This window comes from Camelus dromedarius, chromosome 4 (assembly GCF_036321535.1).
Source record: "Camelus dromedarius isolate mCamDro1 chromosome 4, mCamDro1.pat, whole genome shotgun sequence".
NCBI lineage: Eukaryota > Metazoa > Chordata > Mammalia > Artiodactyla > Camelidae > Camelus > Camelus dromedarius.
The window spans coordinates 65,871,619-66,015,797 of record NC_087439.1 but is presented as its reverse complement, the minus strand read 5'-3'; the positions used below and the strand labels follow the sequence as shown (position 1 = coordinate 66,015,797).

General features: G+C 38.1%; 3 protein-coding genes across 12 annotated transcripts in view; 1 reads left to right on the top strand and 2 right to left on the bottom strand.

Moving 5' to 3' along the window:
- Positions 1-1,293, bottom strand: part of C4H2orf80 (chromosome 4 C2orf80 homolog) — a 14,849-nt gene extending 13,556 nt beyond the window's left edge. The window contains exon 1 of the mRNA XM_010985433.3: positions 1,175-1,293. Coding sequence (XP_010983735.1) covers positions 1,175-1,215 — 41 coding nt within the window. The 5' untranslated portion in view covers positions 1,216-1,293. The remainder of the gene's footprint in view (positions 1-1,174) is intronic.
- Positions 1,294-23,940: 22,647 nt separating this feature from the next.
- Positions 23,941-41,514, bottom strand: IDH1 (isocitrate dehydrogenase (NADP(+)) 1). Its single transcript, XM_010985432.3, has 10 exons — positions 41,348-41,514; positions 40,327-40,392; positions 37,749-37,886; positions 34,352-34,643; positions 32,109-32,214; positions 30,615-30,792; positions 29,509-29,660; positions 27,070-27,210; positions 26,212-26,374; positions 23,941-24,882 (listed from the first exon to the last, which is right to left on the bottom strand). Exons 3-10 carry the CDS (start codon positions 37,868-37,870, stop codon positions 24,792-24,794), a joined length of 1,245 nt encoding a protein of 414 aa, XP_010983734.1. The 5' UTR covers positions 37,871-37,886; positions 40,327-40,392; positions 41,348-41,514; the 3' UTR covers positions 23,941-24,791.
- A 7,604-nt stretch (positions 41,515-49,118) lies between these two features.
- On the top strand, positions 49,119-122,299 carry PIKFYVE (phosphoinositide kinase, FYVE-type zinc finger containing). Of its 10 annotated transcripts, none has more exons than XM_064485042.1 (43): positions 49,119-49,282; positions 52,790-52,970; positions 54,383-54,532; positions 54,802-54,834; positions 57,760-57,878; positions 58,563-58,734; positions 64,466-64,673; positions 66,526-66,615; positions 72,723-72,867; positions 74,168-74,325; positions 75,502-75,613; positions 76,525-76,672; positions 77,219-77,386; positions 82,705-82,764; positions 84,373-84,502; positions 84,925-85,105; positions 85,772-85,846; positions 87,855-87,962; positions 91,276-91,416; positions 92,061-92,187; positions 92,428-93,587; positions 95,271-95,371; positions 96,455-96,526; positions 97,191-97,362; positions 99,365-99,543; positions 101,167-101,280; positions 101,680-101,788; positions 101,889-102,043; positions 102,952-103,042; positions 104,110-104,170; positions 105,032-105,169; positions 105,981-106,101; positions 107,895-107,990; positions 109,552-109,635; positions 110,380-110,477; positions 112,124-112,288; positions 113,649-113,708; positions 114,402-114,578; positions 115,336-115,439; positions 116,517-116,645; positions 117,731-117,992; positions 118,396-118,470; positions 119,021-122,299. In XM_064485042.1, the coding sequence occupies exons 2-43, from the start codon at positions 52,799-52,801 to the stop codon at positions 119,134-119,136; spliced, it is 6,336 nt and encodes a 2,111-aa protein (XP_064341112.1). In that variant the 5' UTR covers positions 49,119-49,282; positions 52,790-52,798; the 3' UTR covers positions 119,137-122,299. The 10 variants fall into 10 exon arrangements, with proteins under 10 accessions (XP_064341112.1, XP_031307756.2, XP_064341111.1 ...); XM_031451896.2 differs by having other exon boundaries at positions 54,799-54,834; positions 72,723-72,861; XM_064485041.1 differs by having other exon boundaries at positions 54,799-54,834.
- Positions 122,300-144,179: the final 21,880 nt, after the last annotated feature.

Below are 144,179 nucleotides of genomic sequence, written 5' to 3'. Positions count from 1 at the left end.
GGGGCTACCTTGGGAAAGTCGAGAAGAGGGACTGAATGTAGGAAAAAGGACTCTGGGGTTTCCAAGGTCGATCTCGGCAAATCTCATAATGTTACATAAGGACAGTTCTGTTTCTCAAGGTGTTTACCAAATACTTTAGGCAAATTCCTGTGATGAGGATAAATTGCTTTTGGCTTCTAAAAGTTCTACTTCTGAGTCATTAAGCTATTCTAGATTGATACAAATTCTTGAAGTTTTGCTTTGTAATTCCAAGACACTTTATTTGTGTCTTGGATTCCTAAATGGATTCTTGGGATATAAAATTAATTTATATCAGTTTTAAAGTTCCAGATCTTTGGAGGAGATATGTAGAGGAATGGGCATTCCTAATTAAGGTTTGTTCTTAATACATTGGTCTCCAAATAAATACATGTAAATGTGTGAATTCATACATAGTTTATTACAGCATTTCTTAAAGACGTGTGAAAAGATAATTCTCTTAGCAGGCAGAGAAAGGATATTTAATAGGGACTGTGATAAGGTCTTTAATGAAAAAGATATTATTGTTGTGCCTATAATCATGAAATAGAACATAATCATTTTTCCTCCTTTTATATGGTCTGTAATTTTCACCAACCTCTTAACAAAGTACCAAGTCAGAGATACGCTACCACAGGAGAAAAAAAATTTTTCCATGGGAAAACTTAATGTTTTCTCACATGTTTAAAACAAAGTTCAGATGGCAAAAAAAAAAAAAAAAAAAAAAAAAAAAGGAGATGAATTATTTAATCAGTAAGACTGACAATAGAAGAAGCAGAGGCTACAATTTAAATGCTGGGCCCTTGGGTCCATTTTTCAGAAATCTCTCCTAATATCTGTTACCAGCAAGGCCCTTTCAAAGGCACATCCTTCCCAGCACAGGCTGGGGCTGTGGGCTTGGATCTCAGGCTCTAAAATGGGGATGCCTCGGATGCGCACGCTGCTGGCAGAAACATCCTCCCAAGAGATTCAGCATCCTGCTTTGCACTACGTGTGAAGCCTCTCGGGCAGGAAAGCCAGATCAGCCGGCTTTCTCCTATAGCACAGGAATAGCTTCTTTCTTAGAGCTTTACCCTCCTGCTAATAGCTGGACCATCCATGACATAAAACCCACCCAATGTTGAGTGTAATAAATGAAAGTTATTCTCAGACTTACAGGAGCTTTTTCATTTCCTTCTTTAGCAGCCTTCTTTCCATGATTAAAGGCTTATCCAGCTGAGCAGGTATCTGCAGCTTACACTGCACCTGTTATCCTTTGGAAAGACCCAGCCTCTCCGAGCCTAGAAGCTACAGCAGCAAATCAGAGAGGATTTGAGTTAGGGATGCTATCACTCCCAATACCAGTCATGGAATCCTAGGCTCTGGAAGGGATCCGAGAGTTGTAGGCCTCTTATCCAGCAGGTTCCAGGTCAGAAATCTGTCTGGAAGCCAGTACACTGTACCTTGAGTTTATCTGATGCCTCTTATTCCTTCCAAGTTTTTTCAATATTCATCATTTACTTATCCTTGCAAGAAACTAGCAAGTAAAACCAACACGGCTCATGTAATCATAGATAAGAGTGTTTGGGCAGAACCATCCAAACACAGATCGTCTGCGATCTGAATATGTTTGAGTTCTGTATGTGTTCAGCATAATGACTCCCAGTGAATCTAGCTGGTTCATGGCTCATAAGAGTTTCCTATAGATCCCATGTACAACTTCCTATGGCCAGGAGGCCCTGGTAAGAACATGGGGTGATGGCAAAGGTGAGGCCGTGTCTTCAAGTCTCACCCCCATAATGAATTCCTGAAGAGGATATGAAAGGGCTGGCAGGGATGGGTGGCGAGGTTTCTCCACAGGAATCTCTGTAAAGTCCTGGTTTTTGAACTATGTAATGCATTGCCTACTTTAAAAAACTAAGTTGGGAAACTCCACCTGAAGGTAACTGGTGGTGCCTGGTCTCCTACAGCAGAGCTGACCCTCACACACTCACAGCTCAAAGCCCCAAGGATGCTGCCTACCTGGGGAAACAAGGCACCAGCCCAGGCCTCTCCAGGTGTCCCCCGCAGAGCACCCCACTTCACTCCCCCTGTCCTCATTCACCTCGTCCTCCAGCCCCATCCAGGACCCAGTGGCCTTCCCTCTATCATCATTGTTGCAATTGGCTCAGCAGCACCTGGACTTGGGGCGTCCGGGTGAAGAATTAAAGTTCAGGTGATGGGGTCAAACAGGATCTGAAGTCATAAAAAGGAGTTTATTTTGAAAATCATCACTGTTGAATGAAATGCCCTAGGAGAGGGTGTAAATGTGATATCAACTTTATCTGCAATGTTTAATTTCTTAAAAAAGATTGTAATTTTTTAAAAAAGATTCTTAAGCAAATTGTGATGGTTAATTTTCTGTGTCAGTTGGCTAGGCCAGTGTGCCCAGATATTTGGTCAAACATTATTCTGGTTGTTTTTGTGAAGGTGTTTTTTGGATGAGATTAACATTTAAATCAGTAAACTTTGAGTAAAGCAGATTACCTTCCATTGTGTGGGTGGGCCTCATCCAATCAGTTGAAGGCCTTAAAAGACCCTCTCCTGAGCAAAAGGAATTCTGCCAGCAGATTGCCTTCAGACTTTAACTGCAACTCTTCCTTGAGTCTACATCCTGTCACCCCACCAGATTTTGGACTGTCCAAATTACTACAATCACATGAGCCAATTCCTTAAACTGAATTTCTCTCTACATATATATACACATCCTGTTAGTTCTATTTCTCTGGAGAGCTCTGACTAATACACATAAAAGAAAAATTGTTAACATTTGTTGACTCTGGGGTGATAGGTCTGTAGCTGTTCATTATATTACCTTCCGTACTTTTGAAATTATGCATATGTTTTTAAATCACTGCTCTAAAAATGACTGGGGAAAAAAAACTTAGAAACTTTTGAGGGGAAAATTAGAGCATATAAACATTAAACTTCATTTAATTCAGCTCTCCAACAATAATCAGAGAGGAAACAGGATGCTACTGATTTAAATAAATTCTTCACCAAACCAGTTTAATTATTGTGGGCCATTCTTGCTGCTGCTACATCTGCTAATGCCTTGGATAGGACGTAGAAAAGGGAATAAAGTAGGAGCATTCCATAGGAAATGGATTAACTATAAAGACAGTGATATTGCTCTCTACTAGAGAGTCAACTGGGACAGGAGACTGCAAGCCAGAAAGGTTGCCTTGTGGCCTAGACCAGGAAAAGCACTGGACCTGGGGAGGCCAGATGCCGGAATATGGAGTCCACTCCACCACTGACAATGTGGCCCTGGCCAAGCCTCTTGGCTTTTCTGGACCCCACTCTCTGGTGTCGTCTAAAATGTGATGAGCCTAGTTAACGTCACCCAGAGGTCTTTTCACCTTAACTTTCCACAACTTTATAAAGGCTAGCATGTTATCATTCCTCTAATTCAATAATTTTAAAAATGTTTGTTGGTAAAAAAAAAAATCTGTCTTACCTCAATTCCTTGACAGGTGAGAGAGGCGCTTCCTTAGCTTAGAAGCCTTTTCAAAAAGCAAAAGATTCAGCATTTGCTTTAACCTATTCTTGCTTTGTAATTCTGAGCCAGCGCCTTGAATTTTGGACACACAAATTATAAAACTTGGGTCTCTTGGTTGTTGGGACAGCTTCCTCTTAGAGCCATCCCCCCTCCCTCTACAATTCAATGTATCATAAGATGCAAAGATTTTAAAAACATGAGCATCTTCCATTCTCATTAGGTTGGAGGTCAGGAGACCCTGGGAGGCTGCCAACTAGCTGTGTCACCTTGGACAAATGAATTTGCCTCTCTGTGTTTGTGTGTTTCCCCCTCTGTAAAACAAGCACTAAAGGACTGGAGAGGTCCTGCCAGCTGTCGAGTTCAGTGACGGACATTTGTTTGGTTGAAAGAGGGACTCTGTTCAGTTTAGACTGAATTCAGCCAGTCATCCTTCTTTTCTGTCTATGGAACATAAACGAAAACAAGACTCTAGCTGGAAATACACATAAGAGAACTACTGGAAAGATTCCAGCTCTCTCAGGCCTTAACCGTTTCATAGAAACCAACTCCCCCGCAGTCACAGCCCCCATATTCTACAGGAATAGCGCGCGGAGGAACATCTGCTCACTCGCTGCATGTCCGAGCTCCGCGGCCCCGCATCTATGGGGCAGGTCTCCAAGGCTGTGTTCTGTTAACGAATTCCCCTTTCATAATCTCTCACCAGTCGGAGTTGATCCCAGTGCTTTTGTTCTCTCTGTGCTTCGTGCTTCCGGAGGCGTGCTTGAGCATGGACGGGAGCTGGTGCTCACAGACATCCAGAAAAAATACTTTTTTTTTTTTTTTTGGTTGCTAGGAAACAGTGACTGAACGAAAATGTGTGTGTGTTTTTAATATTCCTACATATCCTGCAGGAGGGTGGAAAATCGTATATTTGGGACAGGAGTATGATCCTGACCTGGAGTTCACGGATCCTTTTACTGGAGCAGGCGTCAGTTTCCCTTCTGAATGATTCATGGAAAGCCGAGAGGGTGCAGGCCGTCCAACCCTACACGCCGGAGAGTTTTGTAGCACTTGGCTGCAGACCCTGGAGTCAACTGACCCCGCAAGGATTTCAGGGGGAGCCAGTGAACCTCTGGCTCCTCACACACTTAGGTTGATTCTACTTGGTGACCACAGACACAGGGCAGGGAAATCCTGAAGATCCATCGTCTTTCTCTCCTACTAAGTGGTCTCCCTCCTCCCACACTGGCCTCCTCATCTTAAACGCTTCCTCCTTTGCTTAAAGCTTGCAGATGGTGTCCCTTTGCTCTGAGAATAAGATCTAAACTCCTAGCTGGGGCCTGTGAATGGGCGCCCTTCATGCCCTGGACAGGGGCAGACTTTGTCACTCTGGCCTCTCCAGGCCTGGGTGTCTGTCATCATTACCACTTAACCCTCCTTTCCACTCCTCTGCGCGACCAAATCTCTTGTTTCCCTGATATCTCAGCTGCTCTCTGAGTGACAGTGACACTAGATTTTATAGGCTAGTTGTTCACTCCACATTGAATTTATATTGTACTCAGAACATTCCATGTTTTGTGAGCCTAAAATTTATACAACGTGGGGGCCCCCTTTAAGGAAATAAATGCAAAATTGTGACTACAAGGTTGAATGTTTATTTTCAAGGGAAAAATTCAGGTTTTCCTCTAGTGTGGCTGTTTACAATTTGTTTTAAATTATAAAGTATTAGAATAAACTAAGAGTTATTTTTCAGCTTATTGACTCCATGTTGATAACGTCTTTATTCCGTTTTCCACAGTTTCCTGCTCAAGACATGCTCCTTCCCCAGGGCGCCTTGAGAACTTTACTCTTAATCTTACTAGGCTTGTTCCTCCCTTGTCCTCCCCTCACCCCCACACCCTCTCCTACATTCTCCTTCATCCCCGTCCCACATCATAGTGGTTATTTCTTATTCTACTTATTAATAGATGGTGGTGCTTATTAATATAGTGTTTGCATCTTACTCCGTTGTATTGATTCATCCTTTGCTCTTTAAAAGTACTCTCTTAGTGTGTTTATGTTGAATCTCCTTATTTTGATGGTGAGGTCCCACAGTGTAAACATCATGCTTTCTATCTGTGTGCTCCCCCCAAAAGATTCATGATAATGCTGTGTGTTTATCATGCATTCACTAAATATTACCTGGCATGGGAAAATTTTTTTTTTCTGTTCTGAAAGTAATGAGAACTCTAAACATATTTAGCAGATAAAATCTCTGCTCTCTCATTTATATGAATGTTCTTGCCCTCCTTGGTTGAACAATTGGGTGGTGGGGGTGGGGGAGGTGGTCAGCAGAGGTTGACCAGATGGTAGCATTTTTAGCATTTGCATTTGGTAGGGGTTAAAAAACTGCTTGTACATACAAGCAGTGTATAGTAAGTTGGCATTAATGAGCACAGTATTTTTCCATGGGAAAAAAAAAGATGAGTTTTAGTCATCTTCTCTGTGAATACAAGAGACCAGACATTGAAGGGTAACAAGGCTATGGCCATGCTCACCTTAGGATTCTGACAAGTCTGAACATATCTGGGCAAGTCTGGAGGACCAGGGACTGCAGAGTTATACCAAGATTCTCTTTGCATCAGTGGTTCTCAACATTGGCTATACTTTAGAATCACCTGAGGAGCTTTAAATACTCCCCAGGACAGTTAACTCAGAATCTCTGAGGGTAGGACTCAGCCATCCATATTCTTTAAATTTCTCCAGGGTTCCAACATGCAGATGAGGTTGGGAACCACTGACATGTAAAGGACCAAGAGACACTGTAGGTAATGCTCCGTTATTGCAGTTACACTAACCTTTAGTTTGACGGACCATTCTTTTCACTTCCAAAACAGACATGAAGAAGAGATGGACCACTTTTCCCCCTTGGTCTTTGTCCCCTAGATATGATGCACAGCACTATGTCAGTCTACTTACTACCAGTCCAAAGATGAAGCTAGTATATGGATAAGGGCAGAGGCAAAAAACTTCCAATTATGTGTTTTTGTGTTCTAAAATTCTTGTTTTTAAGACAATTCTTATTTTTAAAGCCAGTTTTAGTTGGAGGTTAAGAGTAATTTTAGCCAAAGCCATTTTAAGTGATACACTCACCTAAATGTAGCCCCAAACTCATGTCAGGATCCTCAGCAGGAGGGATTGCAATAGAAGAGTGAATAAAAATAAAAAGCATATTTTCCCTCTGATCACTGTGGGACTTTGGGAGCACAAGTTGCCAGCAGCAATGGTACCACAGCTTCTGCCACGATGGGAGGTAATATCATCAGCAATGGCAGCAAAACAGGAAGTCATTCTTAATCTCAGATATCAACAGCTTGGGCATGAGGCATCAGTAGCTTTGATGCAGATGTTTGTAGGGAAGGGAAAACTTTTCCTCTATCCTTTTATGTTTTGTAGCTGGGCCCTGCGATTTAAACTGATGAAAGACAGATTAACAGGTGAAAAGGCATATCAGCTCATACTGATGTTGATATTTGTATGTGCATAGTGATTCCCAGGAAAGAAGTGATAACCCAAAGAAATGATTAGACTTGGGGCTTTTAATTTATTTCCATTTTAACAAAGAGCAATAAATTGTGGACAAAGGAAAGGGGTTTTGGGCTTCCAAGGATGATAAATTGTAGAAAAGTGACTAAAAATGTGTGGCAGTAATTAACAGTTGTTTAGTAAGGTTTGTTTATGCAGATGCATTTTGGTACTCTCTCTGTCTTGAGTAATAATAGCTGTTTTCTTCCACTTTCCCCTTTGGTAACCGTAAGTTGGTTTTCTATGTCTATGAGTCTCTTTCTGTTTTGTAAATAAGTTCATTTGTATCTTTTTTTTAGAGTCAACATATAAGTGATATCATATAAGAAGATCTTAATAGCATCTACCTTATGAAGCTGTTATGAGAACTAAATGGGTCATTTATGTGTACGACTTAGAATGTTACCTGGCATATCAAAACTACTTATTGAATGCTAGCTGTTAATTAAATTTTAACCAAAATAATATGCTATACTGTAAATCCCCTCTCCCCCATTAAAAAATCTGAGCAATAAGATAACTGAGATTGACCTCGGTGTTTCATAATTTTTCAGACCACCCGCTATTTTGCCAAACTGAACCATTTCCTATCTTCTTTAAATATTTATATTATCAAAAACAAGGTTTTTATAACTCTCCCCCAAATAAAATTACAATATAACACAGAATACGCTTTTTTTTAACTTTTTTTATTGATTTATAATCACTTTACAATGTTGTGTCAAATTCCAGATTTCAGCACAATTTTTCAGTCATTCATGGACATATACACACTCACTGTCACATTTTTTTCTCTGTGAGTTATCATAACATTTTGTGTATATTTCCCTGTGCTATACAGTGTAATCTTGTTTATCTATTCTACAATTTTGAAATCCCAGTCTATCCCTTCCCACCCTCCACCCCCCTGGCAACCACAAGTCTGCAGAATACGCTTTTATCAAACAGCACACCTGACCTCTCCCTCCCTGCTGCCATTTGTTCCTTACCTTTCACCATCACTTGAGAATCACTGACCTAATTAGCAGTTGTAGATGGGATCCTGAAAGCCAAGTACACCTCCTGCACCAGCTCGAGGAAGTTAATTCATCTCAGAGTCACGGAGTCAAGGAGAAGCCCTTTTAATTTTCTTTCTCATCTCAGATCACTCAGTCATCAGCCGCTTCCCTCTCCCCTTCCTGCTCAGAATCCAGTTTAACCATTACCTGTAAGTGGACTGGATACAAGATTTCAGAGTGTAGTAAGACTTCTAAGGTGGGCTTGTTTTTTTTTGTTTTTTTTTTTTCTTTTGTTAGTGGAGGTACTGGGGATTGAACCCAGGACCTCATGCATACTACGCATGTGCTCTACCACTGTGCTGTATACCTCCTTGGGCTTGGTTTTTAAATGTGACCTGTTTTCCTCAGCCACATCAGGTTGGGGCAGAGTTTATAATAGTGTTTCAATAGTGATAATGAACGATGTTAATACACTGGTTCTTTCCCACAGAGTTAAGGAAGCTTCAGTTTCCCACTAACCCTTCCCCAGAAACTCAGAAAGTTCCATGGGGTCCTCTCGGCTGTCTTGTCTAGTTTTATTCTCCACTCCTGTAGTCCATCTCATGCTCCCCAGTCACCACCAACATTCCCACCTCCACTCCCTCAATTTGAGTGGCTTGAGAGTCTGTTTACTCTCAGGTTTTTAGGAACGAATCATAACACCAACTTGCTTCCATGGCCCCAGTCACCCTGTCATCACCTCTCTCGGCTGTAGGGAAACTCCACCCCACACAAGCCTGGGTTCATTCCTCTTTACAGTTTGCAGTTCATTGCTGCCTGATGGTCTTGGTGACTCACAGAATCTGATGAGTTTGATTTTGGCTTTTGGTTAGTGTTTTAAGCAGCCTTCTCTCGCTAAGACTTTGTTATACTCCCCGTGTTCAAGGACAATCTGAGGACCCCCGTGATCATACCTGTATACTTACAAATGACCCCTTTCCTGTTTTTGGATGGTTCTGCAGAATTCTTGAGTAAAGCTTGAATATTTTTACTTGGCCCATGGCGTGAATTCTTTCTGTGAATCTCCTCCATCCCTGGAGCAATTAAGTGCTAGAATCCTGGGTGAATATGCTCAAGAAACCCTAGATACATGTGAATTTGCCGCAGGTACATGATTTAGATTTTCTCTGAGATCCCTGTTTTATAAAGTAGGGCTTTTCAGGTACGTAAATAAGATTTGGGAAGAATAGTCAGACTGGTTAATTTAATTCTTATTACATTTGGCTTTTTTAAAGTAATTAGTTAAGATGATACAAGTAATTCTCAAATATACCTTGTTAAGAACTCAAACGGTATAGAAATATATTGAGTCAAGTATGGTAGCATCCCTCCATTTCCCTCCCCTGCAAACTTTTTTCTCTAGCTGTAAGCACTATCACATCACTCAAGACATTATACTAAGCATTTACATATGTAGGTAAATATAGAAACACTTGTGGCATTTTTAAATATAATTGGATTATGGTGATATTTTGTGCATTTCCTCCACCCCCTTCAAATATGTCTTAGAAAGCTCTCTTTATTGGGCTAAACGTACTTCATTCTTTTTAACTGCTGTGTCTATCCCATAGTGAAAGCACATGGTCGTATATTCACCTCTTCCTCTACTGAGAGACACCCAGGTTGTTTCTAATTGTTTGCTACAGTAAGCAAAGCCACACTGACATTTAGGGAAGGGTGCATTTAAATATTGATAGAAACTGGTAGAATGGCTGTCCCATTCACTTTCCCCCTAAAAGTGAGTGGACTTTAGAGTCTCACTATCAACTGACTCTCCCTGCATGACTGAGGGATTGCCAGGATTTTGCATGAGCAGACAGAGCAATTTTGGCAAAATTTCCAGAGGATATTGGACCCCTCGGCTATTGAAAGCAGTCCTTCAACTCCTGGGTTGCAGTGTCTGCCCCAGAAGGAGGTGAAGAAGGCTTTGTACCCTTGTGGTTTCTGAGGTTAGCTTTTCCTTTAAGGCCTGGCAGGTTTCCTTCCCATGCTGTGAAATTATTAAAAATATTTTCAAAGCATGTTTCCTAGCCACAGCAGTAGTTTGTGTTCTGTTGAAGTGTGGTTACAGCTGTCGGTAGGTCAGTTGTAAATATCTGATCGGAATTGTACTGGGACAACCCTTTCTCGCCTCCTTAACGGGCTCAGGTGGGAGAAACTGAAACCATTTTTTAACCCTAAAAACCATCTTCTCTGACTTTCTCAGAGTTTATGTAGGAAAAGAAACCTGTTAAACCCTTCATTTATCTCCAGTGAATACTTCATTATTGCGCAGTGTTTAAGGAATACATTGCTAGCTAGTATTCTGTGCAGCTAACTCACTCTGATAATACTGTGATCTCTTGTCTCTCAGTAGTCCCAGGTCTCAACTTTGCAGGACCCTCTCTATCTCTCTTGAGCTGGGGAATTAAAATGCCACAGTTTTAAATGACACTTTATGACAATGAATTATCTGTAGTGGGGGAAAAAGAGCTGTGGAAAATTAACATGCGCTCTCCGTATTATATGATGCGGAATAGTAATGGGGAAGGAAGAGACAGCTGTAAAAATATTTGGAGTTTAGAGAGATTTTAGACTCAGAAGTAGAAAGAAGAATGAAGCAGCAAATACAATAACAATTTAAGAGAATTGACCAGAGGACATAATCTTGTTAAGCACTTGCGAGTTCTTAATTTTTGCTTATTTCTCATTCCCAGGACAACTCTGGTGAAGGAATGTCATTTCTTTGTTCTAACATGTGGAGACTGAAGCTCAGAGGAACTGCATGACATGGCCAGAGCCTCAGGACTAATAAGCAATTGTGCATGATTCAAATCTATGTCTGTCTTGTTTCAAAATTTTTGTATTTCTCACAATAGTGCAGTTTGCTCCAGTCAGATTTAAATTTTAGATAAACAATAAATAATTATTTTAGTATAAGCATGTCCCAAATACCCCACAGGGGGTATTCTTATACTAAAAAAATTACTCATCATTTATTGAAAATTTAACTGGACAGCATATATTTTTATTTACTAAATCTGGCAACAGAAGACTCTTTAACCTATTAGGGCCAAGAGCAGGGGTGGAGGAGAGGGAAGGGTGCTTCCTCCTCTCCACTGTTCCTTTCTGAGTCTCTGTGTTCTCTTTACGTCTTGTTCTCTGCTTTTCTCAAGATAAAATGACTCACACCTGGTGATATTCTCACCTGCACCCTGGATTTTTCTCTTTTTTAAACATTTTTTAAATTGAAGTATAGTTGATTTACAATGTGGTATACATACACCCTAGATTTTGATAATAATTTCTAGAGAGAATGCAACTGTTTTCAATGACCTGTGTCCTAAATCAACGGGTCGACTTTGGACACCAAGGTTAAAGATTGCCAATCTCATTTTAGATAATGCAAAGGAAATGTATCTCAGTTTTAAAGATGTCAGATTTTAGTTTGGAAGATACAAAAATTATTCTGAAGAGAGGACATGCAAGGTGGTGGTGGGGCAATTATGCCCAACCATGATTAGATTCATAATTTGTTCTGCTCAGGTTGTCAATCAACCCAAACCTGCCACCTCATGACAAGCACTATTTGGTTCTCTGCAGCATTCAAAGATAACCTCCTATTCTTGAGGATAAGATAAAAACACTAAAAGACAGAGAAATATATTTGGAAATGGTGTTTTTACAAAGTCTGAGGACATCTGCTGACACCCAACTGTCTGCCACTGGCACACCATTAAGATTGGGTTATTTTAAGACGACAGCTCTGGATGTGTAGAAGTGGTGATGTCATAGGTCAGGGCAGGTGTCAAACAAAGTTCTTATTGAAGCTGTTCCTGTTTAGCGTTAACCTCAGCATACAAGAAACCTTTGTGATTGCCTGGCCAGGTTTGCTTCTGGCTGGTAGCAGCCGACGTCTGGATGGGCCCGGGGACTCTGTGTCTATTCATTGTGCCTTAGGGCTGATTGGGAGAGCTGCTGTAGTTCTGCCTCGCCCTTGGAATCAGGGACTGGATGTCCAACCACCCTGCCAGTACTTAGGGCCAACTTAGAAAGCCTGGGAAACAAGAAGTTGATCTTTGGCATCGTTGCCCTGTCAGGCCACACCTCTCTCCTGTGGCCTCGAGTAGCTGTAACATCTCTATCTACTCCTTTCCAGGCAATGGGCAGGTAAGGGCTTGTCACGGAGGATTTTGCCATTTTATAGGAGATTCTTGGAAGCCTGCGAGTCTTTGCGATCCAAAAGGAGGCTTCCTTATGATAGAACTTTAGACACCATGATCGGCAACCTTTGTGTCACCCTTCAGAGGAAGAACTGAAAACCACTTCTGCTGATACTGAACACAGCAGTCAAGGTCCCAGTGCCTGGAACACAATTGTGTTTTCCACAAAGACATTTGTGGAAATTTCAATATTCCTCATCTCAATATTCCCACCAGAGGTGGCAATAAATGATCCACCAATGTAAATGGCATTAGACTCTGCAGTAACATCTTGGATGTGCTTCAGGAATTCCAAAGGAGCTTAAAAGAAACTTTGCATTCTGGTTTGGAAGTGTGCTGCCAAACGACTCCGGGTTTACCTCTTCATTTTTGGGGTCCGTACATCTCGGCTGCCTGTAAAACTTTTGGTAGAAACAGTCTTTTCTAAGTTGTGATACATGTGGACTGGTAAATGCACTTTGTAAATAGGACTCTAATAAAAGAATTTTAAAAGGACATGAAAAATGGTTTGTCAATCTTGTGGCTATTGATCAATAATTGCAAGATATTGGGAGGGCTCTATTTTTATTACCTTATTTTCTAACTATAAAATTAATGCACTTTCATTGGAATATTGTAGAAATTATAGAAAAGGAATATCAATGAACACTTTTTTGCTCTTTAAAATTTCTTTCTTTGGAAGGGTAAAGATATTGTTCAAATGCCTTTCATACCTATACACTCAACCTAGTTAATGTTATAGAACATTAAAGGACAAAATAAAATATGTAAAGGCTAGAATAAGCTTCTAAATAAAAAGGGAGTTTGATTCCTTTTTTTAAAGTAGAGTTAGTGAATTTTGACCAATAAAATGCTTTTCTTTTATCATTTGAATAGGGAAAGATGTTGTGTTTGAAACTTAACATATCTGGAAAGATGAAATTAAGACTTTATGATTGGCACATGAAATAACCTTGATCCCTAATCTCCAAAGAAGATTGTTTTCTTCAAACTAAAAACCTCAGCACTAGTAACAATAACCTCACCCCAAGTAAGTCTCTGTCCTTTGGAGGTGTGAGTTTAGGAAACAAGGTTGGGAATAAACCCTGAAAAATTTCAGATCATTATTCAGGAAATGCTGTGTAAGTAACTCATCAGCAGGCTCCAAAGAAAGTTCCACAAGAATTTGCCTAAATGTGTGTGTATTTTCAGAATGGCATTGTCAGAATAAACGTATAGCCTCTAAAAGGTGACTTTTTGAAGAGGCTCATTGCCATGTATTCTTTCAAATTTTTTTGTTTTTAATCATATTACTTAAATTTTTGCTTAAAGTTGCATCATTGATTGTGTGGCTTCAGAATGTACTCAAAGGATGATCAGAGTCCAAACTAACTTCTCCATTATCAGAGGCTGGTAGAGGGGAATGGATGACACAGGTGGAGGAAGATTTGTCTACAACATTTGGGTAAGCGCTAGGTACCATTATTTTCTTCAAGAAGAGATGAATTATTACTTACAGATCTACAGTGCCTCAGCAATTTTAAAACTTGAAAAGTTCTGAAAGTTGCAAAAAAAATTTTTTAAATAATCTAATCTGGGCTGACACGAAGCTCTTGTCTTTATCCATTCCATTCAATGAGAAAGATTCATGTTTGGCTATAAAGATATTAATGTGTTTGGATACACAGAAGTGTTCCAGACCCTTCTGAAGGTGGTTTGCAATATGCAGAATATACCCCTTGTTAACTTTCTAATATCTGAAATCTGGCCCAAGTTTCATATAAAGGATTGAGAACCTGTAGATTACTAGATTGCCACATTTTAAATCTCTAGGGAAAAAGTTTTTTGAAACCACAGTTTCTGGGGATGGCTGTTACTTGGATATAAAATGAAATATTTTATTGAATCAATGTTTTTTTTTAATATGGACTTTGGTAGAGTAAATGAGCTAAGTAATTTTCTGGACTTAGGCTCTAATTTTTGTGTGTGCTTAAATCAGTCTTTCTAAGTAATAATAAATACTACCCTAGTCTATTAATGCCTCTCCAATTTCTTTTAGAATTTATACCACATTCTAAAGGCATGTACTGGCTGAGAAATGCTTTGAAGTGTGGTTCTATAAAGAACATTATTCAGAAAGATGACAGAGATGACAAATACTCTACTGTAAGCCTCTTCATCACATAATTTAGAATAAATGAGCCCATTATTGTAATCAGTATAAGATAATAGTATAGAAATGTTAATCTGAGGGGAAATCCAAAAAAATTAGTGGAAGAATTTTTTCTCTAGCTTTCCTTTTCACTTTCAACTCTTTACTTTTCCTATTTTATTTGCTTGATTAAATCCAACTTTTTGTTACCATATTTGAACAGAGCCTAGTCTCATTTCTGCCAAGGTTCTAACTTAAAATGAAGGGTTGGTGAGTTCTGTAGCTTGGTTTTAAGAGTAGTTTCAAATTTGTCTTTTGGAGAGAGAAATGGATGCAGTTTAGTGATGAACACAAGCCATGGAAGAACAGAGATTCGAATTATCATCCTAGGTTTACCGTTTACCACCACAGGGCAGGAGGTAGAACTCAACTGATTGTTATGTTTATTCAAAGCACGGAAGTGCCAATTGGAGATTTTTATGGAGGTTTCATCACATAGGCATAATTGAACATGAACTCAATTTCCAGTCCCTCTCCAGGGAATTGGGGAGGTGGGGCAGAGCTGGAAGTTTTAAGCTTCTAATCATGGCTTGGTCTTCCTGATGACCTGTCCCATCTAGAAAGGGCATTATGTGTAGTGAAAAAAGCCAATCTTAAAAGGTTACATACTGTACAATTCCATTTATGTAACATTCTTGAAATGATAAAACTATAGAGTTGAAGAACTGGTGAGTGGTTGCCAAAGGACAGGTATGGGAATGAGGAGGAGTGAGTGTGGCCATAAAGGGATAGCATTAGGGAGTCCCTTGGTAGAACAGTTTTGATCATGGTGGTAATTATATGGATGTTAACATGAAATCAAATTGCACAGAACACACACACACACACACACACACACACACACACACACACACACATACACATACAAGCATAATTTAGTGCATAGAGTAACTGGTAAAACAGAATATAAGTTCATAGTCCTGTTAATTGTAATGTGCAAATGTTAATTTCCTGGTTATATTGGTCAGTTATACAAGTTATAGAAGATCACCACTGGGGGAAGCCGAGTGATGGGTTCATGAGTGTTGTGGGATTCAGCAGGCCAGTGGGTGCAGTAGAAGAATTTACCAAAGACAAAGAATGAAAATAGGAAAGGAGTCTATTAGGTATGTTGTCATAGACAACAGTGGGCCACACAGATGAGAAGTGCCTGCGTGTGCACCCAGGGTTGGTTGCTGAGGTCTTTTATAAGGGGGAGTTACATTAGGTACCAAGGGGTCACAGGGTGCATGATCAGCTCGTGCACAGGTCTCCGATTGGTTGGTATTGAAATAATAGGGAAGGGAAGGGGTTGGAAAGGTAGGTCTACATGACTCTGGTAGGGGGCTGAGACTGGTTCTGGTGGTCTGGCTTCAGGGCATTGTATAGTTGATCATTATCTAAGGCAGTTAGTTCGGCTAAGGCAGGTATGTACCAGGAAAGGAATGTTTCTTGTTATCTTTAAAGGGTAGCAACCGGATGCCTGAGGGGCCTTGGGGTAGGAATCTGCCAGATGTCGGTGGACCCTACAATGAGACTCTTTTACTGTATTTGCAACTTCCTGTTAGTCTGTAAATAACTCAAAATAAAAAGTTGTTTGTTTTGATATTACTGTTGTTTCGTTTTTTAAAGACAATACAGCTTTCACTTGTCCTCTTGGGATGCTTGCTTTTGGAGCTCAGCTGCAATGCTCTGGATGTCCAGCCCACATGGAGAACTCACTGTGGGGCTCTGCAGGAAAGCCCCACCCGGAGTCCCAGCTAACAGACACATCAGTAAGGAAACAGTCACAGCTACCCTCCAACTGCAACTGCATGAGAGACCCCAGGTGAGACTCGTAAGTAAGAACCACCCAGTTGAGCCCAGTCAACCTCTAGAGAGGTAACAATAAAGTAGTTATTATTGTCTTAAGCCACTAAGTTTTGAGATAATTCATTAAACAACAAAAGATGACTGGAATACCATCAATGTGATCTGTGCACCTCTATGCACCAGGTTTTTAATTTATTTATGGAAAAAAAATAGTGCCTGCACCATAGTTTATTGCAAGCATGAAATAAGTAAAAATGAGGAATCTAGGTCAGTGCTTATATGAGGTTAATAATAAATGTTAGTTAGCTCCAGTTATTATTACTGTGTATCCAAACTATAACAAAAGGACAAGCAAGATATGGGACTAGCTCATTTAGCTCTGGGTCAATTCCATAATGACACTAAATGACTCTTCCCCTCTTATCCCCAGAGACTGAGGGTGAGCTGCAAGGGCTTGGCAACAGAGTGGCTTCTATCTTGAGCACATCCTTAGATGACCTCTAGCCTCTGGTTTTCCTGTGAGGTAAATGTACAGTCTAAATATAAATGAGGGTTCTACTAAGTTACCCCTTCTCCCTCAATCCCAGAGGGAGCCACTTTTTTCTTCTGTAAGGTAGAAGTATTTGTGGGTGCTAGTCTGCTCCTTGCGACAAAGAACATTCTTTTATGGAAAGTGTCTGTTGCTTGAACAACATTTGAGCTATTTGGAAGCCCATTTCGTTTTGTAATACACAGCATTATAAAAGGACTTACTTGTCTCTTTTCCCAATTTGAGCATAGAGCGTGCTAAATCAAAGTATCTTTAAAGTCCTTTTTCCTTGCACTATTTAAAAAAAATTACCATATAATTCCCACCGTACTCCCACCTCCTGACCACATAGTTACTTTCAGCATCCCTGTAGGTCAGGCAAGCAGATAACCTTTGGGAGGAAGATTTGGCAGAAGGGGAGGCAGAATTGATTAGAAGTGTGGGGTCCTGAGATCACCCCCAGGGAGTCTGAATTTCCCTTGAGGGTTAGTGCCTGGTTGGAAACCAAGGAAGGGTCATTTCACCCAAAAGTGCTGACTGCAGCTGTGTGGCAAGTCAGGGATGCGCTGCGTAGGGGCCCTCAGGAAGCACTGGGAAAATACTTAGGACTTCAGACTTTGGAAAATGCCAAATCATTAACCCTTAGGTTTTAGTCGTTGCCTGAGATCTGTGTTTTTTTGGAGGTTGTCCTGGAATTGGGATTCACTATGACTAACTCAGCCCTGTCAACTTTGTCTCTAATACTTAATCCCTAGACAGAAATTAAAAAATGAGAGAGGAAAAAAATTGATGTGGTGGGACAGGGAGAGGTGGAGAGCGATGCAGGGGAAAGTAGTCTAGACACACACACACACACACACACACACAGACACACACACACACACACATACATACAGATGATGGAACAATTTCTTCATCATCAATTTGCACTGTTTATCTGAGTTATCACAAAACACTATTAAAATATAACCTGTTACATTTCCCTGCTGCAGCTGTTAACAGTATTGCCATAGCATATTTCCTGACGTCTCTATGATTAATGGCCTTTTCACATCCAAGGTGGCTTTGAATGCACATGTGCATTTTGTCCAGGAGATTCTGGGGAAAATATAGAGTTGCATGAAAACTGGGACAAATAGCTCAATAGCTAGAGAATCAAGACCTGCTTTACAAATGACCTGTTTTACAAAGCACCACAGCTGGCCCTACCACTCTCCTGACCCCCACCGCTAGAGTTCTTAAAGCAATGGCAGTGACACCAAAGCCATGAGAAAAGCTTGAGAAAGTCTGTGGGTTCCAAAGTGAAAAAAGGAAGTTGAAAACAATGGGTTGGATAGTGATCCTCAGAGAAAGTCTCCTACAAAGGAAAATTGCCAATGGGGCATAAAGTAGCTAATACAATGCCGTAAGTAATACAAGAGGCATGAAGTAAATAATAAACCTTAAATTATACCTGTTAGGGATTACTTGCAATTCATTACCATCATCCTCTTTAGTAAATAGTTGTTATTAGCCAATCAAAACTTCATGTAAATTTACTACACCTGGTAGCTTTTTCCTAACCCCTCCGCTCCCTTCCATGGCTCTCAAACTTAAGCATTCAGAAGAATAAACTGGGAAGCTTGTTTAAACTGGAGACTCCTGGAATCCTGCCTTCAGAGTCGAATTCGATAAATGGAGCCCGGGAATCTGCATTTGAATATCCAGTCAGGGGTTTCCAACTTAATTTTCCAGCTGGGGGATCTACACACCCCTGGAGAGTCTCAGGTTCATGAGGCCTATGGTTCATGTTTTTAGAAACATTCTGTTTCACAGACAGAAAACGACAGTACTTTGACCTCTATTCTGCTATTTACTGGCCAACCCCAGGCAAATCATTTTTATTCTCTGGGCCTCAGTTTACCCCTGTAAAATGCAATGATAGATTGTGGTGGTAATTAAATGCAAATGCATGTAAAGGACCACATGCACAAATGTGAGTTCTCTCAACTTTTACCCTAGTTAGAAACTGAACACTTACTACATTGCTTCTGTAGGAAATTGTGTTCTAGTGCCAAACAACTGAATTATCCAAACTTTTGAAACATGGTCTATTGGCAAACTTGCAACTTCAACCTTGTATAGGTTAACCTTATTTACAATAAACTATGTGTCCAGAAAACAATTTACTTTCTTTTTCTTTTAATTTTACATTTGTTTGTTTGCTTGTTTGTTTATTTATTTATTTATTTATTTATAAACTTACTTTCTAATGCTATAGACTATCAGTGTTAAATGCTAAGGTTATTAATTTTGCATAGAACTCAGTCTACAATCTACTTTTCCATAACTCCAGTTTATGTGGGACAATTCTTATGTATACCAACCACTCTAACTTATGTCTAGATTTGGTCACCCTTTCACCATCTAGGACTCTGCAGGTGTTCATTCTTCTCTTTTCTTTGTATTTCTTTTCCTAGTCCACCCTCCCCACCAACAAAATGTTAACTAATTTTTTTCCCCATAAGGTTAACACAGATCAGAAAGAGAAAACTATGTTTAAGATATAATTATGCCAATTGAGACTAAAACTTCAAAAGTGCCTACTTACTTTGTATTTGAATAAACAACAAAACTGGATCCTCCATGAAGAATTGATGTAATTATTGAAATCATAAATGGATTTACATTTGTTTTACAAAAGTTGCCTGTATAATTTATAAATGTGGGTCCTAAATGCCGACTTAAAACTTAAAATATATCATCTTGCCAGCCCCTCTCTCTTTTGGTATTATGTAACTGGTGTAATATTAAGCTTCAAGAGGGCAGAGGTCAAGTGTAAGTCACCACAGTGTGCCCATTGCCTAGGCCAGTTTCTGGCATGCAGTGGATCCTCAAAAAATATTTGCTGGATGAATGCACAGGTTTGGAGTTTCAGGAGAGTTAAATTTCTCAGAATTTTATTCAGTTGTTCAGATATAGAGAACAAATTAGTGGTTACCACTGGGGAGAAGGAGCGGGGAAGGGCAAGTTAGGGATGGGGATTAAGAGATACAAACTACTATGTATAAAATAAATAAGCAAAAAGGATATATTGCACAGCAATATAGGAAAATGTAACTTATTTTGCAGTAACTTTTAATGGAATATAATCTATAAAAATATTGAATCACTATGTTATACGCCTGAAACTAATATAATATTATAAACTATACTTCAATACTTCAGTTAAAAACGAGAACTTTATTCAGTTGCTTATGTGATGTCCTCTATTTTGTTCCCTTACTGACAATGATTTTATTGCCTTTGTTCCAAGTGAGTCTTAATCACAGATGGCAAAGTGTATCAGTTCAGAAGATGGGAATCTGATAAGCCTTATATAAATGAATATGACATTTATTTAAATATTTTAAACTGTTAGGAGGCTTTTAGAGTATGATTGTCAAGAGTTGCTAGTGATAGTTTTTCAGTTTTTGTTCACCTTGATCTGTTTTCCTAAGATCTTTCTCTCATATCTACCTGAATGCTTGCCCTTTCTACATGAATTAGCTTTTCCTCTGACTTTCCTTGACATTGACCTCCCCTGTGTTTCAGACTGTTCCTTCTTTGTCCTTTCTGCTTCCTAAATGTGGCAATCATTGACCATCTATTGTTCTCATTTTTCTACTCTTTCTTAGAGCTTTACAAGCTTTATTTTTCAAGACTTCAGCTACTGCCCACATCGCTAGCCCTGACTTCAACCCTTCATCCTCAAATGCTGTGAGGAATTCTCCAGTTGGGTTTGCTGCCTATCTCAAATTCATTGTGTCTATAACTAAACTCATCTTTAGTTTGGAACCAGCAGTCTTCATGGGACTTCTCTATTTTTGACAGTGGCTCCTTACTGATTCACTCATCCAGACTCAAAAAGAAAGATCTTTAAAATGTATTTTCTTCTTTTATTTTGAAGTTAATCAGTGAAATCTCTTGACTGCTGAGTAGATAATGTGAAAGCTAATGCACTACCATTCCAAAGACAGGTAAAATAGCTTCTACCAAGACAGAAGATCTACTGAATACTGTATCATTTAACCCTCAAAAACATGTTGATAAGGAGATTAAACAAAATAGACAGTACAGAACTCTAGACTATACAATGCTTACTTGTATTTCTTCCTAATATGTTTGCCATAGATATAAACTGAGTCTGATATATATAAATACAGAGAGCTAATAGTTGTTAGGCTTTTTAGAAGTTGTTAGAAATCCAAACTTTTTTTATACAACAGATCAGGAAAATAATGTTTGGCTGACACCAATAAGATGTTGGATGTTAGCCTGGGACACATTCATTGACATATCTTTAGGTTGAACAGATCCTGGTAGTAAGAAAGGGAATTCAAAAGTGATCTAAATATCATCAGAAATCATTCCAGTGCTAGGCCATTCTTACACCTGGCTTCAACTATTCTCAGGTGTGTCTGGGCTATTTTTTCATCCCCAGCACTTTAAGTATATCATTCCATCACCTTTTGGATTCCATGGTTACTGATGAGAAATTAGCTGTTAATTTTATAGAGGATCATTTATATGTAAGTGGCTTCTTGCTGCTTTCAAGATTTTCTCCTTGCCATTGGCTGTTGACAGATCCTTCTTAATGGGGTATGATAACACTTATTGCAAGATCAGATTACTTCCCAGTTATAGCAGGCTTTATATTTTTGATCAGTGACTTTGAACACGACATTTATATTAAAGAAACACATGGTATTAACTACATAAAAGATAAACCATTGACTTGATCTCTATTTTGCTATTTATAGGCCAAATAGTTAGTGGCCTGCTATTCCTCAAGGGTGACTGACACTTTCTATTATTACAATAACCACCTGCAAACTGTTTCAAGTGGAAAGGCTTATTATGTCTTCTTGATTCTGAGAAGGCATCACATTCTGTCTTGTTTCTTACAGGAAGCAATGAAAGCATTCCATATGTAGTTAAGAATCCAAACGGGTTAATGCCTCATGCACAATGCAAATGATAAGACTTGAATACCACTTCTACATACAAAATCACTAATGAATCCATTGCTGAAGACTCTGAGAAAGGTGTGAGCTCAAACCACTTCTCAAAACAGAGAATTAGGGTGAGCAGGAAAATTCCATCCTCTGATGTGTCTTAAATCTCCTCTTGTGCTCAGCTGGGAGTTTGTGAATCAGCCTGATACTTTTCCAGTAATTGTCTGAGGAAATAGAACCCATATCACTGAACCAGTTAAGTTAGTCACAACTGTGCAAAAGGGCAAGGATTAAAGCGCTTATTGTACAGATAAAGATGTTGCTTAAGTTGCCATAGTTTAGGACATTTGAAGAATGTCTTCATGGAGAATAGACCCAAGTTAACTCCAAATAGGTTCTGAAAGTCATTCCCAGTATACCAGTAAAGAAACTTACCAAAATACTGTCTTTAAATTACTTTGAAATGGTTCAAAAAAAAAAAAGTGTGTGTATATGGAGAGAGGAAAAGAGAGAATGAAGTAAAAAATGGTACGAAAGTAAAAATTTGGTAAAGGATTATGGGATTTCCTCATGCTACTCTCATAATTTTTCTGTAAATTTGCAATATCAAGATTAAAAGTTACAAAGAGTGTTACGATGTCTGCAAAATTCACCTATTTCCAAGTCTGAGAAACCAACCAAATTCTGAGTTGTTCAAATTTCTTGTCCCAGAAGAATTAGCAGTTTGGATGCTATATTCTCCCTAATATTAAAAATGAGGACCATGAAACAAAATATTAGAGAGGTGATAAAAGTACAGCACTTTTATCAGTATTTATATAAATATTGTCTTCCTTAATATTTTTTATATTGCTTTCTAATCTTATCTCCTTCTTAACAGGAAGTGACAAGACCCTTAATTTGGGGGAAATACTCAAATGGAGGATGGGAAATCAATTGTCAGAAGTGTCTCAAAAAGATTGGATCAGGCAAGAATACAGGGAGCTGTGATTCTAATTGTTAAGATTAAATTTTAAGTATTTTCAGTTAAAAATCACACTTAAGAAACAGTATTTGCAGTTTAGAGAACTTTGAACTCCCATCTTCTCTGTACTGCTGCCTTCAATGTTATGCTAAGCAGCATTTTCCAGATAAATAATTCCGATCCTCTAGCTGTTACAAAATAAACCATTAGCTGCTGGTTGTATTAGTCAACATCTGTTCATTTGCTGATTATTTTAGACCATTAACTGGTTCTTGGCCAAATGCTGATCCTGATAAGACATTGTTCTGAGTGGGGTTTGGTGCCACAAAAACTCATCTGATGGACTCCCAGGACGTATGAGTGCTGGAGGGACTGTGCAAGGTCAACCAATCCAATGCCATCATTTTGTTTCATGGGATGCTTTCTCCTTCCACCCAAACTGGAACATGTGCAGGTATAGTAGAAGGAGCGCTAACTCAGCTATACGGATTCCCGGACTCCAGGCCAAAATGGCCGCTGATGTGATGTGTCAGCTTGATCAAATCTCCTCTCAAGCCTCAATTTCCTTCCCCCAAATACACTGATGATGCTGGGATGTGGATCAGCCTTTCTCTAGGTGTGGAGTCAGAAATTTGGGGAAGCACTTCAACCCCACATCTCCTGGGCCCCACCAGTCCCCATCCATTCAACTTTCTTTCCTCAGGATCCATCCTGTTTTCTCCACTCGCAGTGTCATCGTCGCAGTGGAGATCATCATTTCCCACCCTCAGGACAATACTCTTGTAATTTGTCTTCCTCAACTGTGCTCACCACTCCCTGCCTCACTCTACTACTACCTATTCTTCCTAAAAGCTGCTCAGGGTGCAATCTTTTTAAATGAAAATATGATCATGTGCCCCTTCCCTTCTTACATCTTCACTGGCTCCCTATTAACTTATATGCCAATACCTAAACTCCTTAGCATATGCACAGTCGATCCCCTAATATTTCATAATCACCCCTTTTGTTCTATCTTTGGTCCTCTTTCCCTTTCTCTGTAGAACCTCTATCTCACTGTTTACTTATCCATTTTCCCCACAGAAACTGCCTGAGGGCAGACTTTTTACTAGGACCTAGGATGGTGCCTGGCAACTGAAGTACACTCCATAAATAAAAACTCAGAAGACTAGTCATTAGCACTTAATTTTAATTAAAACTGAGTTTAGATGAAGAACAGGACTAGAATAGTGTTTACAATCAACTTCTGAAAAATCCCATTTATATAAAAGAAATAAAACAGGACAGCAGAAGTGCAAAAAAGGTGCGGCTTGTAGTATTGCACTTGGATGAAATGTGCTGTTCAGCGGAGCATCATACTCAGGCCACACAAGGCCAGGAGGAGGAGGCAAACACAGAGGACAAACTCCTAGGTAGTTTCTATTCTGGCTTCTTCAGTGAGCTCGAAAATATTTAGTATTTTTGAAACATTCAACTAGAGCTCTTTATAGAAATGACTGTGTCTTCAAGACATTTTAGTTACAGCCATGCTTTTCATTCCAAATCACGTGCAAGTTTAACATACAGCTTTAACCTTCCGTAGTGAGACATCTGTTACATCAAACCCACCCAGTTGCACAGGCCATGGGAAGTGGGGAAGGGAATGAATTTCTACTTTACACAATTTTCGGGAATCATACCATGGCTATAGTTTACCCTTTCAAGCACTCCTCATTTTGGTCATTTATATCAGAACATGAGAAAAAGTGACAGTGAGTACAAATGGACACTAAAAGTAATTCCTAGACTACTAGTAGAAAAGAAAATCAAATTAAAAAAAAGTTCCCTGCCACATTCACAAAGGTGGCATAACTGTACGGATAAGAAAAAGGCTGTAAACTTATAGAAAAGATAAACTCTGGCTTCTAAAGAAATTACAAAATTGATTTTGCCTTTGCCCTTGAGTGTTATACAGAGAAATGTAAACCAGTGGAACTAGTTACCAAAAAAAACCCCACTTAGCCTCCCAAGCCTAGGAATGCCCTTACAGTTTGGCCTGAGCTAGTTTTATCTTCAAGTTTTCTCCGAGTTTGTCCAGGAACTCAAATGTATTCAAGTAGTCAGAACGCTGCACACTAATAGGCGAAAAAGAAAAGAAGGAAATTTAGTTTGTCTCTGATCTGATAGGAAAAGTCCTAGAGATGCTACCTCAAGTAGTGTTCTACTTATTTCTAGAAGAAAACTGATGAATGTTAACAAGCTACAAGCTGATGGCCGATGACTGTGCTCCAGGTCCTCGGGGCTGACCCAGGCTACGGGCAGTCTGCAGTAGAGGCTGGGCACACACACATTCACAGGAGGTTCCTGGCCTTGTAGCTTTGAGGGTGAAACGACCCCAGAGCTTCAGTTCAGACTAATGCCTGGGAGACTGAAATCAGCCCATTTCTTGTACCTCCTTAAAAATAACAAAACCTATCCAGGGTATGGTCATGCTTTACATACATCCCCACAAACTGTCACATGTCTTCAAAAAAAGTTGTAGTGCTCTTATTTCTACCTTTGTCTTACTTAAAAAACAAAAGACAATGGATAGGCCTTCATAATCCTGCCGACAGGCTCCTATTCAAATAGGCTTAAAGGTAACACCCCAATAGGAACATTTCAAACACTGTATTCTTGCTGGAAATTTAAGATAAGAAAGATGTAGTAACTGAGTATATCCCTATTACTGAGGTGTACTGACCCTAATGGAGGTTTCTGAGGACACACGGTTGGGACATGGGATTGATGTTAGATTTTAGTATTGTTCCTTGAGTCATAGTAGCCAACTCTAACTTTGAGGGAGGAATCCCTGATCAGCAGCTAATCCAGCTGGGATGTGGGCCACCATGTTCTTAGAAAAGTCCGGGCCAATACATGTGTCCTCGAGTATCTGACTACTGGCTATAGATACTAAGGAAGGGACTATGAGCAACAGGACATCTCATACTTGTACTGCTTACTTTTCTTATCCGTAAATTAAAGAAAATAAAAGGGTGGAATAAAATAGCCTTGGGGGTCCATTTGTTTCTGTCTATAATTTTCTTGTTAAATTAAGCAGAACCTTGTCTCTCCAATTGATTGCCAGTTAGATCAGGGGTGAGCAAATTATACCTTGGCCCCTGAACCCAGTCCAGGCTGCAGCCTGGGTCTGTACATAAGAGTTCGACTGGAACGCTGCCACACACATTAGCTTCTGTATCACCTAAGACTGCTTTCCGGCTACAGAGGAAAAGTTCCATAGTTGCTGTATGTTCCACAAAACCTGAAATGTTTATTATCTGACAATTCACAGATAATATCTGCTGAGCCCTGGACCAGATGACAAATAACAATTCATGTAACTCCAAAAAGCACTTGATGTTCTGAGCCCAGTGAGGATAAATGGTAATTTGACCACAGAGCTTAGGGCATTTTAGACTTACTTGGGTAAACCTTTAATACAAGCAGCCAAGTCCTTGGTCATGAAGCCAGCCTCAATGGTCTCAATACAGACTTCTTCCAAAGCCTTTGCAAAGAAGCTGAGCTCTTTATTGTTATCAAGCTTAGCTCTGTGGGCTAAGCCTCTGGTCCAGGCAAAAATGGAAGCTAAACGAGAGGGATTAAAAAAGAAAGCACACTTTAGTCATACTGGTTAGAAATACTCCTGTTTCAGTTCCCAAAAATAGAACAGTTTTGTTTGTTTGTTTGTTTAGGCGACTGACTACACTGGATGCTATCCATATGGGCTATAAGTTTTAGAAGAGTTGGAAATATTTTACCAAATAGAAACTTTAAAAAAAAAAATCTGCATTTTTGTAGAGGAAATGTTTTGGATTTTGTTAGAGCTTTAAAAAAGCACATATTCACATAGTAGTATGTGAAGCTTAAGGCGTTTACTAATTTGGGAAAGGTCAAAATTTCTTCTGTTTCTTGCCTGTATTGGTCTCTCCTCTTTCTAGGCTGTGATCTGTTTCTAAAGTGCTATCCTTGAACCCTGGTTAGAAGAATCCATCAATGGGGCTTCAGAGTCTTAGCCACATATGACATTTCACTGCAACGGAGGAAAAGCATGATTGTTGATAACATCCTTCTCTGTAATGTATATTCTCCCACAAAATGAAGAAGCATATATTCTGTGTTTTAAAAAACATATTAACATAGCTTTTATGAGTACAACAAATCTGTTGTTTGGTGATGATTTTATACACAATGGATTAGGCAGCCAAAGGAACACGTCTGAATCCCTTTGGAGATCTCTACCCTCTGGTTGGAAATCAATGTAGCAGTAAACATTATCTTACCAATGGGATTGGTGGATGTCTCCTGTCCTTTCTGGTACATACGGTAGTGACGTGTTACAGTCCCATGGGCAGCTTCTGCTTCCACTGTCTTGCCATCTGGACAAACCAGCACACTGGTCATCATGCCAAGAGAACCATAACCTGTAGGCGGCAGAACACGAAGCATTGAAGCCCACTGCACGAGGAGCACTGGGTCTCAGGGATGAGAGAAAATGACTTAATCTTGTCAGATCTCGGGGACAAAATACACAGGAGCATAAGGAGGCACCAATAATAATTCTGCCTTTCAGAAAACACTGTGCATTTTCCTCACTTATCTACCTCAGAGGCACCCGCTCCATGAAGAGGGGCCCATGGTCTGACCACCTGCATTCCACCCTAGTCCCATGACTCCCTTGCTAGTGTGGCTCAGTTCTCTTACCTGTAAAATGGGAATAATAAAAACACTTCCTTCATAGGGCTGTTATGAGAATTAGATGACTATGCATATATCCAAGAATATATATGAAAAAATGCATATTCATATTCTTTAGAATAGTAACCACTGAGTAAGAGTTCAATATGTTACTGTTATTCTCATGTGCAGATGCTCTCCTGTACTGCGAAAATAAAGATTAATGAGTTGCCATCAAGCTGCACCTGGGCTCTCTTGGGACTGGGAAGAAAAAGCCAGTTAAAAACAGAATGGGATGGATCAAAGAACCCCCCACTCACCCCTGCTCACTCTCACAGTCCCGCCAGAACCATTCTATTCTGTGGTTTCCTAGTCAGAGAACCACATTACAACTTTTAAGTCACATTAAAACTTTTAAGTTTTAATTCATTTTTCTTCTTTCATTCATTCTTTTACACTCAAATGCAAAGAACACTTTTCTCCATTTTTGCTATCTCCCGTGAGCAGCTATGGAGTTAATAATGCAAATTTATAATAGGCTGCTCTTTTTTTTTTTTTTTTGATTTGAAAGTAAATAAACACTTTTTTGGACTCATTTTTGAGTATAGTTAGAAATTTCTACGCTGAATTAGTCGCTCCTTTCATATCATCATGTTGGTATGAGGCTTTAGTAGTGTCTAAAATATTTATTGATTGGAGACATTCAGGGCCACATCCGTAGTGAATCTATCTATTAATATTAGGAGACACTAGTTGGTACCACTGTCAAAATAGAGGACATAAATTAAATGTTTAGTGTGAGTCCAAAGTAGTTTGTGCTTCTGGAGAAGGACGAATGTAAGGACAGCTCTGGTGCTTTTTAGTTTGCTTAACTACTTTGAGGTCACATTTATCTACAGGCGCTGCCCAGACACAGAGCCAGGTATCTTATCAGTGCACCACTGAACTCTGCGCTTGAGAACTCCTTCTCTGAAGTCCTTTAAGCCTCTATAACTTGACAATTACATTTGAGATGACTCTCTTGCTGTTGCATAGCAACATTTAGAAACAACGGAATGAATGATTTGGGTCCCTTTCCATGAACTCTGATTACAAGGAATAGTTTTCCTTACCCACCACGGAATCACCACAAAGCAACACTCTTTCCTCTACTGCATTCAGTCCAAATGACTGTGAGGATTTAGAGAAACAGGAGGAGGGTAAAGGGAGTTGTAACTCATTTATCTGACATGAAAGTTATCTTTAACCGGTTTAGCTACTGATTTCCGGACAAATAGGAGATGATTAACTTTCATAAGAGAAAGAAAAAGTACTACTCCCTGGGGAAAAGCAAGCATAATTAAAGAGAACACAAACAGTCACTGAAGAGATTCACGTGTACATAGCTGCCCTGGGTAACTGAAGCTGAAGAGCAACTTGGTGTGAGGAAAGCAGGGAGGGGAGCATTTCTCTGGCATGAAGCCCAGGGTTCCTGGAATTTCTGTGAACAGCACAGGGCTTCTTTGCCCAGTTCCTTGTATTTAAAGCTAAGCGGTAAACACATGTGTTCTAAATGGTACTACCAAGAACAGCCGTCAAGGCTGGCAGAAGGGGCATGATTAGTAGCTGTCACCAGATGAATGGGCTCTTGGAGGAAGCCCCCTTGGTTACAAGACAACCCTGGCCCCTCCTTGCCCGAGTCTGCAGGGAAAAGAGAGCGATTTTCAGATCAGGCAGTTGGCCTGCCTGTTGGAGGCAGTGAAACTTCAACTGGGGAAAAGGTCTGAGACATAAACTATGTTAACATCTGACACTGCAGCCAGTAGTCTCAACCCACTGCGGGACCCTGAGAGAAGCCTCTTGACTTCTTGAGAGAAGTGACCCAGTCTGAGCTCAATTTTCTTATTTGCCAGCTGAGCAGATGCACCTGGATGCCTTGTGGTGCTAGCATTTCATGTTTTTACAAACAAAGGGCCACAGAATCCCCCTTCCCACAAGGAGAGCTAGCGAGGTGTGACCTGTCTGCTGCAGGCCAAGCCCCCCTCCTTGGTCCTCCGGCTCCTCACCTTGGGCCACCGAGTCGGACTGCACGTCACCATCATAGTTCTTACAGGCCCAGATGAAGCCGCCCTCCGATTTTAGGGCTTGGGCCACCATGTCATCGATGAGCCGGTGCTCATACCAGATACTCTGAGCTTCAAATCGGGATTTGTACTGCCTAAGAAACAAGAAAGAAAGGAGAACAATAAACAAAGAAAACTGGTTTTGCTGGGACATCATCTGCCCTCCAGAGGGGCGGGGGTGGGGCTGGAAGCAGCACTTTTTAATAGAAGCAACACAAATTCAGCGATCTGACAGGCAGGGGCTCAAATCCCTGCTCAATCAGCTTTTAGTTGTGAAACCCCAATTTCCCATCTGTAGCGCGATTTCACCCACTCTGCAGACATGTGAGGATTAAGCAAGATAGAAGAGTGTTCCAAATACTACTTTTACAGTTTTTAATACACTATTGATCAGATTCTTGAGATTAAGCTTACTTTAGGAAGGTAATAGGGCAAAGACCGTTTTACTGCTCGATATCATTTAGGAAACTGGGACAACTTCTAGGTTTGGTATAGACAGGTAGTGGAAAGAGGAATTAAAACACCCGAGGAAAGATACCTAAAATCCGAGCCCTGGCACCTCAAAGGGAGGGGTGCCATCTTAAAGGTTCACAAGTGCTCATGTGACGTTGATCCCAAGGTTGTTATAAGCATAGACTTAAGTTCAAATGACTCCACTAAAGCAGAGCTTTAAATTGTAACAATGGACTTCAGAAAGAATGGAAATGGGCCCAACCCAGAAACACACGTTTGAAAAATTGGAACTTCCCATCACTAACAGGGTACCTTTACTCAAATATTAAACTCTGGCTCTGAAAAAAAAATGCAGGACCCTCATCTGAGAACACATTTCCCATCTAAAAGCAACTCAAGAGCTTTGTTTCACTCCTGTTAAATCTCAGTTTTGCCCCTACCTTAATGGGACAGCAATCGTTTTCACTCAATTTGTCCCAGAATCAAAGAGATAAGGATGGAAATTCTTTACTATATATAAAGGCCAGCTTACATGAGAAAAAAGAAAAAGAAAAAATAGTAAGAAAAATAAGAAAAAGAAAAAGAACTGTAATTACTTGTCATATATCTCCTGAAAGATATCTTTAAAGCGTCCATCGTATTTCTTCAGAATAGTATTTTTGGTGCTCAGATACAAAGGCCAGCCCTTAGACAGAGCCATCTGGAAAGAACTGTGTGCAAAATCTTCGATTGACTTATCTTGATTGTACATCCCCATGGCAACACCACCACTCTCTGTGATGGGGGAACATCGATAAGACAAAATAGGAAGAAGATAAATAGGGTATACTAGTAACCGGTCTAAATCCATCCGCCACCACCAGAACACCCAATTCCCAGCTCTCAGGTCTGAGTCCAGGCTTCAAAAAGTCCCAGCCAGGCCTCCAACTTGAATACTCCATGAGTTCCCAAGAGACATAATTGGAGGAAAGTCAGTTCTAGGTAAGGATATTCTAACTTGTTTTGAAAGGGCAATATAAATGAGAAAAACATGGTATTTAGGATCCTGAAGATACTGAAATACCAAAAACTACTGATATGAACGAGAAATACACTCAAGAAGGGGTGAATCATTTTTAAACTCTCTTGTCATATTATAAAAATTTCAAACATGTATTTTAAACTCTAAGCGTGCACTCAATCCTCAGCCATTGAGAAAACTTTGCTTTTCAAATATTAAATGAAAATTCTTGTGATTTCCTAGAGGATACTGAAAGTTCGGTCTGTCATTGGTAGAAATAATTATGGTATATGTAATCACTGGTGTTTCACAACTCCTAATTGCTTGAACTTTGTTATTACTACAAGATAGGACTTAAATCTGTGCCACTGCCCAGGGTCAGCCTGGGCTCAGGATGTGAAAGGCGCTGAAACTGGCAGAACGAAATTCCATTAAGGTGATTATTATTTAGAAGAGGTAAGGAAAACAAAACCTAGGTGAGTTTTGAGTTTTTGTTTGTTTGAGTGCTTTTAACAACTTTACTAACAGTGGAGAAAGAGGGTCCTCTGTTCTTTCAACAACTGTTGGGTGAGATTTGCCACAAAGGACCTTAGAAGTAGCAGGATGGTGGGAAGGAAAAGGCAGAAAACAAACATTCAACTTTCACAGACTAAATCCTCAGAAGAACAAGGAAACTTCAGCAAATACACAGCATAGTCATTTTCAAATACGAACCCTGCCAGAGCAAAGGGCAGGATTACCTGACAGGTGATTTGGGGTTATTAATGTTTAATTTATATAATTCGCACAAAACAGATTCCTGGCAATCTTCCCTCTATGTTTTAAGAGAGATGAATAATTATCTACTTGTATTTCCAATTATCTATATGCACTTCCAATTAAGTAGCTAATTCCTTTTGTGCCTTTATCAATAACACAGGACGCCAGGTACTTTTTTATGTTAGATTTTGAGTCCTATGGAAATGTTGTAGGTTCAGGTTGTATTTCTAGGCAGTCACACAACTAACCTTAAAAAACCAGTAATAATGTTGTCTAAATGATCCGTTAAAAAAAAAAAGAAAGACATAGCTCATGGTGGATGTATACATACCTGTGAAGTTATGTACCAGGTATGTCATTTTGGGGGACCCATCGCTTGGCGTGTAGGATATCTCTACTTTTCCAGGCCCAGGAACAACAAAATCGGTTGCTCTGTACTGTGTAGAAGGAAAAAAAGGTATAAAGAAAAAAATTTTAAAACCTGTCCAAACAAGAATTACAAGGAAGGAATAAAAATCATGGAATATAGAGCTGGAAGACATAGAGAAAACAGGGTACTGTAGCTCAACCTTCTTTTATTTTAGAGATGGAAATAGAGATCCAGAGAGTTCCCAGAGCTCGCTAGTGGCAGTACACATTAGAAATCAGTATTTACTAGGCATCTACCTGGTATGGGGCAGTTTTCTGAACAGAGATAGAGGATGAGAGAGAATAATATAAAGTATTTCCCCTGACAAAGCTTACAACCTAGGAAAGACGTAGAAAAGTAAGAAGCACCGTTAAGAGCCATCAGTCGTCAAAGGAGGCGTAGATAAAAAACGCTATCGGAAAACGGAGGAAGAGAAATGACCACAAACTGGAGGTCAAGGAAGTCTTCCTGGAGGGGGATGATAACATGCTAGTTGTAGCTCTGAAGACGATGATGACAGCCCTGCTGCCTAGTCCTCGCTAGATGACAGACACTTTAAATGATTAACTTGTATCCCTCAGTACCTCATTTGATCCTTACATCAATCTTACAAGGAAGGAACTGTGATGTAGTGGAGATAACCCATCTAGGGTGAAAAGAATCGGGAACTGGACCTTAGCTCTGTCTTCAGAGCACAGACTCCTCACGGTTATCATCGCTACTAATGCTCAGCCCATGCTAGGCATTGGTATATCTTCACTGCCTTGTACCTTCTTCAATGGCTTAGATTAGAATTCTTTCAGAGCCAGGCACCAGCAGATGCCAGCCATACAATCTGTTTATGTTTGTGTAGAATAATACTAATGGCAGCTGGTAAAAGAGCTGACAGATAACCATACAGATTAAGTATCTACTTTATGCAGAACACTTCTGACATATAAAGTCCTTTACTGTGGGTGGTAATTTCTTCTCATTTCTCAAAAGGAAGAAACTGAGGCACCAAAACACCATAAATGCTTTCCAGAGGTTTGTACACACGTAAGTCATTAGTGAGTCCACCTGAGGTTTGAGATTTTCAATCTGGACTTTAATAAATAGGATGACCATTCTTCCAAGTGACTGATGCCAAAATAGTAAAAAAGGAAAAGGACAAGAAAAGACACCAAGTCAAGCAGAGTCCCCAGGATTAGCGAGTCTGTAGCTCTCCTGTCTACATTCTCTCTCCTGGGGCTCTTGGGAGGTATCTGAAGGGACTGGCCACAGTTTGAGCCCCACGAGAGAACAAAGGGAGCCACCCCTCAGGACTGACCCAATGACCCTGTGCCCGAGACAGAGTCATCTGCCCCGGCCACACTTTTTTTAAGGATGGCTACATCAAAGCCTCTGGGTGTCAGCATCAGGGACTCTTATTTTCAAAGCTTTTTAAAGACAGAAGAAGCAGCTTTCTATGAAAGTCTGAAACTTAAGTTTCAACACAGAATTTTTATTTTGTTTAGTTGGTGGCTCTTCTGTTTAAATTGGCAATGAGCCCACTTGTACAGAAACTCTGCTTTTTTTTTCCCCAAGGAGGGAAGAAATGTTTTAAAAGAGACTGTTTTCAACTACTGAATCAGTTTTCCCTTTTATGCAGGAAATGATCATGTGTAATATAATCTTTGGTAGTTCTCAACTCTGGCTGTACATTGGAATCACCCGGGGAGCTTTAGGATGCCTGAACCCATGGAATTCAGATTTAGCTGTTGTAGGGTGGGGCTTGGGCACTGGAATGAAGATGAACTTTTTTTTAAAGCAAAACAAAACAAAACACCAAAAAAACCTGTAAAGAGATCCTATTATATAGCCAGGGTTGAGAACCACTGATTTGTTTGAACCACAAGAAATTATCTATATGAAAATGTCTATATCATATGGTTTAACCTAATAAAAAGATAAAGGAAGAAAAAACATGTCTGAAAAAGAATCATTTGTGTTGAGGCAGGTACCTACCTATGAGTTTATCTGTATTTACTTCTATCTAAATGTATATATATTCATTGCTCAATTTTGTACCTCGCTTAATGGCAGTAGACACCATTACGCATAAAACACATATAAATCAGAACTGCTGGGCAGTCAAGGGCCATGAAAGAAGAATATGAAAATCAAGTTATGCCAACATCACTTACTTGATCCCCATAAGCATGACGACCTATGATGATTGGTTTTACCCACCCGCTTACAAGCCGGGGGATATTTTTACAGATAATAGCTTCCCTGAAGACAGTGCCACCCAGGATATTTCGGATGGTGCCGTTTGGAGATTTCCACATTTGTTTCAACTTGAACTCCTCCACCCTCTTCTCATCAGGGGTGATGGTGGCACACTTGACACCAACGTTGTACTTCTTTATAGCTTCTGCAGCGTCCCTGGTGACCTGGTCATTGGTGGCATCACGATTCTCTATACTTAAATCGTAGCTGGGAGGAAAAAATTGTAAGCGTAACTCTTTAGACAAACTGACAGGTGACTGAGGGTGTCCCCGGTCTATCACCATGTACCGGTCTATGCATGGTGATGGCATGCAGGCCCTTCGCTGTGGAAAGTGGAGGCTCCAAATACACCCAAATCTGCCAACTTTCAGCATGAGTATACCGGACACACAGAAGGTGGCTGCCATCAGAAAAAGAGCACCAAGGAAGTCTGGACTGCAGGGCCACGCCTCCCTGTGTTGGGAGACCTGCTGAACCATTAAGCCTCTTGGGAAGCAGTCCCGAAGGAACCTCAGTGAAAACCACTACGCTCTGCCCCCTTTGCCTGCTCTTCACCAGAGAGGCAGTAACAGCACACCAGCATTCTTTCTGCAGACTTCCTTCTACCTAGTTAGTGTAAAAATGCAAGCCGAAGCGTTATTTTTCCCGTAGTGAATATTGTGCTCTAAAAATAAAGGCGTCAAAGAGTTTACAGCATTTCTTGTATTTTGGCATTAAAGTGGTGGGAGTTACAGGTAAGACAGTGCAGAAATGCTAATGACTCATTTATTAATGCCAGTTAGTCGACTGATGAACCTTTCCCTAAATCTTGGGCAAGTCTTCTTCCTCTGGAAACAAGCCTGCATAAGAAATGAAATCCAGCAACGGTTTTATATACCCCAGTGAGTTAGAGCTTACTATACACCAATACCCAGACTGTGGCTTATTCAGAGCAGGAAAGAATGCTGGTTGCCCACAGAGCATAGAAAAGGACTGTAAAGCTTCACTTAAAGCATGTGATAGTTAAAAGCAGGAAAAACAAAACAGTAGTGAAACAGTTTATTTTGTTCTCCAAGGCTTTAAAAGCTTTTCAAATTTTTTCAGCTTTCAAAACTTGCTGAACTCATTAAGCCTCTAGATTTCTCTTTTCAGTTCTTGTATTTTCCTTCCCTTAGATTTCCCAACTCGTGATGGAAAGTAGAAGGGAATATGATCTCATGATGTATTTCCAAATAAAAATAATTCCAAATTGCTTTGACCGTTTGGGCCTCCTTCCTCCCCTGGAGAGTGTACTGTGCATCTGCGTTAACCAGACCTCCTTAGGAGATAACCTTCCTTCTTCATCTTATAAGGGGTCATGAGGACCCACTACTCGCTTTGTACGTTAAGATGTGGACCATGTACACTGTCAATATGTCGTCTCAAAAACTTGTAAGTTTTTGTTGTGCACTTTGACCTCTTGAGCTTTCTGAGACTGTCTCCCTGGGTTATAATCCTCAGGTTGGGATGAATAAAATTTTCCATTTCTTTCTTAGATAACTACTGATTAATTTTTTCATTGACATTAACAAAGCCAGCAACTCTCTTATCTTATGGCTTAGGAAGTGCTGAATATCTACAAATGTCTACTCCTAACTCAGACAAGCAGTGTGGTCCGCAGTATTCATGTTCATAGGAAACATTCTTCATCAGAAGAAACCTGCCAGCAAATTAGTGAATTTTTTGCTTCTCTTCTTAACATTTCTAGGAGAAAAGGATGGATAAATGGCCTGGATCACTGTCTAGCTAACAGGAAATAAAGCAAATGAATCGCTCCACTCCCCTCAAAAAGAACCAATCAAGTAATAATAACAGCAATTTTGGAACAACTTAAACTTGTTTAAGTCTCCAAAAATTCTTTAGTCTCTAGCCAGTGACTCTTTGCCTTCTAGGTGTGATGACTGTTTAGAATAAATTAAAAAGGGTGTCTAATGACAACATGTGAATTAAATGTCTCCACCCAAACAAGTTATAGGTCCCCAGTACACAGTCTGAGGAATAACTCTGGGTCAAGGCAAACACACTTACAGTTGCCAATAGTTTAGCTAAAATGTGTTGTTGAAGATTTTACCATGCCAGTCTTCAGCCACAACACCCTTGTGAAAATTCTGGCTTTACCTAGTTCAAGTGTACAAAGAGCATGAGCAAATTTCTGAAAAACACAGGGGAAAAAAATAAAAGAATTCCATAGAGACTTTCGTATCTGTCTCCAAATACTTTTCACACAGGACAGAGGATCCAATCTCTAGGACACAAATGGTTTAAGGAACTTCTCCTGAAAGGTGGGCATTGTATTACATAACTTCAAGAATCCTTTCTGTGCTACAATTGTGTGAAAAGGGCAAAAGGCAAGGAATGAAAAGGTAAAAAGGTTCACTGAGTGACAGAAAATACTCTATCCTTTTGAAGGTACAAAACTGTGTTAACTACATTCACTTTACCGACTAATAGAGGGTATATTCTTATTATTTCCCCTTCCACAAATAATACCTTGTGCTATTCTTGGCCACAGATAAAACCTTCACAGGAAATAGAGGCTTGGAAAGACCTGAGAATCTTGCCATCATAATTCTTTTCTTCTGAACAATGACAAGCTCAGTGTTTCTAGTATTATGTTAAAATTAAAGATTCATTTGCACATATATTTGAAACCCAGTCCCCCTAAAATGGAGTTCCCTTACTGAGTTTATGATTAATCAGTCCATCCAAAACTTTATTCCTTGCTTGTCTCCTCTGCCCTCAGTCCTGTGCTAATCAACCAGAATCAGGTGGCTAAATTGTTATTGTAGACAACACTGGTAATGACTAAAACTGCTGTTGTTGATAACATCATTAACCACAAACTCAGGTTGTTTCTCCAGGGCAAGATAAGCCAACAGGCCCCAGAGTCATGGACCACCTGCCCAGAGGGTGTAAACCAGAGACAACCTGCCCACCCTCTGAAATGTCACAGAAAGTTCACGAGAGGAGGGTTAACCCCAGCTTCTTGGTTCTTCTCCTTTAAAAACACCCCTAACTGAAAGACCAAGTTGGAGTGGATCTGAGACTTGTCTCCCACTCCCTTGCTTGGCGCCCTGCAGATAAACCCTTACTTTCCTATAAATACATGCTGTCAGAATTTGGCTTTCTGCACCACGGGCACATGAGTTTGGTTACATATTTATTTGCATATAAGCTCACCCCAAAGCTTTATTCACAATATACAGCTGTGTCTATGTAAAAAAGCCACTTATACCCTGAAATCACATAGATGATGCTTTCTGAGTTTGCTACTTGGAAAAGTGAGTTATTTACCTGTGCAGGTCCAATTCCACATAGGGAAAGAGGAGTTTCTCTTTAATCAGCTCCCAAATGATTCGTGTCATTTCATCCCCCTGCATCTCTACCACAGAACCGCCTTGGATTTTTTGAGACATTTTGATTTCAATAAACCTTTAAGAAGAAAATAACATAAGACACATATCTTGTCATTTGTTTCATTATAGTGTAAAAACAAAATACAACTTGGTGACTTCTAAAAGAACAATTCATAATAGCACGATTACATAAAAAGCTAAGAATAACGATTACATTAACCATTAGAACTGAACACATTCTCTGTATAAAGCATGGTGTTACGTGCTTCTTGTGTGATTTCACCCTGATAAGATGGAAATTATTTTTCCATTCTACTTTTTCCCCCAATTCTACTTTGCTAAAAGAAAAAAAAAGCTTTCCCAAGGCCATCCAGCTAGACTGTGAGGGAGCCTGAGCCTGTAAACATGCCCTTGATAATGTAATCATCAGTCTTGAATGTTGGTTTCTTATAAAGTGAGATTATTTCCACAACATCATGTTTATTTGAACACTTCTATCTAACTCCTCCTTTTACTGGGCCCTCAAGATGAGCAGAATGTATGCTATTACTTCCCCTTTTTAAGAGGCTGTTTTGGTTAAAATAACTATCTTTGAGGAGATTCAACAAGTTCTAGTGACCCACTTTAAGAAAACTTTAAGTCTTTTTAAAAGTGAAAGATGAAAGTGGAACTATATATTCCTAGAGGCAATAGTGGATACTGGGAATGTCACACGGAATAAAAACTGATTTCTGAGTTAGATATGCCCAGGGCATATCCCTGTCCTGTCCTTGGTATCACAACTCCTAAACTGTTCTTCTGGCTGTCAGTGGGTAGGACAGGGAACTGGGATTATCCTAGGAAAAGGTATCTTCCTGGAACGTGGGGGTAGTGAATACAAATCAGTCTGATTCCCAGAAAGGGAAGGGGTGCAGCCTTTGGGTGAGGTTTAAAGAAAGGCCATGTCAGGGGAGGGAAATAGCTCAGTGGTAGAGTGCATGCTTAGCATGCTGGAGGTTCTGGGTTCAATCCCCAGTACCTCCATTAAGAAGAGGTGGGGGAGAAATAAAGAATGCCTTTTTTAGAAAAAAAAGTGCTTTAAGAAAGGCCATGTCCTATGCACGATCCCTGCGAGGCAGAGGAGGCCCTGAGCCTGCTACAGGTTATCTGTTCCCTTTCACGATGCTCTGATGGAAACTTTTTTCCCCCTAGCAACGTAACTGCAGATTGCTTTTGTTCTTTTAAGATATATGGAAAAGTCAGGAGAACTGACTAAAAAAAACTATTATGTAAGAGGCTTGTGAACAGTATCTCTTGAAAAGTTGAGCTAAAGTAATTTGGCCTTTAAATTTTAAAAGTAGGCTGTAAGCTTCAGTTCCCTGTGAGAAGCCAGGATATACTCCTAACCCCCAGGCCCATTTTCACTTCCCAATTTGCAGCTCTAGGATCCTACGTATTAGTATTTTGGAGGGTCCTTAGACCATTACTGGAACCATCTGGAACTCAACTAGAATAAAAAAGTGAACAAACTGGTGTGAATGAGTCAGTGACTTCCCATTTGTAATTTCAAGTCTAATTTAAAGTACAGCTTAAAGTACATGATTTAGTCATGCTGATTCCACTGTCACATCTGTCCTTGTATTTAAAACAAAACAAAATGAGGCTGCAAACTTATCTTAGTTTTGATACACTTCCAAGGCTGTATTCCTACTATTCCTACACAGTATTATGCAAGAGTTATGACTTGGCTTTTTTTTTTTTGCTGGCAAATACAGTTAATAGTCATACATCATACTTGAAATTTCAACACTGAGTGATCATTTTTTAAATTATTTTCTTCTCAATTGACACATTTTCGGCAGGAATTTTTTTTATATCTCATAATGCATAACTGAAACATTTCAGGTTTTCTCTACAGTACTCATCCATTACATGTCCACCACTTTTAACTAAAAAAATGGGAAGCTTTACTGTAGATCCCGGCTTACTACAATGTAGAATACTATTTCATTTCTTCTAGATTTGAATTCCATGGGGTGGGCTTTAGCCCCCATTGAATTCACTTTCTACACTAGTCCCTCAGATTTTCTGACTCCATCCAAACGACTTCAAAAGGGAGGATTTTTCCAGTGGGCCAGTTTGTTTATTCTGAAAGCAGCAATTGGTTCCAATCTCCTGACACACTTGTGTAATGCTAGAAAATAAACTTGGACTAAGACAGAGCAGTTTAAGAAACATGAGCTTCTCACCTTGTTTTATTTTCATCAACCCTAAATTTTTAGCTACATTTTCCTTTTTGGCTGAGTTTCATGAACTACATTAATTCCTGAGCAAAAACAAACAGACCAACAAACAAACAAACAAAAATCAGGCCCTTGCAGAGAAGACTCTAGACTGAAAGAAACAAGGAAACAGTTGCAATTTATTGCTGGAAATATTCCTGCCTAGTTCTCTTACAACAACCTCCAAGACCAATTAAACGCCGCATTGCCGTATCAAAGTAGCCACATCAAAGGAGAGAAATGGCCAAATCTCACCTTTATAACTTCTAACCACCCCAACGCCTTGCAATCTTGCTGACTCAGCTGAGTCCGGTTTAACTCCTAAAATAAAACAAAAAGAGAAGAGAAAAATAAAACATACAAAGCACTCCTTTTAGCTGCTTTTACTACTGGCCAGGCAGCCAGGTTTATCTATCTGGTTTAAAGTACAGTGCTGAGTGTATCCAGAGGTGCAAAGGTCCGCAGGCACCTTCCAAATAAAGTATCTGCTTGCACACGCTGGAGGGCGCGTCCCAAGCTCGTCGTGCGTTAGCTAGTCTTGGGGTGTGCACGTCCTTAGGGGACACTGTGACCAGCGAGCTCCTCCTGGCCTGGACAAGTCCTTGTGGCCGTTGTGCAAGAGATCTGCAACCAAAGCTGGTTCAGTTCCTCCTTCCAGGTCTTCCCGCCCGCCCTTCCCTCTCCCGCGGAGATCTTTAAACCCTCGGGCGCCGGGAGCCGGCGGGAGAACGCCTCCCCCAGAACTCAGGCTGCCGGCGGCGTCTGGGTCTCCTCCACCCCCACTCCGCCCCGAACCCCCACCGGACGGCATAGCGAACGCCCCTCTTCATGCCCCCAAGTGCGGACGCACCCAGCCTGCCGCACCGCCAGTCCCAGCCGCCTGAGTTCGATGCACAGGCCCAAGTCCTCCAGTTCCAGAGGCCGCACGTTATCTTCCCCCTAAACCCAAGACTGTCTTGCACGCGTCCCTGCATCCTCCGACCGCCCGATTTTTCTCTGTTGCAGACCTGGCCTTCCATTTGTCACCGCATGCACCCTCCCGTGCCCAGGAGCGGGCCTTCAACAAATCCAGGCACCTAGCACCTTCTTCATCCCCATTTTCTTTTCCCATGCCCAATACCTGGATTATTTTCCCTGCCTTACGACCAGGACTCGCCACTAAGTTCTCCCTACCATACCCAAGATCCTTCTTTTTTCCCACTTCAGCCACTGACAAGACTCAGAGCCTCTACTTAAAAACCAGGGCCTGGGGCCTCCCCTCGAAGCCTGCGGTTACCTGCAGGACAAGGTAGGCTGGCGATGACCCGGGAACGCCACAGTCACGCTCACGCGCACACACTGGCAATCCCAGCTGGGACCCAGATGTTTTGGCTTCTGACACCGCCTCTGCAGAAACCCAGAGAGGGCCGGCAGGGCAGGGTTTTACCCCTTCCCGGCTTTTGTCCTGTCCCGGGCCCGGCCCCCTCAGTCCACCTCCCGGAGCCCCGCCCCCTCCATGCCGCCAATCGCCGCACGCTGACCTCCCCGAGATGGGCGTGGCCAGGGTCAGGGGCGGGTCCCGGAGCCTCGGGGCGAATCCGCCTATCAGCCTTCCCCGCGCTGGCGGTGGGGGAAGGGGCTGCGGCGCAACTAGATTCGGCGGCCGCTCCCCGGCGGCGGAAGGACGTGAATGCCACCTGCAGGCTGGCGAGCGGGGCGCGCCGGGACTGGGATTCCGAGTCCTACACCGCGAAGGGGCGCCTCCGGCCCCGCAGAGTGAGTTTCCAGGTTCGCAGTAAAGCAAACCGGGGACAGAGCGACCCCCCCCCCCCGATCCGCTTCTCGGTGCGCCCCGGATATGTCTAGACCGGAACGCGCCTTGGAAAGGAGGAGTGCCCCCGGCAAGCGTGGGGTCGCTGTCGGGGCTTCTCCGCGCAGCACGAACGCAAGGATTGAACAGTTGCACACGCAGGCATCCTGCAGTAAATTTCCGCCACAACCGATTGACGGTCTTTAGAACTTCTGTACCTATACTTTCAATTACTACAGCGTACTATAAATAAACACGGTCGTCATTTGCGTTAGAAGATAAGGTCAATGAGATTATTATCTGGGTTCGAGTGAAGCTCAACTAAAGATCTGAAGTCTTAGAATAACTCTTGAAAACATGGAGGGCGGGGGAGAAGCATTTTAGATTGTCATTTGTAGGATAATCGCATGCTTGGTCCAGGATTCGATGCCCCCAAATTTATTTTAAACAATGATCTCTAGTATCAGTTTACTATTATTACTTTTTGAGGAATATGGAGGGCACTACGTAGGGTGAATTTTGGACGCTAGAGGGCACTGGTATTTTTCCCAAAAGAGAAGGAAGGAAAGAATCCACACCCTCGAGCTTGTTGATTTTTGAGGTTGATCATCTGAAAGTAGCAGTCAGCTCCAATTATTCCTGTAGAACTGATTATAGAGGTATATGGTCTTGTATTTTCATTCCAAATATGAGACCCCAAATCACCCGAGATTGTAAATTTACTCCATGTTATGTCAGGTTCACGGCGTTTCTTACCCCTTGCCTACTAACTGAAATTATTTGTATTCATTCTTGTTCCAGAAAGGATTTAGGGCAGCTTTCAAGATATATACAGTATAGCATGACAAAAACACTGAATATAGATAAGGAAAAGAGAGTCAATACAGGAAATTACACAGAACCAAAGTGAGTTTAATCACAGAATGTATTCCATCAAATCCTGAACACTGCCAAAAAGTGGCTACAAATTTGGCTCTAAGCCAATGTGGGAGGAAAGATACACTTAAGGGAGTCTCAGCATTTAAAACAGTCTTTCCTAAGCCAGTAACGTAGGAGGTACTTCACAATTGAAAAAAAAATGTTGTAGATCCCGAGAATTGACATATTAATATATAGATATATGCTCCTTATGCTGATCTCTTGTACAACTATAAAATAACAAATTTGTAGACAAAATGACTAGAAACAAACTGTTAGAAAATACGTTACCATTAACAACATTAATTAAATGTAACAAATAATGTTTGGCTGAAATTAAATCGCTCCTTGCAATGCAAATGTGAAATCACTGCTTACAGTCTGGTTCTTTTGAATTTAGCTTGGCTCTCCAACTGGATGCCACATGAGGTTTCATTCAGAACACCCATATTCTCTGTTTGGTTAATATTGCATGCCTTGACATCATTTGGCTCTCACCTAACCAGTAAAAAATCTGAATATTTTAATATTTTCTAGCCCCAGATACTGTGGTAACCACAAGTAGAATCATGACCCATGAAATTTCTGTCAGTATTTTGTTATGAGACACCTATCCAGGTAACGGGGTCCTCATAAATATTCTAAGGCATTTGCCTTTTCATTTTGATGATCTAAAAAAACAAAAAAATGAAAGTCGAATGAACCGTTCCTTCTACCTCATGGAAATTCACTTCACTGAAATTCATTGGCCATAAAGATGATGGGAGAGAGAAAAACTAAGTGATTTCAGGATTGGGGTCAGGGTGACAGGGTGCTCTTCACAAGGAAGGGATTTAGATAGAGTCACAGACTTGTTGGCCGAGATGATGAGTTAAGTTTCAGGTTTGTTAAGTTGGAGATGTCTGTGGGGACAGCAAGATAGAGATATCCCTGAGGAAGTTAACCACACCAATCTAAAGTTCAGGAAGGGTGTCTGGGCTAGGGAGAGAAATCTGGGAATCTTCAGCATTGTTATGGCTATTGTGTACCCCCCAAATTCATATAGTGAAGCTCAGACCCCCAGTAACTCAGAATGTGATTGTGTTTGGAGGTAGGACATTTAAAGAGGTAATTTGGGTTAGATGAGGTCATATGGGTGGGCCTTAATCAAATCGGACCAGTGTCCTTATAAGAAGAGGAAGTTTGTACACATAGGGTGTGTGTACACAGAAGGATGAACCTGTGAAGAGGCAGCAAGAGGGTGGCCATCTGTAGGCCAAGAAGAGAGCCCTCAGGAAAAACTAGCCTTACTGGTACATCGATCTTGGACTTCCAACCTCCAGACCTGTGAGAGTCTGTGGCATTTTATGGGAGCTCTAGCAAACTAATACAAGCATGTATTGATAGCAGTTGAAGGCACTGAATGTATGAGATCATCTAGAAGTACAGAGTGAGAACAAAGTCTCCCTCAGCAAGAACTCTGTGTAACACTTGACATCTCTAAGAGCTACGTGGAGAAAGAGGAGTCCCCAAAAGAGAATGAGAAGGGCTGTCTGTGGAGTAGTAGAAGAATCAGCAGAGACTGATGGGAGCCAAAGGGAGAGAAAGTTTTCAAGATGGAGGAAGTACTACAGAGAGATCAAGAAAGACAAAGTCTGAATATAATTTTGGCAAGAAGGAGGACCTCATGGATGTACTTTAAGAGTGAAAGTTCTGGGAGGAGGATATAGTTCAGTGGTAGAGTGCGTGCTTAGCATGCACAAGGTCCTGGGTTCAATCCCCAGTACTTCCATCAAAAGTAAGTAAGTAAATCTGATTACCTCCCCCCACAAAAAGATTAAAAAAAAAGAAGAAGAAGAAGAAAAAATTTATCAGAATGATTCTGACAGAAATCATACTATAGGAGGTTGGAGCGTGAATGGAAGATTGGGAAAGAGACAAAACTTTTTCAAGGAGGTCGATTTGACAAATAGCATATGATATCACTTATATGTAGAATTTTTTTAAAAAGATATAGATGAACTTATTTACAAACCAGAAATAGACTCACAGGCATAAAAAACAAACTTATGGTTATGAAAGGGGAAAGGTGGTGAGGGATAAATTAAGAGGTTTGGAAACATTGCGAAATATTTCAGAGAAAGGAACCCTCCTACACTGTTAACGGAAATGTTATTTGGTGCAGCCACTATGGAGGGCAATATGGAAGTTCCTTGAAAAACTAAAAATAAACTTACCACATGATCCAGCAATTCCACTCCTGGGCATCTATCTGGAGAAAAATATAATTCAAAAAGGCACATGCACCTCAATGTTCACAACAGCACTATTTACAATAGCCAAGACATGGAAACAACCTAAATGTCCATTGACAGATGACTGGATAAAGAAGTTGTGGGAGATATATATATATTTATATATATATATCATATATAATATATACATAAATACTACTCAGCCATGAAAAAGAATAAAATAATACTGTTTGCAGCAACATGGATGGACCTGGAGATCGTCATTCTAAGTGAAGTAAGCCAGAAAGAGAAAGAAAAATACCATATGATTTCATTCATATGTGGAATTAAAAAAAAAAAGGAACAAATGAACTTATTTAGAAAACAGGAACAGACTCACAGACATAGAAAACAAACTTATGCAGGGGGATGGGGGTGGGAAGGGACTGGGATTTCAAACTGTAGAATAGATAAACAAGATTATACTGTGTAGCACAGGGAAATATATACAGGATCTTGTGGTGGCTCACAGCAAAAGAGAATGTGACAATGAATGTATGCATGTTCATATATAACTGAAAAATTGTGCTGTACACTGGAATTTGACACAACATTTTAAAATGACTATAACTCAATAAAAAATATTTAAAAAACATTTTAAGAACTTTAAACATTAAAGGAACAACAACAACAAAAAAAGAAAACAAACTTATGGTTACTAGGGGGTAAAAGGGGTAGGAAGGGATAAATTGGGAGTTCAAGATTTTCAGGTACTAACTACTATATATAAAATAGATTTTTAAAAGTTTATACTGTATAACACAGGGAACTATAGTCAATATTTTGTAGTAACCTATAATGAAAATGAATATATATGTGTATATGTATGACTGAAACATATGCTGTACACCAGAAATTGACACAACTACACGCCAATAAAAAAAGTACCAAAAAAAAAAGAGTTTTGGATTGACATACACATTACTATATATAAAATAGATAAACAACACGGATGTACTGTATATTACAGGGAACTATATTCAATATCTTGTAATAAGCTATAATGGAAAAGAATCTGAAAAGGAATTTGTATTTATCCATTTTTTGCTGTTTTAAATAACTGTGACAAAAAAAAAGATATTTAGACATACTTTACACTCAAATCAGTTCCTTAGGCTAGATTACTAGAATTAAAATTGTTGGATCAAGGAGTATAAACATTTTTAAAGTGCTTGTTAGATCCACGAAAATATTTTTTAGGAGGAATATACCAATTTGTGTCTTCACATGCAGTGTAAGAGAGAGCCAACTTCCTTACATCCTAGGCAGAAGTGAATTTTGTGATTTTTCAAAACATCTTTCTTCCCTATGGAAGGGAACTATGAGTCCCTAGATAGCTGGCTGATTTTAGGCCTGGGGCAAGGAAAGTTCAAGAGGAGCCTGGTATATTTGTGTTGGTAAGTAAGGAAAGGCTCAAAAAGTGTTGGAAGCCTGTTAAATGGATGCAGGAGCTAGCTGGAAGGGGCTCTTACTGGCAAATCGGGTACAACTTGAGCATCAAGACGAGTGGTGGCAGTAATAAACTATAACATATTGGGGAAAAAACCCCACAAGTTCATACTGATACTGTTAAAAGATGAACTGAGGCATATTGAAATTTTTAAGAGTTTATTTGATCAAGAACTGGGCATCACCAAATGGGAAGTGGTTAGAAGTTCTCCACTGAAAGGGGCCAGGGAAAGAGTTTCTTACAGAGAGGAGGCCAAGGTAATGCAAGGAAATTATTTGATTGGCTCTAGCTTGAGCTGCTGGCTTATTTGGGAAAGCCTACGTGGCTGTTTGTGATTGGTTGTCCCTAGGTTTCAAATTCCTAACCTTGAAACATTATAGGCTTAGGTTTTGGTTTGCTTATGTAGAATAAGGCATTAGAGCCACCTCAGTTTAATGGCTTCTTTATTTAACTAATTTAATAATGCTAATCAATATTTTAAAAAAGAGTAGGAGAAGCTATTTATTTTCAGTACAAATAAAACTAATACATATAAAAGAATATAAACATAGTACTGTCATAACAATAACCTACTCAGCGAGAATCATAAATATGTGTTCCAAGTAAAGTTTTTGAGGAGGATACTTAAACAAAGTATCTCTTTACAGATAAAATTCATCTGGAGTTAATTTTGATGGCTGAAGTGAGGTGAGAATCTAAACTGATTACCCCTCGCCAAGTGGTAGCCAGTTTTCCATCTCTTTTTCACAGAAATTAAAAAGTAAGCCAATACATAGATTAGACTGTAAGCTTCTTGAGGACATGGACTGTCCTGTTCACAGTTTTATCCCATCCAATTTCTCACACAAAAAATGTTTGTCAGACGACTGTTTTGTTTACTACGGTTAAGTTAATCAGGAGGTCCTTAGACGGAGGTGGCTCTAAAGTCTTAGTAGCCTGTGTAAGCAAACCAAAACTCAAGCCTGTAATACTTCTGGGTTAGGAATTTGAAACCTAGGGACAACCAATCACGGACAGCCACCTAGGCTTTCCCAAATAGAGCAACAGCTTAATCTATAGCCAATCAAATAATTTGCTTGCTCTGCCTTTCCTCTTTGTCTTTCCCCTAGTTCCTGTCGCTGGAGTGCCTCTAACTTTGCTTTTGGCAGTGTCTGATTCTTGCTCAAATAAACCCTTAAAAGTTTTAATATGCCTCAGATTATCTTCTAACACCATATATGGAGTTTCTATATACACTAGGGCTTTGACGGGGCTATCTGTTCTGTTCATATGCTCTCTTGGTCTTTATTTATACTTTATTGTAGGTTTATGAAATATTAACATCCTAATTACAAGGGGGGAATTTTTTTTGCTTGTGTTTTTGTTTGTTTTTGGAAGGCATAGACTTGAGCATGTTTATGGGCTTGAGGAGGAAGAGTCATTGGAAAAAGAGAGGTTGACGATATGGTGCAGACTCCCAGGGGAGATAGGAGAGGGTGGACTGAGGGCTGGTAGGACTGAGCTGGGGAAGAAGATGCTCCTTTCTCCCAGAGGTGAGGGCAAGAGTCAGGCCAGGGTACATGTGGATGCAGGCAAATGTGGTGCTGTTTCTCTCAGGTAGATGAGATTCTCTTGCTGAGAATGATAGTCAAGGTAGTGGGGGTGGGGCAGGACAGTGCAGAATAGCAGTAATGAGGAGTGGAAGGGGAAGATGACTTCAGACTCCTAGGACGATTGCTGAGGGGCCCAGCTGAGAATGGTAACCGGAATTTACACTGGTATCAGCCGTCAGGCTTCAGGAAACTGGGTAGGAATTTGCAACAACCCTTGGAAAAAAGGGCCTGCAGAATTTATTTAAAATAGTACCTCTCTTTGGGTTTCATTTCCTTTCTGACTGTCCCTGCCAAGTCTCACAATTGTGATCAGCAGGTTTTGGCATGTTCTTTTCAGCTAACTGCATAATACTCATAGCAGGACAAAATGATGGATAATGCTGGCCAGGCTGAGCTAGACGGGACTTGGTAACTATTTGCGCCTGTCTTTGCAATACAACACTTGAAAAATTAGCTATAGAACTAATGTCACTTATTCTGGAGTAGACACTGTCAAATGCTTCCTTACGTACAATGTTTACCTTTAATCTTCAAAAAACTATCTGTGAAGTGTGTACTAGTATTGGCCCCGTTTTACAGGTAAGAGGTCTAGAGCCTAAAGAAGTCGATCTTCTGTTTAAGGTCACACGGCTAGTCACTCAAGTCTGGTAACAGTCTTCACTCTGAACACAAACGCTCCATATTACGCCAGAGAATGTCAGACCGTTAGAACGCTGAGCGCGGTAACACATTATATGTGCCCACATCATCGAACACATACGGTAACCGCGGTCTAGCGGGCACCCATCCGGTGACCCGCACGCGTGATGCTCACGCGCGCAGCCGCCGTGGCTTCCTCTAGCAAGGCTGAGGCGGCCTAATCACCGTCAAGGTGTCGAGCACGACTCTATCTGGGCTGGACTTCTTCTGCCTGAGCTTCTGATCCGAACGTCGTGCGGGAGGGGAGGGAGGGCGGAGCCTGCGCCGGGCGGAATTGCGGATTGGAGGGGAGGAGGAACTGGGGGCGGAGCGTTGGGTGGGGGGAAGCGAGAGGCCGCAGCAACCATGTAAGCAGCCTTGCTTCCTGCCGCAACCGCCGGCGTCCAGGCTACCGCGGCGCCGCGCTCCCGAGCCCCATTGCTGCGCCTGAACCGGGCGAAGCGGAGGCTGGGGTGGAGGGTGGGCCGGCGGGGCCGGGCAGGAGGCGCAGGTAAGGAAGGCGGTCTGGCGCGCGGCCCCGCTGGGGCTGAGGGCCGGGAAGGCGGCCAGTTTGGGAAGCTCCGGGGCCGGAGCGGAGGGGAAGTCTGAAGTGAAGGCGAGAGCTGGGGCTTCTCCACCGCGGCTGAGGCCGGGCTGCGGCCGAGGGTGGGCAAGGAAGGGCAGAGAGCCTGGGCCCGCAGTCAGTCGGCCCCCCTGATTCTCCGGCTGCCCCTTGCCTGGCTAGTGGGGAAGGGAGCCGGGTGGGGCTGTTCTTGAAGAGATTTCCTTGGAAACATTTGAAGTTCCCTCGCCCCTCTCTTGTCCCGTGTACTTGAGTTTATTTCAGAGGTGCAGAGTCCAGTTCTCCTCCCGCTGATGGATAAGCTCTGAGCCTGTGTTTCGAAGGTGCATCCGTAGACAGGACGAGAAAGTTTCTAATTCACAGAAACGACACCAGTAGTAGGGTTTCAGATGTATACATACCTCCTTCAGTGCTTGCCTTTGCTCCTTGTAGGTTTAACATTTGTACCTGTGTTTCACAGGCTCTTGAGGAAGGAGACTTGATTTCCCAGTTTGTATTTTCTTCTTGTTTAGAACGTTCCTAACAGGATGAGAATGGAGTATTTTTAGGAATTAGCACTCTTCTGTTCAATATAGAAATTACAAGTAAGACATTAAAGAAATACGAGAAATGCTGGAATTCTGTGTGAGTCAAGTTATGGTTTATCTGATGAGTGCATTTATTAAATTATCCTGTCCAGATTCAGCGCATCCTCTTGTAAAATTACTCCTATGTTGACAGCAGAAGTTGCCTCTTGGTATTTTGTGCTTATTTCTGACTTATTTGAATCTTATTTCTGATTTATTTGAGTCTTGTTTTCTGGCACATCCAAACTCCCACTATCAGAGTTCTTACAAAAGATATTCTTAGTTTCTTTCGGTTGGATTCGAGTTTGTGACAAAGATGGGCAGGTTAAGTTTCTTCTGCAGAGCAAGACTACCGTCCGTGTCCTCCCTTTTTCTTTTTTATGGGGAGAGTAATATGGATCATGTGGTTTTCCTTTAGAAAACCTTGATCTGTTGGTATGTCGATCAAAAATTGAACAAAAACATCTTTGTAGATGGGAACTAACATTTCTAGTATTCAGCTGTCTTGCATTGTTAAATGTTTTTTTGTTTGTTTTTCTATTTCCTTTTTTATTTTAGTGCATCTGTATGTTCATTCATAGCATTGAAATAATTCTCTTCCGACTATAAAAGCATGTTGCAAGTAGACTAAATCACTTTCTTTAGAACATTAGAACCTTGTTGTAAAATCATGGGTTTCAATAATATTCTTAACGATCCAGTCTTCAACAATCCTTATTACAGACGTAAAAATTCTCATTTTTGTGCTCTTGTTATTCTATAGAGTTATAGGTCATGGAGCCATATATAGTGCCTCATGTTGGAAGTAAGGCTGGGTAGGAAATCAGAAAACTAGAACTTTGTCCCACATGGGCGATAAATATGTTTTAAATATTAAAAAACAGTACTTAGAAATGACTGAACTGATGCTTGGATTTTTCCATCTGCTAAGATTTTGGTTTGCCTGATAGAGCAGGCTGATTTTCTAAATTTCATTACCTGATTAGCCTCTTGATAGAGCGCAGTGGGTCTGCATAGACTAGTAGCCTTCAACTGAGAAGAGGCAAAGTGCTGGTAATATGAGAGGGCTTTGAATGAGTCAGTTGATACTTCTAATTACTCCTCAGATAGGAAAGAGTCCTAGTTTTTTATCACAGGCAGTTATTAAGCTGCTGGAGAATAAGAGCTGTAAGGTAGTTTTCTCAGGATTGTGGTATCGTTAATGTTGTTACTAAGATTAACTCTGTGATTGTATTTGTTTCAGAAACTACACTTGGTGTGTGTTTTCATGGTAATTTTTATCCCCACATCTCCAAAGCCTAATGATAGTCTGTAGTGGGTGACCCTGTGGTGTGATGCCAAGACTCTTTAGGAGGGTTGCTAACTCTGCTTCTCATGTTGCTTGTGTCAAAGTAGAATGTAGGCTGTTCTCTGAGGTCTTCAGATTGTTGTTGCCCTCACATTATCCTTTCTCTCCAGTGCCCTCTTCCCCCACCACACCCCGCTTTTATACCTTTTTGAATTTACACTTGATCAATCACCAGCTGGTTTTCCAACCCTTTGTGCTGGAATACGGATTGTCATGACACTTTCAAAGGGGAGTTCTTCTTTCCCTCTTTGCTTCCTCCTCTTTTGTCCCCCTTCCCACCCTTCCCCCCGCCCCTTCCTCTTCTTCCTCCTTTTCTTCCTCCTTTCCTTACCCCCGCCCTCCGTTCCATTAAATGTTTGTTGCCAAAGTTCTGTTCGTCAGTGGTTTCATTTTTGCTTTGTTTAATTAATAATTAATTAAATTATTAATCAGGCAACGTCCCGAGTAGTTAGAATTCAGGTAGACCAGAATTGGAAGTCTGAAGAGTTACAAAACTAATTTTGCTCTAAAGAATAATTCTGGGGTAAAACTTGACATCCATTTATGGCTCTACCACCGACTAGCTGTGTGACCCTCGAGGAACTTGTTTTCGGTTCAGTGTACGTTGGTTGCCTCAAAGGTAAAAATGTAGTAATAAGGCCAGCTCTGTATCTTCCAGGATTTTGTAAAAATGAAATGAGATGGCCGATAGGACTTTGAAAGTGAAAAGCATTTTATGAGTGTAATGTCCTCTTTGTAAAGTGTAAATTAGATTATAAACTGCAGCATTTTAATGATGAGTTTATAAATAGTTCATGGTTCTTCTCTTTTATTTGAAGTATTCGATATGGCAGGAAATAGCTTTTCTGTAACCTTCATCTGGTGATGTGGTTCACTTTACTGCTTTGGTTGAATTATGAGTTTGGGTTATTACCAAAAAAGCCCTTTTTAAGATCTTTATTGTAATGCCTATACAAGTTTAGGCTTAAAAAGAGGAAAACCAGGTGCCTGTGCCTAGGAGACAAGGTGATGGGGAACAGCTTTTTGATCTGGATACTTCTCAGAGGTGATGAAGCATAACCTGAGGTAGTTTTGAGGCTGAACAGAAATGTCACTAAGGGATGACGATTTCATTTCCTTTTTGTGGAAATTTATATAATTTTTTTATAAAGGAAAAGACAGAAATAAGCAGAATAAAACTTTGAGGAATTTGTATGCTTGTGTAAAAAAAATCTTTTAAATTCTTTTTACCTGCTAATATTTGTACCTTACCTCCAAATTTTTGATAATTTTGGTATTTTCTATAATTGAATGGTAATGTTGAAAATTAAATTGATTACATACAATCCTGGTTTTAGATGATTGAGGCTCTTCCTTTTCAAATCTTAATTTGAAATATGTACTAACCTAGTTTTATTTAGTCTTTGGTTTTCATCTGTCTGAATTTTTGAAGTCAGATGTCTAGATATTTGGATGCTATTTGCAATCAACTGTTGGGCTTCCTGAGGAACTTACATCTTTTGTTTATTTCTTTTGTTTTAGACTCATGAAATGGCCACAGATGATAAGACTTCCCCAACATTGGACTCTGCTAGTGATTTGCCTCGATCTCCTACTAGTCCTTCTCATCTCACACACTTTAAACCTTTGACTCCTGATCAGGACGAGCCTCCTTTTAAATCAGCGTATAGTTCTTTTGTAAATCTCTTTCGATTTAACAAAGGTAAGACTTGACTTATTCTTAAAGATCAGAGAACCTACAGTCTTGATTCTCTGTAATTCTCTTGTTCAACTTTCATGCTGTGTCTTTGCAAGAAAGTGAAATATTAACAAGGAGGCAGCTTTAATCATAGGTCACTGGGGTTAACTACATAAGAAGAGAAATACAAAAATTTTTTATATTATTGGCAACTGAAGATCTGAATTGAAAACTAAATGTTGAAAGGAGGTCTCTTTTTAAAGAGAAGTTAGCATTTTTTTTTCCTTAATATATTTCAGTTTTCTTAAGTTCATAGAATAGACTTTACTCTTTTAAGGGTTAATAGCCAAAAGATTTTAATTATAGCAGTGAATCTAAAGAACCAGCACATGGGAGGAAAGATTCTTATTTTTCAAAAATTGAAAGGTGTCAGCAAGGCCTTGTTGGCTTAAACCCATTAGGTTAAGGTGTACATTTAATGACACCAAATGAAAAGGTATGTTAAAAATGAGCTCTTTTTAAGTGACATATTTTTTACTCATTGGAAGAATTAAAAAAAAATATGGTCTACATCTTTTGCTTTATATTTGGCTGTGTTGTTTGAAATGTGTTAGAAAGTAATCCCTCTAGTTGTAAGGGATTTGGGAGTTAATAGTTTAATTAACTCAGTAGAAATTTTAATGATATCAACTGACTTATTAGCAGTCACGTTTAAAGCTCTATAAAACCTCCATTACACCATTTTGAAGACAATGATCTTTAAAAAAAACAAAAAAACCCTCAAGAATCTTACTTTTTAGAATAGGTTTAGATTTGTGGAAAAATTGGGAAAATAATACAAGGAGTTCTCATATACCCCTACACTCAGGCTCCCCGGTTAATTAACACCTTAGATTGATATAGTACATTTATTACAGTTAATGAACCATTATTGATGTATTATTACCAACTTAAGTATGCATTATTTTCATAGCTTTTCAGTGTCTACCTAATGTCCTTTTTTTGTTCCAGTATCCCACCTAGGTTACCATATTCAATTGAACCATAATATGACAGTAATCTTTTTATTTAGCAAATGTTTATTGAGCACCTGCTCTTCACTGGGCACTGTTTAAATAGCACAAGGGGTATGTCTATCCCATCAATAAAACAGAACAACAACAACAAAATATCTCTGCCTTCATGTGATGCTTGCATTGTTTCCTTTAATATTTCTAATGAAAAGTAAAACAAACTGAAGGTCACATATCCCAAAGATGTAATTATTGGCCTGTAATTTTGCCACCTTCTTTGAATTAAAAAACAAAACAAAACAATTTTTATTTAGGTGCAGAATACAAGTATACACTCTTTCCTTAAAATCTCATCTATTTCCTTCTCTTTGCTGAACTCTGAGTCTCAATTTTCCGATAATTCCAAGCTTTCCTTTGCCACAGAGAGAGCAGAAGGGGGCCAGGGAGAGCAGCAGTCTCTGAGTGGAGGTTGGACCAGCCCTCAGCTGCCTTCGAGGACACAATCTGTGAGATCACCCACACCTTATAAAAAACAGCTTAATGAGGAGCTCCAGCGGCGATCTTCAGTGTTAGGTAGGGCAGTGTTCTTCTTTCATTTCTCTCTGTGTGTTAGATTTTCCCACAGTCACTGTGTTTCCCAGGTTGTTTATTGACTTAACTTTTTTGCTGTTTAGAATAGTCAGTCACTCTTCAGAATTAATGAGACTGTTACCTTGATAGTGAAAGAATTTGCTGATACCTAAGAAAGATTTCTTAAACATTTTATTAAACTTTAATTTAGGCAAGGCAGAGATAGATCTCGTGACTGTTTTTTGATTAATTACTTGCTTGGGTTTCAGCAGAGAACAGTTTGCAGCAGCCCCAGGAGAACACAGGTTAGTTTCAACTTTGTGACTGAATGCTGCATCTGTTCTTGGGGTGGCCAGTGTAATGTGATGTGCATGCCTCTGGCTGCGGAAGTCTCTCAGCTCCATTAGTGGGCTGCCACTTGCTCTTGGCCTTCTGTCCTTGTTGGGGTGCAAACTGTCAGTGTGGCTGGATAAGCTGAGCTCCTCTCGCCTGTTTGTTCTCCATCCTGGTCTGCTACGCGGTCATCTTCATTTTCATGCCGTTCTGTTGAGCACAGGCTGAGATCAGTGCCTGAATCGAGAAACTAGATAAAGGGAGTTGTTTTATGTCTTATTTCTGTTAGATTATTAAACTCAGTGCAATCATTTGCCCAACTCAGGGTGACAGGAGAAAGGCAGTGAGAGAGAGCATAATCGAGGGGGAGGTGTGTAGCCTTGGAAATCAGGTGTCCCTGAATGTCAGATCCTGTCTTCTCTGGCCAGTTTTCCGCATGAGATCTTTGGGTGAAAGATAGGCAGGCGCAGGTAACAGTGGTTCGCAGAAGGATACTTCATTGCTTGTTGAGGCTTGGCTCAGAACCCTCTTCTGGTGGGTCAGAGGAGGAGCAGAAACCGACCAGAAGAGTTTCTCCCTGAGGACTGGAGTAGAGCTGGCACTCTGCAGGTTCAGGGCAGAGGGCCTCAGCCTGGGTTATGTCGGCCATTTGAAAGGAAGAACCAGAAGGTGGGAAGAGGGAGATGAAGAAAGTGAGCTCTTTACTCCAAATGGATGGAAGAGAGAGACCATTCCCACGTTAACCTTTAACCTTAAACTCTCCTTTTCTCTTGAACCTGACCTGTGGTAACACTCCTATTTTTGTTAAGGGAGCTCTTTTGACTAAATCCTGTGCTGAACGAAGCATAGGATTTCTTCATTTGTAAAATTGAGGAGTTGGACTAGAATATAATCTTTTAGAAGTTACAGACTGACAGCCTACCAGTCCTTGCCTTGGTGTTTTGATAAACTTGATCTTAAATATCACTAGGTGGAGTTTGTATGTCTAGTTTGCTGCAGTCCCCACCTTTCCTTATTGTCTTTATAAGTCCACGTGATTCTTTGATTGTTTGATTCTACCTTAGCTGCTCTAGGCATTTAAAAAAAATTTTTTTTAACTTTTTTATTGAGTTATAGTCAGTTTACAATGTTGTGTCAATTTCCAGTGTAGAGCAGTTTTTCAGTTATACGTGAACATACATATATTCATTGTCACATTCCTTTTCACTGTGAGCTACTGCTCTAGGCATTTGAGCTTCACAAGCCTGGGTCTGTTTGATCGGTCCAGTTCTAGTTTTCTAGTTTTCCTACTCAAAAGCTGTGATTTCACTATTTACTAGCTCTGTGACATTAGAAAGTCATCTAATTTTGTAATATTTATTTTATAATAGCAGCAACTAAGATGATTTGCTTGAAGGCAGAGTACTTGACAGATTTTCTCTTAGTCTCTTTCATCTTCATCCATGATCTGTGATCTGTGATTCTGCTGGCTCTAGGAACAGTCTTGCTCCTTCTTTTTCAATGGACAGTGCTATTTCTACTCGCTTATATTCCAAAGTGGCTAAGCGCAAGGGGCTTCACAGTTAATTGTTGTCCATGCATGGAAACACAGCCTTACTGTTGTAACAGCTTTATCTGCCTCCTTTTCAATTCATAAATCATGGAGAGTTGGTTTATCATGGAGACTCAAGAACAATTTGGTCTTCTAATACCTATACATTTTTGTTCTAGAAACACATCTGATGTGTCTGCTGGAATTAAGATATTATTTATAGAAAGATAAAGTTTTCAAAGTTTTCTAACATAGGTACAGTTTATATGATTATTTCCATGATTAATATCTTGGAAAGTTCTTTGTCAGTTTAGATTTAGATACCAACCTTTCATTTCTTAGTAATCCTTTCTTTCCCACCTGACCAAAGTAAAGAATACCTTAAGCAAACCTAGCAAATAAATGAGTTTGGGGAAGATTTAGGGTGGGGTATTTTCCAACTTGCTTTGCCATAGGTTGTTAGGTTAATGAGTTTAAGCTGATAGGGATGTTCATCCTTTTTGTTGAGCCACCTCTACTTCATCCTTAGGTTTAATAACTGCTGGAGCCAGGAATAGGTAGAAACTGTAGTTGTAATCTTGCTCTAACAATAAGGAAGTAATATATGACAGCTTTGTGTGCACACCACATTCTGGAATGTAGGCTTGTCTTACTAGTGACAGGACTGGCTCCAGTATTGCTATCTCAAGAGCAAGTGATCCTTTCCAGCTTAAAGCTGCAGGGATGGGGAGGTGGCAGGGAAGGGCAGAATTGGAGTTCTAGCAGTTCTTTGGTGAAGAGAAACCTGCTTGGACATTGATGAAGGGAAGTCTGTGGATAACTTACCATCCTGGATGCTCTGAAGTCTGTCAGATTCTGTGGGGACTGGCCATTCAATTCCTTTCTGATGACCTACTCCGTAAGCCTTTGGGTTTCTGGTCTACAGACTGAACTGAACTGTTCAACCCTGTTGCTGACCTGTTTAAGTGTAGAGACTAGGCTAGGATAACTCACTGGGATTGCTTTCCCTTCTGCTAAATCTCTAGCAGCTATTTATTATGTCTTGAGACCAAAGAACCCAAGAAGTCATTAATGAATTTTGGACCACGTTAAGTGATGTTCCCATCCCGGTCTCAAAATCATCGGTGGTCTCAGACAGTGCTTGTCTCAGGTAGCCTTTATTTTCTTGTGAAGCAGTGTTTTACATGGTAATAAACACTTTCACTAGCCTTTTACTCTTACCAAGACTAGTTTTACCTCTCAGTTCATATCACTGGCTGGGAGAACATAAGTATATACTAAAATAAGAGGCACTTTGCATCAATAGTACGGACTATTAAGGTTTTTTGTTTTTGTTTTTTTTTTTTTTTTTGTAAATCTGACTTAGACGCCAGAAGGAAAGCAGAACCTGCCTTTGGAGGTCATGACCCTCGTACAGCTGTTCAGCTCCGAAGCCTCAGTACAGTATTAAAACGCCTCAAGGAAATCATGGAGGGGAAGAGCCAGGTACTGTCTAAAGGCTTTAGGAGATTGCTTATAATGTAGGCATCATGCTGTACTCAGGAGAGTGGTATGATGCCACTTGAAAGAAAGGTCAGTTAATACTAACTCCAGCTGTGACCACCATATTTTTACACATAAATTCTTAACTTTAATTTATCAATTTTTTTTTCCTTTTATGGGTTGTGCTTTTTGTGTTTAAGAAGTGTTTTTCTAGCCCAGGGGCAGTAACTATTCTCCCATGGTTTCTTTAGGAAGGTTTATTATTTGTGTGAAGTATAGGCAGTCAGGATTCATTTTTTTCTTGTGGATGTCCAATTTGACCCAGCACCATTTTTTTTAAAGACCACCCTTCACTGATTGTGTTATAGTCTTGTCATAAGTCCATATGTATATGTGAGGGTGTGCCTGGGTGCCCTTCCACAGCTCCATATTTTTCTATCATTGTACTAATACTCTGTCTAGAACTTTGTAGCTTTAGAATAAGTCTTAATGGCTGATATTACAAGTCCTTCATCTTATTCTTCAAAATCGTCTTGATCATTTTGGCCCTTTGCATTCTCATATTAATTTTAGAAACAGCTTGTTAATTTCTGCAAAAGAAACCTAGGATTTTGATTAGCACCGCATTTGCATTGCATCTAAATAATCAATATTTTCAAGAAGCCTCACATTTTTTTCTTGTTACAGGATAGTGACCTGAAGCAATACTGGATGCCAGATAGCCAGTGTAAAGAGTGCTATGACTGTAATGAGAAATTTACCACTTTTAGGCGCAGACATCACTGCCGACTGTGTGGGCAGATTTTTTGCAGTCGTTGCTGCAATCAAGAAATCCCTGGAAAATTTATGGGTTATACAGGTAAATGCATTTATTGACAGTTTTACAGTTTTCAAAGGTCATTGTAAAATAGTTATAACACAGGATCCATATTAAGTCATTTTTTATTTTGGAGTTTACATGTGAGACACATGAGGGGATGTAAACCTGAGGGAGACACGGCTTTGCTTTTCAGGACCTTTAGTCGAATAATAAAGCAGATACGGATGCTCATAAATAAGAAGAGTAAAAGACAGTGTATCACAAATGTGAGCAAACAGCCATGGGATGGTTAACTTTTATTACTAGACAGGGTGGGTAGAGTAGATCATTGCTTTACATTACTGTGAGAGTTTTTATTTTACAAAACACAGATATTCCTTAGGTTATATGACACGCTGCTTTAGCAAATTGCATTTACTCATATTCTTCCCTAAATTTTAGTAATGTAGAAATTTAAAATTATTTTTTGAAGCAGAAAAAACTAAACCATGGTGTATGGATTTATACAGTGATTAGGGAGTGGAAGGTTGACAGAGATACCAAAAAGAGAACACCCTTAGCATCTCTCTCCTGTTATTTTTATCATACAGATCTTTCTTTTGGCCTTATTCACTTTTTTCCTCCCTAAACTGCTTCAGACCCAAATTATCTTCCATGCAGCTTATGGCTACAGCCTTTAAAAGATTTTTTTTTTACTTTTAGTTTTTCCGTACTTGTAACTCATTTTTCATACTTTAATCAATATCCTATAAAATGCTTATTTGATCATGTCAAGATATTCCCCTGTCTAAAACCCTCTCAGAGCTCCCATTACCATTAGGATTTAACCCTGTCTTGTTAATATGGTTGGTGTATTGGTTCCTTAGGGCTTTCCTAACAAAATACCACAAACTGAGTGGCTTACAACAAACAGAAATTTGTTGTCTCACAATTCTGGAGGCCAGAACTACCATAATAGCCCTCACCCCACAGGTCAGGGAACAATTATAGGTAGTCTGCCATTTGCTGAGTATGTCTATTCCAGTTATATATTCTAGGACTAGGGGATAACCACAAATGGATGCAGGGACCCACTGAACTCCCTGTAAGATGGACCTTTGCTGAAACTCCACCGATTGCCTCACCTCTATAAGCCCCTGCCCTGAGTGGTAAACCACAGTAATGTTTTAGGCCTCTTTGAATTGGTGTTAGTTCCGAGCCAAAGTCCAGTAATCCCCGCAAGTTTGACTATTACCTTTTTCTCAAAGCACAGTCACCCTGGTAAAAGGCTGTAGTCCCTTGGGGAGGCTAGTAGGAAGATTAGCAGTGCACGTTTTTTGGCAGTGTGGTGGGGTTCTTCCTCAGGGTGACCCAGCCTCCCTTCATTCAGGGAATTCTCGGTCTGTAAATGGCTCAAGTCTGAGAATTGGCTGAGGGGTAATGACTCTTTTTTGATTCAAGCTAGACTTCTGTTCACTTGATCTACAACTCTTTTTCTTATACAAATCGTGTAAGAATTTAGTAGACTACCCATTTACTTTTTTTTCCAATTTTTAAAATTTATTTATTGAAGTATAGTCAGTTTAGTGTTGTGTCAGTTTCTGGTGTACAGCATAATGCTTCAGTCATACATATACATACATATATTTCTTTTCATATTCTTTTTCATTATAGGTTATTATAAGCTATTGAAAATAATTACCTGTGCTATACAGTATAAACTTGTTGTTTATTTTATATTATAGTAGTTATTATCCGCAAATCTTGAACTCCCAGTCTATCCTTTCCCACTCCCTTTTCCCCCCTGGTAACCATAAGTTTGTTTTCTATGTGTTACTTTTAGGAACACTGTAATCAGTGCCATGGATCTTTATTATGTCACTATTCTAATTACACTTTTAACTGCTATCTGTTATGGTGACATGCACACCTTGTTTTTGGTGATTAAATGCCGCCACTTTGCCCCTGTCACCCTGGGGTCCAGTGGTCCCCATTGCACTTAGGTTTCCCAGTTCAGTGCCAGCAGTTCCCTCTATGATTTCTGACCTGCAAGGAAGAGTGACCTCTACAAGGATGCAGGGGCTTCCCTCATAGATTTTTTTTTTTTCTTGTAGTCTTTTTTTTTTTTTAGAAAGTATTTCAATCATTACTTCATACATTTATTTATTTATTTTTTATTGAAGTATAGTTAGTTTACAGTGTTGTGTCAATTTCTGGTGTACAGCATAATAGTTTAGTCATACATGAATATATATATATTTGTTTTCATATTCTTTTTCATTATAGGTTATTACAAGATATTGAATATAGTTCCCTGTGGTATACAGTGTATTTCTTATAGCGTTGGTGAAAGGTATGTCTGGTGGATTTCCCTGGGGCGAGTGAGCAGATCTTACTTGGTAAATCTGCTCTTAACATTACAGTCTCCCTGTGCCTTTGGATCCCTTCTTTTATAGCATTCCAGGATGATTCTGCCATTGCACTTTCATTTAGGGTTGGCCAACCAGATTAACCAGACTGATTAACCAGACTGGTAGAGACCCTTTTAACACCTTGAGCTGCAACATCCAGAATCTCTGCTTAATGGGCCTATGTCAATAAATTCAGTTTGATCCAATTTTATATTCTTTCCATTGTTATCCTATACCCTTGATATCCATTCCCACACATATTCCCTGGGTTTCTGTTTGAGTTGGGAAAAAAATGTAGTTCTTCTGAAGTGTAGTGTATCTGTCTACTCATGGGTCTCACTTTATAACTCACGTTTCAGGGTCTGCTGGGACTTGAGTCTTGTTATAGGCCTAGAAGCAGAGGATAGTGGAATGGGTCCTGAGGGAAATAAGCAGTGTCTTCTTGCAAGGCAGCTAACTCATGGGAGGCCATTGTGAATTTCTCAGGCAAAGAAGGGTTAATCTCAGACAGAGTGGAAAGGCTACTTCTAACTCGCAAAGAAGACTAAGCAGAAATTGGGAGTTCAGTGTTCTCGGCTTCATTGGGATCTTCCCAGATATCCCCATTCCAGTTTTCAGGATCTCATTCCTTTATAAACAGTTTCCCTACTTCAGTAGCAGACATATTGCAAGGTTAAGTGATACAGCATGTGTTGTGATTCACTCACTTGCAGGATGAGACTCTTGGTTTGATTTTCAGCAATCTTAGTTCTGCAGCTATATTTGGTTTCTTTCAGGGAAGACACAGAAACTCAGGTACATTGTACAATTCTTAATCTGAGAATCTGAATTCCTGAGGTCATTCTTTTCTCTGTTCATTGCAGTTAGGAGCAGTTAATCTCATTACACCCATTAGTGTGACAAAAAATGTCCTAAGATATGACAGACATGGTCGCCCAGATCTTTGCCTCTGCAAGTATTTGATTAGGAGTATCTGTAGGTGATATTTTACGTTATTCTGTGGCCACATCACACCGTGGACTGTCAGCATTCTCTTTACTACTAGGAATAGAGCCCTCATTACTTTTAATCAGAGAACCAGTTCCAGAAACTGAAGAACCAATTTAGAAAACTCATCCTTCAAGTTTTGTTACTCTAGAACTGCTCTTGGGTGCTTGCTTCGGCAGCACATACACTAGAACTACTCTTGGTACCAAAATTTATCTTAAGTCAGGGTTCTCCAGAGAAACAGAACTAATAGGATATTTACATCCTCAATACATGCGCACAGATGTTTATATATAAAAAGAAGTTTGTTTTGAAGAATTGTTTCAAATGATTATTGGAGCCAGCAAGTCTGAATTCTTAGGAGGCTGGAAACTCAGGCAGGATTTCTATCTTGAAGACTGGAATTAGAATTCTTTTTTTCCTCCTGGTATCCTCAGTGTTTGACCTTAAGGCCATCAAATGACTGGTTGAGGCCCACCCACATTATGGAGGTTAATCTAACTAACGTCAGCAGATTGTAAATGTTAACCATATCTTAAAAGAAAAAAAAAGTTTGCAGCAACAACTAGACTACAACTAGACATTGTTGGACCAAACAATGACTCAGCCAAGTTGACACATGAAATTAATCACTGCACATGGGGTAATAGATTTTGGACACAATTGTACATCGTGGCCTGGAATAAATACCTAGACTGCATGGGCATTTGAAAGGGGTCAATTCATGTTGAGCTATTATTGGTGGTAGTAGCAGTGGTATCTCTGCATCTGTCATGCAACTTTTTAATTAAATGTGTCTGTGGTCTCCAGTGGACTGAGTTCTTTGATAGCAGGGTGGCATCCCATCAACCTTTTAACTCCATCACTTAATATAGGCATGTGCTTAGTAGGCCCTTGCTGGTGAAGATTCTTCATGAAGTAGAAACTGGTCAAGCTTGGCTCCCTTTATTGATCTGATAATTTTCGTTCTAATAGCTGACTGGTTGAGGGAGACTTCCTTTACAGTGCAAGAACGAGTTTTTGTTGTGTCAACTTAAAGACCTATTTGCGAATAGTAATTTCATCTCCTTACTGAATTCTGTTTTGGTCAGCTGGTACTTTGGCCTAGTGCTCTTGTTTATCCTGGACTGGGTAATTTTTTTCAATTTTTTTTGTTGTTCCTGATTGAAGTGGCAATGTTTTTCTTTAGATTCATCTGTTGAATCATAGTGTTAGAAATGAGTAACATAACATAAGTGATAATTTAATTTTGCTTAAAGTACATGTATAATTTAATAAAACTGAGTACTACATGATAGTTGTCTTAAAATGAAAAATGAAAGACCCTTTATTATACTTGGTAGTAATTGTGGTAAAAAACACAGTACGGTTGACTTTTAGAAGTCTTTTGCTCCATGTCACTTCAGTTTTCTAATGTTAATGATAAAAAGGATTAAGGTAGAATTGTTAAGTAATGTGTTACTAATAAAATTTACTTATCACCTCCTTTTTTAGTACACTAAAATGTCACAGAATCACATAAAAATTGTTAGAGACAAACAGGATGGTAATGAAAACTTATATTTGGACTACATCCTGAAAAAAAAGTACAGCATTTAAAGTTATTAAATAACCTTTTTGTTTGTCCTCCCAAGAATGTTTCAGTTCCATCTAAACTTTCATTATAAGAATTTCCTTTATCATTTCCCCCTCATATTTCAAGTTGTGTATAAGACAATTTTGTTTATTTTTAAAACTATGCCCCCTCGTGGAGGCCGCTCTTCATGACTTCACAGAGAGAACTAAATAACTTTTTTTCCTCCTTGCTTGTTACCTGGGGAAAATGTGTTTCTATTTGTGGTTTATGTACTCAATTAAAAAAAAATTTTTTTTCCTTAAACCTACTGTTTCTGATAGATCTGTTACTTCACTTTTAGAACCTTGAGAAATATTCTTTTAAGCAGAATTTTCTAGTGCATTAAGTCAAATTTTTTAACTTGCTATAAATATTTCAGATATTTCTTCTGTATAACACAGGGAACTATTCAATATCTTGTAATAACCTTTAATGAAAAAGAATATGAAAATGAATATATATATGTATATGCATGACTGGGGCATTGTGCTGTGCACCAGAAATTGGCAAATTGTAACTGACTGTACTTCAATTAAAAAAATATATATATTTCAGATATTTTGGATACCTGGATGAATTGATCATAATAATGATTTTAAAAATATATCAGAGCTAACAAAGTTACTTCACTTTTAAAAAATGTCTTTTTTGGTACTCTGTGCTTGAAGACATTTCCCTGTTACTAGGTAAACTATTAATCCAAAGGTTTAATGTATTCTGTTAAGTAATATATTAATTATCTTTTGCTTAATTTCCTTTTTTTTTTTTTCCCTCCTAGGGGACCTCCGAGCTTGTACATACTGTAGGAAAATAGCCTTAAGTTATGCTCATTCCACGGACAGTAATTCCATTGGCGAAGACTTGAATGCCCTTTCAGATTCCGCTTCCTCTGTCTCTGTACTTGATCCGAGTGAACCCCGAACACCTGTAGGGAGTAGAAAAGCCAGCCGCAACATATTTTTAGAGGATGATTTTGCCTGGCAAAGGTACTGTCACTTAAATAGAAATTTATTTGTATTTGATAAATACTGAGAGTCTTATGACCTATGAGTGCTTTAACATTTAACTTCTTTGAATTGTTTCTTGCGAATAAACCATTTTCTTCTTTTTTCTCAGCTTGCCTCAGAAAGGATCACAGAAAATGTTTATGGATAGTGATAATATTGACTAATTAGAATGTTAGCTCCACAAGAGGAGAGACTTTATGTCTGTCTTGTTCATTGTTCTATGCCTGGCACCAAGAACAGTGTACGGCATATATATGGTCTTGATTATGTTTATTGAATAAGCAACAGAAGTGATTCAAATTAATAATTTCTAAAGTAGGCTTCTTTGAGAAGGATTCTCAGTCCTCAGAGGAGGCTTAAAATTTGTACTCATGATATTTGTAAATGAAATGAAGGTTTCAATGTAAATGAAATTAGTTTTTTTTTCCTTCCTAAGGGACATTTCATGTTTTTTCATATGTCTAAATATGCTACGTTGTCTGGTAGTAGAAGATGTTACTAACTCTTTCTTGGAAGTGACTTGGAATTGTTTGAATTAGAATCCTAGGTTCATCAGTTTCTGATTTTTTTTTTTTTCTATAGCTAAATAGTTTTCTCATGTGTGGTATGAAATCTGGCCATGTCAAAGTGCTTGAAGTTTTAACTAGCATCTTACTGATAAGTTATTTTCTGATAATCCTTAATGGAGTGAGGAATTAGTATGTAACCAATGATTTTAGACAAAAGTAAAAAATGAATTATAACTACATTCAACATGTATGAATCTCAGGTATATAATGTGGAGGAGAAAAGGAAGTCACATATATGTCCATATTTATAGAAAGTTCAGAAATGTACAAAATGAATGCACTCTCTTGGGATTTATACTTGGTTAACTGAAAGAAAAGGAAGAGAATGATAAGTATAAAATTTACAACAGTGGTTTCATTGAGAGCAGGGAAGGGAGTGGGATTGGGTGGGAGGAACACAAGCACTTTAAAGTCGGTGGTAATGCTTTTTTTTCCTTAAATTGCTCGATGGATACACTGGTGTTTGTGGCATCATGATTCTTTATAGTTTATGTATATTTTATGAATTTTAAAGATTGATTCTACATTTAGTGAACAACAAAAAAACAAGTAGAGGGATTGTTCAATTCTTAGTTTAGTAAGCAGTGCCACGTGAATGCCTGGCCCTGTTGTGTAAGCCTAGAATTGGCAAGTGTGACTTAATAAAATAAACCATATTTGAAAGCTTTCTGGGAGATGCAGGATAAATGTCAAAGGCAGAATAATTTTTAGGTTCTATGCTAATTGTTTAATGTTCGTTCTCTTCTAGCCATCATATCCCTGTGGTAGGAACTACTTTCCCTTTTTGACAGATGTGGATGCTGAAGTTCAGACAGATTAAGTAATGTGCCCAAGGTCACACAGCTAGTAAGAGGTAGAGCCTGCCCCTGGACCTGCCTTTGTCTGACTCTGCAGTGCTTTTCCAGTTAGTTATGGGGACTGAGAGTAAAACACTTGAGCTCAGTATTTCCGCCTCTAGGCACTGCAGTCTTGTGTATGTGATGTGAGAAGGAGCTCTGTAAGTCACTCATCTGGCCGATTTGATTATTTTATTGGCACTCCATATACTTAATAAACTCTCCGTGATCAGTCCTTCAGTGTTTGATATACTTAAGACGAAAACCATCCTGGTTCCACCTCAATTAAAGGGAGACAACAAAAATGGCCTGTAAGCTCATTTTTGTAGGGAAAAACAGTCTTTTGAATGTTAAAGCACTGCATTGAAATTGGATTTGCCTGTAACGCTCTTAAATTGTCTCAGTATTTTCCTGTTTTCCTTACAGTTTGATTCATCCAGACTCCTCAAATACTGCTCTTTCAACGAGACTTGTATCTGTTCAAGAAGACGCTGGGAAGTCTCCTGCTCGAAATAGGTAAACTGCCAAATGAAAACACTGTATTCTGCATCTGATTTTTCTTCTTTTTATAGTAATGAGAAAAACAAACCTAAAAAGAATGGGATTGATTGTTATACACTTTCTTAGTTTTGAAAGCTGAATTAAACTATCATTTCCTTTTTGCTCGTCAGTTGCCACTTGCATTCTCTCAGTGGTCCCTTCCCATTGTTCTCTACTGGCTTCAGATCTCAGAACCCTCACCTCACTTTCTTTCTGGCTTGGCAGGGGGCTTCACTTTCTAATGCATAGCAAAGAGGGGAGAGAACTGAAGGGGACTTCCCCAACTCTGAGCACCACTTACCAACTTGATTACACTTGGAGCTCATCCTTTTTCTCTTCTCCACCCCTGGTTCTCCATTTGTGTTCTGGTTTTCATCCCTTACTGTTTTTTATTAGTTATCCTATTAGTGTTCCTTATCTTCCACTTCTCTCTGCTGACTCCTTACCGTCTGCATTTGAACAGACTTAGGTCTTGCTTATTAAAAACAAACAAACAAATAAACAAAAACCCCTCCTTTGTATCTTCCCTCTAGTTCTCTGTATTTTCAGTTTATTTTCTTCTTTGCCAAATGCCTTGAAATAGTGGCCTATAATTGTTCTGTACCTGCACACTTCTCTTCAACCTGCTAGAATATTGCTAACATCCATACCTCCCACTGAGTATGCTTTCATTATTAGAAAATGAATGAGTAAGTGGTTATAAACCTGAAGAACTAGACTCTGACTCACCATGGTTTAGCATACTTTCAGTTTATTCTTTCAACAATTAATAAGTACCTACAAACTAGGGACTTGTCATACAGCAGAAGTTCAGACAGACAAAAATTTAAAGCACAGAAAAGCATGAGTAGGAGAGGAGACTGGAATTTTAAATAGTGTGGTCAGTGAAGAGCTCATGGGGAAGGTGACGTTTGGACAAAGACTTGAGGATGTGAGGGAGTAAGCCATGTGGACATTTCGTAGGAGAATGTACCACACAAACAGTGAATAGCTAATTCCTGAGTGGGAACATGCCTGGCAGGGAGTAGCAATGAGTCCTGTGTACCAGGAGTAGAACTTTCTTACAGTTCATTGTGAGGGCTTGTTGCGTACTCAGTGAGATGGGAAGCTGTTGGAGAGTTTCACTTTTTATATGTATTTTGAAAACATTTTATATTTGCAGCAAAGTTGCAAGAAAAGGGATAAAATAAATTTTCATGTGTACTTCATTAAGATCACTAAGTTACATTTTGTACATTTGCTTTGTTATTGTATATAATACTGTATTTTTGTTTGTTTCCTGGACTATTTGAGAGTAAGTGCAGACATTATCGTCCTTTACTTTTCTTAAAAAAGATTAATAAACTTCATTTTGTAGAGCAGTTTTAGATTCACAGCAGAATTGACCGTTAAGTACAGAGAGTTCCTTCCCATACACCTCGTGTCCTCCCTAGCCTCCCCCACTATAAACCTCCCACACTGGAGAGGGATGTTGTTACAATTGATGAACCTGCAGTGACACATCTTTACCACCCCAAATGTATAGTTTATGTTAGGATTCACTCTTGATGTACGTTCTGTGGGTTTGAACATGTGTACTGACGTGTATTCACCATTGTAGTAAAGTGCAGAATAGTTTCACTGTGTTAAAGATCTTCTGTGCTCTGCTTATTGTTTCCTCCCTCCTCTGAACCCATGGCACTGGTCTTTTTATTATCTTCATAGTTTTTCCTTTTCCAGAGTGTTACATAGTTGGAATCATATGGAATATAGTCTTTCCAGATGGGTTTCTTTCACTTAGTAATATGCATTTAATTTCTTCTGTGCCTTTCTATGGCTTGATAGGTCATTTCTATTTAGCACTGAATAATATTCCATTGTCTGGAAGTACTGTAGTTTATTTTTCCACTCACCTACTGAGGGACATCTTGGTTGCTTCCAAGTGTTTGCAGTTATGAATAAAGCTACTGTAAACAACCATGTGCAAGTTTTTGTGTGGGTATATTTTCCATTTATTTGGGTAAATACCAAGGAGTGTGATCACTGGATCCTATGGTTAAGAGTATGTTTAGTTTTGTAAGAAACTGCCAAACTGTCTTCCAAAATGGCCATAGCATTTTGTATTCCTATCAGCAATGAATGGGAGATCTGTTGTTTCACATCCTTGCTGGTATTTGGTGTTATCTATATTCTGAATTTTGGCCATTCTGATAGATCTATAATGGTATCTCATTGTTTTAACTTGCGATTTCCTAATGGCTTGTTATGTTGAACATCTTTTCATTTGCTTTCTAGCCATCTGTATACCTTCTTTGGTGAGGTGTCTGTCTAGGTCTTTGGCCCATTTTTTAACTGAGTTGTTTTCTTATTGTTGAGTTTTGAGAGTTCTTTTTATATTTATTTTGGATAATCATCCTTTATCGAATGAGTCTTTTGCAAATATTTTCTTTCAGTCTGTGGAAGACGTCTTACGCACAGCGTAAGTTTTTTATTTTAATGAAGTCCAGCTTATCAATTTTTTCTTTCATGGATGGTGCTTTGGTATTGTAGCTAAAAAGTCATCTCCATAACTAAGATCATCTAAATTTTCTCCAATGTTATTTTCTGGGAGTCTTATAGTTTTACATTTTACTTTTAGGTCTGTTATTCATTTTGAGTTCATTTTTGTGAAAAGTACAAGGTCTGTGTCTAGATTAATTTTTGTGTGTGTGGATGTTCAGTTATTCCAGCACCATTTGTTGAAAAGACTTTTTGCTCCATTGCATTTCCTATGTTCCTTCATCAAAGATTAGTGATTATATTTGTGTGGATCTGTTTCTGGGCTTTCTGTTTTATTCCACTGATCTATTTGTCTGTTCTTTCACCAATACCACATTGTCTTGGTTACTGTAGCTTTATGGTAAGTCTTAAAGTTGGATGATTGTGTTAGTCCTCTGACATTGTTCTTCTCTTTCAACAGTATTCTGGCTATTCTGGGTCTTTTGCCTCAACACATAAAACTTTAGAATCAGTTTGTCAATATCCACAGAATAACTTGCTAGGATTTTGAATAAGATTGTACTGGATCCATAGATCAAGTTGAGAAGAACTGACATCTTGATGATATTGAGTCTTCCTATTCATGAACAATGACTATTTCTCCATTTATTTAGTTCTTTGATATCTTTCATCCACATTTTGTAGTTATCCTCATTCAGATCTTACACCTATTTTGTTTGAGGTAGTATTTCATTTTTGGGGGTGCTAATGTAAATAGGAATTTGTTTTAATTTGCCTTGTTCATTGCTGGTATATCAGAATGTGATTGACTTTTGTATATTAACCTTGCATCTTGCAACCTTGCTATGTTCTAAGCTTTTTTTTTTTTGTTGATTCTTTCAGATTTTTACATAGATGTTCATGTCATCTATGAACAAAAACCATTTTAATTCTTCTTTCCTATTCTGTATTCCTTTTATTTCCTTTTGTCTTACTACTTTAGCTAATGCTTCCAGGATGATTTTAAAAATAAGTTGTAAGAGAGGACATCCTTGCCTGAGCAGTTGAAAGGACAGAGTTGCCACTTGTTGAGATAGGGAAGACTGGGAGGAATATTTTGGTTTTAGACATGTTGAATTTGAGATACCGTCTGGACATCCAGCTGAGATATCAAACCGTTAGATGTATAAATCTAGAGTTCAGGCAAGAGGTACAAGCTGGAGATGTAAACTTGGGTGTTGTTACCATGTGGATGGTATTTGATGCTATGAACCTGTGTGGAGATCATCAAAAGAGTGAGTGGAAATTGAGGAAATAAGGACCGAGGACTAAGACTGAGGAAATGAAGAAGAATCAGAAAAGGAGACTGAGATGGAGAGAGGAAGCCAGGAGAGCATGTTATCTTTTTTTTTTTTTTTCAGTTTATTTTTATTTTTTGATTTACAGTGTATTAATTTCTGGTGTATAGCACAATGGTTCAGTTATATACATATATATACACACATACTCTTTTTCAGAGTGTGTTGTCTTAGTAGCCAAATGAAGAAAATAACTCAAGGAAAATGGGTTATCCTGCCATACATCAAATAAGATGAGGAGTAAAAACTGACTATTGGGTTTAACAATAACATTGGTATAGGCAATTTCAATGGGTTGTTTGGGGCTCTGGAGAGAATGGAAGAATAATTAGAGACAGTTTTGCTATAGTGAGGGAGGGAAAAGCAGCAGAGGAATTTGAAATCAAGATAATTTTTAAAAGATGGGACAAATTACTATATTCCTGTTGTCATGTGTACAAATGTAGAGATAACTGTGCTAATTTACAATCTCTCTCTTTCTCTCTTTTGTGGTCTCTCACCTTAATCAGCTTCTTCAACTCTGCTGAAAATGTGGCAGTGGCTTCTTTGTGGGCCGACTTGTCTCTCAGTTTTTGTTTGTTTTTTTCGTTTTTTTGGTGGATTCCACAGTGATAGTTACTTTTTTTTTCCTCCAGTTTTTTAATTTATTTTTAATAGAAGTACTGGGGATTGAACCCTAGACCTCGCTTTGTGATGCTAAGCATATGCTCTACCACTGAGCTGTACTCCACCCCCCATCTTGGTGTGTTTTGAATTAATGCTGAGAGTGATATATGTCTTTAGGAAAGATGTAACTTAGTCAGTGAGTACTGTCTCTAAATAAAATTTTACTTAGCATTCCTTAGCACTGCTTATTTAAATATTTGACAACAAAATTGACTAATTTTCTTTTATTCTTGTTGCCGCATATCAGAGTATGTGTAAGGATGGTGCAGTGTTAGAGAAGCAGAATGCATGGATAATGCACACAGTGGACAGGAGATTATAATTGGTTGAATAGGTCACAGGGGCAACTTTTCACTGCAGGAGTATGCCAAGAAATGATTAATTGGTTATTTAAAAGATCTTGTTTATAGACTATATTTATTTGACATCAAGGTTTCTCAGTAACCATTAAGAATGATTTTTTTTTGCTGAGCCTGTTACAGCAAAAAATTTTTCTATGTAATTTCTTAAGTTATTTTAAAGTATCTATCTTTTTGCTGGAAGAGCATAGTTTTTCAATTGAGGCCTGGTTTTGAATGGCAGTCCTGTTACTTTTTTGGCTGAGTTAGATAAATTTCTTAATTTCTTATTCTTGATTTCTTTATCTGTAGAATGGATCTAGTTGTATCTACTCTGTAGGATGCCGTGAGACCCAATGAGGGAAGATACAACTTAAGAGTGACTTTAACACATTTAGATGCTTCTGCCTTTTATCCTTTATATAAAAGCTAAAATTGGGTTTCATTTTTTCTAGGTAGACGCTAACTAAATTTCCAGCTAAAATTATTTTTTATAAATAAATGCTTGCTTGCTGCTATTGGTAGTCCACTTACAAATCATTTATTTGGTAACTTTGCCAAGAGGCAAAATTAAGGATATTATGTAAGTACTTATATAATGAGAGGAATTAAATTTTCACTAACTTTTTCATTGATCAAATTCAAGGATAATAATCGAGGACAGTATTTTTAATATAGGCCTACTAAGGAAAAGAAAGGAATTCTTTTTGGGGGAATAACATTTTGCTTAGTTGAATTGGAGTTCAAAGTTATTGTTTCCTGTCACTGGAACATTATAGATATCCAATTTAAAAAAAAAATTCTTAGTTCACTGGTTCTGGAAAAACTGTTCGGCCTTAGGCCATAGTTTACTAGCCCTGATCTGCAAGATTATTTCTGCATTTAGACTGTAATACTTTATATTCGTTAATTAAAAAATACAAAAACAAATTTTCAGCATTTTAGAGTCTATATCTACTTCCTTTGAAATATTACTGAGATATGAACTACATCTATAATTTTTTCCTATAATCTTTTCATAATGACTTTGTTTTAAACTTATTTTGAAATAACTTTAGACAGCATGAAGTTGGAAATATAGTGTAGAGAATTTCTGGATACTTTTCTCCCAGCTTCCCCACTGATAGTATCATACATACTCATCATAACTGCTTTTAAAAGTGCCATTAACATTGGCAAGTAAGCATTTACTTGCTTTCACTGTAATTCTGTTTATTGATGAAGAATTTACAACTGTGTTTTCACTTTCTGTTTTTATTTCCAGATCAGCTAGCATTACTAATCTGTCACTGGATCGATCTGGGTCTCCCATGGTACCATCATATGAGACATCCGTCAGTCCCCAGGCTAACCGAACATATGTCAGGACAGAGACCACTGAGGATGAACGCAAAATTCTTCTGGTACCGGTCCAGTATCTTTGACCCATTGCCAGTTTTGAGCAGACAGAATGTTTATCTCATTGATTCCTTTTTTTTAAGGCAAATATAAATGAAATATCCAATTAGCAGATAAATAGAGCAAGTAATTAGCTTAAGTTTTTATTAGAATCATCTGAAATTGGTCAAGCAGTCCACGCTAATATGCTACATTAATATTTTCTTGACCTCTTTCGTCTGGCAAAATCAGAATTCAAGTGCCTACATAATACTAGAGCTTAACTTTTAGTTAGGTCCCAGATTGCTGTTTAAACTTTGGAACATGTTTCGCGTACATGTGGAATGCTTTTCAGACATTTAATATTACATGTTTAAGTGGATAATAATCAGCTGTGTATTGAATTTGTCTCAGTAAAATACTGTGTTTAATCATAAGAGTGACTCAGAGAGATGGAAGATACAGCTTCTGTCCTCCAGCTTACAATTCAAAAAGTAGAAATAAAGTTGATGGGCAGGTCCTTAATAGTAAAAGAAATAATACTTTAATGGTGAAAAATAGAGTGTTGGTAGTGAGGGAGTCAGGAAAGGCCTTAAATTGAAAAGCTTGGACTGGACCTTGAAGGATGGGATGGATTTGGGTGTGCAGTGAAGAAAGAAAATCTTAATTAAGGTGGGGAAAGGTACAGAGGTGAGAATGAGTACGGCATTTTCCATGGACCAAAGTAGGATTTCTTAATTAGGAGAAGCTGAGAGGCATAGTAAGTTTGATTCTGTGGGCAGTGAGAATAGAGTTATTTGGGGCTGCTTGGTAGAAGGTGGTGAATTCAGTCTTTATAAGTTTTAGATTTGAACCTGTAGGTGCTGAAGAGTGTTGAAGTTTTTTTGAACAGGGAGTAATTTTCACTGCTGGCCTTTCTCTTGGAAATTCACCTGGCAGTTGGGTATAGGTGAGAATGGTGAAAATCTGATGGAGTGAAGGCAGAAACAGTTACTTCAGTGTGATTGACTGTTCCTCCCTTGTTCCATCTCTAAGAGGGGTGTGAAATTTTGTGCTTAGATAATCAGGAGACTGATAGTATGTGCCACCAAGTGAAAAAAAAATTATTTGTGACAGTTGTATTTCAAGAGAAAAAACTATGTTTGGAATGAGATGAGTTGAGTTCAAATTGTTCCCCATGCACGTGTCATTTCTATTAAATCATGTAAGTTAGCTATGACAAAGAAATATGAATTGAGTTTCCTTTATGAAACTAGAAATCACAGGAATGAGTTTGACAAGGAATATTGCATCTCTCTCAGGGGTGATTACTTGCTCATAATATGATTTCAGGACAGTGTTCAGTTAAAAGACCTGTGGAAAAAAATCTGCCATCACAGTAGTGGAATGGAGTTTCAGGATCACCGCTACTGGCTGAGAACGCATCCCAACTGCATTGTAGGAAAGGAATTGGTCAACTGGTTAATCCGAAATGGACACATTGCTACAAGGTAATGGGATCTTAAGAATGACTTTTTGATGTTATTCATGAATTTATTTTTAATGATACATCATTGTAGATATAAGAGGAGCAGTGTTTTTTTTTGTGTATGTGTGTGAGTTGGGGCTATTTGTTTTCTGCATTTGGTGTTGGGGGTGCTAATTACTCCATCCTCCTCCCTTCTGGGTTGTAGTCAGTTGAGGGTAGATGCAAGGAGCCGAATGGGGTCACAGTTTACCTTATTTATTAAAAGCAGCAGAGAGCAGTAATTTCTGAAGCACAGAGCTCTCTAGTTAAGCAGGGTAGGGGTGCTAGAGCCTCAGACCATGGTGGGTTCTCCTGCTGCTGCTCCGTAATCTGGACATTCAACCTGTCTTGAGAACTGGGTCCAATAGCCATGCCTGGAGTGTCCTAGCCTGCCTCACAAATCATTTGTGAAAAAGCAACAGACAGGTCCTGTTGCCTTTCAGGGTAATGTGTCCCCTAGCTTTTCTACTTGCTTAGATTAGTTCTTCCTCTCTTGGGAGGAAGAAAGTGTGTAGGAAGAGGAGAAACAGCAGTAAGCAATGAAGTCCTGGGTTCCAGTTTTGATGGTATCTCTTTTTAACTTTGTGTTCTCAGTCAAGTTATTCAGTCTCTTTGAGACTTGACCTCTTAGCTCTAAAATAAGGAAAATTTATGATCTGGTGAAGAAGCTGTGAGAATGAAATGAAATATTATGGGCTAAGGTACTTTATAAATTGTGAAATGCCATATAAATGCAATGCATCAATAAGTGTCTAGTTTATGTGTATATATAGATAATACATTTTATACCTATATCTGTAATACTTGGTATTGTCATCTTAACAAATACTGTAAGCTTCTTCAAGACAGGAGCCATGCTATTCTCAACATTTTTTTACTCCTCTAGTAAGTACAGGGTATGCATGTGCTGAGTACTTGATTGTGTAAGTAAGATGAGGTTTTGTTGGGACGGCATTATCAGTAGGTACTCCTTTACTGTGGTAGCTGGGAAAATCTGTTAATTAGCTTCAAGTCTTTCTTGTTTTATCCCTCACCTATCCAAGGAACATTTGAAATTCCAACTCCTGAGTAGAATGGAAAAAAAAAATTTTGTGTCTCATCTTGTAAAATTATTCTGACTGACTTTTAAAAGTTTTCATTTTTGTTGGTCTTGATTTAGGGCGCAAGCTATAGCAATTGGACAGGCAATGGTCGATGGACGTTGGCTGGATTGTGTCAGTCATCACGATCAGCTCTTCAGGGATGAGTATGCTCTGTACAGACCGCTGCAGGTAGTGTTCGGTGGTACCGCTGATGAGAATATAGCGAGCTTTGTCGCCAAGTCTTCTACATCAGTGGAAATGAAAAGTAGTTGAATTACCCAAAGATACACGTTCTTAACGTGTTTCCCCTGCTGTCTGAGGAGAGTTAAAACGTTTTTACTTGGAAGATAGTAGTGATGAAAAATCCATTGGAAGCAAACACTTTTCATCTGGTGTGGCTTTTCTTAAGCTTGGCTTTATAAAGTATCATTTACCTTCAGTGGTTTTTAGTTTTACTTTGTGTTTTCAGGATTAAGAGGGAATATATTTAATAAAATAATTGAAAAAATTTAATGTCACCATTGCAACTGATTTTAACTCTATAGCAGTATTAAATTGTACAGCAATGGTAAAACAATGAATATGCTATTTTTTTAATTAAGAAAGTGGAAATTAAAGATAGAACTTTTTAAAAAGATACACTTTCACTTTTACTTTATGTTAATTTTGATATAAATAATATTCAGTAATACCTTTTTGAACTAAATTTGGAAAGTCAATGGTTAGAAGACAAATTACACAAAAGTGGTGTTATGTGTTAAAATGTAATAACTGTTTTCCAGGGTGTGTCTTAGCATTGGCACAGGGTTAGGATATATTCTCAGCCATATCCACTCTCAGGACTAAAAGAAGAATCACTGTAAAATCTGTATATTATGTTTTGTTGATAATACGCTGCCTCTAAGCCCACCGATTCATGAATATTACAATTTTAAGAGTGGAATTGCCAGCATGATGCTTGTTTACAACTTAGTTTCTGTTAATTTGCTTGTTTTTACATAAATTTATTCAGTGGTTAGCTTTGTAGAAATGTTGTGTGACAGCCTCAACATCACTGCCATTGAGGGTCAATTACTTGGATCCTGTCTTGACCCTTTCAGAGTACAGAATTTTCTGAGACCCCTTCTCCGGACAGTGACTCAGTGAACTCTGTGGAAGGACACTCCGAGCCATCCTGGTTTAAAGACATAAAATTTGATGACAGCGACACAGAACAGATAGCTGAAGAAGGTGACGATAATTTGACCAGTGAGTTTCACTTTCTGACATGTTAGTTTTTTATGAATTATTACTGTGTATGTATGATAAAATGACTGTTTTTGTTTATTTAGTTGAAACAATCCTACTTTTAAGATTTATGGCTCCAACTAAATGTGAACAACATCTGATAGCAATCCTTGTCCTAGATACAGTATTTTCTTAAGAAACCCATGTGTTAGGCTACTGGTGTTTTCAGATTTTGCCATTCTCTTTAGTTTGCAGCAGCTTAAAAATAACTCTGAGCTAATAATGTCGCAGTAGATAACTTTCTCACCTCCTCACTGTGGTATCAGACCTTCTCTCTGCAGAACCTCCAATACCTTTCTTCATTTTAAAAATTCATTTTATGTTTAACATGTTTAAATTTTATTAAGTCTACACAGAAGTACATGAAAATACTGTATCCATTTTGGTATTGCACATTGGGCTTGTATATTAAAAAAACATCTTTCTCCTTTCCTCCAATACCCTGATGAAACCCGTTTTTACTCCCTTCCCCTCCCTGTATTTCTTTCCCCTCCCTGACACTAAAAGATTCTGCCAGTCCTAGCAAGCGCACATCAGTCAGCAGTTTCCAGTCCACAGTGGACAGTGACTCAGCCGCTTCTATCAGCCTGAACGTGGAGCTGGACAACGTGAACTTCCATATCAAGAAGCCCTCCAAGTACCCACATGTGCCCCCTCACCCTGCTGACCAAAAAGGTAGGAGGTAGTCACCGTCTGGATCCAAACACAGGCTGGATTGCTGGCTATAGAACTTGTGCCAGCCTGTCCTCTGGCTTCCTCTGTCCTGTAGGGCTGAGGGGATCTGGTGTGGGTTTTGGTCCACCCTTTCTCATATTCCCCACACCTCCTCCCCACATGTTTTTTTTTTGGTTGGCTCCAGTTCCTTTTATTTCTTGTTTTCTCCCTCAGTATCACCACACCCAGTGTAAAGCTTGTCGTCTTTAAAATTAGGAGCTACATCTGACTGCCTTTCCCTTAGCATAATGTGCAACTTCCAAGGTGGCATTTCTTTGCATTTATAACATGGATGTTCTGCTCTCTTCATTTCTCTTTCTTCATTTAACATTTTAAAGCCTGTTTGCTTATGCTGTTACCCAGAAGCATAGTATTTCACTGAATTTTTCAGATGCTTGAACTATGCTGGGGAAAAACATTTACACGTTCCAAAATGTTTTTCTGCTATAATTTAAAATGCTTATTGTGTATGTGCTATGTTTGTAAAAAAGTTTTCTTCTGTATTTAATACAAAACAAATTATTTTTAGCTATCTTATTTGAGGCTTTAGTTTACTGACTTAAAAATAATAAAGGCCATATTCAAAAGATATTTGATATAAAAAGAAAAATAATATAACCATTACTAAACTCCAACATAGCAGTACATAGGAATGAAATGCCTTTTTTTTTTTAAGTGGATGATGAAGTTTACTTTGTTAGATGTAATTAAAAGCCAATTTAAATTTTAACTCTAAGGTGACATTAGTAAAAGTAAATAAATAAAAATACATAAGTAAATAAGTAACTCTGTTATAATATATGTCATTATGTTATAGTAACTGAAAAAAATCACTATTCTAAAGATGAAGCAGTTTATTCCATGATTTCACCAGGAGTTTGAATTTTTAATATTTAATAGTGCTATAAATTTGAATTATCTCCTTACTTAGATCAGAAATGCTTGCCTAATTCTTCACTGCTCCCTATTTTGAGCCTAAAAATAGGATCAGAAGAGAGAAGCTTTTGAACTTACACATCTGTGCTTAAGTAATTGGCAACAAATTCACATTTCTACAACAAATTTCTTGTAATTGTCAATATTAGCCATTATCAAGTTGTGGTAAAATGTCATTTAAGAGATATCTAATAAAAAGGTATATCTTATTTAAGAATAGACATTTAAAAAGGGTGTGGGAAAAGAGGAGACCTGACTAGCAGTGAATATGAGTAAGATACATATCTTTATGGGAATCCTCAAAACAGAAATTGGAAAAATAGTAGGGAACATTCGGGTGAGTATGAAAGGACAGTGAAGCAGGAGTGACACTTTTGTGAGAACTAACGTAGACTTTTGTCGCATGGAAGATGTTGGATTTTTGTTATATAAATTACAGATGTGATTCAGAGGTGGGATGACCTTTTGTGAGAGGGTATCTGTTCTCTGGACACATCTGTTGGCAATTTCATTGTTCTGAAAGTAGAGTGTGAAAAGCATTCTTGACTTGCTGATGATTTCATTTCCTGAGAAATTAAGGAACTTTTTGAAAACTGTGAAGAAAGAGACCTGTCATCGTGGAATTCGTAATAGTGAGAGGTGAACCGCTGAGCAGAGGCAGACATTTACTCTATGAAACCTGACTTCGTAATGTTGGGAGAAGAATGGAATAGAAGGCTCCAGGATGACACTGTGACAGTACAACCTCAAATTGTGTCTCTAAGGAAAATTAAAGGGGACGCATCTGCAGTTGGAAAAACCATCATGACTCCTCTGGAAACTCTCTGGTCTCAACCCTTTAAAAAGATTTTCTACAAAATTTGTGAGAGGCAACTTTCATTTGAGGATCAGTCTGAAAGAGGAGCCAGCACTATTAGAAAAGTGGCAGGTTAGCAGAAGTCCAGATTGCACTGAAGGTTGGAGGAAATGCCAAGGGTATCTTGGAAAAGACTTAAAACTGTGATGCAGAGAAAGAAAAATTAGGCCAGTTATTTGGGGAACTTGATAATAATATTAATTGAAGCTTTTTAAAAAAAATCTCTGTCAAGATAATCTTACCAGGAAAAGACACTCACTTTCAAGAGGAGGTGAAGTCCAAGACAATGAAGAGTTAGAGAATGCCCGGTTGTTGCTATTGTTTTTCTTTCAGTTTTTTTGAGCTATAATTAGCATAAAGCACTGTATACATTTAAATTGTACAGCATAAGTTTAATGAACATTGATCATCTCACATAGATACAAAATTAAATAGAAAAAATATTTTTCCTTGTGATGAGAACTGTTAGAATTTACTTTCTTAACAACTTTCACAAATGACATATAGCAGTGTTAATTATATTTATTGTGCTGTGCATTACATCCCTGGTACTTACTTATCTTATAACTGGAAGTTTGTACCTTTTGACTACCTTCATCCAATTCCCTGTCCCCCAACTCTTCCTCTAGTAACCACCAGTCTTCTCTCTTTCCCTGTGTCTTTGTTTTTGAAGTATAATTGATCTATAACATTAGTTGCTAACTACACAACATAGTGATTCCGTGTTTCTATACGTTTTGAAATGATCACCAGTTAAGTCTAGTTACCATGTGTCACCATACAAAGATATTACTGTATTCCCCACACCGTACATTTCATATCCATGACGTATTTATTTTGCAACTGGAAGTTTATTGTCCCTTAGTCTCCATCACCTGTTTTTTCCCTCCTTCCACCCTCTTCCCCTCTGGCAACCACCTGTTTGTTCTTTGTATCTATAGCTCTGTTTCTGTTTTGTTATGTTTGTTCATTTGTTTTATTTTTTAGATTCTACGTATGAGTAAAATCATATAGTTTTTGTCTTTCAGAGACTTATTTCACCTAGCATAATGCCAAGTCCACCCATATTTTCACAAATAGCAAGACTTCATTCTTTTTTGTGACTGAGTTATAATTCCATTGTATATATGTGTACACACACACACACAGAAAGAAGATAATTATTAGACTGACCTTTTAGGTCATTTGCAACCTTGAGAGTCTATAATCTGAGGACTTTACAAATCCCTTAATAAATGTTTCTGGCTTTCACAGTTCTCTCTTAGTTTTTAGCATACTACCAAAAATTATTCTTTTTTCTGTTTTTCTTGTGAAGTTGAAATACAATAAGTTATTTTTTATGCACTCCAGTTAAGAGGAACACCGGTTACCAGAAAATAAAGGTCATCAGAGTGGTCTAGTGAGGGAAGTCTTCCCTAGCTTCCCTAACCAGCAGACTACCCTGCTTCTGGTTTTCATTCCTCTTAAATATAAATGAGAATAGGTGCTTTTTATCTTTCTGTTAAAGTTACAGGTAGTACTTCTTAACTCTTAAGGATCATTCTCTATCTTTTAAGGTTGAGGAAATTTGAATTTATAAAATTGAAAATACATACTTAAAAAAAAACTGCTCATGTGTTTTATATTACATAAGTAAACCCCCCCATTTTCAGAAACTTGTAAAACTGAGACAACGAGATCTTCTGGTTTAATTTTTCACTATTGGTCTTGGAGAGTTATGCAGTTAAAATACGTTATGTGTTGGAAGCAGGATTCTGAATGGTTCTTGGAAAGTTAGCAAGTAGAACCTAGAGAAGAAAGTGAGAATCATGGCTTCCACAAACCTCTAGACGTAACTTCCTATTTATTGGGAAGCATGGGGGTATAGGAGCAAGGTGAACAGCACCATGAGGAAACAGTGCATCAAATCCAGAATGGGGCATGTTTCCCAGGACATTTGGCCTGGGTCTTTCAAAATTCAGTATCATAAAAAAGAAAAAACAGGAGAGGTCTGCTTTTGATTAAAAGAGAATGAAGAGAATGCAGTGCATGAACCTTAATGGATCCAGGTTTGAGGGGAAGAAAAGCGTTTCGGGACAGTTAGATAAATTTGAATATGGCCTGATTTGATGGTATTAAGAAAGTGTCAGTTTTCTTAAGTGTATAAACGGTATGGTCATCAAGAAGAATGACCTTATTTTTAAGAGATGCATGCTGAAGTATTAGTGGTAAAGTGTCATGATGTGTGTAATTTCAAATGGCCTGGGAAAAAAGTATGCGTATATGGAGAGAGAAATCAGATATGGCAAGTTAACAATTGTTGAATCTAAGTGGACGGTATACAGGATTTTTTGTTTGTTTGAAATTTTTTCATAATGGGAAAAATCCGTCACTTTTGGAATTATGTATGTGTGTATATATCTTTTAGTATGAAAAGTAAAGCTTGTAAAGCCACTGCATCAGTTGAATGAACAGGGGTTGACGTCATTAATTACTGTGAGGGAGGTGTAGAAGTAAAGGGTAACATCTATTTTCACTTGTCCACATACTTGATTTTACTGTGTTTGGCATGGCATCCTTGAATTTTTGAAATAATGCCTTTTCTCTACTTTCTTGTTTGAAGGATGAGCATATTGGCTTATAAACATTGACTTTTTAAGCCTATTTATAAATGAAATCTGCTCGGAAAGAATTTTGTGAAGCACCTTCGTCTTAAAGGACTTAAAATGCGTTATGGTTAAATTTTCATGGTAGAAAGAACCTCATTTGAGCTGTGCTTGGTCACAGACCCAGAGAAAAGGTCATGGGGAAGTAAAAGTAAAGAATAAGTTTCACTTAAAAGAAAACTATTCAATATTCTAAAAGTTCTGGAAGAACATGCTCAGAGTGTGTTCAGCGGCTGTTTTTTGGCAAATATTTGGAAGTATTTGATTAGAATTTTTGAAAAACTATAACTAATTCAAAACCTAAGAAAAATCCTGATGAGTTATAACTTTATTCCCTGCCATTGTCACTTTTGTATTCATTTGTTTTATAGCTTATATTCTGAAATTTAAAAAAACCCACCTTATGTTTTATGAGGTGGATTCTCTATCTGAAACTACCTTGTTTATAGGTGGACTCATCATTTGTTAAATAATACAGTTATATATGAGAAAGAGTATAACTTTTTAGGCTTGTCATGCAAATTACTAATGATCATAATTTTCATAAATCAGTTCACTTTTGGTAAGGGAAAAATGATCTGTTAAAGATTTTCTGTCGCTACTGTCTGAAGGTTCTGTTGAGTTATTAATTTAAGCCTTATCAAGTTTAGTGTGATGTGTGCAGAGCAAGTTATAAACAGACATTTTAGCCTAAAGTTTTCTTGAATTGGCCGGGCAGTGATGGGTTTAGTATGAGTAATACTTTGTGTGTGGGTGTGTTTTCTGTATAATTACGCTGCTGTGTTATAGTCATAAGCCTCTTCTTTCCTTCCTCCTCTCTCTGCTCTCTCCCTGGTATGCAGAGTATTTGATTTCTGACAATGGAGGACAACAGCTCTCAATAAGTGACGCCTTCATCAAAGGTAATTTTATCAAAAGCTATACATGGGGTGGTGTCTCTTTTGTTTGTGAGGATATACTTGGGGCCTAGCACATTGACTGGCGCAGAGTAGGTTCTGACAATATATTTGATTATTTTAGTATCACAGGAACACAGATTTTAATATGTGTAGTAACATACCTGTTGAGAACCGAAAATTTAAACTTGAATTTGGTTTGAAGAAGGTCTCTGGTCTGAAAAGTAGTTGTTTAAGAGCTTTTTAAAATAGAATTTGAATTTTATTCATTTAAAGACATAAATAGTTAATGCTTTCCTATGTCATGAATATAGTATTAAGTATTGATACTCATACCGTCAGGAATTGTCAAGCTTATCAGAAACCCCACAGGCACACCTCATCCAGTTGAGGATGCTGCCTGCCCTTTGGAGCTGACAAGAGAAGTAGACAGAAGAAGATAAATAACTAGTTATGCTGATCATTTCTTTGGGGACAAAAGGAAGTACAGAAGAATACAAGCCTTTTCTAACCCCTTCCCTACTTAGCTTGCCGTGGAGTGAAGACGTACTTAATCGGTCCATAACACTCTACAGATTAGGCCTCAGATAATGGGAGAGTTTCACACAAAAGAAGGTGGGGCAAGCTGGTACAAGGGCAGCCACTTGCAGCTGGTGTCATAACTTAGCAATGTTTCTAAATTCACCTCCAGGCATCTCGTTTAATGAGATGTTTGTAGACCAAGGATTTACATAATTGAAATGTGCAGTTCTTGTACCTCACTTGGGATGGACTCATGCTTTACTGTGTGGTCTGCTGGACTGTTCCAAAGTGTTTTTGTTTACTTTGCTTTAGGATAGGAAAGATTAGAGAATTTTTTAAGCATTTTTCACCTATTTCCATTTATTCAGTCACATTTTTCAACAGTTATTTAGTGAGCATCTTTTTTGCAAAGCATTTAATACTATCTTAATGTTTTTTGTCTTGATCCATTTACAGAAGTTTACATAAATTGTTTTTTTGTCATGTTTTAATTTCTTTGTAGTTAATTTTTAGGTCTGACTTGTAGAAGTTTTGCCAGTAAAAAAGAAAGCCTTTGTTCCAGTATTGAAAAAGAAACACTAAAAGGATTGTCTGAATATGCTTTCTATGCTGCCGTGTACCAATTCAGATGTATCCGAGCTGAGCTTTTCTCTTTAAAGTTCAGCACCCCCATGATCACATGTTGTTCTGCTTGCATTCAGATTTCTGTTGAATGCAGTTTTCAGTTTGTGATTTTATAGAGAAAATTAACCACCTTGTTTTTTAATGTCCCCAAATAAATAAAAGGACTGTAAAAAAACATTTTATTTGTTTTCCAGAGGCTGTATTTATAGTTATTTTCTTTAGAGTGTTAGTTGGCTTATGTAAATTTGCTTTTCACAGTTCTGTCTGTTTTTGACTGTTGAGAATATTGATGATCTAACTCAGATTTCATTCTTTTCTTTATGTATGTAAATGTCCTTGTGTTTTTTACACCAACATTTTGAATTGGATAAGTTAAAAATTTTTTTAAAATAAGGCGGCAATTTCTATTTCTAGGAGTAGATGGTGCAAAACATGACAATGAAGTATAATTTTTTATTTTACACTTAGAATCCTTATTTAATCGTCGAGTTGAGGAAAAATCCAAAGAGCTGCCTTTCACACCTTTGGGTTGGCATCATAACAACCTGGAGCTGCTAAGGGAAGAGAATGGAGAGAAACAAGCCATGGAGAGGTTGCTGTAAGGCTTTTCAGTTTTAATTCTGCATTTTTATACTCTTCAGTGACATGATAGGCACATATATAGTTCTTCCTTATAAAGTCAAAAATACTAACATTACTTAGGAAATAAAGCCTATTCTGTTGAAATTTTTTATAAAACATGAGTCCTAAATTGTGCTTGTCTGTCCCTTTTGTCATTTATGTGTTAAAAATTTCATCAGATTGAATGGGTCATCTTAATTGAAGATAATCACAGATTTCATTTATGTACAAAATCATTAAGGCGCAGATTTGCTGAAAGAATAAAATTGACTAAGAAGATCTTATCTGTGAGCCATAATTCATTTGTTCCTTTCTTTGTAGACTGTTTGTTGCATTTTCAGAATTATTGTCTCTGGCAGTATTAACTATGCAAACTTCTTTCCTGTAACATTTTTGTAGTTCAGCTAACCATAACCACATGATGGCACTACTCCAACAGTTGCTCCATAATGAATCATTGTCACCATCTTGGAGGGACATCATTGTGTCACTAGTCTGCCAGGTTGTTCAGACAGTCCGACCTGATGTCAAGAACCGGGATGATGACATGGACATCCGTCAGTTTGTCCACATCAAAAAAGTGAGCTCTGCTAAATGCTTCCCTAATGCTGGGAACTAATGAGATGGGCCTGAGAATAATTTGTCTCTTAATGGTGCTCTGAAAGGCTCATACCATGAGGGGTGCTAGGCGACGAAGGGGAGGTTTTTCTGTTTGCTGTGTTTGTTAGCAGTGCACTTGGGGGTCATGGAAGCCACTCATAGGAAGTGAGAGCTGAACTGGGGGCAAGGGTGAGTTGGACTTGTAGAGAGTTGGGAGCCCAAACTTTCTTACTTCCTCTTCCTGATGTGTCATCTATGAGAACGCCGGGTCCCACAGATTACTGTCACTGTTCTGAGGAAAAGCAGGGGGTAGTTGCTTTATTTAGATAGTAATGGAGTCTCTTCTGTATTTGTTGCCTATAATATTTAACTTAATAATGGTCTTAATTGACATCTGGCATCAATTTTTTTGGTCAAGTGATATTTTAGAGTACCAGATAGTATGTCAGAGAGTAGGAAGTGGGAAAATTGATGATGTGCTAAGATGCCATTAATTATTGGTTGAAAGAAAGAAATACATATTGGAATTTTTTGTGCTTATTTGGTTACATAATAGTTAAAAAGTAGAAATAAATAATAGCATTGATTTGACTAGATTCTAAGGATGTATAATTGAATTTTATTGTTTTCTTAATTGTTTCATTAGATCCCCGGTGGAAAGAAGTTTGATTCTGTGGTTGTCAATGGATTTGTTTGTACCAAGAATATTGCACATAAAAAGGTAATTGATTCAGTTCAGCAGTGAAGTTCAGCAAACTATGATTATGTGCCAAGCTATCAAGTTGGAGGTGCCCTAATCATGGACGAAAAGGAGAATGGACATTGAGAGGTGACGAGTGGTGTCTGCTGTGAGGGTGAAATTTTGGATGTTCAGGGAGAGTCTCCCAGAGCCAATGATGACTATGACTTGGATAGTGGGAATTCATCAGACAGAAGAAGGTTTCTGGACCAGCAGGGTGATAGGACAGTGATAACATTTCTCCCTTGACCCCACCGCATCTTAGGGGGACAAGATTTTCTAACAGACTGGAGTCCTTCCAGAGGCCTACCATTTGAAAACTTTGTTCTTCTTCATAGGGCTCAGCTCAGAATTATCACTGGATTTCAGTTATCCTTGTCATCTTTCCTGTCTGCTTTTAGCCCTGAGGCCTCTTTCTAGCACTAGCACAAAGAAGTAGGGTGAAGTAACCAGGTGTATTAAGGAAACTCTGAGGTCCTAAGGTGCAAGATGGGAAATGGCAGGAGATGAGGCTGGAGGAAGCAGCCAAGGAAGGGTTTGTATCTCACTAAAGGTCTTGAACTTTATTCTGGAGGCTCCTGATTCACAGAGTGTAGTGTGCATCAGGGTCACCTGTGGACCTTGTTTCAAAAAATGTAGACTCCTGAGCCCAAACCCTAGCCATTCTCCTTCATTATGTTTAGGGGACGGGGAGGCTGGGTCGGGGAAGGGTGGGGCCTCTTAATGGAGGCACAACGGGTATTTCCAGTGTTGTTTATTGGTTCCCACGTTATGAGAAACCACTGATCTTTAACAGTGTTCTCAGACCTTGCTGTGCTTCAGAATCATTTAGGGGAACTTATTAAAAATGGAGATACCCTAGCCCCACCTCAGGATGCTGATTTGGTTACAGTGAGAGTTCAGGCAGATGCTACCCTGAGCAACTGGATGGACGAACTGTGGTCCTGTTTTCACTCTTCTCTAGGCAGAGACTAATAATTTATTTTTTGTAAGGCATTAAGCCTCCTGAAAATTGTTAGTGACTATAGATAAATAAAAGTATGTTTTGATTTAATATTATTTCATAGCAATGATCCAGAGTCCATATTTCTATATAGAGTCTTATTAAAACAGCGCTTCAACCATCAAGAGTAGTGCTTTAAATCAAATTAAATGGTCTTTGTTGAATTCAGGGGTAAATATGTTGTGCTCATCTCCAGAACTAAAAACTGTATGTGGGTTTGGTAGAAACGTATGCATGAATGGCTGTCTTGCTCCACTGACTATATTTAGAGATAGTCTTTAATTTGTAGTAGCTTTAGGAGCCCTGAATGTAGTTTCCCAGCTGATGAGTCACTGCTTTCAGGACCATTTGCCGGTTTGGCCTCCGTAAGCTCGGAAATTTCGATTGTAGGACTCAGGCTGTTCTGCCTGTGGCTTTAGTTGTGTGGTTAGAGTCTATTTTTTGAGTCTTTGCTTCTGGATATGCTTTGAGGTTTTCTGTTTTAACTTCTTGTTATCCAATTTGGCTTGCAAATTTGTGACTGCTTGGAAATTTATTCTATTAAAAATACATTCAGGAAGTATTTTCTTTTCTCCTATCCTTCTCGAATTTCAGAAGAGTTAAGTTCTGCTTTTCGAAGAGTTGTCGATCTCTGGGAGTTTGTGAAATAGCTCATCCTTAAGCCCCTCTCCCCTCTACTCAGGGCTTGATATCTTTTCTTGCAACATTAGAAATTTTTTATAAGTTGCTTAGAGTATAGAGGATTAGGCAAAACAACATTAGAGAAAAATAAAAAGCCAATTTGAAGAATTTTGCATTGCTCTGAACTAATTATTTGCTTTGAAAAAATATAAAAGATCACCACAAAATAGCAAAATGAGAGTATTTTAATATGAGTATAATGAGATAATCTAAGGAATTATGAACAGTGTGAATTTAAAGTTATTATTAAAAGAAGTCTATAAAGTGCAAACTTTCAAAGTTTTAACAAAGTATCCATTTTTTTAGATGAATTCGTCTATTAAAAACCCCAAAATTCTTCTGTTGAAGTGTTCCATTGAGTATCTCTACAGGGAAGAAACTAAATTTACTTGCATTGATCCTATTGTGCTTCAGGTAAGAACTTCTTACTGCAACAAGTGATCTGGAGGGACATTTATGTACTATGTTGCTTGCAAACTCTTGTAACACGTTCCAGTTGATTAAATTTGGCAAAGAAACGTCATTGCTTTTGTTTCATTTAAAAATTTTATAAAAACACATTTGTATGTATTATACTTTAGAAACTTACCAATACCTCTGTCACTCCTTATTTTTAGTTTCAAAGTGTTAAATGCAATATACAACTTTTTGGGAATATATGGAAGGAAAAGTGAAAACAGGAATACTGTTTTCTTGTCCCACCTGGGTCATTGATTTACTTTAAGGATTTCTCTAACTTATCAGATTTCCAATGGTAATACCTGGTTTTTAATATAGTTCTGCTAAAACATGTGTTTCTGGAACACCAGGTAGCTCACACACAGTTGGTAGAGGGGAAAAATGTCAGGTGGAAGTTGTGTTGGTTTCTTTGTGGTTTTTAAGTAAAGAGGCCCAGAATAGCTGCAGTAGGATTATAACCCTCAGCTGGAAAGAAAAACAGAGCAACTCCTATACAAGCAGGGATGCTTTTGGCTCCATTTTAAGAAATTAAAAGTGAGCTCCTGCTCAAAGAGTTCTCTCTGTAGAGAGACGCACCGCCCCTACCCCCTTCCCAATCCTGGATGGCTCTTACGAGCTCACTGCTCAGAGCTCTGTCTCCATTTGTACTGTTGCTTTTGTACATTTTAATTTTCCCTTGAGGTACCCTCCAGCTATATTGAGCTGCCTGTCTGGGCTGTCCAAGTTCTTTGTCAAGGTACCAATTATTCTTGTTGTGCTCTGGACATGAAGGTGCATAGATTTTAAACATTATCTGCCCCAACCTCTTTTCTCCCATAAATGCTATTAATTAATTTGAACTTGTTCAAAATGGGAGGCCTTCAGGAATGTGTATATTCTATTATAGCAGAAACACTTATATTTGGTTCCAGAAACATTTAGGAAAAGCATTACTTGAAAATTCATAGGTGATAGGTGCATTTTTCCAAGAGTGGTAGGAGCAATCACTTTTGTTCTGAATTCGTAGACACCAACGGAATAAACTTAGTTGTGGTGAAAGGCATCCTGGTTTATGAAACTCTGCTCTATTACTTAGTGAACTCTGTTACCTGGGGCTGTTGCCTCTTTGGAATTCAGCTATGTATCAGTGAAAATGAGGAATTTCAACGAGATTTATACCATTCCTTCTAGCTCTGATTTACTGTGACTTTTCAGTGAGAACTGAAAGAATAAGGGGACACATAATTATTGTTCATGGAACTAAGACACTTTGATGCTGAGAGTTTTCTTGATCTCACCAGAGCTGTCAGAGAAAGACTTTTCTAGGCTTAAATCAGCCACATTGATTGCAAGATGGATCCTGATTGCAAAGATGTTAAAATGCTTAAAATTGTTATGTCTTAGAATCGATGAACTAGAAATTGAAATCCACAGGTATTTAGTTACAAAAAAGTTATACTTAAATTCATCCTCTTTATTTTAACTTCACTCTTATAATCAGGTTAATAAAGTCTTCATATTAGAGCAGAGAAGTATGCTCTGGACAAATACATACTTAATAAACAAGATTTAAATCGTATAACTTAAAGCATCATGATCATTAGGGCTTTAAAACATAGTTTATTATATCTTTAACTCCTGCCCTATTCAAGTTCAAAAAAATTTTTTTGAGGCGGTGATTAGGTATGCATGTATGTATTTATTTATTTATTATTTTTTTAACTGAGATACTGGGGATTGAACCCAGGACCTTGTGCGTGCTAAGCATGCACTCTACCATTGAGCTATACCCTCCCCTCTCCTTTTAAGATTTTTAGTTTGAATTGCCAGAAAGTATCAACTGATTTGACTTTTTGTTTCCTTGTTTTGGTCCACTCAGTGTGGAATCACCAATCAAAGAAGCTGAAAGATAGAAAAAGGAGGATGAGAAACAAAGGGCAAGGAGATAAGTAGCCTATAACTTAATCCCGTCCTCACAAGACCAGTCCGGCTCGGTCTGTTGGTCTGCCACTGCTCCCTTCTGTGTTCCTGGCCTGCCTCCTGGTGCTCTTTATTTTCTGAACCTGGCCCAGGCCCCCTTTCTTAACATGATGCTTCGTGTATAATCATAATAGTTGACTGGAGCTGAAACTGAGAATAAATGTATTTGCTATCCCTGTACCAGAGGCCAGAAACTTAAAAAAAAAAATCAGCTTATTCTAGTTATTCTTTATTGGAGCTGCACAAATAAAATCTTTTTAAATGTTATTAAATTACAATTTAATAAGCACAGTAGGATATGAACACATTGCAGGGAAAAAAAATCCATTTTGTTAGTAATGGGAGAATTTGAAAATGTACAATTTCTATGAATAAAATGGAGAAGGGTGAGAAGAAATATACTTCATAACAGAGCAGGTTCATTGCAGGGAATAGGTTCGTCCGGTGCTGATGCCACTGACCGTGAATACGGTTCTGCACAGAAACGCTTTGGGCATATGGAGCAGAAGTGACAGACATGCTCCCACGTTCAGTTGTCTCCTGTCTGAGCCCAGAAATTTTATGAAACAATGAATTTTGTTATTTTAACTCTGGTTGTTATTTACAGTATTCATTTGCTTTGAAAATAAGTTTTTGTCTTGAAATTGTATTAAGCATTATATTTTAGTTTTTAACTGTAGCTGTTCTAGGTAGAGTATGATCTATTGGGAGATTGAAATTAGGAAGTAGCTGAAATAGCATCTGTTGGAGAGCTATTTATTCAGGTACCTGAAACAGGAGATACTCTGGTTAGTTTCAGAACGTACAAGACGGAAGCCATAGCTATATTAAAAACGCTTAGAAATTGCTTTCATTTGGGGAGTTGTGAGGTTGGTTTTTTTTTTTTCTTTTAACTTTTGAGAGCTTGCTAATTGGATTCTTGGCTTTTATATGATAGGCTATTAAGAATTCAGAATCCTTCAAAGTAAAATTAGTGAGTTGGAGAATGGAATTTCTCCTTGACACTCTTTTAAGCATAATCAACAGTTTAGAATGATGAATAACATTCCTGGTTGTGTTTGAGTTAATTCGCTTATAGCAGTGGTAAGTGATCTTCAGCATAGTTTCACCTGAGATTAGGGGCCTGAGAGATGAGTTAATTCATCAGTACTTAGAATGTTTACTTAGTAAGAAATATCTACTAGCTATGGTTTGTGAATGAGGAAAACTTAGGCTGAGTTTGATTTTAATAGTCAGACTGTCCTAATATTTTTATATGTCTAGATCCTGAATTATACCAGGTATAATATTTTCGATTTTCCTTACTTAGGAAAGGGAATTCTTGAAGAATTATGTTCAGCGAATAGTTGATGTTCGACCTACATTGGTTCTAGTTGAGAAAACAGTATCTCGAATTGCCCAGGACATGTTACTGGAACACGGCATTACTTTGGTGATTAATGTAAAATCAGTGAGTGCTTTTATTTTTCTATTTTTATATCATTTAAAAAAATCACAGCTTTAAAATTTATATGCATGTGTGGTAAATGTACAGGGATCTTTGATTATTTATTTCTTGGCTGTGTCATATATACTGAAAGTGGAACAGGCATGGCGGTGATTCCATTATGTAAGACTGGAGAATCTCAGGCTGGAAGAAGTGGAATTAACGTAAAGTTCATACATAATGAGTATGTAACACTCATTATAGGTGTCTGCAAGACCAAAGGTGTGATAGACATTAGTTAATAAGTTGTATTTGGGGAGACTTCATTTTGTTTGGGGACTCATACAAGCAGAAAATGTTCTCTCCTTTGAAAAGCTACTCTCTTCAGAATAGAGACCAATTCTAGAAGTTCCCCACCCCTCATCAGTATCTTGTGCCAGTGCATGATGCTTAAATGCCTTTGGTGATGTTATTAATATAAGTATGGTTTAGTTTAGTGGATGCATATTGATTACTAAGTAACTGTGTAGATCACTTGAAGTCATGATTATTAAAATTGAGGAAATTCATTGTGAGGGCATTTTCAAATGTTCTTATTATTTTTCCAGATTAAATTTACTAACAATTTTATTCTTCTCTAATTTGTAATATAATGTTCTGTGTTCCAGCAAGTTTTAGAACGAATCAGTCGGATGACCCAAGGTGATTTGGTAATGTCGATGGACCAGCTGCTTACAAAACCCCACCTGGGCACCTGTCACAAATTTTATATGCAGATGTTCCAATTGCCTAATGGTGAGTAATCTTCAGCATAGATTCACCTGAAACTGGGGAGCTGAGGAAATGAATAAACTCATCAGTGCTACGACATTTATTTAGTAGGACATGTCTATTAGCAGTGGTTAAATGAGGGCAGGCAACCATGGTCTTGCTTAAGGGTTTTTCTCTTGTAGATGTTAAGATGGTGAATTAATTCTGCCTGGACTTCTGGATCCCCACCTAAGCCTTCTTAACTTTGTGTTTGTTTATTTGTAGAACAAACCAAAACACTGATGTTTTTTGAAGGCTGTCCACAACACCTGGGCTGTACAATCAAGCTTAGAGGAGGCTCTGATTATGAGCTGGCTCGAGTTAAGGAGATCCTAATATTTATGATCTGTGTAGCTTATCATTCTCAACTAGAAATCTCCTTCCTCATGGATGAATTTGCTATGCCTCCTACATTAACACAAAACCCTTCCTTCCATTCTCTGATTGAGGGACAGGAGGATGAAGGGGCTGTACAAGAGCCGTTCAGCGGAAGTCCCCTCCCCCGGGAGCCTGACTTCCCTCCTGACTTTCTGCCCTCTGATGATAGTGGTTTGCTAGAATCAAGGATTCTGTTTGAGAAGGGTGACCAGGAAAATAAAAGCGTTCCACAGGATGTCGCCTCTTCGAAGCATCAAGAGTATGCTACAGCAGCTTGCCTGGCAGGTGCACCCTGTGCCCTCTTTCCTTCGGTACCAGAATCATTGTTGCCGCTCCACGTGGACGACCAACAAGATGCCATAGGCGGTGAACAGCCAGAGACTTTGCAGCAGACAGAGGAGCTCCAGGATCCCAAGAGCCAGATGAGAGCCTTCAGAGACCCTCTGCAGGATGACACTGGACTGTACATCACTGAGGAAGTTACCTCTTCTGAAGATAAACGAAAGACTTACTCTTTGACCTTCAAACAGGAATTGAAAGATGTGATCCTGTGTATCTCCCCAGTAATCACATTCCGGGAACCTTTCCTTTTAACTGAAAAGGGGATGAGATGCTCTACCCGGGATTATTTTGCAGAGCAGGTGTACTGGTCTCCTCTCCTCAACAAGGAGTTCAAAGAAATGGAGAGCAGGCGGAAGAAACAGCTGCTCAGGGATCTCCCCGGCCTTCAGGGCATGAATGGAAGTGTTCAGGCCAAGTCTATTCAAGTCCTGCCCTCCCATGAGCTAGTGAGCACCAGAATTGCCGAGCATCTGGGTGATAGCCAGAGCCTGGGGAGAATGCTGGCTGACTATCGGGCCAGAGGAGGAAGAATTCAGCAAAAAAATTCAGACCCTTTTGTCCATTCGAAGGAGGCATCAGGTACTTCAAGTGGCAAATCAGGAAGCAAAACTGAGGGTGATGAAGAGAAAGGGTTGATTACAAGTGATGCAGTGTGGTCCACAAAGGTGAGCAAGACCACTTTGGGTGCTTGTGTAAATTTAGAATGTGTTAAAAAACTGCTATGGCAGGGTAAAAAAATCAAACATGACAAATTGTGTGCAGATTTATTAAATAGTTCCTTTTTTTTTTTCAGTCTTAGATCTTTCGGTTTATATGTTGCTTTAAAATGTATGAAATAGGAGTTTAGTGTAATGAAACTGGGTTTTGAGGGTTTCAGGCTGAGCTCACAGTAAACTAGGAAGAGCTCTGAGGGTAGGGCATAGTGGGGAGCTACTTAAAATTTCTGGCAGGATGACTTGAGTGTAGTGTGATGATCCTCGATCCTTTTAATGGTAGTGAGCAGGAGAGTAAGAATTGGAAGCTTATTGTAGGAAATGGATGTGTTTTTAAGAAATGTTAGATGTATTTGTTTTTTTAACATAAAAACACTTTACATTATTATTTAACTATGACTGCCTTTTTACTTTTTAAACAGAAATTGAAGGCAAATTAAAGATTCATTCATGGATACATTATTGATAATGATGGTAATAAAACTAATGAATAAATCCGTCTCTAGATGAAGAAATGCAGTTGTTTAATAAAATAAGTAAGAAGATGTTCAGTTTCACTGGTAGGGAAGGATTAAATAATAATGGTGTACCGTTTTTTATTTACGAGATTGGCAAAAAGGAATGTGATAAGAGCTATGGTTAATGAGGCATGGAAAAATACTTCTAATAAAATTTACATAAACTTATATACATTTATCCAAGCTTATTAAAAGTGACGGGGAAGTCTTATAATTTCCATGAGTATGTGTATATTTTTGATTTAGGATTCCTATCTTTTATAATCTATTCCTGCAGAAATAAGTAAGCGTTTTGTTTAAGGATACTTATATTTTATGTAGGTACAAGGATGTTTACCAAAGCGTTATTTCTAATTGTTTGCTGTAAAAGGGATGACTTGGATCTCGTTTAATGACCTAGAGAGAGCCCATGATACACTTTCTAGTTTTAAAGAGCAAATTGTATTTTCATAGACGTAGCATCATCCCATTTTTATAAAAAGCAAAAATCACCTGTATATACTCCTGTGGGTGTTTTTGTGTGTGTATGTGTGTGAGCTAACGAAAGAAGTGCATGGTTTTTAACCATACAGTCAAATTTGTCAATTTGAGCGGTGGGGCAGCACCGAAGGAAGAGAAGCTTTATGTACTTCATGAACTTCTTCATATACCTCTGTACTATTTGAATTTCAGTAGAAACAGGTGTAACCTTTCTCGTGATCAAAAAAGGTAAAAAGTACAAATCAATAAATGCCTTAGAATTTAGATTTCTAGGTGTCTCAGATTGGTGTTATATCTAGCTATCAGTTCCGACTGTTTCATATTAAAGTAACTATTTACTTCCAGAATAATTTAATGCAGTTTCCTAAAAATAAAGCATATTTAAGAAAACAAGCTATTTGGACATCTGTTTGTATTTTTTAGTGTACTTAACTTTTTGGATTGCTTTACCCCAAACACTAACTGCTCTTCTTCCTTACATTTAGTTTCTTACAGTTTTAAGCCTTCCCTGGAACCCCTGTAGTGATGATAGGGGCTCTAATGATTGAGTGGAATGTGTTGGATGTTGGAGGCGGGCCTTGGGGTTGGAGTGCGTTACACCTTCCAGGTGCTCATCCGGGTGTTCCTTCTCTTCCAGGTGGACTGTCTGAACCCTGTCAACCACCAGAGACTGTGCGTGCTCTTCAGCAGCTCTTCTGCCCAGTCCAGCAATGCTCCCAGTGCCTGTGTCAGTCCCTGGTAGGATTCCTGCCCAGCACCCTCCCCGACCCTCCCACCCCCTACTGTTGTACTTAAGAACAGAATTCCAGCAACTTCGAAAGTTCAGCCACTAGGATCTGTTTTCTAGTTCATGGCATGCTGCTGGTCATATATAAATTGATGGAACTTTTAAACTTGTGAAATAAATATGAAATTTGTATTTATTCCCAGGTAGAAGTAAATGAGAGTACCTTAAGCAACAGTGAAAAGGATATGAGGGATGGAAGAGAAATTCGTAATAAAAAAAGTGAGAAAGTTGATACATAAGAGCTAGTTTTAAGCGTTTTGATGAGAACATGTGCAAAGTAGGCAGATTTTCTTTAGGTATCGTTTTTTTATAAAAGCAGCCTTTTACCTTTGAGTTTTAAAAGTACTGTAGAACATAACTGTTGTTTTTGGAGTACTTTCTAAGACAAAATGTATTCCATAGTGTAATTTTGGACACCAGAAACACTTCTGCCAGTGAGCTCAGGGATTCTTGAGCATCAGTTTGGCTCTAGCAGCTGGCTTGGGGCTGGGCCAGCCCTTAGGAATTTTCTCCGGGAGTTTAGATCAAGGCTTGAATAAGATGTGGGTTTCAACAGGGTATGTATAGCCGAAGTCTCTTATTTGTGGACATTTATAAGTTGGGTGTAAAGTTAGGAACTGGCTCTCCTGGAAGAGTATGAGCTGCTGTTCTTCGTGCTCAGTCACAGTGTGGACTGGAGAGCAGAGATGGGGTCCCATTTTATACTGACAGGGCTTAACGCTTTGTAGAGGAAACTTTTACTTCTTCCTAATTCAAATCAGTTTTACTCATTTAATACTAGAGTTTATGCATCTTGATTAAATAGTTTCATGAGATACTAATAGATTGGGAGTGGATACAGTGTGGTAGTGTGGCTAGTCCAAACCTGTTTTATCAGATGAGATAAAACCTGTTCTTTAACAATAAGAGAATATCAGCTGTTTTAATACTATATTATAAGCACATCTAACAGGTATCAGTGTGTAATCTTGTGAAATGTCTTGCTGGGTGGTAATTCTTAAGAGATGTTTCTAAGAAACAACCCTCTCTTTTAGGATTGTAACAATGGAATTTTATGGGAAAAATGACCTTACATTAGGAATATTTTTAGAGAGATACTGTTTCAGGTAAGAACCAAATTTCTCCTTGTGTTCCATTTATGCTGTTTTAATGCCCAGAAATTCAACCTAAAATATAAACATGAGTTAAAGCATTGTTGTGTGACCTGGATGTTCATGCCACATGTCAGGGTGTACCATACAATGAGTAATCTATTTCATATTCAACCCAGGATGTCTTCTCCAAGTCATTATTCACATCTTTGCCCATTTAATTACCCTGTAATCCCTAAGACTTTTTCAGGATGTTTGTATTTACAGTGATTCAAAGAGAAGCTAAGGAACCTCGATTTAAGCTTAGTGCTATCACCTGCCATGTACATGACAAAGAGCAAGTAATTTAATCTGTACCTGCTCCCTTTATAGGGAATAACAAGTTGCACAAATGTTAGGAGTTTTAATAGATAAAATGAGATGATGTTTTAGAAATGCTCTGTGAATAGAAGGTGCTTAACAAGTGGAAACTATCCCTGTGATTTGGTTGAAGGCAGATGTTCAGCTGCAGGCTCAGAGCAGGACAAGTGGTACCCTGTGGAGATTGTCCATTGGCCATCCTTACTCTAGAGAGAGATTGCTGCACTTTCTTGACAGTGGTTCTGATTAGCCAGTATTCACTATACGTGCTTCTTTGTTTTGTGGTTAATGTGAGGACTTTTTTTTTTTTTTGTCAAAGGCCTTCCTATCAGTGTCCTAGCATGTTCTGTGATACCCCCATGGTGCATCACATTCGACGCTTTGTCCATGGCCAAGGCTGTGTGCAGATAATCCTGAAGGAGTTGGATTCTCCAGTACCTGGATACCAGCATACAATTCTTACCTATTCTTGGTGCAGAATCTGCAAACAGGTAAGTATACCGTGTTGTTGTGATATTTCAAATAAAATAGCACCTATGTCTTTGTTTGTATAGTTCTTTTTGGGGGATGAGGGTGGTGTCAATTAGTTTGGATTTGTTATTGGTCATTGGGCTCTTATTTATTTTACCTCCTAGTGCTGTATGTTCCATTTAATGTTTGTTTCTTGAAGATTTCATTTTAGGATTTATCATCCATTATATAAAACATAAGTACCTTGTCCAATAAAATATATGGAGATTGTATTTTGACAGTTCTCAGTTATGTTTGTTTGCTCATTCAGTAAGCACTGGTATAGCACCACCTAGGTGCCAGGTACTGTACTAGACCCTGGGAATGAGAAAAGAACAAGGTATGGCTCCTCTCATCAGGAGACAGACTTGTAACAATAATTACAGTATGCAAGGGTGTTTGTGCAAGTTTGAGTCTATAGCAACATTTCTGTCTTAAGAGATACAGAGGAAACTATGTTTACTTGATCTCTTTTGGTTTACATATACATTCTTGAGGAAAGGACCATGTATTTTATTTCTTCTGTGTGCTTTTCTAACTCTGGAGGAAATTTTTGTGCCAATATTATGTTTTTTATATACACTTTTTATCCAGATTGTTTGCAGTGAGCAAGCGCCAAATTTAACTTCATTGTTATTTTAATTAGCTTGTTTTAAAGTGTGCTTTTGGAAGCACAAATGGGAATTACATATGAAATAACAGTGCAGTCTGTCAATATCTGTGGTTGAGGAGTGCAGAGTCAAAGGTGGTTCTTTCTGTGCTAGTAAACATACAGCCATGAAATCATTTCTTGTAATGATCGGTGTTTCTTTTTATACTTGGTCTTATAGGCCCTTAGTTCCTGGTAAATAGTTGGCGATATTTTGTTGTGGAATATGTGAATTTCTGTAGATTGACCAGTGAACTAGATGAATAATTAAAATTTGACCTGTATATCTTGCATGCTTGGTATATGCACTTTATTTTAAAACAAAAACTTCCACCTTTGAGCTTATGTTAGAAAGGAAAAGGTAAACAGTTATTGTTACACAGAAATGAAAACTTTCATGTGTCAAAAACATTCCATCTGTGACCAAACATTGATATACTTACCATTAAATTTCTATAAGCCATGATAATAGAAAAATGGGCAAAGGTCATGTTAAAGCACTTTAATACAAATGGCCAGTAGGCATGTGCAAATAAATTTTACTTGTTAGTAGTCAAAGAAGTACAAATAAAATAAGTGGAGTGTTTTTACTTATTTATTTTTAAAGAAGTCACATTTCAGATATTTATAATTCTGGAGATTGGTAGGGAAGTGGGGAAATTGATATTTTCAGATACTGTTGGAGATTGTGTAAACCAGTATACCTGTTTTGGGATACAGTATGGCAAAAAGTGTCAAAGATTGTATAAATGTTCATGTCCTTTGACCTACCAGTTTCCACTTTTATTGATTTATTCCAAGAAAATAATAATGGATATTTATAAGAGTATATATTTGTATGTATACACACATACCCACCCACCCCACACACATACAAGAAGTTCATCAAAATAAAGAAAAATTTGTAGTGTCTTAAATGTATCTCAGTAGGGATTGGTTAAATATGGACATACAATGGGGTACTCTGCAGCCATTAAAATCAAGTCGTAGAAGAATATTCTGTGCAGGAAAATATTTATGATATGTTGCTAAGTGAAAGAAAAAAAGGTTATGAAACTACTTACATAGAGCTTTTATTTATAAATGTACTAGCTATGCATATGTGGATTCATCATCTATGGAAAGAAAGCAGACAGTGTGTTGGTGGTGGTGGGATTATTGGCGATACAGCGCTCCTCAGCCATCCCTAACTCCACTCACCTCTAAACATTTTTCTCTTCCGGTTTTCTGCAGTCAGTATATACTAGATTTGTACTAAAAAAGAAAACACATTGTTTTTTAAAAAAGAGATTTTCAATACGTGATTAGAGATAACAATTTATGCTGACTTTCAGGTAACACCAGTTGTTGCTCTTTCCAATGAGTCCTGGTCCATGTCATTTGCAAAGTACCTTGAACTTAGGTTTTATGGGCACCAGTACACTCGTAGAGCGAATGCTGAGCCATGTGGTCATTCCATCCACCATGATTATCACCAGTATTTCTCCTATAACCAGATGGTGGCATCTTTCAGGTAAGAAGTCCGAGCGACCCTGTGCACGATCACATACTCCTGGGAAGGCGTTACAACATTTCTGCTATTACTAATTTGTGGTGTGTGTTGTTCTCCACCTTCACCTTTTCAAATGCAGAGGGTCATACTCTCTGCAAAAAGCTTTCAGTGTTATTGTTTTATTGACTCCTTTAAGAAATAAGTATTGTTATTACCCTCACTTAGAGAGCTTATAGCTCACAAATAGAGCTAGCAAGGAATGAGTCCTCATATGAACTAGTAGATTTGCTACTACAAGTGTTGCACTTAACCAATGTTTTTGCTTCTAAGAGTTTGTCAGAATTTTTGCTAAGACATTACTTAGTGTAAGGATAATCAGATATTATAGAGCTAAAATCACTCGTTCAAAGATTGGGTAGTTACACTAGTATTAAATGATTTGAGAAAGCCTTCAGGCTCTTTCTTCAAAATACATCCAGAATCTGGACACATCTCACCACCTCTCCCACTACCACTCTGGACTGAGTCTCTCTTATCTTTCACTGGATCATTGCAGTAACCTTGACCCTTTTCCCTTTGGCCTTGCCCCCTGCAGCCTGTTCTCCACACAGCAGTCAGAGTGATCCTGTTATATGCAGATCAGCTCAGGCCACTCTTCTACTGTAGACCCTTCCATGGGTGTCTGTTTCACCCCGAGTGAAAGCCAGAGTCTGTTGACAAGCCTCTAAGCCCCTACGTGCTCTGGCTGCTTACCTTCTGCTGCTCTGCCCTCGCTCACCGGGCTGCAGCCTCGCTGGCCTCCTGGCTGGGCCTCACTTCTGCCACGTGGGCTCCTACCTGGGAGCCTTGCACTTGCTCTTGCCCCTCTGAGCTGTCTGCTCCCACACATCCGCCTGCTTTTCCTTACTTCCTGTGGATCTTTGTTCAAATTTCTCCTAGCAGTCTTTGCCTCATTTTCCTGCTTTGTTTTCCCCTGTAGCACTTACTGTCTGATGTAAAATGTATTTTAAGTATTTATTTGTTTTTATTTATTGCCCAAATCTTGTTATTCCTGAATCATGAGGGCAAGAATTTTGTCCGTTATTCAGTGCTGTATCCTCAGCACCTAAAATAGCATCTGACACATAATAGGTCCTCAGATATTTGTAATCGAACCCTGTTACCTATTTTAAGCAAGAGCTGTTAATCATGAACCTAGGGCCTAAGTGGGATATAGCATTTAGTAGACAACATAAACTTCAGGTGGGAAAGAAACTCAGGAAGAATCCTTGGGAGCTGAGAAGGTAGTGAATACCAGCGTCTGAGCTAATTGTAGGAAGGAGTCCCTCTCCTCGTTCATAGAGGTTTATATCCCAGTCATTTTTGTTTTTAAAGCACAGAAGGGTGGCCTTGAGGGATAAATGATGACATCACAGTGCGGGGATAAAACAAACAAAATAACATCTATTTAAAACTGGGGAGAATATTTATAATGGTTGATGAAGTTGTCTTCAATATTTTTATGATTGTTTTAAGATGCCATTTTATAGAAACTTCATGATATCTTATACCTCATAGGATTTAGTTGACCATCGTGATACACTTCTACTCAAAATACTAAACTATTTTCCACTTTTCTACTATTACTTGTATTTTCTCTTTCAGTTATTCTCCCATTCGGCTTCTTGAAGTATGTGTTCCGCTTCCCAAAATATTCATTAAACGTCAAGTCCCATTAAAAGTGTCCCTTCTTCAGGATCTGAAGGACTTCTTTCAAAAGTAAGTTTTATATTCTTTGATCATCTTTTTTTGTTTGTTTAGTACTGCCTGCAATCTAAACTATTTTAAATATCAGATTTGTTTATTTAGCTTTCTTTGAAAACAGAAATAACCATATTTTTCTAATTGTATGTTATACATACCTGATGTAAAAAAGCAAAAATGTAGATAGTGCATAAAAGTATTTAAAAAAAAGGTCAAACCCTCTCAGGCATAACAACTATTAAAATTTTGATGTACGTCCTTTCAGGTCTTTTTTGTTCTACAAAATTGAATGTGATTCTTAACTAGAGAAGACATAGTTAAATTTTGTGTGTGACACTTTTGTGAGATTAGAAACTTTGATTCCAAACTTTGATTTTCTAAAGTGTTTAGTATTTTTTATGTTTATATTGTTAGAGTTTCACAGGTATATCTTGCTGTTGATGAAAGACTTGCATCTCTGAAAACTGATACATTTAGCAAAACAAGAGAGGAAAAAATGGAAGATATCTTTGCACAAAAAGAGGTAATTCATTTCTCTGACAGGAACCCCAGAGTTGTGAACTCGTTGGAAGTTCCTTTCGAGGGCTTCTTAGATTGCTGGCGTGGTTTCTGTTCCTCTGTAGATGGAGGAAGGCGAGTTCAAGAGTTGGACTGAGAAGATGCAGGCGCGGCTCCTGTCCTCCTCCATGGAGACCCCTCAGCAGCTGCAGTCGGTCTTTGAGTCGCTCATCGCCAAGAAGCAAAGCCTCTGCGAAGTGCTGCAAGCCTGGAATAACAGGTGTGACTTGGCAGCCTGGTATTTCTTTCATATGATTGCAAAATTTGCTCTCCTGTGAGGTTTTTGATATGAGTGTCCTTATTAATTACGGATTTTTCATTTTACTCTCAAGTGGTAGGAATTTTTATTTTTATCACCACTACCACCCCCCATCTCTTTTCATCCTTTAAGGTGTATATGCTAATATTTGAGTAACTTGTGAAGGTTAAAAAACAAAGCTGAGAGTAGCTTTCAGTGCTGCTTCGAATACCTACAATGTGTGTGCTTACTGAGATTAGTATGCCGTGGAGGGATCATTGTTTTTTAGGCCAGGACTTTGAACTCCACTATTTTGTGTATCTTACACCTTTATTTAAATATTTTATGTTAGGAAATATTTCCCTTTAATGCTTATTTAAAAGTTCAGTTAGATCATCGTAACTTTTTTATTGAACACTTGGATTATGCTAGGCACTAAGTAAGGCACTAGACAGACATTCACTCTTTTATTTCATTTCGAGTCCTCCAATGTATGTATACTGATTCCACGTTACAAAGGAGGAAACTGTGGCTCTAGGAGACTAAAGGATTTGCCCAAGTTACACAGCTGTTAATTCCAGAGCTGGACTTTGAGCCCAGGCCCATTGGTCTTTAACAAGCGTGTTTTTTAATGTTATGTTGTGCTGACTCATAATAACTTGCTATTTTTTAATAACTATAGTCATGTCAGTAACAACTGACTGATTAGAAATAAGACAGAAATTTAGTCTTACTTACGTACAGTTTTTAACATCTGTGACAATTCAAAGAGGAAAATCTAATTATTGTGGTTTCAAAGCTATAAGGAGAAAATTTATAAACATTATTTGGGATATTAGAAACAAAACCGTATTCTTCTTCACCCCCCAACCCCTTTTCTTTAACTGTAGGTTGCAGGACCTTTTCCAGCAGGAAAAGGGTAGAAAGCGGCCTTCAGTTCCTCCAAGTCCTGGAAGACTGAGACAAGGGGAAGAAAGCAAGGTACTAAAATGCAGTTTTGTCTTGGGGCCTTCACTGATATAAATAAAATAAATTTCTCTTATGACATTCAGAAGTGGTAGTTTGACACATACTCTATTAATAATATGAGAGTTTTTCATTTTGAGGTTATAAGATTTCAAAGTGATGTGACTTGGATTAATTTTTTTATATTAGCCTGAAATAAAATATAATTCATTTGTTTGAAACATTTATCAAAAACTACTGTCTACTGGCATCACTGAGGACAGCATCACAGTGGCAGTGAGTGCAATAAAGGAGAAGTTGTGATGCTAAGGGAGTGGATGATGGAGGGAGGTCTCTCTAGTATGGTGAGCAAATCACAGAACATTCTAAGCAGTGATCTAAGAAATGCCTTTATAATGAAATTGTACACAAGGCTGATAGTCATTTTAAATATATCTTATCTATGGATAATGGGACTTGAGAAAGTCCAGTGGATAATAGAAGATTACTAGGCTTAATGGATAATCATAAGTAGTTCTTAGATGCTTTAAAGGGTCTGGGAGCTGCTGTTCAGAGCAATATTCTCCAAGTGTAGTTCAAAGACCCCCAGGGTTCCAAGACCATTTCAAGGGCTTTGCAAGATACCCTTTTTTCAACTATATATCTGTGTGAGGCTGGACTTTCTTTATATACTTCGATCATAATAATATAGCTCAACAGATTAAAAACAGAAGTTAGAGAGAAATTTAAGCTAGGTATTAAAGTATTTGTACAAGTATAAAACATTTCAATGTCACTCTTACCAATTGTTTTTTAGAAAATATTTTAAATTAAAATATGTTATGTATGTTAATATGTGGTGGTTTTATTATTATTTTTAAGTGAATTAGTGCATGTTCTAACATTTTTTTCAGTTTTAGTTCTAATAAGGTAAAAATTAAAAGGTATAATCCACATAAACGAACGCTATTTGTGTCTTAATAATTCTTAAAAGGTTGAAAGAACTGTCCTGAGACCAAAATGTTTAAGATTCACTGGGTTAAAAAAATTTTTTAGTGTTATTTTAATGCTTCCTTAAGAACAAAGTATTTACTCTTCTACAGATAAGTGCAATGGATGCATCTCCACGGAATGTTTCTCCAGGGCTTCAAAATGGAGAAAAAGGTTGGTACTTGAGTCTGGTCATCACTTGTCATTGAATTTAAAGACATTTCTTAGTCTATAAGTTGTTTTTAACTGCTAATTTTGAGAACTTTTTTCTGATGCAATTGTTCACATACTTTTTTTCCTTTCCTGTAGGGCATTTGTAGCACTGTCAGTTTAAGACTATCATAAAGTACATTGCATAAGATAAGTTAGGATGTAGAAATACACAATAGAGAAGTCCGCTTTTAGAGGAAGAACAAAAAGACAAAAGAAAACTGAATTCCTGTTTCGCTTGTTCCAAAGTCAACTCTTAGGTTTCATAGCAAAAATCTTACGGAGTTTAAATAATATTTTTATATCACTAAAATATTTTCTACACTTAAGATATTTTTTTCCTTAGTATTTTATTGAATAACTTGGTGCCATCCTAGAAAATGTGTAAGAAAATTTACTTATCTTTGTAGAGAAAGAACTCAACTCATCATTCTTGAAATTTTTCTTTTATAATTAAGTGAATTTCCCCCCTGAGAATAAGCATGAGTTTTTTTTTCCCCAGTAGTGTCATAATTTCATTCCCTATTAATTTGAATGAACTAATATTTAGGTAGGCATTGTGGTCGAGTGCAAAGATTGGATAGGAGCCGGAATTGGTTGCCAGTCACAGTGCAAGATCTAATTGTGGTCAGGTCATATACCCTGCCTGGATTTTTGTATCCATTTTTAAAATATGCACTAAAATAATCTACATAACTTTTAAGAAGCTAAAATTCTTTGGTGTCTGAAGTAGAAATATGAGTTGGCATTTAAAAAACATTACTATTAGGTAGAAATGGACATAATGTTTTTAAGTGACTCATTTAAGGCTGTGTTTTTCTTTAGAGGACCGCTTCCTAGCCACCCTCTCCAGTCAGGGGTCCACCAGTTCCCCCCACCTCCAGCTGCCCACTCCTCCCGACACCGCACCTGAGCAGGCGGTGGGAGGGCCCCCCGACCTTGATACTGCCAGCAGTTCCGAAGGTACGGTTCCAGTCACTTTCACTGCACTTCATGCAGAAGAGACAAGCACTCTGAGTGCTTTGACACAATGCTTTCTTATCCCTTAGGATTTAAAATTTTTACGTATTGAAAGTGCTCTTTTAGTTTTAGCTTTTTATTATATCCCTTCTTCAGTTGCATTACTTGACGTGTAAATATTTCAGTAAAATAAAATGTTACTCAGCTTCATCTACTTTCTGGGGATATTACTTCTTAAGTCCCCTAAAGCACATGATTACTGCCTTGTAAGAAAGTAAGAGAAATTGCAGCCATTTCTCCAACAATAAATATTTGTTTCACTCATAGCAAATTTATGCCTTGCTTCTCTCTTGCTTTCTGTTTAAGCAGCAACTACCTAATTGTAGTGTAAACTTTAAAATTGCAGTTAAACTCAGATGTAATAGCCACAGTGCACATAATTGAGTTGAAGTGGCAACATGAACAGCTGTGACTAAGTTCACGCATGCTTGAGCAGTGGTCTCACCATGGCTGCTGCCTGGCCCTGCGATGGTAAGAGTCCATCGACTGCAGGATGATCTCAACTTCGAAGATGTTGAAATGCAAAAAAAAAAAAAAGAACCCCTTGGGGTTAGTGCTGTGTATGTTTGTTTATTGCTTCCTGTTTCAACCTATAATAGTCATTATTCCTAGATCAGAAATCTTATACCCTAATTGGTAATTACAGTGTGCATATGTCCATGTTCCATAAAGGAAAAGAAATATAGTTGACACTATATACTTTTTTTAGTTCCTCCTGAATATTAACATGTAAGTAGAATATTTTTCATCCCAGATGTGTTTGATGGTCATTTGCTGGGATCTACAGACAGCCAGGTGAAGGAAAAATCAACCATGAAAGCCATCTTTGCAAATTTGCTTCCAGGAAATAGCTATAACCCTATTCCATTTCCTTTGTAAGTATTATAAAAGCCAGTGGCTGTTCGGTGGTTTTATTTTCACTTTATTAAAAAAATCTCTATAGCACAGGGAACTATATACAGTATCTTGTAATAACCTATAATGGAGCAGAATAAAAAAAAAGAATGAAAACCTTTTTGGATAGATTTACTCTCTTCATATTTAAATGTGTTTGTTTAACTGTATATATGTATTTCTCAATCCTAAATTATGCTTCATCATAGTAAAAAAATGTCTTTTGGTATAATATAATTTGTAGAACATGTAATCATTGTATAGTAGATGAGTGGATGAAAAAAGCATTAACTAATATTGCTTAATGCTTAAGATTACTGGTTCTGAAAAGAACTACTTATATATGTTTTTTGAAGATAGACTGCTACATCTATTCACCTCATCATCTTAAAAACATATTGATGATTGTATATGAGGATATTACCCAAAAATTTACTGAGACATGGTGCTTTTAATTTTAACAGTGGTAATGAAATATAATGACCCATGTAAGTTTTCATGTGATTTTGTTTGTACTGGGCTCACTCAGAGTAGGAGAAAACAGGCTGGCTGTGAGAGTTTATTTTTCTTCCGCTGGTTGACCTGTTTGGCTGTCAGATGCTGTACTTGTTACAGTGGTACAAGTGTATCCAAAAGGTGGACAGTTGTTAATAAGGATTTTGTTCTCTTGACTTATGTCTTTATTTATTCAGTCAACGTTTAAACTTATCGAGCACCAGCTCTGGTACCCCAGGATATAGAACACGACTAGAAAGGAAAGATCCCTGCTGTCAAGAGCTCACAGTTCTGGGGAGGAGACAGATAGAAACTCACACTATAGTATATGATGCATTCTGTGACAGCAGACTATAAAAGTTTCCTGTTTTCTATGCTTCAGACTTGAATATCTTGTTGCTTGACTGGGTTTTTGTCCCTCTTGTCTGTGGCCTTTGCACATGGCCTTCACTTTCTTCTTAGTCATTAAGCCCTCTGCATTCTTTCTCAGGAAAACTTTACCAGACCCTTCCCCAAGTTCTCTGCCCCAAACAGATTAGGACTCTTTATTATGTGCTCTCAGGATTTTCTCAGGACACTTGTCACAGAAGGTCATTTAATTTATTTGTAGGATTATGTGTTTCCTTACCTCACTGTACTGTAAACTGTACCATGCCTATTTTTCACCACTGTATTGTTAACAACTTACACGTATTAGATGCTTAGTAATAGTTTTCTTGACATTGTGTTTCTGGCACATTATGGGCAGTAAATGGCTGTTGCTCAAATGAATGAATGCTTCCATAGAGGGTTTAGGATGGAAGTCAGGGAAGCAAGATTTGGGCTGAAATGAAACACCATTGAGTTTTCATGTGGTGATAGGAGAGCAGCTATTGGTCTAGAAGTACATTTCCACAATTTCTAGAAGACTTTTCAAGCTTATAGTAGAACAAAGTGTTTTACACTTCTGCTGTTCATTGTATATGTTTTTTGAGATGAATATGGCCCAAAATCTTGCTGGTGTGAAAAGCTTTGTTTGGAGTGATGAATCCAGAACCATCTGCTTTAAAAAACAATTCTGATAATTTTCAGTTACCTTCAAAAACTTTCTGTTGATATATTCTCCTTGGCTGTTTGTTGGAGTTCTGCATACATTTTGGCTTAATTATATTCCTGTAATTGTGCATTATTTAGTTAACTTAAAATTGTCCTGAGACTTACTTGTAATAGTGCTGTGTGGTGTGTATACGTGATTTTCTGCTAATTTTGTTCTTATTTATGTACTTAAACATTTGAACAGTGATCCAGATAAGCACTACTTAATGTATGAACATGAACGAGTGCCCATTGCAGTCTGCGAGAAGGAGCCCAGCTCTATCATTGCTTTTGCTCTCAGGTATTATTCGTGGGACTTTTCTACCTATGGTTGTATCTTTATGTTTTATGTGCATTTGTTAATTGCCATTTTCTTGAGATCTGTCGCATAGAGTAGAACAAAATACAAGTAAACACAAAGTATTAAATGTAAGTTAAAAAAATATTCTTTGGGCTTGACAGCTTATTCTCTTTGTATCTGAAAATATACTCTTTACCCAAATAATAACAAGATGACTCTTAAGCAAGCTCCTAATGATTCCATTTTCTAGGCAAGCTATTTGCTAATCCTTGTATTCCCTAGCCATTCTCTGTGTTGTATTGTGTATCCATTGTATCCCTTCCTTTGATTTACTTATTAACATAATACTTGGAACGTATTTGCCTTATGTCATCTGAATATCTTTTTTGTATTCTTCATTCATTTCCTTCCTGCTTCCCACACATAGCAGGTAAAGTTTCCTCACTGAAAGAAATGCTGTTTCTATGCCTCGACCTATTTACATGCCCACAGTTACCATGTGTCTTAAAGAAGGACCCCTCTTTAAAAATATTTATGTATCATGTCTAAAAGGACAAAGTTCTGTAATCTTAATGGTGTCTTGGCAGTGGTAGAAGCTAGTTTAAGTAAAATCTAAGATGTTTAATTAAAAAACATTTTTTTTCCTGTTGGAAGAGATTGAAATTTTATACTTTTTAAAATATTGGTTACAAGTTGTCCATTTATTCAACAAATATTTGAATGTCCACAATATGTGCTATGCTAGGTATTGGATATACAGACATAAACAAGATAGATTTTTAGGCCTCAGCATTTATGGAGTTTAGAGTAACTTACTATTTGGATAATGAGGAATGATTTTCCTTTAGAAGGTTCCATATGATAAACTTGTAATCTTTGTCTTTTGGTGTTTATGAAGCTAGTATTTGCTTCTCAGTCTATCGCTTAGTCACATCACAATTTAATAGGCAAGAAAGGCAGGAAAGTCAACCAAGTCAAACATATTTTGTAAAACTAAGAAGGAAGTTTTCTAGTTGAGGTCACCTTTTTCTAGTATCTTGGAAAAATGGTACACCCTAGGATGCTTCTCTTACTCCATAACATCTGATTTACCTAAATCAGAGCTCCCAGACTGCTAGTCCAAAAGTTGGAGTTTTTTAGTCAGTGCAACATAAAAAAAAATTTTTTTTCTTGAAGTTCAGTACCTTGAAGTTGAAAAGCATGCTCAAGTTCCTTTCCTCTCCATTATACTCAACCCTGAAATGTCACGCTTTTAAGTTAGCTGTTTAACCCCTGAAGGCATTTGAACTAAATGTGAGTCTGTAGGCCTTCACAGTCATTGTTTAGGATATTAAACCCTAGTTGGTGTGTTCGGTTGTGTTTTGTATTATTTTCTGTGAGGACACAGACCTTCTTCATGAAGCTTCTAACTTGATAACTTTTGTTACTTAACTCAAATGTATTTAATTGTTGACACTTACAATGATTGCATTTCTATAATACAAAGCTTATTCTAAAGCATATGATTTATTTTAAAAGAAGACCTTAACGTTTAACATATTTCAACCTGTTCTACCCTAAGTTGTAAAGAATACCGAAATGCCTTAGAGGAATTGTCCAAAGCCACTCTGCGGAGCAGTGCTGAAGAAGGGCTTCCACCAAACAGGTGATCCGTGATTAAGTAGCATCTATTTCAGTTGAGCCATGTCAGCATTTTCTAAGTCCTTCTACTTCAGTTTTATTGTAGCTTATTATAAATGTAAAAGTTTCTAGAATATAGTCAATGGCACTCATGTTTTAGCCAATAATAGATAGAACAAAATTCAGGTATAATAGAAAGACCTTAAAAAGCCCCTCAGGATACAGTTTTCTGGTAATTGTCTTAGAGTTTCAGTGTCTATTGCAGATTTAAACTTGAACATTCTAAATTCTCTTTACTGTTTTCACTTTAAAAATAGTGACTTGTGAAATTAGTAAACTACTACTTGACCTTGTAAAGTATTTGTGAATTTTGCTTAATAAAGATCCTAATAGTTAAGAAACAAAACAACCCCCCTCACCAGTTTTTAAGGATGTTCAGTATTTCAGATGTTTTGACACATTATCATAATTGTTGGACTTATGGGTACTAATGTAGCTCTGATGGACTTGAGAAAATTTTAAGAGCCTATACTTTTGTATATTTTTTCATACATTTTCATAGCTTTAACATTTTGTTTTTCTTAAGTCCAGTAGACATTTCAGGACCTTTTCTTCCACGCTGCCCTGTGTTTATATAAATTATGAATCAATGTCTGCCATTGTGGGTGGGGTTAGGAGGGGAGTAGATTAATGGAGGAATGGGAGGACTTGCTATTTTGTGTCTGGATCATATAAAGCCAACTTTTTTTTGTTTTGTTTTTCATTTTAGTACTTTAGACAGCAGACCAAAGAGTAGCAGCCCTATTAGATTACCTGAGATCAGTGGAGGACAGACAAATCGTACAGCAGAAGCAGAACAACAACCAAGTAAGATTACAAATGGAGAAATAGTTACTAGTTTTGTTCATAATTGTGGTTTGAAGAAGAAAACACATTAAATAAGAAATGCCATTTGCCAAGAGTTTACTATTACTTCTGGTCTTTGAAATATAGTATGGATGTCAAATTTTTGTCTGTGTTCTTTTATACATATTTTGCTGTCCTTTGATTCTTACCTTAAGTTTATAGAGTTTGAAACTCATAGGTCCTTGCAAAAAGAAGCAGGATCTGCCTTCCTGGCTAGAGCTTTCAGTTTAAAGCACACAAGCTAAGAAATATGAACAGCAACTTTTTGGCTTGTTTGTTTCTGCAATATTGTTGGCACTGCGAAAAGAACTTTTCATGTAACATCTCCTTTAATCCCTCCAATGACCCCATAAGAGTTATTTGACTTATCTCCAGTTTTCAGAGAGCAAGTTCAGACTTTGGTTAAGCGGTGTGCTCAAGGTTACACAGGTACTGGGGAGCTGGCATTTGAACTTGGGTCTTTTTGACCTTGTTGGTTAGGAATATTCCCTCCAAGTAACAGAAGACTCAAGTGACTCTTGGGCCTTAAACAAATGACAGCTTATTTTTCTAAAATAGCAATGTCTGCAGGTGGGCAGTTGTTGGCATTGGTTCAGCTACTCAGTGTTGCCATGACAACATATGAGTAGTTTCTCTGTAATTCTCTTAAGTTTCACTCATGGTTAAAAATGTCCCACTTAATGTTTGCATTTGAGGCAGAAGGCAGGGACAAGCTGCAGCTGTGCCCTTTTATTAGGAAACGCCCGTCCTCCTTCATTCTCATTGGTTAGAACTGAGTCTCATGGTCACGCTTTCCTGCAAAGCAGACTGAGAATGTGGTGAGCAGATTGTCCTGGCTGGCTTATACAAATCATGATTCTTTTCCTGGGGCTCTACACGTTGCTGCCCCAGGAAAACACAGTGGGAGTTCTGTTAGCAAGGAACAAGGTGGGATTGGATAGTAAGGAGGCCATAATGGTGTCTGCCACCCTAAGTAAGCACTCGATGATTGACAGTTGATGTGGATTTTGTAAACTGTAAATGTACAAGGTTAGACTTATACATACTAATGACATGATGAAGCTCAAAGCTAAGAAGAAAATATAGAGCATGCTTTAGTAATATTTTTGGTCATCCTGTACTACTTATTTTTTAAAAAGTGCTAAAACTGAAATTGTATATTTTACTGTGTTAAAATATTGAAACACAGATGATATAAATATATTACCTTTAAACCCTTACAGCTTATTAAACTGTTTTGTGTTAGTTTAATTAACTGTAGTGTAATACTGTAAGAACCCAGCCCTAGCTTAATCTTGTTGCTTAACATATTATGACAGCCTTGGAAAGATATTTTTTAAAGGCTTTCTATATAATTTCTCACATTTTGATATATAGCTAATCTGAGCATTGCTCTTCTTCTATGTTTCTGATAATAAAAGTGCTTGACTGCCCTGCCCTCAACCCCATAAAACATGTGGAATGATAGTCTATGCAAATGAAAGTATCATTGTTACTCATATTTATTACCCTCATATAATGGTTACTGCTAACAAAGGGATGAGTTGAAAATTTTTATTTTTCCACCTGCAGTGACCTGCACTTAATATGTTACCTCTTATTTTTAGCCAAAAAGGCTTCTGGAATGTTGTCCTTCTTCCGAGGGACAGCAGGGAAAAGCCCTGATCTCTCTTCCCAGAAGAGAGAGACCTTACGTGGAGCAGATAGTGCTTACTACCAGGTTGGGCAGACGGGCAAGGAGGGGACGGAGAATCAAGGCATTGAGCCTCAAGGTGTGTTAAAGGAGACCAAATGTGCTTATTCTAGGCTTTGATTTACCTCTTTTAGTTGCCTGTGTTCCTCATGGCTTTAAGTAGTTGCTTCTACTGCTGAAACCAGAACATTCCCTCTCTTCTCACACCTCAGTGGGGTAGAGCGGAAAAAGCATGGCGCTTGGAGAATCCAACTGGTTTCAGATGTCATTGCCGTCACTTACTGTGTAGTGGTATTAGAAATCCTTACTTTTGGTACCTGTAAAGTGGCAAAAGCAATGTCTTCCTAGGTTTACTGAGGACTGAGTGATGTTACACATGTGAAACATCTCGCTGTGTAGCTCACAGGATATTCAGATGTTTTCATTTCACTACCTCCTCAGACGGTTCCTTTCTTTACCAGTCTTGGTAAGGTTGAGGCTATTGAAACCCAACTTCATTTTTATATTTAAAAAATGTATCTACCTGACTGTATTTGAACGCAGGGTTAGACCAGGAGTCAGCAAACTATGCTGACCTGTTTCTATGAAGCTGTGCTGGAGCACAGGCACACCCATTCACTTACTTATTGTCTGGCTGCTTTTGCTCTATATTGGCAAGTTGAGTAGTTTCAACTGGGCAAAATACTTAACCACCTGGCCTTTTACAGAAATAGTTTGACAACCCCAGGGTTAGATCATGAATTAGTAGTTTAAAAAATAGGAACTGCATGAAAAGTTTTCATTAGTAGTTATGTGTTTAGTATTCTACAGGCTGCCATTGGACTGTGATCCTTAGGAGGCATTGGTGCTTCAAAACAATTTTTTTTGAAATGTGAAACTTAGAGAATGACTTGTTCTTCTTTCTAGATGTTAAAATATATTACAAATCTACAGTAATTAGAGTGGATCTGGCAGAAGATCTGCCAGACAAATCAAATAAAAAAAAAGCTCTGAAGTAGACAGTAATGTATTTTATATGTTGTACAGATATCTTAGTATATGATAAAGAAAGCATCTCAAACTGTTGGGGAAGCATTATTCCATACACAGGGAAAACTGGTCATAAACTCTGGCAAAGGAGTGATGGGAAGCTGTGATGTAAGAGCTGAGTTAGTCTATTGCTATCATAAGGATTACTTAAATATAAGAAAAACTATTCTTCAATCTGAATTCTCTGATTGTTAATCTAAAAATTGATCTTTCAAAAGGTACATACATTTTTATTATAATAGTTGACACAGTTAGTTGTGTCCCAGTGCTTGCTTGAGAGTGACTTGACTAGGCTAATAGGGGTTGACTTGTTAGTTTTTATTGTTGTATTAGGGGAAAAAAGAACAGAAAAAATGAACTGATAACTATCTAAAACTTTGGCTTTACTAACAATTTTAAACCTTTTTTAGATGAAGTAGATGGAGGAGATACACAGAAGAAACAACTCACAAATCCTCACGTGGAGCTTCGTAAGTATGAGATCAGTACCTTTGGTTTGTGGATCGGGGCTATAATTGAACAGACTCCATTATTTGAAGCTTTAGCTTCATACTAGATAAATATCCTGTTTCTTGAAATGAATTTTAAATCTGTGTGCTGATGAAGTTTTGTTTCATCTAGATTTAGTTTATAAATTACATTATACATTATTTAATTTAGAAAGGAATTTATAAATTGAAATTATAATATAATTTATACATTACAATTTGAGTAAATGTCTAATGTTCAAATAATTACTTAGTGTAATTTAGAGTCACAGAGTCTTGACAAAAGCATTTATAATTGTGTCTGTGCATGTGAGTGCCAAAAATTTACCATCTAGAATAATATCACATACGGTAAAATTTAAGATGTAAAAGTACAATGATGAAAATACAGTAATCAGCATAAAATTAGAGATGAGTCTATTTTATGTTTGATTTTTCTGTAAATATGTAAGGGTGGCCATAAGGATGCTGTCTAATCCTCCCTGAGGATAACTTTAACAGATACGATTAACAGGGAGGTGGTAGACTTCACCTGAGAAATGCTATCATGGAGAAAATAAAATGGTTGCATTTGGTGGGTGTGGTGAGCAGGCAAGAAGGAAAAGGAAAAGGTATTTCTGATTCATAAAAGCTTTTATTTATTCATTTATTTATTTAAAACCCTTTTGTTTATAGAATTTTCTGATGCCAATGCCAAGTTTTACTGTCGGCTGTACTACGCGGGAGAGTTTCATAAGATGCGAGAAGTGATTCTGGGCAGCAGCGAGGAAGATTTCATTCGTTCCCTGTCTCACTCTTCGCCATGGCAGGCCCGGGGAGGCAAATCAGGAGCTGCCTTTTATGCAACTGAAGGTGAGTCTTTTTAATCTTCTACTCCTTTAAGCAGTATCCATCTTTTTCCCTCAGATAATTTGTGAATCCCTTGAAGTGAGGTAATATGGTACTGACAATTGGGAAACAAACTTTTCTGTTTTTCTTTGTGTGCTTGAGAGGATGAAATAAGAATATTTAAAAGCGTATACATGTATATGGTGTGTAATTAGAGACAAACACTGATCAAATCCTTACTAAATTCTTTCAAGTCCTGAGTTTTCCAAATGTAAATAGTAACAGAGAACTCCTGGAAAGCCCCAAAGGGTTACCTCAGAGCTAATGATTTTAAATAGAAATATTTAACCTAAAAATAGGAAGGCCAAGTTCTTAACCTACAAAGGTTTACGTGACCATTTGTACTTCATATTCCATTCTCCATACGTGCTGAAAGCGAAAATATTTGAGAAAATACAGCAGAAAAGATGTTGCTTGATAAGAACTTTTATAACCTTTGCTTACTGGATTGTTCACAAAGAAGTTTTAAAAAGTAGCTCATCTAGCTATGGATTTAGATGTGGTACTGTCAAAAGTTTCTTAACTGTATAAATCCTCAGAAGCCCTTTCAGACCTTCAATTACTTGAGAACTGTGTTCTGATCACAGTTTTTTCAGTGATATCAGAAAATATCCCTTGAAAACATGAAGCAAACTAATCTCTTGGGATCTTTGGAATGATTTATTGTAGATTACCTTAGTAAATATTGCCATTGAATAAACATGAACTTTTTGCCTTTTAGATGATAGATTCATTTTGAAGCAAATGCCTCGTCTGGAAGTCCAGTCTTTCCTCGACTTTGCACCACACTACTTCAATTATATTACAAATGCTGTTCAGCAAAAGGTAGAAATCCAAAACTGTGGTCTGTGATTAATTTACTGGGCTCTTTCACATCCAGAGAGTCCTAATGGCAGTTTTCTCTGTGGTAATATGTGAACAGGACAGGACTAGACCTCTGCTGTGCTACTGACATGTGACAGAATGCAGGGATTTCAGACTCTTTTTTTCCTCCCTTTACCAGTGAGAAGCCAAGAGATCTCAAGCAAGTTGCATTTAATTAAGAACATTAAGACCAGATGCAAATAGATGCACATAACAATTGATAATTTGTAAGTTTTGTTGAGAAATGAGGGCATGGATCCCTTAAGTTGAAAGAGAGGGAGCCAGTGGCCCAAGTGGCCCAAGTAACCCTCCCCATAAGAGTATGAAGGAACCACATAGATTTTTCCCCCCTCCATTTATGGGATTATTGCCTATTATTGGAGAATTTATGTCATAATAAAATTTATGAATTTGAGAAATTATGAAGGATTACCCTTTGGCAGAATGTTAAAGATATAATATTTTTATTTACATTGCTGCTTTACTTGCTTCTGAGATTCAAAGGTTTGAGTTTCTTTAGGGTTCTCTGACTCATAATATTAATAGAAAATCATTTTTGGATATTACAAGAATAATCCACATATTGATATTAAATTATAAATAATTCTTTTTTTAATAATCCTTTAAAAAATTGAAGTATGGTTGATTTACAATATTATATTAGTTTCAGGTGTATAGCATAGTGACTTAGTATTTTTGCAGGTTATACTCCATTATAAGTGATTACAAGATGCTGGCTATTATTCTCTGTGTGTACAGTGTATCCTTATTGCTTATCTATTTTATACAGAGTATTTTGTTAATCTCATACCCTAATTTGTCCCTCTCCCACTCCCTCTCCCCTTTGGTAACCACAAGCTTGTTTTCTGTATCTGAGTCTATTTCTCTTCTGCATATACATTCATTTGTATTACTTTTTAGATTCCACATATAAATGATATACACAGTGTTTCTCTTCCTCTAATTTTTTTTCACTAGGCATAATATTCATTAATAATCCTTTTCGATAAGAGTTTACTTTTATCTTTTCTTGATTAGAGGCCCACTGCATTGGCCAAGATTCTTGGAGTTTACAGAATTGGTTACAAGAATTCTCAGAACAACACTGAGAAGAAGTTAGATCTCCTTGTCATGGAAAATCTTTTCTATGGGAGAAAGATGGCACAGGTCAGTATGCTGGACTACGCAAAGCACTTAGCTCTGGAATGCTTTGTACTTCTGGTTCCTGAAATATGAATCAGAGAATAACATGTTATTTGTTGGTGAATATTAAACTTTGGTTACTAGGCAAAATTTAACTTTTGAGTTAGTGAACCCTGTAGAAAAGAAGAAAGAGGAATATTTTAGACTGGTCCTAGAATTTCACATATCCAATATCCTAGAAACCCAGAATTGTAGAATAAGAAGGCAGATTCAACATACCAAGTTTTAGAGATGAAGAAACTGAGGCTCAGAGAAATTGAGTACTTTATCAAAGTTACACAGCTATTCCTAGAGCTCAGGTTGGTCTAGATTCTGGAACAGTACTCTTCAGTGTGCTGGTCCTTGAACTGTTTTTTCTGTGGTGAGATAAGGAGCTTGTACTAGAATGTAATTTAATGCACTGCTTTCTTCATCGAGTATGTCTTGCTATGGGGAAAACATCTGCTGAAGTAAACTGCCTTTTTAATGATGTAATTGATTTCCATTCTGACACCAGCCTCTTCTGTCATCGTGACTGGCAGTGGTCTGTCAAATACACTTCAGGCCGCACTGGTCTGGTACCCAAGTCCCCTGACCTTTGAGTGCATTGCTTTTCCTACTGCCCAGAAATTCCTAGAGATATGCTGTTGCTTCTACATTGTTCTAAGTAATTGTACAGTTTTGATATCAAAATTTGAAGTTTCTAAGGCTGTTTGCATCTGTTTTTTAAACTGCTTTATGATTTAACAATATATTTTTGGAGTTACTTGTTATTGTTTCTTAGAGTTGATTAAATGGGTCAGTGTATTTCCAAAATGTTTCAGTAATTGTGGAGCTAGGTGTTAATTTCATATGGTACGATTTTGTCACCATGTGTTTTATGCTTTATACAATTGTAATGCTTGAATTTAATGACTTATGTTATATAAGTTATGATTAAGTTTTTAAATTTCAAAGTCTTTATAAGGGTAGTGGCTACAAGGAAGCTTTCTGTCCTTTAAATTTAATTACATTCATTAACCACTTGTAGCAACTCAGAAATGAATGACAGAGCACTTTTTTTCTGCCAGGTTTTTGATTTGAAGGGTTCACTTAGGAATCGAAATGTAAAAACTGACACCGGGAAAGAGAGTTGTGATGTAGTCCTGCTGGATGAAAATCTCTTAAAGATGGTTCGAGACAACCCTCTGTATATCCGTTCTCATTCCAAAGCTGTGCTGAGAGCCTCGATCCGTAGCGACTCCCACTTCCTTTCTAGCCACCTCATTATAGACTATTCTTTGCTAGTTGGGCGAGATGATACCAGCAATGAGCTGGTAGTTGGAATTATAGGTAAGTCGACCTTATGTATAGTTCATGATTGAAGCAAGAGTAAAATTTGAAGATTATACTGAATCTGGTCTAGTAATACCTTATTGAATATTTTCACAGACTTTGATTTAAAATTTAAAAAAAAGTAGTTTTTATATTCTGATACCTTCTATTCAGTTTCCTCATTTCCATTTTCATAATCTTTACCAAAAATGTCTATATTCAAAAGTCATTTAAAGATGGAGCCCTGTGAGGTTGTTATGAAGATGAAATGAATTAACATGGTAAAAACCTTAGGCCAGCACGTGACATACTGTCAGCATCTGCAGTATTGTTAACTGTTGTAGAAATAATAGTGACTGTGTTGTCATCTGATTTTATTAATTAAGACAGCTTTTACTACTAATCTCGCCCCCTGCAACAGATTATATCCGAACATTTACGTGGGACAAAAAGCTTGAGATGGTTGTGAAATCAACAGGAATTTTAGGAGGACAAGGTGAGCAGAATTTTTGTTCTGTTTACTCTTTAAACTGTTCTTATATCTTCCTCATCAGTTAACATATAGCAAATGGATACCTTTTTAAAAATTGTAAAATGTAAGTGGCTGTCTTTGATTTTATCAGCATTTCCAAGATGATCAAATAATAAAAGGAATTGTTTAGGTAGGGAAATACGGAGTTTTAAATTTGTGTTAAGATGCTAGAGGTGCTCAAAATGAAAAGGTTAAAAAAAAAAAAAAAAAAAAGCCAGAGGTTCTGAGTAAGAGGTTGTCTCGAGTTAACACTTGAAATCTAAGTTCTCTGAGCACTGCTAGTGCCATTTGTGCTTTCAGACATTTCTCATCTGTAGGCAGGAGCGTCTTTTGAAGGAAAAAACTCCTACCAGGAAGGACCTGTCCCTTGTCGTGTGGCACAGTGAACACCCTTCTTCCTTCTTGAGGCCACTGTGGTGTATGTGTTTGTTTACAGGGAGAACAGCCATTGAAGTCAGCTATCTGATCAGTTATGTAACAGCTTCCTTTTCCCTTTTCTCTTTCATAATCTTAGGTAAAATGCCGACTGTGGTCTCTCCAGAGTTGTACAGGACTAGATTTTGTGAAGCAATGGACAAGTATTTCCTGATGGTACCAGACCACTGGACAGGCTTGGGTCTGAACTGCTGAAATGAAGCACGTGTTTTGAAATGGACCATGAAGAAAAGGGGCCTGGAACTAAGGACCAAAATAAGCTACATGTTTTATTTCTTCACCACATTCACCACTGTTCACCGAGGCCTTCAGTTCTGCGGCTGTGTAGGCTGTCTGTAGCCGAAGGGTTAAGACTCCATGGATTTGTATTTTGGGTTTTGATACCTACAGATTAGCTATCCGTAGGCTGGGAAGTTGCATGAACATTTTTTTTTTCCACTTAAGTGGAGATCTAGACACATTTCAAAGGACTAAGGACAAATGTATGGATGGAGATGAGATAGGGTGAAAACGGGGGTGTCATATTTCTTAACAAGCATGTTAAGAAAACAGTGTCTCCTAGATTGTGACTCTCCTGGCATCACATTGGACATGTTCTTACCTAGAAAGCATTTGTAGAGCTGGTCAATTTGTTTTGTGTCTCATGTAGCAATTTAACGTTGCCTATTACCAGAATTTCTGAAACCTTAAAAAAATTCTGAATTATTCTATTAATGGCCAGTTAAACAGATTGACACAATCTGTTCTTTTTTATTGAGGACTTGGGACTTACATTGGGAATCCCACCCTGTGCTTTGTCTTGCCCTGTTCTTGACTATGTTTTGATGTTTTTCAAGTTCTGTCTCTACTTGTCTGTGGGTGACAGGAGGCTACCGCCACTAACGTTAAGCCTTTTCGTGGAGTTGTTTTTTAAGCTTGTTTACAACTTTTGTGCAAATAATATGTTAAACTGCACTTGTCTGCACATGCTCAGTTTCTAGGTTTTTCTCCCACTTTCAGGGTAACATTAAAACGAGTCTACAATGACTAAATCCCCAAAGGGATAATTATTAATGGTTTTTTTTTTTTAATATAAAAAATAAATTAGGCCTGAGCCAAGAAGCTGGGTGAGGGAAGTGCTTGCTTGTTTTTTGTTGAGGTAAAGTGTCTTTTTCAATATAATAGCAATTTATGTGGCATCTGTAAAATGAAGACGTTCCCAGTATGGACATCCCTGTTTTCTAACTTTCTGTACCAGTTTCTAGGCCAGTTCTGACTACTGAGAAATGTTAAGATATAAGCTATTCTTAGTAAGAAACTTGTTTAATAGAATTTTTGTTTGTTTAAAAGGTGATCGGAAGTACTAAACTGTCTTTGAGGAAACAACGTAACCCTGAATATTTTCTGTTGGCTTGTTTCCATAATAAGGGTAGTTTGGGGATTTATAAAGTTTTAAGGGTTCCACTCTTTCCAGGCCTCCTATAGTAGCATATATCTATTGCAGTTTTCACTTAATAAGAAAAAAATCTGGATACATTCTAGTTACAGAGATTAAGTATGTGAAATAGGAACATTTGGGGAAGTTTGCTTGAGAAAGTGAAAGTATTAGTTTGGTATTTGGTGCTTATTCAAAACATTGTTTTTTGCTAGAAACAAGTTGACCAAGGACTCATAACCGATCTGATGATAAGCACTTCCCCTGACATGTGGTGTGCCTTTTGAAAACACCCAAAACACTGATAATTTTAGTTTTGACATCAAAGACCAGAAAGGAGTTGTACCAGGCTGAACGATGTGGAACATTATTCACTTCTCCTGTGTCCAGGAACAGTGGCTTTTGCATCTCATTTTGGATACAAACATGCTTTGCGTCTCTTTTATTTTTTCTGTCATGATGCTTAGGGTCATTTATCCTGTCCATTTCCCGCACCCTTAGTCAGGAGCACTTCCAAGAGCTAGTGTCTTCCACTTGCTGTAATCAGGTTGTTTCTTGGTTTTAATCTCAGTACCATGAGTATAGCTTGAATGCTCCGCTGGAATAGCTGTTGACAATAATGTGTCATGTTAATTTTGTTTTCCCCACCCATGACTTGAAGAACCACTTTTTTTTTTTTTTAAAGTACTGCTGCTGCTTAGGTAATTTTGTGGCTGAAAAAATTCCAATTTGATATAATCTGAAGCAATACTTGTTGCCTTGCAAGGGTAATCTGTCCTTTTAAAACTGTCTTAATGAAGGGGAAATACAAAATTTAACTTGTTGTGACTGGTAGAACTCTGTCCTTGGCCCCTTGCTGCTCTTGTTGAGGCCATGACCATGTATATAATACGGCTTTTCAAATATTTTGTTCAGTGCTGAGCACTGAATGACTGTTTACCTCTCTTGAATTCCCCTTTGAGGCCTGGAGGACCTTGATGCTGAAAAGAATGGGGAAGAAATCTTAATACTTTCTTCCTTAGAATAAAAAATGAACTCTGAGAATAATTGATAGTAGCACAAGAAAGCTATAGTGAACCTGTTGCATTGTATAAAAATCTTTATAAATGAGAAGCGTTTGATGCCATCAGAACTTTATCTCAAAATAAAAAGGATTTACTTTTTTCTTACCCAAGCCTAAGAAAATAAGGGAATAAGCTGTTGCAAGCCCTTTTGTAGTCTACTGAATATTTTTAATTTATAGATATTCAAGTTTTCCTACAGAATGTCCTGCGTACAAGTTTTTCCTTGATCCAGCAGTGAGTGGTTTTCTAACTTTGGCTTCTATTGGGTATTGTAAATAGTAAGGTTGGATTGGTTTTTGTGGCATCAGCTTCTCCTTGGCTTTTTAACCCATTAGCAGTGGGGTTGTATAAAACTGCCGAGGAAAGTAATCTACCTGTAGTAAGTTTGTTTAGCTAGCGGAGTGAAAACCCTTGTGAATGAGCCTGGTGGTAAAACAGACCAGGCCATTCATCATTCCTCAAGTGTTAACATACTGACTTAAGCAGTATTCAAACCATCTAGTGCAAGGCCTTTTTTGTTCGTTTTTGTAACACAGGTGCAGTTGTATAATAGAAAAATAAAAATTACAATCATGAGCAGTTTTATTATTGCTGCTGTGCTGGTTTTGTAAAAAAAAAATAATGTACATTATGTCTTTGACAGGTTTAATTTCCACTAGAGAAATAACATTGTAAATCAGGATAGCCTCTTTTAATTTAATATGGAAAATGCAATTAACAATATGGGAAATACCTAATGTATTATATTGTATATATTTCTCTACTTTGGTTCCAGCCGTTTTGTATGATTGACATGTTATTTAAGAGATAAAGCTGCCCTGACCTTTTGGAGACTTATACTGTAAAAAGAAGACTTACAATAAACTGAGAATCAACTTCATTTTGTCTTGAATCTGCTTGAGGAAGTTAACAACAAGGGGAGATGGGAGTTTGGTGCGCAAGCCTGGCCCCTCGCCCAGCAGTGTTGCCTACTGTTGGTTCTCTCCCACTGCTTTTTCCGTCTGGAGAATTTAAGTCTTTCTCTAGTAAATAACTCTTCTCTTTAAGTCTCAGAAAGTGGGTGCTACATCTGTTGGTTCGCTTTGGCCAGTCTGGGCCTGGCGTTTTCTGTCCTCAGTACATCTCCAGAACTTTTTCATGTGGCAAAACCTGATACCATACCCTGTAAACAACAACTCTTTCCCTGCCTCACCCCAGTCCCTGGTAACCAACCACCAGTCTACTTTGCATTACCATGTGTTTGACTACTGGAGATGCTTCATTATAAGTGGAGTGATGCAGTATTTGTCCTTTTGTGACTGGCTTATGTCACTTAGCATAATGTCCTTGAGGTTCATCCATGTTGTAGCATTTTCTTCCTTTTTTTAGGGCTGAATGATATTCCACCGTATATATGTACCACATTTTCTCTTTGTCATTCTTCATCAGTGGACATTTGGATTGCTTTCACCTCCCGGCTATTATTAATAATGCCTCTATGAACATGGGAGTATAAATATGTCTTCATATTTAAAAATTCTTTTGAGTGAATACAGAGAAGGGGGATTGCTGGATCATATGGTGATTCTATTTTTTTTAATATTCTGAGGAAACGCCATACTGTTTTCCATAGTAGTTATTTGTGATTTTACCTGTTTGAGTCTTCTCTCTTTTTTCCCTTAGTTAATCTAGCTAAAGCGTTGTTAATTTTGTTGATCTTTCCAAAAAACCAACTTTTAGTTTCATTGGATTTTTTTTTCTATTGTTGATCTATTCTCTATTTTGTTTATCTCCGCTCTAATCTTTATTACTTCGTTCTATCTCCTAACTTGGGGTTTGGTTTGCTCTTCTTTTTTAGTTCCTTGAGGTATAATGTTATTAATTTGAGATCTTTTTTAATGTACACATTTACATCTATGAACTTCCCTCTAGTTCTGGTTCCACTGTAGCCCACAAGTTTTGGTATGTTGTGTTTACATTTTCATTGGTCTCAAGATTTTTTCTAATCTCTTGTGATTTCTTCTTTGATCTTTTGCTTGTTCAAGAGTGTGTTGTTTAATTTTCACATATTTGTAAATTACTAGTTTCCTACCGCTATTGATTTGTAGTTTCATTCCATTGTGGTTGGTAAAGATACTTGGTATGATTTCAATCTTCTTAACAAGTTATGCCCCCAAAGAAAACTTTTGTTCTGCACATGTATTCTGATGTCTTAGGCTAAAACAAAAGAGAAGAAAGATGAGGCAGAGATCACAGTAAAGTGTTTTGAAACTGACAGTCATGAGTGAGATGTATGAATACATCACCAGTTGCTGTCCTGGGAATTTTATCTGATGTCTTCACCTATTGAAAGAAGTTAAAATTTTTAATTAAAAATTATATCTTTTCCTGATTTGTTAGATTGAAAATAAAATCTGTAAAGAGATCATTTTACTATAGTAAATGTACTTTAAAACATCCTTGGAGTTAAGTGTCTCAAATTTGGCCCTGTTGGTTGTTTGCTGGTTATTACTTAAAAATTTTCAAATTTGCCAGAATTTGTGTGACAGGGTAGACAACTTTTAACCATATAAATTCTCACCTTTAGGACATTGTTTGCACTTAAACGACTCTTAGCAAGGTGCCCTAAAAGCTGATCCCATTCTTGTTGTTGTTGGAGGAAGATTCTTTCAGGGAGATTGCTGGGGTCAAGAATGGACCAAAATGATGCAGCCATTAAGGAAAATAGTATGGAGATCCCCTAAAAAACTGGAAATAGACTTACCTATGATCCAGCAATCCCACTGCTGGGCATATATCCAGAGAGAACTCTAATTCGAAATATGCACCCCAAAGTTCACAGCAGCACTATTTACAACAGTCAAGACATGGAAACAACCTAAATGTCCATCAACAGATGACTGGATAAATAAGTTGCAGTGTACACACACACACACACACACACACACACACACACACACACAATGCCATACTACTGAGCCATAAAAAAGAATAAAATAATGCCATTTGCAGCAACATGGATGGACCTGGAGATCATCATACTGAGAGAAGTAAGCCAGAAAAAGAAAAATACCATATGATATCACTTACATGTGGAATCTAAAAAAAAGACACAAATGAACTTACTTACAAAACAGAAACAGACTCACAGAAAACAAACTTACAATTACTGGGGTTGGGGGTCGGGGGGGGAAGAGGATGGGGATGGATAAACTGGGAGTTAGGAATTTGCAGATACTAACTATTATATATTAATTAGATAAACAAAAAGGTCCTAGTGTATAGCACAGGGAAATACAGTATCTTATAAAGGCCTATAATGAAAAAATATGAAAAGGAATGTATATATACACACATACATATATATAAAACTGAATCATTATGCTGTACACCAGAAATTATCACAACATTGTAAATCATTGTAAATACCTAAAAAAAAAAAAAAAAAAAAAAAAAAGGCCCCAAATGAGGTTGCAGTGGTGATCTGTAGCCAGAAGAGGGCTCTGAAGCACTCGATCCTAAAATTTCAAAATCTGCTTGGCAGAGCAGTATAAAGCTCTAGAAGTCCCAGTGGGTCTAGGGGAACCCAAGTCCCAAAAATCTTTGCCAGAGTCCTAAGTGTCTAATAAGCTGTTCTTTGACAAGAGTCTATTAGAGTATGTAGTTTTCAGATGGAGGTTTAAGTTGGAAATAATTTAATATTTTCTACTCAGAATGTCATTCTTTTTTCAAATGAAGGCAGCACTAAAAGCTTTTCATTTGAAGGAGCACATGCTTGATATGTTTGCTACCCTTACACACTGAAACAGTAGAGTCAAGGCTGTACAAGTGAGTGACTGTTGGAAGGACATTAGGAAAAACTAGAGAAATCTCAATGAAGTGTGGACTTTAATTAATAATGTTCCAATATTGGTTCATTAATTGTGACAACTGCACCTTACTAAATATAAGATAAGCAATAGTAGGAGAATAGTAGCAATTGTGGGCTATCTGGAAACTATATTATCTTTTAAATTCTTCTGAAACAAACTAACAAAAAACAAAAAGTGGGTGGTTATACTGTAGATAGGAAGAGCCCTACCTTAAAGTTACTGACTTTAGTGAGATTAAGCTGGAGTAGGTCTTCTTTTGATCTCACTGTCCTAGTGAAATATTTTTCTCTTTACCCAATTGCTCTACATTTAGAAGCTAAACAAGTGAAATGATGCACAGCTGGGTTCTGCAGCCATGGATCTGGCTGGCCAACTGCAAGGGATTTGAGCAGCTGTGGATTTTGGCATCCGTGGGGGCCCTGGAACCAAGTCCTCACAGATGACAAGGGACGACTGTACCGCCATTTCTGATGACTCCTTTCCTGGCCTTGGATAGTTTCTTCCCCTCTGTCAGATCAGCGCTCTGCTGGATACCCAGCCTCTGCGGGTCTCTATCTGTACAGCTCTCTCCTGGCCAGTACTCTGTCCTTCACACTCGGCCGTGGCCTCCCTGGATTCTCAGCTCTGTCTCCTCACCCCAAGGAGTAGAACAGGATCCTCCCCGGTTCTCCCTCCCACCTTGGCCTAGAAACCTTCCAGGTGTAACTTGGGACAAATAGGACTCACCTGGTTTGTTTCCTGTCTCTCCAGGAATACTGTCCTTTATTGACTGATACTTCCTATCTTGAAAACTGCAGTTTTGTGTATTTTCCCTGGTTCTCTTGATTGTTTCAGGCCCGAGGGAAAATCTAGTCCCTATTATCTCACCTTGCCCAGAAGCAGAAATGCAAGTCAGATGAAATTTTATAAAGATTATATTTAAATGCTGTATTAGATTATTGATAGTGTTTTCTCTGTCCAAGTACAAGGTAGTTCTCTATTCATGACTGTTTTAAAAGTGATTTTTTAAAAATCCAATCTCGTCTCCTAATGGAAGTCCTGTCATCTGCAACAAATTAGAAAAGACAAGCACAACAGGGACGAGAAACTTTTTGTTAGTTCAATATGCAAAAATATGCCTTGAGGTACCCCCAGCTAGTTGTGGCCCTAAACACAGGTGCATATTGTCTCCTGAACAGAGCACGCTTTGGGGACAAAAGAGCCCAGGGCCAGACCCCTGGTGTTGCTACCACCATCTTTGCCTTTTAGCTTCTCGTGTTGAAAGAGCAGCCAAGTGTCAGGACTGTTAAGAATGTCTGGGTATAACTGGTTGCCCTGTAGCTTACTGGCAGCAGAACTTGGTAGGTACTTCTAGATTTTTCCACATAGAATTTGATGGTCATTTCTGCTACTACCTTGCCACTTCATCTAGGAGTAACCTATCTGGCAGCTCCAGCCCCCTAGACTCTCATGGTCTTTGTCCTCTCCAGCGATGCCACTTAGAGCACCAAACTACAGCCTTGTATTGCTAAAGAGCTACTCCTTCGGTGAGTGCAGCTCAGGCTGCTTACAGAAAAGCACGCCTCGGGGTTCTAGAAGTGATTCCTTTAGTAACCTCTGTTGTGACTGGGCTCATCTCTGTTGTACTGGACTCCTGTTGTTTCTTTTCCATGTTCAGCTCTAAATGCCCAGAAGCAAAAATTACAAGGATTACTCTTAATTTCAGAAGACTGCTTTTTCCCTCTGCCCATTAGAAGTGAATACAGTTGTCGGTGACATTGAAGAAACTGGATGAGAGGACTCTGAGAAATCCAAGCCCTCTGACTATGATGGAAGGTAGACAGACCTTCACTGCCTGAATCCACGCTGGGAAGCTGCTGTTTGGCACATTCTGTCCGGCTGCCACAGGAGTGCGCTTTTTGCCTGCTACTTCTCAGCAACGTGGTGTGTGCTGTTCTCCATACTGTATCAGCAACACGTTATGCTCCATCCTGGTGGTAATAAACCATCTAGCGAACAGAGGGTTTTCCTGAAATAAATCAACCCATGGTTGTTTTGCTTCATGTGATTTTGATTCTCAATTCCTGTTTGATTTAGTAACATTTCCCAAGCTGCTGTGTCTATGGTACACAAATTCACAGGGAAAATTATCATAGCTGGGTGATTGTAAAACAGTTTTTCTTTTGTTTTGCTTCCAATCAAGTTTAATTAACCAGAGAACCTAGGTTGTGTATACCTGAAGCTGTTTTTGAATAATTAATCTATGTAGCAACACATGAATAAACTGATGATTTTTGAAACTTTTGTGCTTAAATAATCATAAAAATTAGATTTACAAGTTTTAATTTTGATAATTATATTTGCTACAACTTACTAATTCAAAAAATCGCAAACTAAAAGCTATTATTCCAGAACAATATGTACATATATGTATGAATGAAGAATTTTATTATTTTCAGGGCAGCAACAAAATATCGTTTTTAGAATAGGATGAATTCAGAATTCACGCAAATATTAGTTTTACAGTTCATGTGAAGCTTCATGGCTCCTCAGATTACTCAGTATTACAATCTCATCTATTTACATTTATATAATATTTCCAGTCTTGTGTGAACTAGATGAATTTATCTCTCATCTCATCTGTATTACTCTCAACCTCATCCTGAAGGAGGAGTGCCTTCTCCTCTCTAAGATTATCTCCTCTCTTCTTTTTTATTCTTGATTCCTTATTCTCCTGCCTCCTGCTGGATCTTTCTCCCAAAAGTTGCCTGTATTTTTCCTCTGCTATTAGCTTCTTCTGTTATTTACTCTTTCCTTTCCACATGCTGGTTATTTGAAGTTCCAAACACAATCACAGCTTTCTCTTTCAACCTTCCCTAATGCTGTGATCCTCTCCTCCCTCTTCCTTCTGCAGCAGAATTTGACAAGGCCTATGCCACATTCATCCCTACCTCCCACTAACCTGACTAACCTCACCCAATGCAATTTGCTTTCTGCACCCCCCCACCCCCTCATCGCTCCTTTGATGGTCACTTGTGGTTTAGCATACTTGTGAAATCTAATGGTCTAAATACAAGTTGGTTACTAATTAAATTGAAAAGACATTTATTTTTAAAAACAACTGAATCCAGGCAATACCTTCACTCATTCAATCAACAAACATGTCTGGAACATGAACTCTTGGCTAGGTCTTGGTGCTGCAGAGGTGAAAGACACAACTCCCAGCTTCAAGGAGCTGACAGTTCAGTGGTGGCAATGGCTATAAGACAAATAACCATAAGATGTGAGTAAAGACTGATAAACATCTATTTTAGTTGATGAAAGTAAACATTATTTTCTGACTGAGAATGCTTATTCAATTAGCACCATGACAAATATGCCAATTGGAAGAATGCTGTTTAAGGAAATTTAGAAATTTGGTTTTTTACGTTTTTAATTTTAGAGAATCATGCTAGTGACAAAAATATTTTCTTCTTTTATTTTTAAGATGTAAACTTGATACAGTCTTCTTGGTAGAGTGATGCATCCTCCCCTGTGAACATCAAGAAAGTTTAACTTAAGAACCTAATTTTAAGCATCCCTGTCGGAACGTGCTGAATGGCTCTGGGAGGGGGTTTCTCTCAGTTAAGGCAGAAGGATAACTCTAAACCCTTGTGAGACAATCACGTGAAATCCCACCTAAAACCATATTCTTAATAGTTTGAAATTGCTCTACGAAGGCAGAGACCTCTCCTTACTCACTTTTGTGTCCTCCGTAACAGTTCTTTGCAGACAAAGCCATGGCACTCTAGGGACAGAGTGCTACTTATTTTAGCGACGGTTTCTTCCGTGTTTCGTCATGTGACTTGGTTATCAGGAAGCTTACTGATTGATCCAACCCCTCTCTATGCCCAAAGCAACTATCCGCATAGGCCAGATGCAGAGAGCCCACCAGCCAGTCAGGTGATCTGATTTGAGTCCAGTAGAAATGCTCCACATTGGATGGTGCCTGTTTGGTCCAGGCAGATTCTCCTTCTGGGTTATTTTGATTTCCAGGAAAGGCAGTAGATGCTGGGACTGTGTGTCAGTCAGTCAGCAGACACACAGCAGGAGGAGAGGCTGAGAGGGGAGCTGAGTCATGAGTGTGGGGGCTCATTAGAGTAAGGGGTAAGAGAGAGCTGGCTTCTGAGGGGTTGACTAGATGCCCGCATCTTCAGCATGTCTTTAAGTTGCCTGAGTTGACACTTTCTCATTTAATAGGAATGACTTTTCTAGCTCTCCATGAAGCCTAGATAAGTTCTAAGGTTTCCTTTGTTTCCTGCACATATATAACAAGTGCCCATTGGGTGACCTTGTGAGAATCTAACATGATATTTAGGTGCTAATAATTCTAAAAGGAATCATTAATGCTTCGTCATATCACACATTGTAACAGTATGCCAAATTTACCAGACTATTAACGTTTAGTCTTATGTTGTCTTATGTTTTTCAATCACTAATGCTTGCATTTTTGCCGAGATAACGTAGGATTCAATGATATTGCTTAAAACGCTATGCTTTTCAATGTAAACCAGCACATTAAAAAGTATTATAAAGGCAACCAACCAAGGAAGCTTGAGAAGAAATTTTATAATCCGTATTAGTTTAGAATAGTTCTTATTTAAATCAAAATACCTGCTGTTGTATTTTAATGTCTTTTGTATGTATAAATAAAATTAGGACTGGCAAGTATGTGATTTTCATCAAGTAGGCTTTGTTTGATTGGAGACTAAATATTTTTGTAATACTTGTCCTTGTTTGAAGTTGAAATTTCATGTTGCCACAGGAATTGATCAGCAGAAGCTCATTTACAATCTGTAAATTGATTTGGAAGAGGACCCAGGGGGTTTGAGGTATTATTTTTACTTGCTCCCCAGCCCACACAGGCAATTAAGTAAAAATAAGAAAAAAGAAAACACTCATCTGAATCATCTACTAAAATCTAGGTTCCACTTGATGACATAGCATTTTATTTCTTGATTCATAATATCTAGTAAGTGCCTTGGTCGTAGTCACGTATGTGAGCTCTTTCCCCTGCAGTACCCAGTGCCCCTGCCACGTTCGCCTGTTAAGGCTCGCACTCCCCCTCCTTTAATGCAAAATGCCTCTTTCACGTATCTAAAGGACATTTGATAGATGACTGCCTTTAGCACCTAGTGCCTCCCCCTTCCCTCAGGGATTTGAGAACATATGCTTTTTTTTCTTTGTTTCCCCAATGTGCTGTCTATGCATATAAAACCAGAATTCAGATTCAAATGGGGGAGAATCTCAGTTTCTCAGACATGTTTGATCTTATAGACAGAGCTGGTATCCTTCCTTAGTACCTAAGACTGACTTGAGCTCTAATGGAATCCAGATCTGTTTTAGTTTAATTTAATTTAGTTATAAAGCCAACTCAGTGGCCATGCCATTCAATGGTTTCCAGGTGGCACTGAATTTACAGGGCATCTGACAATGTGTGTGCTTTTCCTAGTTCCCACTGCTCTGTGCGTTTAAAGCATTTAGCAAATATTTAAAAATGATCAATCCAGACCTTTCATTGAAATGTCATTATGAGTAAAAAAGTATAAGTATACATATAGAAAATATAATGGCCTCTTCATGAAAGTTCAAGAATTTCATAAGGACATGGAAAAATACAGGAAGGCAAGAAAGTAGTTAAATTATTTAAGGATTGTTGTGGATTTGTATTAGGTGCCTAGGAATTTAAGCCTGAATTCACAGGCAAGCATCTATTGCTAAATTAAGATTATGGAAGTTCTAAACAGCCTAATCTATGATTCTGTAAATTTTATGATTTTTATTTGTTTGTTTGTTTTCTTTTTTGACCCATTTTTTTTGGCAGATTTTCACTTACTGAAAATAATGACTCATATAAAGAAGACTCTTTATTCCAGCGAAAAATTATGTCTGTTTCAATAAAATTCAGTAGCTACTTCCTCTCAAACAGGAGTAATGCCAGAAGTACGTTACAGAGATACCTGCTTTCAGCTATGCCCTTTGGATTCTAATTAGTTGTTACTCGTACAAAGGATGTAAAAAGCTTCTTTGATACAGTTGTGAATTTTGTTCTGACAAACTGTCAGCCCTCACAAGCCCTGCGTTGTTTCTGTCTTAAATTAGAGGTAAAATCCTGGCCTATTCATATTAATCAAAGTGTAGAATCATTTTGTTTTTCCCCCCATGGAAAACGATTTTACATTCATTTCCAGTTTGTTTGCTAACATAACATTATAGACCCGTAGAACCTGTCTCTAGTGATTTCTTCATTTTCTAATCAGGTGTGTGTTTATATCCAGACAAAAGAGAAATTACTAAAGACAAATTCTGCGGATCTATAATTCTATGCTAGCAAACATGTTGGAAGTGAATGTAAAATTGTTTTCCAGGAAAAAAAAAAGTCTTGTTTAACTCATGACATCTAACTGAAGACCATATTTCACTCTGTCTCAGCCCAATCTTGAAATGAGAGTTTGGTCTCCATAGACGCTCTCTCAAAATATGTTTAGTAATAATCATACAGCCCCCAGTTTTACAAAGTCAGCACCATAGACAATTGATTGCACATATTAAATATTCAAGTATTTTAGTAACATAAGACATACATGAATGGTATTATTAAGATCACTGTGATGAAAATATTCAGAAAAATGTGGTTTGCTTAATAGTGAGTTACTTAAAAAAGATATTTCTGTGCAGGGAGGGTATAGCACAGTGGTAGAGTGCATGCCTAGCATGCACAAGGTCCTAGGTTCAATTCCCAGTACCTCTGTTAAAAATAAATGAATAATTAAAATAAATATTACCTCCCCCAGTAAAAATTAATAATTAAAACAAAGATATTTTATTTTTTGACTACTTTTTCCCTAAGCTAAACTTGGGATAAAATCCTTCCCTTTGTTTCCTTCTTACCTTCCTTCCTTCTTTTTTCTTTCTTTCCTTAATTTTTAATTTTTTGGGGGGAATAGCTCTTTTGATGCCGTATATCTGTAACCTTAGAGAATCAAATAGCTTCCCCATCAATGTAGGAATTGTCCAGGTAACACATGGAGGGTGCGGATGGAGCAGCTACATGGGAAACTTGGGTTGGAAAATTGCCCATCCCACCTCACTGCTGAGTCTGAGCTCCTCCACCCCTCACCAAATAGATGCCTTCTTCAGGCTTTAGGTCCTTTTCTGCTGTAGTTATTGAACTAGACAGAGGCACAAAGAATTTAAGCTATTTCTGGGAAGTTTCAATGTTCCTCTGTACTTACAGATCCCTGGATGGCCATACAGGTCACCCCCCGCTGCCAACTCAACTTGGTGTTTATCAGGCCAGCATTGACCAGTACGTTCTATTATTCTCTGAGGTTTATTTTGTGCTGTTAGTGGACCCTGGGCCATAAAGCTGGGCCTTCATTGATTCCACTCCAAGCTCCTTGCTCTGCCTTCCCATTACTGCCCCGCTGGGAGACCTGGGGCTCTGCCTTATCATTATTACTGGTCCGTTCTGCCTAGGAATCGCACCTGGGCACCAACTCTTTCTGTTTCATCCTAATGGGCAGATCTAGGGCTGGCTCAAACCCTCAGTTTTGGTGCCAAGCCTTTTTACAGTAAAACTGTTATGTTCTCTAGAAATCATCAGTGAGAAAGCTACTCCAAGGGAAGTAATTAGAGATTGTAAGGTGCTAAATATTTTTCTTTCTTTGGCTGTGTGATTTGGCTGTAAAGCAAGGAAGATTTTCCTTTTATTATTTGTTCAACGTATACCAATTGATTCTTAGGCTTTGTGGAGAAATTTTTTAAAGAGCGTGGATATGACATAGAGTGTATTTGTGTTGGTTCAAAACCTGGGGAGCTCCCTAGGTAAAATCTGAAACTGGTCCATGGACATGGAGGGAAAGAAGAAACTGAAGAGACAGACCACTCCAGATTGGTAGGTGGCAGCTTTAATAAGCAAAGGAACTTACATACGAGGCTTGTCCCTGGGCAGCCACAGGACAAGTAGATCTCTGCCCGTGCCTGCCAGAATCTTAAAAGTTGATTTAGAGGCTTTACCTAAGTTCAGTGTCCCACTGGTCTCAACAACACATTACTCTGTCAAGGCTGTGTCCTTAAAAATGACTCCTGCTATGGTAACAGGGAGCAGAACGCACGTTCCAAGGACAGGGATGGGGTGGGAGCCTCTCACTGTTCAGGTGCAGCTTATATGTCAACTGGCAGTTGCACCCTCTTGATGCCCTCCTCCGGCAATTTTGCGCGTGGCTGCTAGGCTGAGATTTAGGGGAGTGGTGATATAGCCAAGGAGCAGTAATAACTTTGTCAGGGACCCCAAGGCACTTTAGAAAATGTAAAGAATTCCTTAATTTTTCTGATAGAATTGTTGCAAAATGTAGAATTGCTTAAATGTTGAAATAAGATGCTTGTGAAACTCATACACCATTCAGTGACAACTCAAATGGCTCTCTGAAGTTTGATTTATTCTGGCCATATTGTGCAGCATAGAAAAACATGGTTATTTTTAGCCTCTTTATCTAATTTCTTCAGGCTTATAAACAATCCCAGGAAAACAATCTAGAAATACAACATCCACTGAAGTAATGAATGGGGACCATTTTGATTGCTAATAGCTGAACTTAAAGTCTGAGTGTGAGGGATGGGGTTGATGTCCCACAGTGAAAACAGTTTACCGTCACTCTCCTGCTGAGACTGGGGGGACCATCCCCATCCCACAGTGAGCATCAGTGGGGATCTACATGGTCTGGTCAGCACAGATCTCCATGCTGAGGGTCTAGTGGCCAAAATAACAGTCTGCAAGGAGCCCTTGGAGGGTGGGACATGGGGAAAGATCAGGATTTTTGCTCTAGTTAGGACTCTCCATGTGGAAGCCAGGAGTAGGGGATAAATGTTTCCACTTAACATTTATTTTGGAAAAGAAGATATCTATGCAAAAAATAGCTAAGTACCCAAACAAGAGAACACACGTAGCACAGAAGACAAGGACGATAGCAGTTTAGCAAAGTGGGAGGTCATTGTAGACCAGACTGGTTAGAGCAGGTTTCTTGGGGTGGGGGCAGGTATTGACCAGGCCTTTAAGGATTTGATTTAGTGGAAAGAGACAGGGTGAACATCTCAAGCCCCAAACAGGCTGTGCCAGTGGATTTGAGGAGATTCAAGTATTTGTGTCAGAAAACCCAGAAAGAATAGGGCATGGTAATATGGAGACATCCAGGACCGCATGGAGGCTGACTGGGGATTCTGGAGATTTGGAAAGAGATGTAATTAAAGCTTTTAAAATCTGAACTTTGGTTAGCGGGATGCGTAAATCTTAAACATCCTACTGTTGTATTCTCTCTCCCACAAGGAATAGCACCCCTGGTGGTAATTTGGTGTAAAAATGAATGTTGATTCAGTGCTGCTGCTGAATGATAGTTTCTTTTAACAAACACACAAATACACACACGTACACATATGTACACACACACACACACACACATTTTTCTTTTGATAATTTTTGTATCAGATAGATGAATTATAATTTAAACTAAAAAATTATATAGTCCCATAGAACAATGAAGCATGTTGGTAATAACCCCCAAAAGGAGAGATTATTGTTATATATTTATAGCAAACTGATTCCATTTCAGTGCTTTGGATTGAAATAAGAGACCATAAGCAAAAATAACACGAATGTTTGGGAAGCACTCATCCCCCTTCCACTGCTCCCTTCTTGGAACAGAAATAAAAGTCTTGTGCTCTAAAATATTGGCTAGACTTTTCCATTTGCATGGAATACCATTTCCATCCTTTCACTCTCAATCTATATGTGTCTTTCTCCCTACAGTGGGTCTCTTGTATGTAGCATATTGAAGATTCTTGCTTTATTATCCAATCTGACACTCTATGTCTTTTGATTGGAGCATTTAGTCCATTTACAGTAATTAATGATAGATGTGTGTTTATTGCCATTTTCCTCTTTGTTCCTTTCTTCTTCCTTTTGTGGTTTGGTAATTTTCCTTTGTATTATCATGGATTTTATTTAGTTTTTTGTGACTCTTTTGTAAGTTTTTGGCTTGTGGTTACCCTTTTCTGTAAGTCTATTAGCCCATTACTATATCTCGAACCCATCCTACCGAAAACAAAAAATTTAAAAAAGAAAGAAAAAAAAAAAAACCTCTATATTTTCTTGCTTCCCTCTCCCACTCTTAATGATTTAGATGTCTTCTTTTACAATTTTGTGTTTCAGTACCGATTTCAGACAAAATAGACTTTAGAACAAAGGCCATAAAGAAAAAGGACATTTTATAATGATTAAAGGAGTGATACAAGTTGAGGATATTACACTTGTTAATATATATGCAGCCAGTATAGGAGCACCTAAATATATAAAACAATTACTAACAGAGATAAAGGGGGATATTGATGGGAATACAATCATAGTTGGAGATTTTAACACCACATTAACATCATTAGACATCTTCCAGACAGAAAATAAATAAGGCAACAGAGAAACTAAATAATACAATAGAAAAATTAGATTTGGTGGATATTTTCAGAGCATTACAGTCCCCCAAAATAGGATATACATTCTTTTCAAGTGCACATGGAACATTTTCTAGGATTGATCATGTACTTGGGCACAAATGGAGACAGCCTAAATGTCCAGCAACGGATGACTGGATAAAGAAGATGTGGTATATTTATACAATGGAATACTACTCAGCCATAAAAACTGACAACATAACTCAATTTGCAGCAACATGGATGCTCCTGGAGAATGTCATTCTAAGTGAAGTAAGCCAGAAGGAGAAAGAAAAATACCGTATGAGATCGCTCATATGTGGAATCTAAAACAAACAAACAAACAAACAAATAAAGCATAAATACAAAACAGAAACAGACTCATAGACATAGAATACAAACTTGTGGTTGATAAGGGGGTGGAGGGTGGGAAGGGATAGATGGGATTTCAAAATTGTAGAATAGATAAACAAGATTTTACTGTATAGCACAGGGAAATATACACAAGATCTTATGGTAGCTCACAGAAAAAAATGTGACAATGAATATATATATGTTCATGTATAACTGAAAAATTGTGCTCTACACTAGAATTTGACACAACATTGTAAAATGATTATAAATCAATAAAAAAATGTTAAAAAAATATTGGCTAGAGAAGTTGTACTTGTCATTCTCCAAGTTACAGTTGTTACCTGATAGGGGTAATAAAACTTTTGTTTAGTACTTTAAAAAAAATACAGGAATATGATCTGTTCCAAGAAACTGTGTCCTTCAATTTAATTGTACACAAGCTATGATCATTTTTAAATATTGAGTAAAGGATATGAATAGGTCATTTAAAAAACAAGCAGTAAAAGTGGTTAATAAACACCTAAGAAAATGTTCCCTCACTAATATTCAAAGAAATGCAGATGAAAATAACAAGATGCAATTTTGCCTCTCAAATTAGCATTTGTAAAATTGTTGCATAAATTTTATGGATAGGATTGCAAATCAACACAATTTGGGGAGAGGCAGTTGATGCACATAATAGAAACTCTAAAAATGTTCCTGTTTTTGACCCAGCATTTCCACTTGTAGATTTTGCTGCATGAAGCTCTGTGGTCATTGGAAGAAACCCTGATGAGGTGTAGAGGTAGGTGTCAGAGCAATGTAAAGTCAGGGACACACTGTAAGTCTCTCCTGGACTATAATCTTTTTTGCATTGGTTCATTCTCTAGTTTTCAACCACATGTTACCAGTCATGTGGTTGATTTGTAGGGCTCTGGATTTGAAATGGAATCAGGCTATCAGCTTTGATGTGACTTCTCCCAACTTTATAGTACAAGATCTATGAAGATCTAGACCTAAAAAAAACCAAATTTGACAGATAACTTATTGTCAAAATTACCATCTTCCAGGTCAATAGAGTTAAACTGAATAAAAACTTCTTTTTCTTATTAAACCAAGCAGCTCTAATCAGCTGAAACACATATGAAGAAACTGACCACCCCTACGCTCAGAGACTCAGAAATCTGGACTTTCATTTTCACCATATTCTGGGAGTAATCATTTTAAGAAGCTGGAATACTGTTCCCTACTCTTGATTTTCCTATTTCTCTACAGATACAGAAAGTCCTGGCAAACATTTGAATCATCACAATATCTTTAATTTCTTCCATATATCTGGCACAAGAAGTTGTCCCAGTTACCTTATTTCGGAGAAAGTGAGATTTAGACTTATGTCCATCGGATTCATCTTCGGGACATCACAGATTCAGCCCTGATGAGTTGTACTCACATAACTCACATGAATATTTGTATACATTGTATATGTGTATCACATTGTGTTTGTGTTATGATCAATGGATTTAGATGTAGATACACTCAGATGATACAGATGGCTGTAGAAACAGTATTAACATAGATACAGTACAGCTGTATAACTGCATTTGTATTTCATATACATCTGTACTGTTTCTACATCAATTCCTTATTGAATTGTGATGCTTAAATAAATTGATATTTGTGAAGCCCTTAGCAACTGGCACATTGCCACCAATCAATAATAATTAATGAGAGAGAGACAGACAGAGAGAGACAGATGCAAAAAGAAAACCTGCTAAAAAGCATAGTAATTTATTTGCATGATGTTTTAGTTCAGGCTGTTGTAACAAAATACCATAAACTAGGTGGTTTACACAACAGACATTTATTTCTCACAGTTCTGGATGCTGGAAAGCTCAAGATAAGGGGGCTGGCAGATTTGGGTGCTAGTGAAGGCTCTCTTCCTGGTTGGCAGACGACCACCTTCTTGCTATATCCTCACATGGTAGAGAAAGAAAGCTCAACTCTCTTATGCCTCTTTTTCTAAGCGCTAACCCCATCAAGAGGGCTCCCCCATCATGACCTAATTATCTCCTCAACTTCCACCATCACATTGGGAGGTAGGGCTTCAACACATGAATCTTGAGGGGTACACAAACATTCAGCTCATAACAGGTAAGGTACAAAATTTCAAGAATTTATATTCTTTATTTAAGAGAGAATTTGTGATTGGTAGAACTTTAAGCTTTAATAGTAACTTGTAGTCTGTGTTCTCTAATTTCTAAAAAAATTCTTTTTTTACTTTTCAGTTCTTGAAATTGAATCCATAAAGGAACAACAATTTGACTAAACATTCTGATTTTTGAGATCTGGATTGTTATTTGCTTTATTATCATCATGATCACCTTAGAATCTTATGTTTGTAGAGATAGCACTTTATGTAATTTGAAACAGTTTCATATGCAGTATCAAATTTGGTCTTTCAAAAAACATGCTATGAAGTAGAAAGGATATATATATATGTGTGTGTGTGTGTATATATATATATATATATATATTTTTTTTTTTTTTTAATTTTACTGCTTAGTTCCAGGGAGAGTCTGGGCTAACTTAGGTTATACAACTGCAACATGGTGGTGTTAAATCCTAAATAAACAACCCTGTTTTTTCAAGTGCACATTCAGGTATCCACATTAAATCAAATCACATTTCATCACGTTAATCCAACAGGCAGTTCCTGACTGGCAACACTACACAGTCTCCTAGAAGTCTCCCCATGCAGTACACTTTCTGTCCCCATCTTCTCAAACGCTGGATCTCCTGACTCTGCTGCTTTGATTCCTATAGGGAAAAATTCCTGGGGTGTCAGGAGTGAAGAGCCACTAAATCACATGAGAATTTTATCCTGTCTTAAATATTGGCTCTGTTCTTTGCAATTGGATTATTTTCTGTAGTGAAAATGACTGAGTCAAAATGACATTTGGAAAATTCTCCTTTTTTGTTCTACCATCATACGGGTGTACCTAAAGGTAGTGTAATCTTTTTACTTGACTGTTCTCTGAAGGGGAGTGACCACGTCTGTCTCAGTCATTGATTCCATCGTAGTAGCAAACCTCGGATACAGGTATCTTTCTCCTGCTTTGTTTAACAGAAAGCAGGAAACTGGTGCTTAAGGGTTAAATAACTTATTCTAGGATCACAGATGATCCTGGCAGTGGCAGAACCTGGTTTTGGGTGCAGGGCTCTCCCACTCAGAACGAATTCATAAACTCAGCACTATGCTTTCTTGGGAAAATAGGCTGCATAGTAGTGCATGAAGTCACTGATGAACTTGCAACAGCTTAAGACTATAATTCAGTTGCATTGGTCTCAACACCATTAAAGCTAGAATTCCACACATACTTTCAGGAAGGTCTCATCTCCGGTGACATTTCTTGCCATCCCTCAACACTGCACTGAGGGCTCTTTCTTCAGTTGTGTCTCCTCATGAGTCCCAATCCATCAAGACTTGGGTAACCTGCTACATCATATTTATCTCTCATCTGCCTGTGTTGGTATATAGATATTATAACTCCTGAAGTCCTCTATCTTTGCATGAAATACATGTTTATGAATTGTGTGATTTGAGATACCAAGTAAATGTAATTGCTCTGGAATAGACAAAACAGAAGTGGTGAAATAAACATGACGTAAGAAAGAAAACTGTCAAAGACCAATGGCCAAACTATTAGGGTATGAGACATACCAATTCACTGCCCAAACCCCTGAAGTTCTGCTTCTTCTGGAGTTTGGTTATAGTTCGACTCACTCAGGGTGTGATACCTAGTAAGCACTCAAGGATGTAAGCAGCCAATATCCTGTAGCCTAGATTCCTTGGAGCATAACACATAAGAAAGCAATGAATGATTATTTGAACTTTTCATGAATATGCTGAGTTGAATAAAGTAATAGCATCAACATCTTTGCCCTCTTTGTCTTAGAATCAAGAGATTACGGTTAATAATAAAAAGGTAGTCAGAATGTGAAATTCATTATTATATCTGTATTTAAAAATCAGAGAGTACTACACAGTAAAGTTATTAGAAAAGACTGAATTTCTAAAAATTTATTTTCTATTCCTCTGAATGCTAGGAATACACTATACTTTAGAGGATGATACACAAAAAACAAGTGTGCACTCCCACATGCATGTGCACACACACATAATTTATTAGGGAAAATCTCCAGATAGGCTGTCTACAGTGTTTGGTGCAGCTCTATAACATTATGCACTGTTCTATTAAAATTCTTTCCTCGTATTATTTGTAGCTCTTAACAATTGTTCTGCTTAATTAACTCAATCAGTTGTGAATTACTGCCAGTTATATTGCAGAAACCATGGTAATTTATTAACTCTCATAAATGCCAAAAGATAAAATAAGCACCAGAGGGTTGATAATTAAATACATCTTTTAATTTCTAGCTTATAAATGGGATTTAGCTCATGTTAGTTTGCCAGTTGCTGCCAGTGTGTAGAGCTGGAATAGCACCTTCCTGCCAAGTCTAGGCCACAAGGGGAAGTCGTGAGTCATGGTTAAACTGACTTGCCCATTACCTCTAATACACTGTGCCAAACACTGATGTTTCATTACAAACTATCAATGAGCAAAAATTTAAGATCCTTGAAGAAAGGTTTTTTTTAAAAACTATGATATTGCCACAGCCTAAAAAAGTATCTGGCATACAGTATACGTCTGATAAATATTTTATGGAAAGATAAACAAGTTGCTTTTAGTCCTGACTTTGAGAGGGAACTCATACTTTTCTTGGTCTCCAAATACCACATATCAGAAGATATTTATTCAAAGTAAATATTTATTTTATCCAGTGAATAATAGCAGTAATAATACATGTAATGTATTACTAGAAAGCAATTTATCATTAAGCCTAAAAATAAAATCAAACAATAGAAAATTATTTTTCTGGATTTGTAATATTGAAGCCACAGAAATCATGGAAAAAAAATTTTCTACTGTAGGCATTTTGTTAAAAAATATTAGTTTCTTTTTCTGTCACAATGAAGTATTTTAAGTCCCAGAACAGCGATACCTTCATTACCTTTAATGAAATAGTGATGTTTCTTAATTTTCAATATACAGAGTCCATGTCATATTTAGTACTCCCTGGAATTCTTTGCAAGGATGCTATAAAGGCCATGAAAGTCAAGCACATGTTTTGTGCAAGAAATTGAGCAGCAAACTCACAATGGGTTATAGTAATCGTTGGTTGGAAATGTTTATTTTTTGTAGCAGCCGCCATCAGGATTGCATCCATTTCCAGTTACAATAGTGACTCAGTGGGTGAGTTAAATGTGTGTCCTTAGACAGAAAGAGGCAGAAGAAAGACAGTCACACTCGGGTTCAAAAGGAAAAGCTTCTTTAGGGATATTATATTTTTATTTAGAGACTCATTTTAGAGCCTATATATCGGGTGTATGGGTGTGATTTGGGAATGTAGTTAGAACATTCTGCTAAAAATATTTAGAGGGACTTCTCTCTTTCCCAGAGTTGTTATATTACCAATTTATTTTCTCGATCTTTTGCCATTTGATACACGCCTAGAACCATGTGTCTTAGAGCAGGGCAATTGTTTCATCGACCTATGTCCCTTGTGATAAACACAACAAAGGCTTGAATTGTCAAATTGGACTCTCCTGAATTCCAGCTTTTAACCAGCATCAAACTTGACTAATGCTTCAAAAGATTAGGCAAACACCAGGCACAAATAAATAGTCTTTTATTGGAGCTGTCAGCACAGTTTCCTAAAACGCCCCCCCCCCTTCTCCTGCGGTAGGATGAGCTTTGGTTTCAGATTAAACAGAAGAGTTTAATTTCTTTCTAAGCAATGTATTCAGAGACATTGTTCAAACAAAGGGAGTAACTTTGGTTATGAAACATCTCTTCTTCATACCCTGTTGATTAACTGTTTGCACGATCATCTCTCATTTTGTGGCAAGTCATATCACCCATGAATCTGTAAATTCTAAGTTTATTTATAATAAACAGCCTACATAGTCAAGATATATTCTCCTCACAACATTTTACACATATAGACTCCCTGTTATCTTTCCACTTCTAGTAAGTACCGTTACTATGCTTACTGGGAAGTCTGGTCACGAACGTGTGTGCAGGCAGGGGTTAGCTCAGCAGGGTTATCTCTGAGCATTCTTCAAGACTGGCCCTTGGCTGGCTCCTGGGAGGGCAGCTCTGAGTCCTGGCAATATTCTGCTGGATGAAAGTATTTTTGTATGCCTGAGACCTTGCTGACTTGACCAGATTGTTTATGCTAACAAAGGGATCTATGTTTGAATATCTATTTTTGCTTGAGGTAGGGGGAGGCTGGAGCAGGTGAGGTCAGTAAAACCCTGGATGCCAACGCTTGGGTGCTTTGCACGCATCGTGGCTGGGAGAATGAAACATGTGTGTGAAACTCCAGTGGGAGAAGACACCTGGAAGCTTGTGCTTGGTTTCTTCTACATTTTGTCCCATGTGCCTTTTCCCTATGTTGAATTTAACCTGTAGCCTTTCATTGTAATGAACTGTAACCATGCATGTAATAGTTTCTGCCTCCTAGGAGTCCTTCTAGAAAATCATCCAGAATGAAGATGGTGGGCTTGGTGACCCCCAATACAGCATGTTCACAGAGAGATTTGAGGTGTTTTCTCTCTCTGACAGAGGAAAGTCTGCAGGCTTGCTGCTTACCTTTTCCTGTCCAGCATCTAGAGTAGAGATACAAACCTTACGTTAATATCCCTCCAGGCCTTTATACTGACGCTCACTTCCTCCGGTGACTTAAACCTTCAAGAATTATCCCACAGACAATAAAACTTTATTTCAATCGGTCTTAAGTTAAATCCCCTGGAAAATTAATCTCTTTCGAAATCTTAAACTACTTCCTTGAGTTATTTGACCTATTTTATTCTTGCAGATAATGCTGCTGTTTATAGCTTACTAAAATAAATATTATGTTATAGTGGTTATATGTTCAGAGGCCAGTACAGTGCTTGCTTGTTGCAAACAAACAAACAAACAAACAAAAATGAGTTCTAACTAGTAATGTCCAAATTCCTCAAAACATAAGTGGTAGAATTGACTTTAGTAGACATTTCTCTTTTGTAATATTATAATATTTTGAGAAGTACCTGTCAAAAAAAATCTGCCCAGTTATTAATCTAGTTATCAGTACCTATCCTTGGGACCACCTAAAATGAGAGTCTATTTCTATTTACTTGTGAAGGGATATTCTTTTATTTTCAGGAATGGCAAGAGCTATTTGAATTTCTCATTAGAGTCTCTCTTTTTTTAAAGATGTCTAGTTTTCCCTGATAATCTAGTAAAAATAGCAACATTACCTAGGTCACTGGTTACTGTGGTATTAGGTTTATTACATTATCTATAACTTTTTATACAGATCCCATTGATTTATTTTGATTTAGGGAAAATTATTTTAGACTTGAATAAATCAGACACTGAGTTTTATTTAAAAACTTTTCAAATCAGGTCAGTGAGAGTTCAATATATAATCGCTATATAAGTTTCTTTAATTTCTAAAGTCTATTTGTGGTTTATTGGAAATACGGTGCATGGGTGTTACAGTCAATTAACCAAGATATCCTTTTATCAAAAGACTTTTGCTGTCTAGACAAATATTTCGCCGAATATATCTGTATCTCTTGAACTTAAGCCAAAAAGTTTTGTGGAACGAATAAATGCAAATTTCATAGTAGATCTTAAAAAAATATCTGACAAGTGTTGACTTTATAGTTCCAGAAGAGAAACCAACTGGAAACGGTACACCAGAGTCAGTAGATCTGGTTTATCAGCGTCATGCCCATTTGTTAATTGTACTCCAAACGTCTGAAGGAGGCAAACAGTACGATTGTGCCATATGCTGATATATTAGATGTGTGTGTACGAGTTCTACAAGAAAATCATTTATATTCTCATATACATTGAGTTTCTTCAGGTAATTCACCCACAGATGGTCTCAGCTTCCATCGTATCTGGACTAATCCTAAATGTCTTCAGCACTCATCTTAGCCCCAGGATCTCATTCTTTTCC

Bases quoted from the DNA above. Each gene is read 5' to 3' on its own strand.
- PIKFYVE (XM_064485041.1), top strand. From the start codon at position 52,799: ATGGCCACAGATGATAAGACTTCCCCAACATTGGACTCTGCTAGTGAT. The intron at 93,588-95,270 runs GTGAGCAAGACC...CTTCTCTTCCAG, and splicing joins ATGCAGTGTGGTCCACAAAG to GTGGACTGTCTGAACCCTGT. The intron at 115,440-116,516 runs GTAGAAATCCAA...TTTCTTGATTAG, and splicing joins CAAATGCTGTTCAGCAAAAG to AGGCCCACTGCATTGGCCAA.
- IDH1 (XM_010985432.3), bottom strand. From the start codon at position 37,870: ATGTCTCAAAAAATCCAAGGCGGTTCTGTGGTAGAGATGCAGGGGGAT. The intron at 30,793-32,108 runs GTATGTATACAT...CCCCCATCACAG, and splicing joins CCTGGTACATAACTTCACAG to AGAGTGGTGGTGTTGCCATG. The intron at 26,375-27,069 runs GTAAGATAATGT...CCTCTCGTTTAG, and splicing joins GACATCCACCAATCCCATTG to CTTCCATTTTTGCCTGGACC.